Raw genomic sequence first — 114,041 nt, 5'->3', positions numbered from 1 at the left:
TTGAAAAGGATAGTTCTTAAGAGTATGAGCCTTAGATTTGAACCCTGGATTGGAATGCCTGCTCAGCCATCTACTAATTTGTGAACCTTGAGCAAAGTTCTTAATTTCTCTGAAGTTCAACATCCCCATCAGTAAAATGTGATAAGTATGTGTTAGCGCCCAGGGTTGGTGTGTAAAAATTAAACAAGATAACATACATAAAACTATGATAATGCTTGACACATAGCAAGTCCTTAATAAGTGGATTCAAAAGTTAGTTATTTTTCAAGTACAAATACTTTGCAAAATGCTTTCCTTTCACATTTATTCTTTTATTTAATCCTCATTAAAAAAAAAAAAAATCCAGGGCTTCTGCATGGCTCAGTCCATTAACTGTCTGACTTCAGCTTAGGTCATGATTTCACTGCTTGTGAGCTTGAGCTCCCTGTCTGGCTCTGTGCTGACAGCTCAGAGCCTGGCGCCTGCTTTAGATTCTGTGTCTCCTTCTCTCTCTCTCTCTCTCTCTACCCTTCCCCCCCACCCCCCCGCGTCTGTCTCTCTCAAAAATAAAGAATAAACATTAAAAAAAATATTTACAGTAGGTATCTCCATTTTACCCACAGAGAAACTGAACACCTGAGAGATTGAATAGACAAGTTAAATTTTACCCACGTGATGAACAGAAAATCTGGGAATCAAAATCTAGTTTTCTAACTCCCAGTCCAGTCAATGTTGGGAGTTTATTTTCAGTGGACTATTATTTCATAACTTCTCTATCCTCCAACTTCCAACACCTCCTCCTCCAAACATATTCTCAGCTTCCTGTTTTACTGAAAAAAAGAAAAGCAATAAAATAAAATTTTAAAAAAGAGCATCCTTAGTTCTCACCATCAACAACTGCCCACCTCTCTGTATGGGCAAACTGTCTTTGCCTTACTGCCTATTACTATCAACTATTTTGCTCTTACCTAAGGCCAGCTCCTGTATTTGGACTTGTCCACTAGATCTTATCCCCTCTTGCTTAGTCAAAGACATCACCCAGCAACATCCTTTCTTTCTCCTGCATTATCATTTGTCCCCTTTCTTGGATCATTGACACCAGCACATAAACAAGCTGAGGGACACCTGACTGGCTCAGTGGGTGCAGCATGCGACTTATGATCTTAGGGTTGTTAAGTTTGAGCCCCATGTTGGGTGCAGAGATTGCTTAAAAATAAAATATTTAAGGGACACCTGGGTGACTCAGTGGGTAAGCATTCAACCTTTGGTTTTGGCTCAGGTCATGATCTCATGGTTCATGGGCTCGAACTCCTGCTTAGAATTCTCTCTCCCTCTCTCTCTGCCCCTCCCTGGCTCTCTCTCCTTCTTTCTGAATAAATAAATAAATAACTTCAAAAATAAAGTCTTTTAAAAAATAAAAAATAAATTAAAAAAAAAAAGCCTATACTGGGGCGCATGGGTGGCTCAGTGGGTTGAGGGTCTGACTTCAGCTCAAGTCATGATCTCGCGGTCTGTGAGTTCGAACCCCACATCGGGCTCTGTGCTGATGGCTCAGAGCCTGGAGCCTGCTTCCGATTCTGTGTCTCCCTCTGTCTCTGACCCTCCCCCACTCATGCTCTGTCTCTCTCTCTCTCTGTCAAAAATAAATTTAAAAAAACATTAAAAAAAAAAAGCCTATACTCTTTGCATAATTAAAAACAAAAAAAATACTTTTGACCTAATTATTCAGGTTGTAAAAGTCAAAAACAAATGGAGACCACCCTCAAAAATTCCCTAAACAGAAAAAAACAGTTAGTTGTACAAAGTTTAATTTAATTTATTTTGCAAGGCTAACTTAACCTGGGTCATTTCTTGCTTATGCTTCTGAAAATAATAAGCAAAACTTAAACTGTTTCCCAAGGTTGGTATGAGGTAACCACTGATCAATTCCTTATCATTTAAGAAAACTCTAATATTATAACCAACCACTGTGAAGAGTAATCACTGCTTTCTCACTATATAAGCTGCTTTATAACCCCTGAGCCTCATTCCATTTCTTGGTTTTGAGTGCTCTTGGTTTGCAGGGTTTTGGTGTGCACAAGAAACTTATACTAATCACTACTTTGGTAATTCATTGGTTTTTCCACTACTAAACTTTTGACAACGTACTCCCCCCCATCTCTTCTACTCTGTTTACAGTAAAACGTCTCTAAAGTGTGGTCTGTACCTGGTGTCTCTTACCATTTTCTTTCACCCTGGCCACTCCACTAAACAGTTCTTGTCAAGTTGATAAATGCACTTTTCATTCTTCATCTTATTTGACTGTTCAGCAGCATTTGACCCAAGTGATTACTTCTTCTCTAAAATACATTCACAAAAAATAATAAATAAATAAATAAATAAATAAATAAATAAATAAATAAATAATACTTTCATTTAGCTTCCAGAATACATCTCTTCCCCCCCCACCCCACCCCCGCCCCCAACCTCTTCTTTCTTTCTCTTTTCCACCTACCTCACTGGCTGCTCCTTCTCATCCTCCTGATTCCTCATCACTCAGAATTCTACTTCTTTGTGTATGCCAGGACTCAGTGCTTGTATACCTCTCCTCTATCCATTCTTTTACTTGTGGGGATTTTATCTAGTGTCATCACTTTGCAAGCAATCTATATGCTGATGTATCCCTATTTTTTATGTCTACCCCATGCCTCACTTTCGAACTTCAGACTCCTACCCAGCTGTCTATTCAACATATAGACAACCTGGTTATATAAACAGCCTTAATGTGTCCAAAAGTAAACTCTTGATATCCTCCCCCTAACTTGCTTTTCTTGCCAGTCTTTTCTATTTCAGTATATGTGGCAATTTCTTCATTTTCAGTTGCTTATGAAATCTTGGAAATCATTTTTAACTCTTTTATTCTCTCTCCTTTTTTAAGAATAGGCTCTTGGTCCAACATTAGGGCTGAACTCATGACCCCAAGGTCAAGAGTCCCATGCTCTACCAACTGAGCCAGCCAAGTGCCCCCTTGTTTTTTATTCTTATATCACCTATCCTACCTTTTAAGAAACCCTTGGTTCTATCTTCAAAATATATCTAGAGATTATCTATGTTCTACCTCTTCCCTGGGCCAACGGCTTGTCATTGCCTGCTTGGATTTTTTTTTTATTATTTTTTTAAATGTTTATTTATTTTTGACAGAGAGAGAGAGGGAGAGAGAGAGAGACAGAGCATGAATGGGGCAGGGTCAGGGAGAGAGGGAGACACAGAATCCGAAGCAGGCTCCAGGCTCTGAGCTGTCAGCACAGAGCCCGACACAGGGCTCAAACCCACAGACTGCAAGATCCTGACCTGAGCCAAAGTCTGACACTCAACCAACTGAGCCACACAGGTGCCCCCGCTTGGATTTTTACAAGATCTTCTTATCTGGTTTCTCAGCTTCCACCCTTGCTCCACTGAAATCTATTCTCAAAACAGGAGCTGGGGTGATCATTTTATTTTATTTTTTTAACATTTATTTATTATTGAGAGGCAGAGAGACACAGAGTGTGAGCAGGGGAGGGGGCAGAGAGAGGGGGAGACACAGAATCCAAAGTAGGCTCCAGGCTCCGAGCTGTCAGCACAGAGCCCCACATGGGGCTTGAACTCATAAACTGTGAGATCATGACCTGAGCCAAAGTTGGTTGCCTAATCAACTGAGCCACCCGGGTGTCCCATGGGGTGATCATTTTAAACGGTCATGTCACCCTTCTAAACAAAACTCTCCTATAACCTCCCATCTCATGAAGAATAAAAAAATTCTTAAAGATGGTGCTCTAACGGGAACAAAACATAAGAGACTCTTAAATATAGAGAGCAAACAGAACATGCACCAGTGTGAGCAGGAAAGGAGCAGAGAGAGTGGGAGAGAAAGAGAATCCCAGGCAGGTTCTGCACTGCTAGCACAGAGCCCGATGCCAGGCTCGAACTCACAAACCGTGAGATCATGAGCAGAAACCAAGTTGGAAGCTTAGCAAACTGAGCCACCCAGGCGCCCCCAGAAATGTACTTTTGCACACTTGTTGTTCACTCTACCCCCCCCCCCCCACCTAATTCCTATTGATCCTTTTAATCTCACTTAGATGTCAATTCCTCTACAAAACCTTCACTGACATACCCTACTCTCTTCCTGCCAACTCTGAAGAAAAGGTAGGGAAGGATTGTGCAGATGTAGATAAACTGAGAAGTTTAAAGAAATTCAACTTCTCAGTGCACCTGGGTGGCTCAGTCAATTTGTAATGCCCCCGATTTCGAATCCGAGAGACCACCGAGGAGCCAATACCGATGCAAACGCACGAGGGTTTATTTGCAAGCTCTAGCTTGGGCCCAAGTATACCCGACACAGCGGAGCAGGGACTTGGACCCCTAGGTTAAGAGGCGTAGCAGTTTTATAGGGGCCAGTGGCCAATGAGATTGTAACACACACAGAAAGTTGCATAGTCATGTTAGTCCACACGCAGGTGGCCAATTGAATTACAATTTACCCTATAGTAACTGTTTGAACTAGCCTATCACTCTGGTCAGAATTGGCACGCAAGTTTGGCGGGCAAGAGGCGGGGTTTACACTCTTTGGTGGTTAGGGGTTCCGCGTTCCTATATGAGCCGGTTTCCAGTAAGGGTGTGCTCTGTGGCTTGACTAGGGTGGGGGAGTGTCTTAAGCAATAAGTAGGTCATGTGGGGGTTATACATGAGATGGTGGGTGTAGCACAAAATGGAGTTAGTCTTGCTCTGCTTGTCCAGGGGTAGGGGGTTTTTGTTAAATTCCTTGGGTCCCACAAGTTAAGCATCTGACTCTTGATCTCAGCTCATATCTTCATCTCAGGGTCGTGAGTTCAAGCCCCATGTTGGGCTCCTTGCTAGGTGTGAATGAAGCCTACTTAAAGACAATAATAATAGGGCACCTGGGTGGCTCAGTCATTTAAGCGTCTGACTCTTGGTTTCAGCTCAGGTCATGATCTCACAGTTCATGGGTTCAAGCCCCACATCAGACTCTGTACTGAAGTGTAGAGCCTGCTCAGGATTCTCTCTCTCTCCCTCTTTCTTCCCCTCTCTCCCTCACATGCTCTATCTCTCTCAAAATAAATAAACTTAATAAAAATATCTTTAAAAATAACAAAATAAAGAAATTAAACTTTGAAATAAAATTAGAAAACTGTAGTCAAGATCTCTTTAAATCATGGTTGACATTCTTTAAGAATTTTATAAAATCTCTTAAGCCTCATGGACCTGAAGTATAGAGGAAAGATCATGAACTTTGATGTCAAAAAAGCCTGAATTCAAATTCCACTTCACCTCTCCTTTGGGCAGTTACTTAAAAGCTAATAGAACTACCCTATGTGTCATTTTTGGCTTTCAAATAGATAGGATGCTTTCTAAGGGAAAAGGTCTGTGACTTTGAGCAAGTATTTGTCTCTTTCTGGGCATTGAGGAAGCACACAAAGATGAGCTATTAACATCTGTGATTTACCCATATCTATGTCTGTTAGCTTTGGTTTATTTCTCCCATTGTGATCAGCAATAAAACCTTTGTTATGGAAAGAGCCTGCCTAGGAAATAAAGAAAGGAACTGGAACCACAGAGGAGCACAAAGTGTCAGGAGCCCTAAACAGGAAAGGTTTAAATTGTATTTGAGATTGGCATTAATGGTTAAATTGGATTTTTCCTCTGTATAGCACAGTGATTAAGAGCATAGATTTCAGACCCTGACAGACCTGAGTCTTAATGTGTGACTATGACACCTAACAGTCTGTGACCCTGGCAAAGTTATTTAATACCTCACAATTTCTGTATCCATAAAATGGAATAATTGTCACCGTTGTTATAAGGTTGTTGCAAGGCTTAACTGAGAAAATACACATAAAAAGGTTTAGCATAGTGCTTACCTTGATATACTTTCCAGTTACATTGGAATTCCAAGTCAGTCATTGGAATCTATCGAGTAACTAGTAGTATTTGAAATTATAGACCCCTTCCAATAGTACTTGGCATATAGTGTTAATTGATTGACCCCAAAACCTAAATTATGGTTGATTTAGTCTCATAGGTCTTTAAAGGGGAAATCTTTAAATCCACTGCTAATATCCACTAATAATAATGTGCTTTATTTCATGAATCAGTTTCAAAGGGATTTTGATTATACCTTTACTTTGCATTGAAAATCATTGGTACTAATTTTACAAAATAGCAAAAGTTCTACAAATAGTGGAGATACTAGTGTCAAAACAGTGTCTAGGTTTAATCTACAAGTTCCTCTACGTCTTATGATTTGAGGCAAGTCATTTGATCTCGTTAGGCTTCCCTTCATCTGTAAAGGTAAGGAATAATTATCTTTCCTTACAAGATATTTGAGAGTTAAATGCAGTACTTGGCTCATCATTCATAGTATCGGCAGTTTTGAAGGGTTTTGTTTAAGGCCAAATTGATGAGACTGAGAATTAGGTAAAAGATGTTTTTGGAAACCCTTTAATTTCCATATTCAAATATGACAATCACATTCTAGGTATGTAATTGAAAATGGTTCCTTTTATAATGTATATTAATGTGAAGTGACAGGAGAGCTAAGGTTTTTTTTGTTTTGTTTTGTCTTCCAATCCCTGTGCCCAAAGTGGTGCTGAGCCAGCCAGGCACCTGAGCTAAGAGTTTTTGTTGTTCTTCTTAGCTGTTAGTAGTCCTATCCCAAGTCAAGAAAGGCTACTCATTAGAGATGGTCCTTGACTGAGTCATTGCAAGATGATTTTGAGCAGCTGTCTTACTGAAGGCATGGGAGTAAGCCATTCGTTTGCAGCATCTGGCTATTGGTGTCGTTTCCCCAAATTTGTTCTAAAGGCTTACTTCTGAAAGCTAAGAGCTCACTGTGGGTACTCCCAGCCTAGGACTTGCTCTTTCATAGGCTGGAGCCTGTGTAAAGACTAAATTTTGAGACTGCATTAGAATCTTAAATTATAAGAACAAAAATGATTAATGTGAGTGCTCATGGTTTCTACCATTCATCCCTTCCTCTCAATTCAAGGCGTTAATGGAGTTAGAACAATTCATTGGACTCCTAAAATGGAGATTAATGGGGAATAGAAGATGGAAGGATAATGGGAAGGAGGAATTCAGTCAAGAGAGATTGGGTCAATCTACATAATAAAAACTGTGACAAAGGGTGAGGGAGGGGGAAGGGTGGAGTAAGGTTTTACAATTCTTCCTTTTTGAAGTTATAAAACTTAAAAAAAAAAAAACCTGTCATCCTAACACAGCTAATCTCATATTTGCATATTAGTGAAGCAATCTTATTTATTTTGACCATTCATTAACGATTCTATAGCATTCTAACACTAACGCTGCCCTAGAACATCATCCTCAGGGACAATCTCCACTTCTGTGACCATTTGGTGCATTCTTTTCTGTAACATTCACTTGATGCTTAATCACATAATGCCTAAAATCTAAGAAATCTCATGCTATTATGTAACAATGTGGTGGGGAGGAGAGGCCTACTGGATTGGAAGTCTGGAAATAAGAATTGTAGTGCACGGTCTGTCACTGGCTTCCTGTGTGACAGACAAGCTCGTTTTATTTAAGACCGTTTCTTCAACTACAAAATGAGTTTCTGAAACTGAAATAAATAACTAAGGCTTCTTTCTGGCTTAAACCTTGTTTTTTGATAATCTCCCTCATTAAATACTCTTAATATACATTATATCAGTTAATTATCTCAATAGTTGTGTGAATGAATGTCAACCCAGATATTATGTTCTCTAGGAAGTCTTCTTGGGGTTGTGCAATGGGTGCCCAGTTTGGATTGTGATCTCTGTGCCTCTATAATAAGCACTGTGGACTGGCCTGTAATGCAATTTAAAATAGTATTTCTATGCTTAATATTTCCTCTCCACAAAACTGTAAGTTTCCTGAGGGATTTATAAATTATATAAACTCCAACACTTAAACAGTACCTAGCACAGGTATTTAATGAAATGAATGAATGGAGTTCCATTCAGTACTAGAAACTTGTGCAATAAAACCACTGGTAAGCCATTGTTACAAGTTAATAACTAAGGAATCTATATCTTGCATTAAAGCAAATAGTCTAGAAATAAAGTAGACAAGACACGCTTTACATAAAATTTATAACATTTATTTAGGCAAAAAAAAAATTCCCAAAACAAAACTCTGTACACACAACATTAATACCTAAGTGATGTCCTGATTTAAAATATAGCATGATTCATGTACAGAACACTCCCATTCATCTGGCCACAGTGAGAACAGTGCCTTCAGTCCAGAGAATTTGAGAGCCTTGGAAATGTATACACATTACATTTCCCAATGAATTTTTCATATCCTTTGAAAGGAGTTAAACTCTTCCATCGAAATTTAAGCAAAAGATAGCTTTTCTCTCATAAGTCCGTGGGAATTTGACAGTGGGAATTCTACAAAAGTCAAGGATTTTAAGATTTTGAAATTTTATTCTTGCAGATTATCTCAGTATAAATCTTGACATTAACATCATCCCATTTTTAAAGAAAAAAATGCTTTCAACAATTTCTTGCTTTTATGAAAGTGTATCTCAGCTTTCATTAGCTAAGTAGCTTCTTGCTTCTAAGCTGATTAAAATAAGCTTAAAAGAACCCATTTGAACAGTTTCCCCAAAAGTAAGTTCGAAATTACGCTAATAGTATTAATGAACTAGATTTATGATTTTCCATAGAGTAATTTTGATAAATTTGGATTTTCTAAATATTCTTAATAGCCATTCTATCTAGCTCTAAAGTTTGGTTGTGCCATCCAAATGAACTTCGCTTCATCCAGAGAAATGAGAAATAGCATTGACTTTCCCATAATTTACCCAAAAATATTGGCTGAGGGGAGAAACAGTCAGAGAAAGCTCTTTCTCAGGCTGCCCATCAGTTAATATAGAATGTCTTAGGTTAAGATTTGGAAACTAAAGAATGCATAATTAGGAGTGTACCGTGTCATGCAAAGTCTATCAGATACTAAAAAAGATAAAGCAATTATTCATTTAAAGCACATTGAGCAAATTCCTATCATACTGCTATTCTCATCACTGGATGAAGGTTGGATTTGCATTATTCCTAAAGTAAACAGTACATGAATTAACATTTAAATTAAAAATGTGTCAATACAAAGCAAATGGTAAAGGTTAAACATCCAATATCCACACAATCATTTGAAACTGCTACAACGGATTCGAGAGGGAAACCGTAAGTTTGCAAACTTCTCTACAGGCTGCCTTAGAGCACTACTCTGAGGCCCTATCCATATAAAGTTCCCAAATAAGTAACATACAGATAAAACTGCCCATATCAGCTGACAATATGATACTGCCTTTAATTTACACCTTCAGTTTAATAATACTGTTTATTCCAAAATAAAAGTCGCGCAATGAACAAATACTGTAAACATGGCATTAGAGAGGGCAGGAAAGGGGTGGGTTTTCCCTGCTACTCATGACCTCCTTTCAAGCTCAGGTATTGGCTGCAGGTTGTTCTACGAGGGCGCCATGCATTTTAAAACACTAAGCCAAAACCATTTTTCATTAATGTATCGTAACTGAGAACATAAAATATATTTTCATTAAAACGTGCTCCAAAGGGCTAGAAGAAGGCCCAATCTTATCTTGACACATGGCATAATTAAACATACAGCTAAATGAAAGTGACTAGGGAGGAAAAGGGCCAACTCAAAAGGTCTCAATAGTAAGAACAACTTCTTAGGCTTGATAGATTTGATGTTTTTAAACACGAATCTTTGAAGTTTGCAAACAAAAGAGATCATGAAATTCAATTCCTATAGCACCCTTTTATGGTGATTCACCTCCACCTTAGGTAATTAAGTTGACTAGTGCCACTAACTGGCATTTCTGTCCAGGGGTAAAGAGCAGCAATATTTAAGGTCAATTCCTAGAACTGTGGGTCTGATACGATTTTTCAAATCCTCAATTAAGATCAGTAACCACTGAGTCCTTGGCCAGAGAGTAAACTAACCCCTTATTACTACTTGATTTATGTTTCTTTTCAACTGCCAAAAGGAAAAAATGATTTTTTAGAGTGTAAAGACCACGAGCAAACTTATTTGATGTAAAGAACAAGATGCCTGATTTCTGCTTTAATTTTAGACTGTTCTTGTTTTACTCAATGATACCAACATGCATCATTATACTCTTAAAAAGTCTAATTCCATTTCCTTTGGTAGATCTAAACCTTGCTGCTGCTTGTGGACTGATGTAGTGATATTTTACAATATCTGAGCGCACCAGTGATTTGAGCAATGAGTGGTTCAACCCTAGTCTAAATTGTGCTTGAAACAGCACCTCTAAGCCACTGAAGAGGTAACCCTTGAAGGCACCAAGTACTGTTACATTCTACTATACACATGTAAAAGATAGGCCTAATTAATAGATTCCAACTGTAGACACAGGCCAGTTATGCCTCATAATTTCAATATATACATCTACTATATTTTAGCCAGATTCAAGACCTTACAGACAATTCTGTGCCTTAGTTAGATACACAATTTTAAGAACCATCCCAACCACAAAGGCACTACAATTTTTATATATGGGATGTGAGCAATTATTTTGCTTTTAAGACTCAGAAATATCCCACCATTACCAATGTTCAAAGTAGTAAATTTAAAACTAATTTTCAATATTTTTAAGTCTTCATCTATCAAGTTATTCTGAGCAATGAAGGGAGTTATTGTTTTCTGTACATTGTTAGCTATTTCTGAAAACAATTTGTAAAGATAAAAACCTAAGCATAGCCTAATAAGGAACACATACTTTTGCTTCAACAGGACAGAAGAGACACTTGAAGCCAAACTTCTCAAACAGGCTTTTCCCTAACTATACAAGCTAAGAGGCCTGGAGATAGTCAAAATAGCTAGCGATTTCCAAGCTAGTGCAGGCCGGCCTATTTTCTACATTTTGCCTTAGACATTAAAATCTAGGAAAAAGGGGGAAAGCTAAAAGAATCTTCCATTTCCCCTGAAATAGACAATCCGTGAAAATTTATCTTGTGCCTATAAAAATTCCTTAAACCAATTAAGTCAGAAGTAATCCACAATATAATATGGTTTTTAATGGTTCTAAATAACTATTTTCTTTTAGTTTAAGTTTTCATCCCTGCGAAGGAGTATGAAATAATTCAAGTATGATTTTTGTGATAGTGGTATGAAATATGTATGTCAAAAATGCTATCAGCACACTAATAAGCCAGCTCTTTTCTAAATAAAAATGCCTCTGAATAATCACCATAATTTAAACATACCATTTTAAATCTCTATTGAAAACAGTTTAGCCATCTATGGAAAAAAATGCAGTCATCTGAAATTGTGATTAACCTTATTCACAAACTAAAATTTTAAATGGAAATTAAATTTCTTGGTGACTTGCTGCCTCCCAGCTGCCATTATTGATATAATGATAATTGATTCTTTACTCTGCTGTAACGGGTATCTCAAAAGGAAAGGCAATTGTCTAAAAAATAACCCATCAAAAAATATTTCCTTTTACACGCTACATCTAGAACCATTGTATTTAACAACAGTCTAATGCTTCTCATTCATTTTTGGCAGTGAGGTGTGGACATCTTTCTCCAACATGAGAACATTAAGATACATGTATTTTGAAAAAAAAAAAGAAAGAAAGAAAATTTAACTTCTTGTGACAAAATTTACTGTTGTTAAGTGTATTTAACTGAGCAGGTAATACCATGTGTAGTCTCTATGTCACTGAATAAAATGACTTTGAAATAGAGGGAAAATAATGCTCAGTTTTAACAAGAGACAATTTTATAAAAATTCACATTTTCACAATAGTATGACTTATAGAGATTCAGACAATTAATCTTTAACACAGAATGTTGTAATATTTTACACTGTGATGTCCCGGGAAATATTTCTAGAGAGTAACCAGCAGTCTGTGTAGGAAGCAGCAGCCCATGCTTCCAGGAATAAATATGAAGAATAAGCTACTGCTTACTGCCTCAGAAGAGGTGGGCTCCAGGATAGCCTGTCCCAGTTTAAAAACTGTATTGTAAGAGCAGACCTTTCTCTAGTTCCTTATTTCTTTTCCCCTTAATACTTTTCTTTCCAATATATTTTTTCTGCCATCCACCCAGGCTCCAGTTGGTGAGTAGCTTTCAAACAGGACTTGGATTTCCACTCTTTCACACTAAGAAGGACATCTTATAAAAGGTACACAGAGAAGAAAGCCATTTTATACAGAAGCAGTATAAAACTTACAACTGAAGCAGTGCCAGAAATCAGGTTAACAGCTTATCTGAAGCTGCAAATTGATTGGAAGGGACTTTAAGATCAGAAAAGTCTGGCTTAAGGGTTCGTGCAAACTTTATCATAAAACTGTAGAATTTCAAGCACAGGTAAGTTCAAACACGGAAAGATGTGGAAAATTTCCTAAAAGGCAATGATGAAGGAACAGATCCTTCTTGCCTCAGAAGTTAAAAATCACAAGACAAATTAGAGACTGTTCACATGGGCAGTACTTTACACCGTCAATCCCAAACTGATCTTATGACTCTTGTCATAGAAACCCCTAAAACATCACAGAGGGTAAGATATTCCAAATGAGCCTATCACAAAAAGAATTCCTGTGACTCAGTTATTCAATTACTTATGGCTATCAATTTAGTCTAGCCTGGGGCTGCTTTTTACAGGGAGGTGGTCTCCCATGGCGCACAATGTGTTTTTCTAAGCTGTCTAGAATGGCCACGGCAATCTGTTGGACATGGGGATCCGTCTGTTCATGTTCTTTGATGTTGTATAAATGCTGCAATCCTCCTTCCTCAATCAGCATGCTGCAATACCTTGAGGCTGAAAGAGGAGAAAGAGCTTTTCTTAAAACACTTAAAAAAAATTATTCTACACACAAAAAAGTTCTTTTTGTCACTTAAATTTGAGCTATCTTTTAATTCTTTTTTTTGAATTTTATTTTTCATTTTTTTTAATTTACATCCAAATTAGGTAGCATATAGTGCAACAATGATTTCAGGAGTAGATTCCTGAGTGCCCCTTACCCATTTAGCCCATCCCCCCTCCCACAACCCCTCCAGTAACCCTCAGTTTGTTCTCCATATTTATGAGTCTCTTCTGTTTTGTCCCCCTCCCTGTTTTTATATTATTTTTGCTTCCCTTCCCTTATGTTCATCTGTTCTGTGTCTAAAAGTCCTCATATGAGTGAAGTCATATGATTTTTGTCTTTCTCTAATTTCACTTAGCATAACACCCTTCAGTTCCATCCACATAGTTGCAAATGGCAAGATTTCATTCTTTTTGATTGCCAAGTAAAACTCCATTGTGTGTGTGTGTGTGTGTGTGTGTGTGTGTGTGTGTGTGTGTGTCTTCTTTATCCATTCATCCATCGATGGACATTTGGGCTCTTTCCATACTTTGACGATTGTTGATAGTGCTGCTATAAACATTGGGGTGAATGTGTCCCTTCGAAACAGCACACCTGTATCCCTTGTGGTAAATGCCTAGTAGTGCAATTGCTGGGTTGGAGTGTAGTTCTATTTTTAGTTTTTTGAGGAACCTCCATACTGTTTTCCAGAGTGGCTGTACAAGCTTGCATTCCCAAAATTTGAGCTATTTTTGCTATTGACTACTAATACATGCTAAACCTTGATAAATACCTCTGTAATGATGTTATGTCTACACTGCAAGGCTCCGCACATAACAATGATTCCCTAATTCATATATATATACAATTCTCATATTCATATATATATGGTTCTCTTATCAAGGCTACCACAGCTATGGGTGGGGGGATTGGTTCCTCACATCCACAAGTCTCTATGTGGAAAGAAAGGGCAGTAGAAAACTTAGACGTTTAAACCAACCCTCTTCCTCCTTTCCTTATACTTTAACTGGGACAGATGAAATAATGGAGGCATATGGAAATTTTAAAACAGTTATATGGAAAAGCACAGACAATTACTTTAGACATGGTAAAAGAAACATTTGCATGTCCTTAAAAAAAAAAAAAAGAAAAGAAACATCTGTATGTTCTTAGACTCAAAGTTTGATAAAAGTACCTTTCCATGTGGAAGGCTGTATGTTGATTGGCTAGGTTGAATAGGTTTCTCCCATGTGTTTTATACCAAAAAAATGAAATGGATAAACCATTTTCTTACCAAAAATAAATAAATAAAAATCATAACCTTAAAGCATAGACAATCTGGAAAAGTAAACTTGTTTGATCCCGAATCATAGGTAAGATAGGTGCTATTACACTTTTATGCATTTCCTATATATTTAAAAAAAAATTTAATGGCATTGATATTGTACACGTAATTTTCTTTTAAAATATTTTCTTTGCCTTGTTTTTAAGTATTTCTTCTTTTTATATATACCACTTTTAAAAGTATTTTTAGTTTTAGTCATATTTATTAAAGTAAAATTTACACACAGTAAAATATACCCAATTTAATCTATAATTTGATGAGTTTTGGCAAATGTATACACTTATACAACCACCACCACAATCAGAATATAGAATAAAAAAAAAAAAAAAAAGGTTCCTTGTGCACCTCTGTAATCCCCTCTGCAGCCTCACCTAGGCAACCACTTCTCTAATTTCTATGATATTGACTTTTGCTTGGTCTAGAACTTCAAGTAAATAGGACCATACAGTATGTATTCTTTTGAGTCTATTTTTGCTCAGCATGGCTTATTTAAAAATTTTATTTTAATGTTTATTTTTGAGACAGAGCACGAGTCGGGGAGGGGCAGAGAAGGAGAGGGAGACACAGAATCCCAAGCAGGCTCCAGGCTCTGAGCTGTCAGCAAAGAGCCCCATGCAGGGCTGGAACTCACCCCCTCAGCCTGACTTGAGATGTGTCCATATTGCTATGTATATGTGGTAGTGTTTTTTTCTTTTTTTAAGTATTTTTAAAATTTGAATATTAGGAGGTGCCTGGGTGGCCCAGTTAAGTGTCTGACTTCAGCTCAGGTCATGATCTCAGATTTTGTGAGTTCGAGCTCCCCATCAGGCTCTCTGCTGTCAGTGCAGAGCCTGCTTCAGATCCTCTGTCTCCCTCTCTCTCTGCCCCTCCCCGGCTGTCTTTCTCTCTCTCAAAAACAAATAAACATTAAAAAAAATAATAAAGGGGCGCCTGGGTGGCGCAGTCGGTTAAGCGTCCGACTTCAGCCAGGTCACGATCTCGCGGTCCGTGAGTTCGAGCCCCGCGTCAGGCTCTGGGCTGATGGCTCAGAGCCTGGAGCCTGTTTCCGATTCTGTGTCTCCCTCTCTCTCTGCCCCTACCCCCGTTCATGCTCTGTCTCTCTCTGTCCCAAAAATAAATAAACGTTGAAAAAAAAAAATAATAAAACAAAATAAACAGGGGTGCCTGGGTGACTTAACCAGTTAAGTGTTCAACTCTTGATTTTGGCTCAGGTCATGACCTCACTATTGTGAGTTCAAGCCCCATGTTGGGCTCTGTGCTGGGCATGGAGCCTGCTTGAGATTCATTCTCTCTCTCTCTCTTTCTCTCTCTCTCTCTCAAAAAAAGAAGAAAATAATAAAAAAAATTAAAGTATTAAGTATTTTAAGTAAATATTCTACTGCATTGACTATACTACGTATTTTTATTTTTTTTAATCTTTTTTTTTTTTAATGTTCATTTTTTGAGAGAGAAGACATGAGCAGGGGAGGGGGAGGGAGGGAGAGGGACAGAGAGAGAGACAGAGGATCTGAAGCAGACTGTGCACTGAGATGGAAAGCCCAAAGCAGGGCTCAAACTCACAAACCATGAGATCATGACCTGAGCTGAAGTAGGATGCTTAACTGACTGAGCCACCCAGGAGCCCAGCATAAGTATTTTTGTGGACTTTCTGTTTCAGTGATCTTGAGGAAATACTTAGAATGCTGGGCAAATGCTAAATGTGCGCTTAACATTATAAGAAATCATCAAACTGTTTTCTAACATGGTTGCATAATTTTTTCATTGTTCTAAATATTTATTTATTCTGAGACAGAGAAAGAGAGAGAAACTGGGCGAGGGGCAAAGAGGGAGGGAGAGACAGAGAATCTCAAACAGGCTCCCCACTGTTAGCTCAAAGCCTGATGCAGGGCTCAAACTCACAAACCATGAGATCATGACTTGAGCCAAAATCAAGAGTTGATTTTGCATAACTGAATGAGCCACCCAGGCGCCCCAAAAATGGCTGTACAATTTTTCAATCTGATCAGTAATGAATGAGAAAGCTGTTTCACATTCTTGCCAACACTTGCCATCATCCATCTTTTTGTTTATAGGCAGCCTTTTTTAGTAGGCATAAACTAGTGTCTCATTGTGGTGTTATTTAATTTTTAAATGTTTGTTTAATTTGAGAGAGCAAGAGCGAGTGGGGGAGGGGCAGAGAGAGAGGGAGAGAGAGAATCCCATACAGGCTCCACACTGACAGCACAGAGCTCAAACCCACAAACCCAGAGATCATGACCTGGGTTGAGATCAAGAGTCTGACACTTGGGGCACTTGGGTGGCTCAGGTGGTTAAACGTGACTTCGGCTCAGGTCATTGTCTCGTGGTCTGTGGGTTCGAGCTCTGTGTCAGGCTCTGTGCTGACAGCTCAGAGCCTGGAGCCTGCTTTGGATTCTGTGTCTCCCTCTCCCTGCCCTTCCTCTACTCGCTCTCTGTCTCTCTTTCAAAAATAAATAGACATTAAAAAAGAAAGATTAAAAAAAAAAGTCACTTAACTGACTGAACCACCTAGGCACCCCTCATTGTGGTTTTAATTTGTATTTCTCTAATGACCAATGATGTTGAGCTTCTTTTCATGTGCTTATTGGCCGTTCACGTGATCTCTTTGTAGAAAGTCTAGTTAGTCCTTTGCCCATTTTTAAACTGGGTTATTTTTATCATTGAGTTGTAAGAACTCTTTATATATTCTGAAAACATGTCCCTCTATCAGATATATAACGTGCAAATATTTTCAACCTTTCTGTAAATTGTCTTTTCACTTTGTTGATGGTGTCCTCTGTAAATTGTCTTTTCACTTCCTTGATGGTGTCCTTTGAAGCACAAAAGTTTTCATTTTTTTAATTAAATCCAATTAAACTAGCTTTTCTGTCACTTAAGCTTTTGGTGTCCTAAGAAGCTACTGCTTAATCCAAGGTTATAGTGATTTATATCTATGTTTTCCTCCTAAAAATTTTATATGCTTATGTAGATGTAGATGTAGCTCTTACATTTAGGTCTAGAATCTACTTTGAGTTAGTTTTTAATGTTGTTTTTTTTTTTAATTTATTTTTTGAGAGAGTGTGTGCAAGTGGGGAAGGGGCAAAGAGAGGGGGACAGAAGATCCAAAGCGGGCTCTGCACTGACAGTAGCAAGCCCGATGTGGGGCTCAAACTCACAATCTGGGAGATCGTGACCAGAGCCGAGTCGGGCACTCAACTCACTGATCCACCTAGGCGCCCCTTGAGTTAATTTTTATATACAGTATGAAGTAAGGAATCAGATTCTTCTTTTACATGTGCCTACTCAGTTTTCCCAGCACTGTTGAAAAAATGACTCCTTCCCCATTAAATTGTCTTAGCACCCATGTCAAAAATCAATTTTGGGGGTTATTTCTGGACTCTCAATTCTAATGCATTGATATATATGTCTGTCCTAAGGATGTTGAACATCTTTTCATGTGCTTATTTGCCATCCATTAATCTTCTTTGGTAAAGGATCTGTTCAACTCTTTTGTCCATTTTCTCCTCACTTGTATTGTTTTCTTATTAAGTTTTGAGAGCTTTCTTTCTTTCTTTTTCTTTTTTTTTTTAAAGAAGATTTTATTTTTGGGGCGCCTGGGTGGCGCAGTCGGTTGAGCGTCCGACTTCAGCCAGGTCACGATCTCGCGGTCCGTGAGTTCGAGCCCCGCGTCGGGCTCTGGGCTGATGGCTCAGAGCCTGGAGCCTGTTTCCGATTCTGTGTCTCCCTCTCTCTCTGCACCTCCCCCGTTCATGCTCTGTCTCTCTCTGTCCCAAAAATAAATAAACGTTGAAAAAAAAAAATTTAAAAAAAAAAAAAAAAAAAAAAGAAGATTTTATTTTTAAGAAATCTCTACACCCAACACAGGCTCAAAGTCACAACCCCAAGATCAAGAGGTGCACACTCCCCTGGCTGAGCCCAGCCAGGTGCCCCGAGAATTCTTCATAAAAGTTTTGAATACCTATGCTTTATCAGACATGTGATTTGCAAATACTTTGATCCAATATGTGTACTGGCTTTTGATTCTTTTAACAGTATCTTTCAAAGAACAGAAGTCCTTAAGTTCGATCAAGGGCAATTTAGCTATTTTTTTTCCTTTGTAGATCATGCTTTTGGGCATATTTAAGAAATCTGCAGGGTGGCTGGCTGGTTTGGTCGGTAAAGCAAGCAACTCTTGATCTCCAGGTTGTAAGTTCAAGCCCCACATTGGATTGTAGAGATTAAAAAATATAATCTTAAAGAAAAAAAAAAGAAATCTGCCTAACATCAAGTCACAAAGATTTTTTTTCTTTTCTTCTAGAGCCTTTTTTAAAGTTTGTTTATTTATTTATTTTGAGAGAGAGACAGAGCACGTGCACATGAGAGGGGGAGGGGCAGAGGAAGAGAGAGAGAGAAAACCCCAAGCAAGCTCTGCACTGTCAGTGCAGAATATGACAAACACGGGGCTTGAACTCAGAAACCACTGAGATCATGACCTAAGCCGAAACCAAGAGTCAGACACTTAGCCCACTGAGCCACCCAGGTGCCCCTCTTCTAGAACTTCTTTTTTCTTTTTAACGTTTATTTATTTTGAGAGAGACAGAGTACGAGTGGAGAAGGGGCAGAGAGAGAGGAAGAATTCCAAGTAGGCTCCACTTAGCGCAGAGCCTGACACAGGGCTCAGACTCATGAAACCGTGAGATCATGATTTGAACCAAAATCAAGAGTTAGATGTTTAACTGACTGAGCCACCCAGGCATGTCTTCTAGTACTTTTAAATAGTTTCTTGTTTCATATGTAGGCCTACGATCAATTAAGAGTTAATTTTTGGGGGTGTTTGGCTGGGTAGAGTCCAAGGTAGAATAAGCTCACTTTTTTTTTTTTCCTAAAGTAGGCTCCATGCCTAAAGTGGGGCTTTTTTTAAAGTAGTTATTTATTTATTTTTTTATTTTTTGTAGTAATCTCTACATCCAATGTGGGGCTCAAACTCACAACTCCAAGATCAATAGTTGCTCTTCCAACTGAGCCAGCCAAGCACCCCTCACTTTTTTTTGCACCCAGAGATCCAGCGGTTGTAGCTGGATTTGTTGTAGCACCGTTTGTTGAAAACATTATCATTTCTTTATTGAATGCACTTTAAACTTACGTCAAAAATTAATCAACCATATATGTCTAGGCCTATTTTTGCATTCTCTATTCTGGTCCACTGAACCTTTGCCTATTTCTATGCCTGGACTTGCAACTGGTGTCTGAAGTGAAGGCAGTCTTGTGGGACTAACCCTTAACCTATGGGATCTGACACTGTCTCCAGGTAAATGTCAGAATTGAATTCAATTTGTAGTATGCACAGATGCTGTCTGCTGAGAACTGGAAAACTGCTTGGTGGAGTGTGGAAAAAACACGTGTTAGAATTGATGTCAGAAGTGGGGTTTGAGGGGTGCCTGGGTGGCCTAGTTGGTTAAGGTATCTGACTCTTTTGGCTCACGTCATGATCTTGCTGTTCATGAGTTCGAACCCTGCATTGGGTTCGGCACCATCTATGCAGAGCCTGCTTGGAATTTTCTCTCTCCCTTTCTCTGCCTCTCCCATCTCGCATGTGCTCTTTCTCTCCCTCAGAATAAAAAAAAAAAAAAAGAAAAATTAAAAAAGAAATGGGATTTGCTATAATGGCTGTAGCTCATAAAAATATGTGGTTTGGGAAGAGAAAAGATGAAAGAGGGATGAAAAACCTCTGATTCCAGAGTAGCCAGGTATTCACCATGATATGGAGTAGCAGCTGAGCTGCAATCAGTTACTAAAGGTAAAAGTTGCCAACAGAATTTAGAGATGGATCTAAACCTTACCAGCAACTGCTTGTGGCAGTGGTTAGGCAGATTAATCAAGATAAAAGGGCCAGGATTCCTTGGCATGACCCCTCACTGGGGACTCAAAGCCTTTCAGGTAAGACTGGGTAAATTGGTCAGGGAATGGAAAAGTTACCAAAATCCACTGGTGAAGCCCTAATGTGGGCTTATAATTAGATCGAGAGAAAATAAAAATGTGTGGGTTGAGGGGCACCTGCGTGGCTCAATTAAGTGGCTGACGTCGGTTCAAGTCATAATCTCACAGTGTGTGGGTTTGAGCCCCACATTGGGCTCTGAGCCTGGAGCTTGCTTCAGATTCTGTGTCTCCCTTTCTCTCTGCCCCTCCCCCACTCACACTCTTTCGCTCTCTCTCTCTCAAAAAAAAAAAAATAAATATTAAACAAAAATTTTTTTAATGTATGGGTTGATGGAATTATGAAAGGTGGAATGTTTAAACGGGTTTTACGTAAAGAAGCTGTGTTTCCTTTACCTGAATGTCTTATGGGAATGAGCATTATGTCTCACTAGGGAACACTTCACCTACCTAGTAATATAAAGTCAAAATCTGTGGATGAAGTCCTAATGAAGGCTACAGTCAGGAATGTAATAGAATTAAACTAAAAGTTTGTAGGACAGCTGGTATGGTTGAGTAGGCTTTATGTAAAGTGATTGTATTTCTTTTACTTGACTGTATTATAAGGATGGACATTTTATTTGACTAGGAAATGTTACTCCTACCTAACATTGTAAAACAGAAAGCATGTAAATCTACTCTTCAAGCAATGTTAAGTAGACATGCTAAATGGGTACCAGAAGGTTTCTCAAGCCTGTGCAGTGTAGAATATAGGCCGAAGTGCTGGTAGGGACAACTTCTCTGTGCCTTACTTATGTGAAGAACAGACTGGGGCATTGGACTAGAGAATTTCCAACCAAGAGGCATTTACTACCTTGCTATCTGACATTAATTGAAGCTACCTTATGACAGAAGGATTAAAAAATGATCTTAAAACCTGAAATATGCATGGTGTTCTGGGTGATGTCAGAGAAACACTCTAATGGGGATGGCAGTGCTAGGAGAGTTCCCTAGTGAAATGGAAATTGTTTATACAGGATAATGCTACCTGGGGAATGCAAGGAGGGTATAATCATGGGCAGGAAGACTCTTTCTCCCTAGGACCCACTTTGAAACTGCACATGGAGCTGCTACATTCTATCATCACTTGGACAGTACCTTGTAAACAGCTGTCCACTAGCCGACAAAGAGTTGCTTGGTTTGTGGACAGTAGTTCCAAGGTGAACAGACAACGTCCTGTTTGAAAGGCCAGCACTCTGACTAAAAAAGGTAAAAGCAAATGAGCTCTGTGAGCTGAACTGCATGCTGTTTTCCCAGCAGTGATTAAAGAATTGAAAAGTGATAAAAGGCTCTTTTTGGGTTTTTAATGACTCGAGGGCAGTGGTCAATGGCCTGAGCATATGGATGGGCACAAGGGCAATAGGAACAGAATTGAAGGGGTGCTCTTATGAGACATGGCCCTATGGAAATCACTGTGGGAATCTGAAGAGTGCATTCTAGTAGGACATTTCTACGCCCATCAGAACTCCTCGTAGGTTCAGAAGATAACTGGAATAGACCAGCAGAAGAACTTGCCTGGGGTTGCCACATGGGTCCATGAAATAAGTGGATATGGAGATACTACAGCAATGCAGATATGGGCTGAATGTAGACATATTCCCCTTGCAATCTCTGAGGCACAAATTGCCAGCAAGAACTGTTCAGCCTGCCAGCAAAGGAGACAGACACTGTAGATGGCTATGTGGCAAATTCCCTGGGGGGAAAGGCCCTGATCATAGCTAGCAAGTCAGACTAGCATTGGTAGTCCTGGGGAGATACAGATGGGTCTTGACAGAAGTAGATACTGACTCTGGACTGGGCTTTGCTCAGACAGTGATAGATATGAATGCTTAGAATGCTATAGAGCAACCAAAACATAAGACATTGAAACAATTTGGACAGCCGACTGTCATTTCTTCTGATCAAGGAACATACTTTACAGTGTATAATGTTGATGGAATTCAGGACACATTGCCCTAAAACATGGCTTCTTGGCATATTGACTATCCTAAGCTAAAGTTGTTTGAGAAAACAGCAGAAGCAGGAAGATTACTCTGACTTCCCTCCCTCACCCTTCTTCCCTGAAATAGGTCATAAAACGCCCATGTGAAAGGTACCCTCCTGGTACCAGGAAGAAGAATATATTTTATCATCAGAGACCTGGAATTGGGGGCTGAGGAATCTGTACAAACAAACTGTATTTAACTAACTCTTATTTTCCTAGCCACTTCTTCACCATTTACTACCCCTAGCCAAAACATCTTTGTCTTGTCAATTTTTCACAAATTTGTTTATCTAAAAGGTATAAAAGCTTCCTGCTCTGGTCACTTCAGGGCTTCATTCTTGTTTGAAGATTCCCACATATAAAACTTCGAAGTTTTAATAAAATTTGTATGCTTTTTTTCTGTAAATCTGTCTTCATCAGTTTAATTTTCAGGCCCATCTGCTCCCTCGAGGTAGCCACCTGGGTCCATGAAATAAGTGGATCTGGGGTACTGCAGCAATGCAGACAGAGGCTGAATCTAGACATTCTTCCTGCAACCTCTGAGGCACAAATTGGCAGAGCTGAGTAACACTTTTTCCTCCCTTCCAATGTCCAACAATGGGCAGAGAGAGATCTTCCTCAGGGTAACAGTTTCAAAGAATTGGAATGGGCAATTCATATATTGGTTGTTTTAAAAAGGGGGTGGGGGCGCCTGGGTGGCTCAGTCGGTTAAGCGTCCGACTTCGGCTCAGGTCATGATCTCACGGTCTGTGAGTTCGAGCTCCGCATCGGGCTCTGTGCTGACAGCTCAGAGCCTGAAGCCCGTTTCAGATTCTGTGTCTCCCTCTCTCTCTGCCCCTCCCCTGTTCATGCTCTGTCTCTCTCTGTCTCAAAAATAAATAAACATTAAAAAAAAATTAAAAATAAAAATAAAAAATAAAAAGGGGGTGGGGTAGAGGTGAGAAACAGGTCTGAAGAGCTAGATTCCATGCCTTTGTGAGAGTATGCTCATGCTCAATATGAGTGGAGCTAAAAAGAGTGTCCCCATTAGATATTCTTCCGTTTTTCTGGTGGGTCCAGAGAAGGGGGAATGGGAAAGGATGCTGGTATGGCTATGTAATTCTTGCCAAGGGAGGATACTGGTAAAATGACTATACTTTTTTTTTCCCCCTTCTTCTTCTTCTTCCCTGTATCAATTAAACTTAAAAAAATTTTTTAATGTTTATTTTTGAAAGAGAGAGAGAGAGAGAGAGAGAGAGAGAGAGAGAGAGAGAGACAGTGCAGAGTTGGGGCGGGGGGGACAGAGAGAAAGGGAGACACAGGATCTGAAGCAGGCTCCAGCATCTGAGCTGTCAGCACAGAGCCAGACTCAGGGCTCGAACCCATGAACCGTGAGATCATGACCCAAGCTGAAGTCTGGCACTTAACTGACTGAGCCACCCAGGAGCTCCAATTAAACTTAAAAAAAAAAAAATTCCCAACCAGGGGCTTCTGGGTGGCTCAGTTGGTTAAGCATCTGACTTCGGCTCAGGTCATGATCTCATGGTTCTTGAGTTGAGCCCTGCATCGGGCTCTCTGCTCTCAACACAGAGCCCGCTTCGAATCCTCTCTTCCCTTCTCTCTGCCCCTTCCCTGCTTGTGCTCTCTCTCTCTCAAAATAAACAAGCATTAAAAAAAAAATTCCCAAGGGGTACCTGAGTAGCTCAGTCACTTAAGCATCCAACTTAAGCTCAGGTGATAATCTTGAGGTTTGTTAAGTTCAAGCCCTGCATCAGGCTCTGCACTGACAGTTAAAAGCCTGCTTAAGATTCTCTCTCTCTGCCTCCCTCTCTTCCCCTCCCCACTTGTGTGCACATGCACACTTGCTCTCTCTCTCTCTCTCAAAAAAAATTAAAAATTCCCAGCCTGATGCAGTGGTCACAGATCAGGGCTGCAACTACACATGTTGGAAGCAGGGATGATTCCTAAGTAAGAAACTGTAACTGTATTTTAAAATGTTTTTGTGGTGCCTGGGTGGCTCAGTCATTTGAGTGTCTGACTCTTGATTTAGGCTCAGGTCATGATCCTAGGGTTGTGGGATCAAGCTCCGAGTTGGGCTCTGTACTGAGCATGGAACCTGCTTGGGATTCTCCCTCTCTCTCCCTCTCTGCTCCTCTCATACACTCTCTCCCTAAAAGAGTAAATAATAAAATATTTTTGTCAGAATTCCTCAGAGCCTAATGGAGAGGAGATGTTCCATCTGACAGAATTGGGATTAAAAGTGAATGCAATTATACTGCCCAGAAGTAAATACAGCCCACTAGTTCTGTACCTATGTAATCTTACCCTCTCTGAATGAGAGTTGACTCAGTGGGAGACATGTACTAATCTAGTATTACTGCCTGCAATCTAGATCAGCACAGTGGCCAAAACTAATTGTGTCCCTTCCACAGGTAGAAAAGTTTGGTATAAATGAAGAGAAAGAAAAATAGTAGCTAAGGGTACAGAAATGAACAAATGGGTCATGTCATGAGTGAAATCCAAGAGAACACTAACACCGCTAAAGAAGCTCAGAGCAAGAGATATCTCTTAGCTCAGTTGTACCAGCTGCCTGAGAGCAATATATGGCTTCACCTTAAGACCACTTCTGCTTTTGAAACTTTACAAGATCTAATGGAAGCCTGCAAATCTGAGTGGCCTTGCCCTGGCAGACATTTTCATATGATATGATTACTAATGACTGAATAGGACTCTCATGATGTGCCAGTATCTGTTAACTTATGATCTTTTTGTTACAAAGGATCTGCAGTCAAAGATTGGGGTGGCTCGTGGTAGAATAATAAATTATTTGGTCTCTGTCCCAGGTTCCTGGCAGAGCTCCTCAAATCCTTGGAATTTCCCAATAGGAGTATCTTGTCATTTATCAGGAGTCCCTTTTGAGAACATGCTAATAAGGTGACAGAGCAGAGTCCTTAGACAGCCTCAGGATGAAGCTGGTGAACAGAAAGACCAAACGATTAGAGGGTTGGACCTTTCAGCCCCATCTTTGGACTTCTAGAAAGGGTAAGTGAGGAAGGTGCAGATTAAGCTCTATAAAAACTCCTGAACAAGAAGATATGAGGAGTTTCCACGTTGGTGAATGCATCCACATGCCCTGAAGGATGGTACACCCCAAGTTCTGTGGGGACAGAAGCTCCTGTACTCAGGATACTTCTGGGCCCCACCCTATGTACCTCTTAGTCTGGCTGTTCATCAGTAGCCTTTATAATATCCTTTATAATAAACTGGTAAATGTCACTAAATGTTTCCCTGAGTTCTATGAGCTGCTCTAGCAAATTAATCAAACAGAAGAGGGGCTTATAGGAACCTCTAATCTTTATAACCAGTCAGAAGCACAGGTAAAAACCTAGACTTGGGACTGGCATCTGAAGTAGGGCAGTAGTCTTATGGGACTGTAGGATCTGATGTCATCTCCAGGTTAATAGTGTCAGAATTAAACTAAATTTGTAGGACATCTAGTCAGTGTTGCTGAGAATGGGAGAATTGCCTGGTGAGTTGTGGAGAAAACACACACTGGAGCCACAAAACACTGTCTTGATTACTGTAGCTTATAGAATAGCTGGAAGTCAGGTAGTGGAAGTGCTCCAATTTTGTTCTTCATTTTTCTAAGTTATTTTAATATTCTTTGCACTTCTGTACGAATTTTAGAATCAGTCTGTCAATTTCTCTTCAAAAGCCTGCTGGGATTTTGACTGGGGCTGTATAAATCTACAACAGACTTGGGGAGAATTGTCATTTTAACATTATTAAGTCTTTCAACTCATAAATATGGTAGATCTCTCCATTTAGCTAGGCCTTCTTCAATGTCTCTCAGCAGTGCTTTGTTTTTCTATGTACAGGTCTATACATTTTGGTCAGATACACCCATCCCTAAGTATTTCATAGTTTTTTTGTTTTTTTTTTTTTAATTTTTTTTTTTTTTCCAACGTTTATTCATTTTTGGGACAGAGAGAGACAGAGCATGAATGGGGGAGGGGCAGAGAGAGAGGGAGACACAGAATCGGAAGCAGGCTCCAGGCTCTGAGCCATCAGCCCAGAGCCCGACGTGGGGCTCGAACTCATGGACCGCGAGATTGTGACCTGGCTGAAGTCGGACGCTTAACCGACTGCGCCACCCAGGCGCCCCGAGTATTTCATAGTTTTTGACACAATTGTAAATGTCATTTTTCCATTTATATTGGTTGTTGTTGGTATACAGAAATGCAACTGATTATTGTGTATATCGTGTATCCTGGAACCTTGCTAAACTCAATTAGAACTAGTTGCCCTTTTGCAGATTTCATGGGATTTTTCTACAGAGATAATCAGGTCATCTGTTACCTCACTCTTTCCACTCTGGATGTCTTTTGTTTCTTTCCTGATCACACTGGACAAATCCTCCATTACAATGTTCAATATGGTGAGACTGGACACCCTCTTGTTCCTGATCATTTAATTTTTCACTATTTTTTTTTAATTTTTTTTAATGTTTGTTTATTTTTGAGACAGAGAGAGACAGAGCATGAATGGGGGAGGGTCAGAGAGAGGGAGACAGAGAATCTGAAACAGGCTCCAGGCTCCAAGCTGTCAGCACAGAGCCCGATGCGGAGCTCGAACTCACAGACCGTGAGATCATGACCTGAGCCGAAGTCAGACGCTTAACCGACTGAGCCACCCAGGCGCCCCAATTTTTCACTATTAATTTTGATGTTAGCTATGGGATCTCCTTAGACATCCTTTATCAGGACTGTGTAGTGGATTTTGTCAATTCTTTTTCTGCATCTATTTTCTGCTTTTCGTTTTTTTTTTTTAATGTTTATTTTTGAGAGCGAGAGAGTGCACGAGCAGGAAAGGGGCAGAGAGAGAGAGAGAGAGAGAGAGAGAGAGAGAGAGAATCTGAAGCAGGCTCCGTGCTGTCAGCACAAAGCCTAACGTGGGGCTCGAGCCCATGAATCGTGAGATCATGACCTGATCTGAAGTCAGACGTTCAAATGACTGAGCCACTCAGGTGCCCCAGATTGCTTTTCTTTCCTCTTCTGGTAATAGAAAGGAACACACTGATTTTCAAATGTAAACCAACCTTGCATTCTTGGAATAACCTTCCTGGTCCTTTCTATACACTGTTGGGTTCCATTTGTTAGAAAATTAAGAATTTCCTCATCTACATTCATGAGAGATATTGTTCAGTAATTTTCTTTTCTTACAAGGTCTTTGTCTGGTACTGATTTCAGGGTAATTCTGGTTTTCTTCCCACCCCACATACCCCCCCCCCCCCAAGCTTTATTTCTCTCTAAGCTTCAGTTTAGATAGTTTCTACTGCTATGCATTTAATTTTGCTGATCTTTTCTTCTGTTATCCACTATTAAGTTCATTCAGATATATATTTTTTCATTGTTAGAACCTTTTATAATGTTTATTTTTTTCTTTAATTTTAATTTAATTTTTGAAAAAATAATTTACATCCAAATTAGTTAGCATATAGTGCAACAATGATTTCAGGAGTAGATTCCTTAGTGTCCCTTACCCATTTAGCCCATCCCCCCTCCCACAAGTCCTCCAGTAACCCTCAGTTTGTTCTCCATATTTATGAGTCTCTTCTGTTTTGTCCCACTCCCTGTTTTTACACTATTTTTGTTTCCCTTAATGTTTATTTACTTTTAAGAGAGAGAGAAACAGCGTGAGCAGGGGAGAGGCAGAGAGAGAGAGACATAGAATCTGAAGCAGCTCCAGGCTCTGAGCTATCTGCCAGAGCCCAATGCTGGGCTCAAACCCACAAGCTGTGAGATCATGACTTGAGTTGAAGTCAGATGCTTAACTGACTGAGCCACCAGGGCACCCCATCCAGATATTTTTCATGTCAAATATTTAAAGTTTTAGCTATAATATTTCTATTTTATTTATTTTTTATATTTTTTCTTCTATTAATATTCATGTTTTCTTTAAAATCTTGGATCGTATCTATAAAAATTTTTTTGAAGTTACTTTTCTGGTATTTGCATTATCACCATCACTTCTGGGTCTATTTCAAGTGTCTGATTTTTCTTCTGGTTATGGGTCACATTTTCCTGCTTCATCCCTCATCTAGCAATTTTTATCAGATACTAAACATGTTGTTGAGTTAGTCTAGATTTTGTTCTTTTTTTAAAAGAGTGCTTAGTTTTTCTCTGGCAGAAAGTTAATTTATTTTCAGAGCAACTTAACCATTTCAAACTTGTTTTTAAGCTGTGTTAGTGTCACCCTAGAGAAGCTAGCATCTATACTGAATGCCCTGGGTGTTAAGTTCTCTCCAGTGTTAGGAAGTCTAGTATTTCCAAACCCTGTGTGAGCTCCAAGTGTTGTTCAGTTAGCCACTCCTTGGTATTTGTTCTTTCTCAGACCTCAAGGAGTCTCATCCTAGACATTCACAGCTCACTAATCAGACAAAAACTCAAGAAACCTTTAAGATTTCTGGAGTCTCTTCTAGATGTAGCTTTCACCTCTGCATTACTCTGCCTTATAAATTCCATACATTTTGTCCGATGCTGTGCTGTTCTTGGTTCTCTTTCAGGGATGGGAATCTTTGCTGCCTTTTGCCTACTGTCTAGAAAGACTTGTTCCAAATCTTTCCCACCCTGTGTTTTCTAGTATTAATGGTTAGAGGGCGAGTCTGGTACAAGTTACTCTGTCATGGCCCCCAGAGTATAAATTTCTGCTTATATAATTTTCTATCATGTCTTCTTTACTAATAACATACAAATATACCACTGTCTGGGTATTTCAACATTACTTCACATTTATCTATTGCTGGACCTCTGGGTTACTTAGACTTAATTGCTATTATAAATAACGGTCTGATGAATATCTCTCAAACAAGTGCTTGGATATAATTTTAAAATTAAAAGGTAGACTACTTAAATGTTGATCAATAGGGAAGTGGCTATATAAATTACTGCTAAGTTCATTTATTAAGTATAGAGGAATGTATTAAGGGTTATGTCCCCCAAAAACACAGGTTAAAGTCCTAATCTCCAGTACTTCAGAATGTGACTTTATTTGGAAATCGAGTTGTTGCTAATATAATTAGTTAAGATGAAGTCATTAGAGCGGACCTTAATCCATTATGACTGGTGTTCTTTTATGAAAAGGGGAGATTTGGACACAGAAACATATACACAGAAAACAATGTGAAGACATGTGGACAAGATGGTCATCGGACAGGAGTGATGCGTGTAAAGCCAAGGAATGCTAAGGATTGGTAGCACACACCAGAAGCTAGAAGAAGCAAGGAAGAATTCTTCCCTAGAGCTGTCCCAGAAAGTATGGCCCTAAAGACACCTTGATTTTAGACTTCAAGCCTCCAGAACGGAAAGACAAACATTCCTGTTGTTTTAAGTCACCCACATGTGGTACTTTGTTATGGTAGTACTAGGAAACTAATATACCATACAATAAAGATTATGTGATTACTAAAAATCATGTTGTCAAAAACTTTCTAAAATACGGGAAAATACTCATTATAATGTGTGATATAGGTACTATTATTATTCCCATTTAACAAATGTGAAACTGCAGCCCCAGGCTTACTGATTTCTTCAAGATGTCATACATAAGTGCTGGAACATGATTTGAATCCAGGTAGATTCCTGTGTGCTTTTGCTACTATGCTATACTATCTCTTAATTATTAAAAGCTATAAGCAGCATTAGAACTTTTAATGCAAACTGAGAAGTCAATTCCATTTAAATATAAACAAAATAAGCCAGGGAAGCAGGAATATAGAAACCTAAACTACTTGAGTTGGAGATAAATATTCTAACATTCCCCAATTACAGTGCATTTTGTTTATTTTCATTTTTTTTTTAAATAATCTCTACATTCAACAGGGGGCTCGAACTCACAACCCCAAGATCAAGAGTCACATGGTCTACTGACTGAGCCAGACAGGCACCCCTACAGTGCATTTTGGAATAAATTTTTCAGGATGATCATCCACAGAATAAACTTAAAAGAACATCAACACTTAAAAGTAATAACAAAAATAAATACTTATGTGATAGGCTGTTAAGAAACTAGGGAGTTCTCAGAACCTGTAAGGACAATAAAAGGAGGAAATTTTTGGATCAGAGGCAGTTTAATATAGCTATTGAGGCAGTCTCAATTTTTTTAAGCTTATTTATTTTGAGAGAGAGAGGGGGAGACAGTGTGAGCGGGGCAAAGAGAGAGGGAGAGAGAGAAAACCCCAAGCAGGCTCCTCATCGTCAGCACAGAGCCTGATGTGGGGCTCAAACTCACAAATCATGAGATCATGACCTGAGTGAAAACCAGGAGTTAGAGGCTTAACCGACTGAGCCACCCAGGCACCCCAGAGGAAGTGTCTATGAATGAACTGGGGAATATAGTAGGAGAGGTCAGAAAAGCTCCCAGGTAGGGGCGCCTGGGTGGCTCAGTCGGTTAAGCGGCCGACTTCAGCTCAGGTCATGATCTCGCGGTCAGTGAGTTCAAGCCCCGGATCGGGCTCTGTGCTGACAGCTCAGAGCCCGGAGCCTGTTTCAGATTCTGTGTCTCCCTCTCTCTGACCCTCCCCCATTCATGCTCTGTCTCTCTCTGTCTCAAAAATAAATAAAACGTTAAAAAAAAAAATTTAACAACAACAACAAAAAAGCTCCCAGGTAGAAGTTTAGCTGGGTACAAGGCAGTTTTCTCTATCACATCCTATTCCCTAAACCCCTGTCCTCTGTGTATCTCACATAAAAGAGCTTTCACTGAATTGCCTTTTTGTGTTATGCACTGAATTTTCATCAAAGAATAAGAAGGTATCTTGTAAGATGTTACTGCTATTTACTACATCACTATTGTTAAAAACAACTCTCACACTTCCTGTATGAGTCCATTATCATCCCTATTGAGGTTCCGTAAAAAAAATTTTAATTTGTAGTTAATTGCCCAGAAAAGCTTTAATTCCCTGAAAGGATATGGAATGGTATTTCCTCCTTATATGTAAAGAGAACTATGTAGCTGATTATTTGCAGCCCAGCCACAGAAAGAACATGAATCACCATGTATGGTCTATATATTTATATTCTACTATTTTCCCTATAACCTTTAATTTCTTTTCCAATTATTTTTCCTTGGTCCTAATCTCTAATTTTAAATACTAAAAAAAAATGTTTTTAATGTGTATTTATTTTTGAGAGAGAGAGAGAGACAGAGCACGAGTGGGGGAGGAACAGAAAGAGAGGGAGACACAGATCTGAAGCAGGCTCCAGGCTCTGAGCTGTCAGCACAGAGCCCGACGTGGGGCTCAAATCCACAAACCCCAAGATCATGACCTGAGCCGAAGTCAGACACAATCGACTGAGTCACCCAGGCACCCCTAATTTCAAATATTTTAATTTATACTGTATTAAAATGTTTCTACTATTAAAGTGTTTTTTCTGCAGTGTTTCAAATCATTTAATGGAATGAATTTTATTAATAAATAACCAACAAAGAGTTGTATCATAACCCTCAAAAAAGAATAATATGGAATCTGATCCAAATTCTTGCTTCTCCAGAGACCATGAGTGCAGACAGCAATGTCTTAAACAATGAAGTTTTGTGTGGATGAGGACTGGGCACTGAAATGTACCATAATCACTGGATCACCTTAAAACTTTTGATTAGCAGACGGACTCACTATAGGCTCCTTTTTTTTTTTTTTTTTTTTTTTTAAAGGCCCAGCACAGGAGCTTGAACTCACAACCTGAGATCATGACTTGAGCTGAGGTCAAGTGTCAGACGTTTAGCCAACTGAGCCGCCCAGGCACCCCATGTAGGAACCTAATTTTTATACTCCATGACATCAGAACAGTGTCTCATTCATCACTGTCATTCAGTATCTAGTATTACTGAGATAATTCTGAAGGAATAAATTTAGTTTAACCTAAGATTCTCTCTTAAGTAATCTCTGCACCCAGTGTGGGTGGGGCTTGAACTCATGATCCTGAGATCAAAAGTTGCATGCTCTACCAACTGAGCCAGCCAGGCACCCCTAAAGGTTCTTATATTGTGTCTTTTAAAATCTGTGTCCTTAAAAAAAAAAATCACTTCAATATACCATTTAAAGGGCGCCTGGGTGGCTTAGTCGGTTAGGCGTCCGACTTCGGCTCAGGTCATGAACTCGCGATTTGTGAGTTCGAGCCCCACGTTGGACTCTGTGCTGACAGCTCGGAGCCTGCAGCCTGCTTCGGATTCTGTGTCTCCCTCTCTCTCTGCCCCTCCCCTACTTGTGCTCTGTCTCTGTCTCTCAAAAATAAACAAAGGTAAAAAAAATTTTTTTTTAAATATACCATTTAGAAATGGCTTTCTTGTGTAAGGAGAATATCACTTGAAAAAGAAAAACATAGTTCTCTTTTTGGTACATACGATTCTTGCTGCAGACATGTTGCATGGCCCAAACTGCCCATAGCTGGACTCCTGGTGTTGTGAAACAGCCAAGTAAAGGGAAAAATGGATTAAAGGACCTAAAGTTTCAAAAGAAAAAAAATAAAGTTACATCCTATACTTAGTGTCATTTCTAAAGCAATAATTCCTGAGCTTTTCATACTAGAAATTTCATCCAACTATTTTTAAACTAATATAAATGAATTATAGAGCATTTTTTCCTTGTCTTGAGACACTTGAGAAAGGATCATATTCATATAAAGTTTTGGTACAAAAGTTGGAAGGTGATCAGAACAAGGTACTGGCAGGAATACTTTTTTGGAAATACTCTTTTGGTATTGAAGATAAACATTTAAGAACAACAGACCTTGTTTTGGAAACTGAGAAAAGGAGGAGTTAATTGGCAACTATCTGGTAGAACACCACGAAAGTGAATACCAGCCTTTCAATTTCTACCAGTCCTCTGCCTTCTGCTCCAAAATAGATAGAACATAAGTTGGGGGAATCAAAAATGTTGGCACTATCAGCATTTGTGAAGTAGAGAACAAAAATAAGATGCAATAATGTTATTTATATGGCAATATGGAGTCCTTCAGGAAATTAGTAACTTAGCTCTGAAGTCACCTGTCATAAACAGTGAGGCATCCAATATGCACTTTAAGAAATTATCATAAACTGTTTCCCCAAACTAACCTGGTGCTACCTCTAGTTCTTTCAGTGTATCATCTTGTCCTGGACCTCTTTGCATTAAGACATTATCTCTTCTTCCTAAAATCTTCTGCCCCTACTTAGTTATCTCTCAAAATTCAGCTCATAATTTACTTCCTCTGGAACGCTTTTTACCACTTTCCATTGCATTTAAGTACTGTCATCTTTAATTTCATAGCATCCTATGTATATAACTAGCTTAATAGTGAATTATGTCTGATTCACATTTGGTGTCTCTCACTAGGCTGTAAGGTTCTTGTCTGTAGGCAACATGTCTTTTTTTTTTTTTTTTTCCAGATTAGTTTATTGGATTCATCTTTTTTTTTTTAAATATATGAAATTTATTGTCAAATTGGTTTCCATACAACACCCAGTGCTCATCCCAAAAGATGCCCTCTTCAATACCCATCTCCCACCCCCTATCAGCCCTCAGTTTGTTCTCAGTTTTTAAGAGTCTCTTATGCTTTGGCTCTCTCCCACTCTAACCTCTTTCTCTCTCTCTCTCTCTTTTTCTCCTTCCCCTCCCCTATGGGTTCCTGTTAAGTTTCTCAGGATCCACATAAGAGTGAAACCATATGGTATCTGTCTTTCTCTGTATGGCTTATTTCACTTAGCAGCACACTCTCCAGTTCCATCCACGTTGCTACAAAGGGCCATATTTCATTCTTTCTCATTGCCACGTAGTACTCCATTGTGTATATAAACCACAATTTCTTTATCCATTCATCACTTGATGGACATTTAGGTTCTTTCCATAATTCGGCTATTGTTGAGAGTGCTGCTATAAACATTGGGGTACAAGTGCCCCTATGCATGAGTACTCCTGTGTGCCTTGGGTAAATTCCTAGCAGTGCTACTGCTAGGTCATAGGGTAGGTCTGTTTTTAATTTTTTGAGGAACCTCCACACTGTTTTCCAGAGCAGCTGCACCAGTTTGCATTCCCACCAACAGTGCAAGAGGGTTCCTGTTTCTCCACATCCTCTCCAGCATCTATAGTCTCCTGATTTGTTCATTTTGGCCACTCTGACTGGCGTGAGGTGATATCTGAGTGTGGTTTTGATTATTTCCCTGATGAGGAGCGACGTTGAGCATCTTTTCATGTGCCTCTTGGCCATCGGATGTCTTCTTTAGAGAAATGTCTATTCATGTTTTCTGCCCATTTCTTCACTGGATTATTTGTTTTTCGGGTATGGAGTTTGGTGAGCTCTTTATACATTTCGGATACTAGCCCTTTGTCTGATATGTCATTTGCAAATATCTTTTCCCATTCCGTTGGTTGCCTTTTAGTTTTGTTGATTGTTTCCTTTGCTGTGCAGAAGCTTTTTATCTTCATGAGGTCCCAATAGTTCATTTTTGCTTTTAATTCCCTTGCCTTTGGGGATGTGTCGAGTAAGAAATTGCTATGGCTGAGGTCAGAGAGGTCTTTTCCTGTTTTCTCCTCTACGGTTTTGATGGTTTCCTGTTTCACATTCAGGTCCTTTATCCATTTTGAGTTTATTTTTGTGAATGGTGTGAGAAAGTGGTCTAGTTTCAACCTTCTGCATGTTGCTGTCCAGTTCTCCCAGCACCATTTGTTAAAGAGACTGTCTTTTTTCCATTGGATATTCTTTCCTGCTTTGTCAAAGATTAGTTGGCCATACTTTTGTGGGTCTAGTTCTGGGGTTTCTATTCTATTCCATTGGTCTATGTGTCTGTTTTGTGCCAATACCATGCTGTCTTGATAATTACAGCTTTGTAGTAGGGGCTAAAGTCTGGGATTGTGATGCCTCCTGCTTTGGTCTTCTTCAAAATTACTTTGGCTATTCGGGGCCTTTTGTGGTTCCATAGGAGTTTTAGGATTGCTTGTTCTAGCTTCGAGAAGAATGCTGGTGCAATTTTGGTTGGGATTGCATTGAGTGTGTAGATAGCTTTGGGTAGTATTGACATTTTGACAATATTTATTCTTCCAACCCATGAGCACGGAATGTTTTTCCATTTCTTTATATCTTCTTCAATTTCCTTCATAAGCTTTCTATAGTTTTCAGCATACAGATTTTTTACATCTTTGGTCAGGTTTATTCCTAGGTATTTTATGCTTCTTGGTGCAATTGTGAATGGGATCAGTTTCTTTATTTGTCTTTCTGTTGTTTCATTATTAGTGTATAAGAATGCAACTGATTTCTGTACATTGATTTTGTATCCTGCAACTGCTGAATTCATGTATCAGTTCTAGCAGACTTTTGGTGGAGTCTATCGGATTTTCCATGTATAATAGCATGTCATCTGCAAAAAGTGAAAGCTTAACTTCATCTCTGCCAATTTTGATGCCTTTGATTTCCTTTTGTTGTCTGATTGCTGATGCTAGCACTTCCAACATTATGTTAAATAACAGCGGTGAGAGTGGACATCCCTGTCGTGTTCCTGATCTCAGGGAAAAAGCTCTCAGTTTTTCCCCATTGAGGATGATGTTAGCTGTGGGCTTTTCATAAATGGCTTTTATGGTGTTTAAGTATGTTCTTTCTATCCCGACTTTCTCGAGGGTTTTTATTAAGGATGCTGAATTTTGTCAAATGCTTTTTCTGCATCGATTGACAGGATCATATGGTTCTCATCTTTTCTTTTATTAATGTGATGTATCACGCTGATTGATTTGTGAATGCTGAACCAGCCCTGCATCCCAGGAATGAATCCCACTTGATCATGGTGAATAATTCTTTTTATATGCTGTTGAATTCAATTTGCTAGTATCTTATTGAGAATTTTTGCATCCATACTCATCAGGGATATTGGCCTGTAGTTCTCTTTTTTTACTGGGTCTCTGTCTGGTTTAGGAATCAAAGTAATACTGGCTTCATAGAATGAGTCTGGAAGTTTTCCTTCCCTTTCTATTTTTTGGAATAGCTTGAGAAGGATAGGTATTATCTCTGCCTTGAATGTCTGGTAGAACTCCCCTGGGAAGCCATCTGGTCCTGGACTCTTATTTGTTGGGAAGTTTTTGATAACTGATTCAATTTCTTCACTGGTTATGGGTCTGTTCAAGCTTTCTATTTCCTCCTGATTGAGTTTTGGAAGTGTGTGGGTGTTTAGCAATTTGTCAATTTCTTCCAGGTTGTCCAGTTTGTTGGCATATAGTTTTTCATAGTATTCCCTGATAATTGCTTGTATTTCTGAGGGATTGGTGTAATAATTCCCTTTTCATTCATGATTTTATCTATTTGGGTCATCTCCCTTTTCTTTTTGAGAAGCCTGGCTAGAGGTTTATCAATTTTGTTTATTTTTTCAAAAAAACAACTCTTAGTTTCGTTGATCTGCTCTACAGTTTTTTTAGATTCTATATTGTTTATTTCTGCTCTGATCTTTATTATTTCTCTTCTTCTGCTGGGTTTAGGCTGTCTTTGCTGTTCTGCTTCTATTTCCTTTAGGTGTGTTGTTAGATTTTGTATTTGGGATTTTTCTTGTTTCTTGAGATAGGCCTGGATTGCCATGTATTTTCCTCTCAGGACTGCCTTTGCTGCATCCCAAAGTGTTTGGATTGTTGTATTTTCATTTTTGTTTGTTTCCATATATTTTTAAATTTCTTCTCTAATTGCCTGGTTGACCCATTCATTCTTTGGTAGGGTTTTCTTTAACCTCCATGCTTTTGGAGGTTTTCCAGACTTTTTCTTGTGGTTGATTTCAAGCTTCATAGCATTGTGATCTGAAAGTGTGCATGGTATGATCTCAGTTCTTTTATACTTATGAAGGGCTGTTTTGTGACTCAGGATGTGATATTGGAGAATGTTCCATGTGCACTCGAGAAGAAAGTATATTCTGTTGTTTTGGGATGCAGAGTTCTAAATATATCTGTCAAGTCCATCTGATCCAATGTATCATTCAGGGCCCTTGTTTCTTTATTGACCATGTGTCTAGATGATCTATCCATTGCAGTAAGTGGGGTGTTAAAGTCCCCTGCAATTACCACATTCTTATCAATAAGGTTGCTTATGTTTGTGAGTAATTGTTTTATATATTTGGGGGCTCCCATATTTGGCGCATAGACATTTATAATTGTTAGCTCTTCCTGATGGATAGACCCTGTAATTATTATATAATGCCCTTCTTCATCTCTTGTTACAGCCTTTAAAGTCTAGTTTGTCTGATATAAGTATGGCTACTCCAGCTCTCTTTTGACTTCCAGTAGCATGATAAATAGTTCATCATCCCCTCACTTTCAATCTGAAGGTGTCCTCAGGTCTAAAATGAGTTTCTTGTAGACAGCAAATAGATGGGTCTTATTTTTTTATCCATTCTGATACCCTATGTCTTTTGGTTGGTGCATTTAGTCCATTTACCTTCAGTGTTATTATAGAAAGATATGAGTTTAGAGTCATTGTGATGTCTGTAGGTTTCATGCTTGTAGCGTTGTCTCTGGTACTTTGTCTCACAGGATCTCCCTTAGGATCTCTTGTAGGGCTGGTTTAGTGGTGATGAATTCCTTCAGCTTTTGTTTGTTTGGGAAGACCTTTATCTCTCCTTCTATTCTAAATGACAGATTTGCTGGATAAAGGATTCTCAGCTGCATATATTTTCTGTTCATCACATTGAAGATTTCCTGCCATTCCTTTCTGGCCTGCCAAGTTTCAGTAGAGAGATCTGTCACGAGTCTTATCTGTTTCCCTTTATATGTTAGAGCACGTTTATCCCTAGCTGCTTTCAGAATTTTCTCTTTATCCTTGTATTTTGCCAGTTTCACTATGATATGTCGTGCAGAAGATGGATTCAAGTTATGTCTGAAGGGAGTTCTCTGTGCCTCTTGGATTTCAATGCCTTTTTCCTTCCCCAGATCAGGGAAGTTCTCAGCTATTATTTCTTCAAGTACACCTTCAGCACCTTTCCCTCCCTCTTCCTCCTCTGGAATACCAATTATGCATAGATTATTTTAGTGCATCACTTAGTTCTCTAATTTTCCCCTCATACTCCTGGATTTTTTATCTCTCTTTTTCTCAGCTTCCTCTTTTTCCATAATTTTATCTTCTAGTTCACCTATTCTCTCCTCTGCCTCTTCAATGTAGGCAACATGTCTTACTCATCTTTGAATTTCAAGAGCATAGAACAGGTCCTTGGCACTTTCTTCAATAAATATGAAATGAAAGAAGAAATGATGAATGACAGGTAACAGAAAAGAGTGAAAATATTTCAATCCTTTTAAATCCAGTAAGAAGATAGATGCCTGAGGGAAAATACATTATACACCTGGTAGGAATAATCTCCAAGCAAGCGAAATGACTAGGTTAAGGGCTTAATATTAATTATCTTGCTAATTACCTGTATGCTACCATCTCACACTCTGGAGTTGGCCATTTCAAAATAGCTGAATGCTGCAAGACACAAGACACACAGGAAAGAATACAATATTTATTCAGCACTGCATTATTGCATTATGAAACTCTGATAGCTTAACTACGATGAATGTTTGTTTGTATGCTTCTAGAAAACACCAAATGACCTTACCAGATCATCCAGAAGAGAATTCCTCTGGCTACGGCTCAATGTCCAAGCTTGTTCACCTCTAGATATTAAATGGGCAATAATTCCAGCTGCAAAGTAACTGACTTCCACTTCAACACTATGCAGGAGGCTACTGATGTGGTCTATAAAATCCTTCCACATTAATTCAGAATGCAATTCTTGCACTTCAGCTATATTATTCTGGAAAAAAAGAAGATATAAAAATTGAAGTAATATGCATAATGGCTAAATGACCATTTGTATTCTAAGAAGGAACAGAGATTGTAACAATTTAAACACGTATCTGCAGGGGCGCCTGGGTTGCTCAGTTGGTTAAGTGTCTGACTTTGGCTCAGGTCATGATCTCACAGTTTGTGAGTATGAGCCCCTCATCTGTCAGTGCAGAGCCCACTTCAGATAATCTGTCTTCTTCTCTCTCCCCTCCCTGACTTGTGCCCACACGCGTTCTCTGTCTCTCTGTCTCAAAAATAAACATTAAAAAAAAAATATGTATCTGCATATACATAAAAGGTGAAGACTTTTGTTATGTTAGCACAGTGTGTTTATGGGTGATTTATTTTCTCTCCTCCCAAAACAATAAAATAATACAGAAACAGTAGTGAGTTCCTTTTTCAGGCAAAATGATGAGGTGGATAACCTAAAAAATCACCTGCTATAAAATATCTAGAAGTGATAGTGGGAAAACAGCTAACAACCTTTATTTATTTGTTTGTTTATTTATTTTCAAAATGTTTATTTATTTGAGAGAGCATGTGAGCACAAGGGGGTCGGTGGGCAGAGAGAGAGGGAAAGAGAGAATCTAAAGCAGGCTCCGTGCTGCCAGCACAGAGGTTGGATGTGGGGCTCGATCCCATGAACTAAGACTTGATCATGAGCTGGGCCAAAATCAAGCGTCAGACACTTAACTGATTGAGCCACCTAGGTGACCCAACAACCTTTAAATATGTAACCTGCTGGGATAAAAAGCAAATAGGGAACCAAACCAGAGCAGTAACAGGCCATCACTGACTTGTAGAGTCAAGAGCACTGGGTTTTAATAGCCATGCAAAGGCAGAAAGTAAGGCTAAAAACTGGAACTAAGACTTCACATATAAGACAAGGACTTTCAAAGTATCACACCTCAGAAAAAGAGCAGACTGACATAGGTGAATGAAAAAGAGGCCTATTGTAATCTGGGATCTGGCCTAAAAGGAAAAGTCTTCTCTTGCCATTTTCTTTTTTTTTTTTTTTTTTTTTTTAATTTTTTTTTCAACGTTTTTATTTATTTTTGGGACAGAGAGAGACAGAGCATGAACAGGGGAGGGGCAGAGAGAGAGGGAGACACAGAATCGGAAACAGGCTCCAGGCTCTGAGCCATCAGCCCAGAGCCCGACGCGGGGCTCGAACTCACGGACCGCGAGATCGTGACCTGGCTGAAGTCGGACGCTTAACCGACTGCGCCACCCAGGCGCCCCTCTTGCCATTTTCAATAAGGGGCTGTCCTCATGCAAGATTGTAGTTCAAATTTATACCATCTGTGTAGTCTGGAGAAACTCCAAGCTGAGAAGCAACAGTAACAGACGTTGAAGAAAAACCAGGAAAGTTTGGTTATCAAGAAAGCAGAGAGGGGTGAGTGTATCAAAAGGACAAAGGGATTAGCAGTTCTGAATAATGTGGAGAGCATAAATAAAATGAAGGCAAAAAAGCATCCCTTTGAGCAATATAGTGATCGTTTTTTAAGATTTTTTATTTTTAAGTAATCTCTGCACCTAACATGTGGCTTGAACCTACAACCCTGATATCAAGAGTCACGTGCTCTACCAACTAAGCCAGCCAGTCACCCCTCATTATAGTAATTTGTGTCTTAAAAATTTCACAGCCTTAGACCTCTACTGAATGCCAAAGTTTGACTGCTGGCCTATATAAGGTAGACGTTTTATCTGGGCTTGGGGTGTGATGGCTTCCTTACACAGTACATAAGGAAGACCTCTGTTCGCATGGGAAACAACTGAGGGGTTTCCAACTTAGACTATGGGTCTAAAGGATCTAAGATCCAACTTAACATACTGCTCTGAAGATTAATCTTCATTCTTAAAACTTAATTTGATCTACTATGAAACAATAATTTTCTTCCTAACATGTTGATTCCATTTCTTAGGAACCAAAACACTGAACTTTGGATTATTAAGAGACTACTTGTTCCTTAGCTTAAGTCATTTTATAATAAATGAAAGTGAAAGGCATCATGTCCAAATGTATTCTCTGTAATGACTAACAAGTTTTCTTCTTCAACTATGAAAAAGAGGGTAGAAGAGACAAGTTTAACTATACACTACATGAATGTGTATAATCTATTTTTCCACCAGCATCAATGATCAATCATCGCTCCTCTCTAATCTCACATATTCAAATATGAAAAGGCATTTCCATTCATTTTTCTTCTTTCTTAACATTTTATTTACTGAGAGAGAGAGTGCATGGACCCATGTGTGCGTGTGCGGGGGGTAAGGCAAAGAGAGAAAGAGAGAGAGAATCCAAAGCAGGCTCCATACTACACACGGAACATTTACAAAGATCATATTCTGGGTCATACACAAGTCTCAATAAATTCCAAAGGACTCACATCAAAGTATGTTCTCTGATCACAAAAAATTTAGATGCAATATTTCAAAATAGGTTATTGAAAAAAAAAATTCAAACACAAAGTAATGGAGAAAGATCTGGAAGAAAGCATACCAGGTTGTATTAATATTAATTACCTCATGGAAATGAAAATGATTGAAGTCTGGGGACAGAGTCTTAAGCTTTTCAAATACACTTTTGCACTGTTTCACTAGTTATAATAAGCATGTATTCTTTTTGAAATTAAAGAAAGCATTTTTAAAACCCTATGGAAGCTCTCTTAAAGCCTTATGGAATACTTAAAATAAATTCCACCTTTCCTCTTGTGGTGATGTGAACCAACTTCTGTATCTAATAATCCCTATGAACCCTGAATAAAATAATCAAATACCTTAATTTATTTAATACTTCCCTATTTCTGGGAATTTAGGTCTTTTTACATTTTCTACTTTACATTAGCCTGAAGCTACAGTGAACAGATAGGTCTTCTTTAAATGCCAGCCCTTAGCTTTCCCCAAAATCCATCTCTGATTGCTCAGTATCTCATACTCTTGCATCTGTAAAACAAACACTGATGTATATATATTTTACTCACTAATCTATGCCTCCCATGATCTAATTCCTCAAAAGCACAGATCTGCTCTAAAAAGAGCTTTTACCACACAGGCATGTTTCTAATGTTGCAGTGATTAAAGTTAACAAAACATTTGATCCTTCACATTTATCTCAAATCCTAGAGGGCTCACTATGTTTTTTTAATTTTTTTTGTGTGTGATTTAAGCTCTTTTTTTTTTAGTTTGTTTATTTTTGAGAGAGAGAGAGAGAGCATGAGTGAACAAGGGGCAGAGAGAGAGGTAAAAAGAAAATCCCATGAGGGGCAGAGAGAGGGAGAGAGAGAATCCCATGCAGGCTCCACACTGTCAGCTTGCAGCCTGAAGCAGGACTCAAGTTCACCTGCTGCAGAGCCTGAGCTCACCCGCTGCAGGGCTCGGAGCTCACTGGAAACAGGGCTTGAGCTCACCAGAAGCTGGCTCGAACTCACCCTATGCCGGGCTGGAACTCACAAACTGTGAGATCATGACCTGAGCTGAAATCAAGAGTTGGGACACTTAACTGACTGAGCCACCCATGTGCCCTTGGAATATCTAATTTGTTAAGCAGTCTTTTAAGTAGTAATTATTAATTACCAAACATAGCATGTGAGAACACTTACAATTTAGTGAGATTTTTTAATGAGATTTTCCCCCCTGATTATAAAAGTAAAATTGGCCTACTACAAAGCTTTGCATTATTCCAAAAAATATACAGAAAATTATGTAATTTATATTTTTCCTTTTAATGTGGTGAAAATCCTAATATGTATACATTGTTTTATGGCCTGCTTTTTTTTCCACTTTATTATATTGTATATATTTTCTGATGTCATTAAGTGTTTACAAATAGAGAAACAACTTTCAATGTATTATCTCAGAAGAAAAATAATTAATTACCACTTGGAATTTAGCAGGAAATATTTATATCTTACCAAAAGTCCTAGAACTTTCTGTTGAATGGATGACTCAGTTGGGAAAGACTGTAAAAAGAAAGAAAAACCTATAACTACGTAAAGAATCAAATATAATAAATGAATATTTTAATCAATCAATGTCAAAACTATAGGCTAAATTCCCATTCTAACCTCTAGAACCCGCATGAAGAGTTCTAACCCTTGGTTTTCAATAAAATGTCTGCAAGTGGTTGGAGATTCATCTGTGAGGTTCCAAAGTGCACTCAAAGTAAACTTCAAAGTAGTGTCCACTGAATTTTGATTGGTTTTCTGCTTCACTATTTGAAGAAGTTGCTGAAAGAAGGAAAATACAATGAATTTCTTATCACTAAGCTGTTACTACAATTGGTGGTAATAATCACAAGTCATGAGGATTGGTCTTGTGGCTTAAAACATTTCCTAGAAAGGTTTTTGTAAGTACAACAACCAGCTTCTTGGATCAGATTTTTCCTTCAACAAGAAAAAAAATACAGGATCTTCAGAAATCCTTTATTATTCTCATCATCCCTAAAATCTAATACCCTGTAAATAAAATAAAATGCAAAATGATTAAAGCTTAGGACAAACTATCTTACCCAATCAGTCATAGCATATATTCATTTCAGATCCTGGGATAAAAAAAGTGGAGGGGGAGAAGGGGAAATGAAACTAACATTTATTATAAACATCAGCAAATTATATCCTATATTGTAATACTGTTATACCCATTTTTTGGGGAAAGGAAATTGTGAGAAATATTAAGTAATTTGATCATAGTCAACTTAGTATGAGAAAATAAGAATTGGGAGACCTAATTCTATATAATTCTAAGTTTTCCTTAAAAAAAAAAAGGACAAATTACATATAATAGTAAGAGAATTAAAATCTACATTGGCTTTGAATAACATCACAGCTTTGAAATTCCCTTTGTAAATCATTTCTACTATAGCCTTACCCTAAGAAATTTAAGTTTGAAAAGTGAATGTTTTGAGACCTAGATAAGGCACCCATAACTCCATTTTTAGATAATAATTTGGGGGGGGGGGAGGGTGCTCTGCTCAAACAGATACAAGAAAACATTAACGAACACTATTACTTAACGTTACATACAATTCAGGAAAAATTTTTTAAGAAACAAAAACATCTAGGTGCAATTATGTAACTTAATAAGCATAGTGTCTAAGAGTGTGGTACTAGAATTTGCATCTGTGTAACCTTGTTTGCTAATTTAATTCTTTGATTCCTCATCTGCAAATTGTGAATGATAATTAAGAGCTTCAAAAAAAGAAAAAAAAAAGCTAGTGATTACCACTACTACTGCTACTAATTTCCGCTTAAACTAAGCTTAATTTTCCCCCAAAGCATGTAAGTGGATGACTTCCTTAAAATCTTTAACTATACCTCCAGCCAAAATTACTGAAACACATACATAGCAATAAATAGCCATAGTTAAAACTAAAAATATCATTCCTGAAAATAGTAAAAACTAAGTAAAAGTAGCATCCTTTTCTACTTATCTAACATATATTGTATTTTGTGCTAAGTACTTAGCATATATTCCTTCTTAATTTTTTTTTTAAAGTAAGCCCTATGCTCGATGTGGGGCTTGAGCTAATGACCCCAAGATAAGAGTCACATGCTCTATTGACAGCCGGTCAGGCACCACCCCTTCAATTAATCTTAATTTCCTTTTCATTTAATCTTCATAATAACTGTATAAGGTAGTTTATAGAAACTACAGCTAGTAAGTGATAAAATTAGCAATAAACCCAGATATGTTGACTCCAGAATTCCTACTCTTTCCATCATACCATCAACAGCATTCTCCTCTCTTTACATTACTATTTTCACTCATATTGCTATTACTATACTTAGTAGATTTTATTACAACCATGTCTACATAACTATTTTCTCTACTACTTCTTATAGACAGACTACTCTTACGAACAGAAATTATAGATATAATTCGATGTGAATCCCTCATCTAGTAAGGTGGTAGAAATTTGCTAAGTATCCTATACATATTTATCAAAGGAATGACTTTCTCATTATATACATAACTCGTAAATCATAAAAAAAGGGAATCTTTCGGGTTGCCCGGCTGGCTCAGCCGGTAAAGAGTGTGACTCTTGTGGGTTGAGCCCCATGTCAGGTGTAGAGATTACTTAAAACTAAAATCTTAAAAAGGGGAAGTCTTTCATTTGCCTTTTCTATCTACCATTATTGTTCACATACATCATGACAGGATTGTAACAAGAAACTCTGAAGTGGACTGCTTTCCTCCACTCTTCCCAAGAACACTGTTTATATTTATTTTCTTTAAAGCTTTTAAACTTTTCATTGTTCACTATATCATCTCCTCAACTGAGTGTAAGCAAGCAAAATCATTTGTCAGTTATCTAAATTATCTTTTCCCCCCAAAGCATGTAGCACAATCTTATGCCTATGGCAGTGTCTACATTTTCTTCATAAATAACAAAATAACAGAATTTTAGAACTAGATAGGATCTTAAGGCTTATTTAGGTTCCAATGGTTCACATAATTTGTCTAAATTGACAAACTGAGTTTACAAGTTAGATCTTAGGTCATCGGACTCCTAGTTCAAGGCTCTTTCCACCTCTGTTAGGGAATAAAGCTACCTCTATGAAAATAAGTGAATACATCCAGTTAAAAGTAATGAAATACCAGAAGATAACACAACACTGCCTGAAAACAATGAAAATGAAAACTCTCTAATGATCTGCATAGAGGGTATAACAGACTTACCCTGACAATGAAGAGTTCAGCACCAAGCTGTGCAGTTTGTTCTGTAGAAAGCTATAAGCAAGCAGATGACAAAGTAAATGTTCAAGAACTCACTAGTTAGTGTCAGTTTATTTATTTATTTTTTAACGTTTATTTATTTTTGAGACAGAGAGAGACAGAGCATGAGCAGGGGAGGGTCAGAGAGAGGGAGACACAGAATCTGAAACAGGCTGCAGGCTCTGAGCGGTCAGCACAGAGCCCGACACGGGGCTCGAACCCACGGGCTGTGAGATTATGACCTGAGCCGAAGTCGGACGCTTAACCGACCAAGCCACCCAGGCGCCCCTGGTTAGTGTCAGTTTAATATCATTCACTGTAACAAACTCTAAAGGTCAGACTAAAATCTTTGATTAACATGCAGTTCTGCAATATTGAACGTAGACTGAACAAACAGACTGGCGAAGAGATGTACTAACTTTTCTGGCATATAGATTTTGGGGGAAGTAGTGACTGTAATGGGAAATAGCTGCCTACATAAAATTATTCAATCATAGGAGTTCAGGTACCTTGGCAGCCAGGATGGAAATGATAGCAACTGCCATCCTTTGCATGTTTTGATCCTCATGGTTGCAGAGCCACTGCATGACAAGCTTGGCTGCTTCAAACCTGAAAACACACAAGAGGGTTTCATGAATGAATCCTGGAGGCTCAAGCACAGTCTTACAGCTCTAGCTGAGCTGATGCTACAATTCAGGTAGGTGCGAAAGAAAGGGAAAATTCCTCTTAACTGATACAGAATAACAATTATACTTCGTGTTCTGGAGCCGGTGCCTCATTATTAATTCTGAAACTTTGTAAAGAAACAAGAGTTTGGAAAATATCAAAACTATCCCGCATTCATTTTCTAGATTGTAACATATTTCTATTCTGCAGTGATTTCTACACTGTATTGAGTTTTGTCTGGGTTCCTTACAGTACCTAGCACAACAGAAATAAATATTCATTCATTCATTCACAAACATTTATTGAGCCCCTGCTTTGTTCCAGATATTGTTCCTGGTGCTGGAGATCGAGTAGTGAACAAAACAGGAAAATATCTCTACTCTCATAGAGCTTACATCGCAGTATGGACACCAGATCATAAACCAAACAAGTAAAACCTATGGTATATGCTATAGAGAAAAAAGGAGTAAACAGGTAAAAAGGATAGGAAATGTTGAATTTTAGGTACGGTAACTAGGAAAAGCCTCACTGAAACTTTTAAGGAAGTAAGAGAGCTGGCCATGTGGATATCTAGGGGAAAAGCATTCCAGGCAGAGGGAAAGGTAGATACAAGGACCCTGAATAGGGAGTATTTCTGGAGGTTTTGAGAAATAGCATGGAAGCCAGTGAGGCCAGAACAGAGAGAACAACAAGAAGTGTAGTACCAAGAGATGAAGTCATTAAAAAAAAAAAAAATGTAATTAATTAATTAATTAATTAATTAATTTAAAAAATTTTTAAAAAGAGATGAGGTCAGAGGTAACAGGGGGACCAGATCTTAGTCTTTGTAAAGAATTAGCTTTTATTCCAGATGAGATGGAAAGCCATAGAAAGATCCTAAGCAGAGATATGACATGAACTGACTTATATTTTTAATAGGATTATCCTATTAGCTGTGTTTAAAATGAACTTCAAGAGGGCAAAGAAAGAAGCAAAGAGAACAGTTCAGAGGCTACCACATGATTCAGGACAGAAATCACTTTTAGCCCAGTCCAAGTGGTAGAAATGGAAGTAATGAGAAATGGTTGAATTCTAGATATATTTTGAAGATAACTGGCTTTGTCAAAGGACTGAATGTGGGGTGTGAGACAGGAGAGAAATCAGGACACGACCACAGAATATATCTGATTATCTTACCCACAATTTCATCTTTCAAGACTCAGCTCATATATCACTTCCTATGAGAAGCTTTCCTTGACAAGTTTATCATTGCCTTCTCACTGCTCCTTAGCATTTGTTTGTAACTCTGTCAGAGAGCTGTGGTTATCTGTAGCCTCACCTGTTCCTTGGGGTAAAGGACCATATCCTATTTAGCCCTCTTTACCAAGAACTCATTACAGAGCTTTACACACAGTGTTTCATACATGCTGGCTGAATTATAGTGATATAAAGTACTCCTCTGCAAATTCCATCAAATTTACTGTTGCCTCCTGTCTATTCCCAAGGCCATCTCTGATTGTTTTATGATAGATTCCTAATGGGCCATTCTGCCTCCATTGTTTTCCCTTCAATTTGTGTCTACACATCTGTAATACATAAATCTGTCAGAAAACTTAGTTATGATGTCACTCCTGTATTCACAGTATTTTTGGACTCTAACAATGGGCCCATACTTTCACATCTTTTTTCCTGCCTACCCTATGCTTACTGCTTGTTAGTCCCCAAACATGCCCTAGTTATGAGTTAAGATAGCTTGATAGTTAACAGCACAGATTCTGAACTTCCTTGCATTTTGGGGTTTGAATTTTAGTTCTACCTAATGTTGCTGATATAATAAAATAAACTCTTTTACCATGTGAAGCAATGCCATAAAGTCATTAAGCATATCACACACACTGAATTCAGTCTGGATTCAAGTATCATTTCTACCACTTACTAACTTTGGGAACCTAGGGCAATTTCCTTAATCGCTATGAACTTCTATTTTTTTCACCTGCAAAATGATAAGATCTATTCTATAGGATTGTTGTGAGGATTAAACGATACTACACATAAAGCTTAAGATTTAGTATAGAACTTGGCACATACCAAGCTTTTGATAAAGGTCATTTTTTACTGGTATTATCATCAACTTCTTCTGTGCCTTTATTTGTGCAGTTCCCACAACATAAAACAATCAATTCAACCAGCTCTCATCTTCAAAGCAACACAGCATGGATGTAAAAAGTAGAGGTTCTGGAGCCATTCTGGATTTAAAATCTAAATTCTGCTACTTGCTATCTTATCACCTTAAGAAAGCTACTAAACCTCTCTATGCCTCTGTTTCTTCATCTATAAAATTAAGATTACAAAAGTAACGATTTCACAAGACTGCTTGTAAGGACTGAATAAGCATAAGTAAAACATTTAGCATAGCATCTGGCAATAGGAAGTGCTTTATACAGGTTAGTTGTTATCTTTATGATCTCAAATGCCATCACTAACATGAAATCTTTAATGATCACCAATCAGATGAAATCTTTCCCTCCTCGTTTGGGGGCCCAATGCATTCTGTCATCTTCTTCTATGAAAAATTCTGTCTTCTGTTATACTCATTTTTCATTCATTCATCCACCAAACATCCACTTAAGCACTAGAGACAAAGAGATTAACCAATCACAATCTCTGACCACAAAGAAGCTCAAATCTAGCAGAGTGCATTGGCTAGAGCAGAGGTAAGTAAACTGTAGCCTACATATAGTGATTTTAATAGCTGTGGGTCGAGCTGCCTGTTTTCTAAAGTTTTACTGAAACATAGTAAAATCCCCATTTTTTATATATTGTCTATGACTGCTTTGGAGGTACACTGGCAGAGTTAAGTAGTTCCAACAGAGACCCTATGGCTCATAAGCCCAAAATATTATTTGCTGCCCCTTTAAAAAAATTTGCCAAATCTTCGGTTAGTTGATACTTTTCTTTTAGGAGAGTGACTATGTCCTTCCTAGAGATGACTTCGTGTAATCAGTACAGATCCTCAATATTTATAAAATAAAATTAGTAATCTACATGAGATAACTGTTGTTATATTTTTATCCAAACTATTTATTTGAAATAGTAAATGGAACACCTCATTCCTCAGCTGTGCCAGATAACAGTGTACTGTTACCTGAATAAAAGTAAATCACAGTAAAATTGCTGCTTGAGATATACACTTTTCATAAAACCATAAGATATATTTTTTCAAAATACCACCATTAAAAAATTATATTTAAAATACTAAGATGACAAAAAAAATCGCCTTTTTAGCTCTCAAATCACAGTATCCTAGAAAACAAGGGAATCGTTTATACTTATTTGAATCCAACTATCTAACCTCCCTTAACCTCTGGTTAAGAAGTTTCTTCTATAACTCAGTATCAAATAACAGTAATAATAAGAGATATGATACAGAGAAAAGAACACTGGACCTAGAACTAGAAGACTTGAGTCTTTCTAGCCTTGTAGTCACTAGACACAAAACTCTGATCAAGACATGGAATCTAAATGCCTCGGTTTCTTCAGCCTACAATATTGTGTGGATATTCTAAAAACCATAATATAAAAATATACATTTTTAAGCAAAGGGCTATGAAAACAGGGGCCAAGCTGCTATCAGGAATGTCAAAGTACTAAATTAGAGAAAGTAGAGTTAGCATTTCATAAGTTAATGCACAATCCCATCCACTTAATTAACTGTACACCAAGGATATCCCAACTGGTAAGAAATGGCCCAAGACAGATTTTGCCCCATTTTAAGTTCTAGGGTATCACTTGCCTGTTGAATGGAACATCTTGAAGGATCCGGTCACTGCAAAGTGAAAGGAGGCAATTCTTCTGTAACTAAAGAACCAAAGGGAGAAAAAAATTCCTGAATGAAATATTGCTTTGTTATTTTTTAACCAGGGGTACCGTTTATAAAAAAAAAGGTGGCTGATGAAATACCAATGATTTCTTACAACTTTTATTCTGCCCACCTATTGTTGAAAGACTAACTTCCACTGGACCCATACAAGTTTACTTGCACATTTTTTTTTTTTTTTTTTGTCTCCATTAGACAAGATAGGATAATAAACAGAATTAATACCAGCTAATCTCCTTCCCTTCTGGTGGCCTTTGGGTGGATCTTGCTTTTTCCTCTGTCCACCTGGCTTCCAGAGGCCACAAAAGCCAAAGCCTAAAGTTCATCCAATTTGGCAACTGCCCTCAATGAGGGAAGCTATCTTTAATGATTTACTCACCAATCTGGGTTGTCATTTTTACTTGGTTTTTCACCTCTGAGTATTTTTTTAACATAATTTTTTTTAATGTTTATTTATTTTTGACAGAGATAGAGAGGTAGCATGAACAGAGGAGGGCAGAGAGAGAGGGAGACAGAGGATCCAAAGTGGGCTCTGCGCTGACTGCAGTGAGCCTGATGTGGGGCTTGAACTCACGAACTGTGAGATCATGACCTGAGCCAAAGTCAGACACTCAACTGACTGAGCCACTCAGGCACCCCAACCTCTGAGTATTTTTTATTAATTTATCAACTGCCTGCTAAATTTTAATTAAAAATATAAGGGTACCTGGGTGGCTCATTTGGTTGAGCATCTGACTGTTGATTTCAGCTCGTCATGATCTCACGATTCATGAGACTGAGTCCTGCATGCTAATGGGAGTGAAGCCTGCTTATGATTCCCTCCCCTCTCACCCTGCCCTCCCCCTGCATATATGCACATATGCTCTCTCTCTCCCAAATTAAATTTAAAAAAATTTTTTAGTATAATTCAAGCAACATTTTTAGTTTTCATCCTGAGGACAGGACAGGTTATGTAGTCTACCATACTGCTAGAAACAGAATATCCACGTCTTATTCGTTTCTGTATCCCAGTACTTGATAGTGCCTGGCCCAGAACAAATAGGCTATGGCTGTTTGCTGAAATTATCACAAACTCAAGATTGAGGTGGAAGATGTGTTTTTTTATGGTTTGCACTATTTCCCTCAACATTTGGATTTAAATACTTTTAGGCAGGGAATGCACTCTTTAGTTTTCTACTTTTCTGTTGTCCTACACTCAGTCATACCATAAATTTATTACTTTACAGCCTGTAAAGGCATTTGAAATTCTAGTCTTGGTCTACTAAATCGAACTTTATGGAGATAAGGAGGAGGGTAGGGGATACTAAAAGGACTACTTGATTAGGAATTCCCACATGCTTACCTGCTGGTGATTGGGAAAATGTTCCATGGCTTTGAGCAGCAAATGGGTCACATCGGCCAGCAGTCGGACAGGCATTCCTGCAGCAAGATCTTGCTTAGTTAAGTTAAATACACAGGCGCTTGCAGCAAGTTGTACTGGCAAATTCATAGGGTGGTTTCTCATCCCAGTAACCACAAGCTGGAAAAAAAAATTAGTTCTTTTTATTTACAGTATAAATACAAGCCCTCTTAACATAGCATCATTACTTTGTTATCTATGATAATTTCTATGATGTCTTATCTTTTTTATCCTCAAGTGCAAAGAGCCAAGGGCATAGTAGTCACTCATCAACACGTAGTTCCTGCCTACCTGGTTCAGGAAGGTATCAAGTTGTTCATGTTGAGGTATTTTTCTGTTGGGCTAATAAATTTTCTCTATTCAGATAACTCATCTTTGTATTTTTCAGACATAGTACAGTGCCTATTATACACTAAGCACTAAATAAATTTTTACTGACTTTAGAGTAAACAAGTGGCAAACTTTTCATTTTCAAATCCCGACATTCAGTTCCTTGAGGACACTGCTAAAGTTACAGTACCATAAAATCCATTCACTTCCCTCTGGGCCTAGATAACCACTTCTCATCTTTTCCTCTCTCCTCAATCCTCCCAATCTTCACTATCAGCTGAAGACCTTGCTTCCAATTACACTGAGAAAATGAAAACATTCAGAGAAGACTTTGGGATTCTCACTACCACATGTATCCCCTTTACCAGTATACAAACACCCAAATGCTGCCTTCCTGCCTACTACCATAAAGGATCTTTTGGGCTCATCTCTGAAAGTAGGCCCTGCACTTATATGCTAGATCTTTCCCTTCTTGTTTACTCAAGGACATTGCTCCAGCTCTTCTTCCCTCCCCTATATCAATTTTTCATTCTGTACTGGATCATTCATATTAGCATAGGACAAACAAGCTATTTTTCTCCCATCTTAAAAAAGAAAAAAAAAACCTTCTTCGGTTAACTATCATCTTTTTCCTTTGCGCTCTTTTGCAGCTAAATTCCTTAAAAGAATTGTCTATATTCTTTTAAATTTCTCTGTACCATTCCCTGAATCAATGAATAAGTATTTTAGATGAGGACTAGAGGTCCTTTGTTGCTCAGGTTCATAGTAACCAAAACCAAAAAAAGATAGTTCATATACCAAGTACCAATATCCTCTGGTATATATGGAGGGGATGACAGGTGTTGGGGATAATAGCATCTCAGTGATTGAAATGTTAAGCACCCCATTCTCAAAATTTAAGGTAACTGGCTGGTTAAGTCATTTTTGGCTCTGCCACTAACTTACTGTTACATTATTTAATCTCACAGACCCTCAGTTACACAATCTGTAAAATAAGAGATAAAACTTTTCTCTTGGGATTATTGTGCCCACTAAATGAGGCATCAAATATAATACAGTCCTATATTCACTGGCTTCAAATGTGTAAAAGAATTATCTTTGGGGATTATAAAAATGGAGATTCCTGTCCTCATCCAGCCCTATTGAATCTAAATTCCTTGGAGTGGGGTTCACAAATATACTTTTATTATTTTTTTATTTAAAATTTTGTTTTTATTTTTACAAATATGCTTTTAAAATAAACAATATCCCAGACTTCTGGTGGACAAAGGACCACATTCTTTTTTTTTTTTTTTAATTTTTTTAACATTTATTTATTATTGAGAGACAGAGACACAGAGCTTGAGCAGGGGAGAGGTAGAGAGAGGGGGAGACACAGAATCTGAAGTAGGCTCCAGGCTCTGAGCTGTCAGCACAGAGCCTGACACGGGGCTCGAACTCACAAACTGTGAGATCATGACCTAAGCCGAAGTCGGTCGCTTAACCAACTGAGCCACCCAGGCGCCCCCAAAGGACCACATTCTAACAAACACTGCCCTATGCTATCAACTAAAATTAAGAATCTTCCTTTCTTCCTTTCTTGGGGCACCTGGATGGCTCGGTCAGTTAAGCATCCAACTCTTTTTTTTTTTTTTTTTAATGTTTATTTATTCTTTGAGAGAGAGAGAGAGAGAGAGAGAGAGCATGAGCAGGGAAGGGACAGAGAGGGGGAGACACAGAATGTGAAGCAGGCTCCAGGCTCTGAATTGTCAGCATACAGCCCGACGCAGGGCTCAAACTCATGAACTGTGAGATCATGACCTGGGCCGAAGTCGGACACTTAACTGACTGAGCCACCCAGGTGCCCCAAGCATACGACTCTTGATTTCAGCTCAGGTCATGATCTCCCGGTCATGGGATCAAGCCCCAAGTTTGACTACACACTGTGCCTGGAGCCTACTTAAAAAAAAAAAACATACTTTCTTGGCCTTCAAAAGCTGTCTTGGTTAAGAGATTTTAATTGAGGAATAACATGAATTAATTATGAAAGCACAGGTGGTTAATAAGTGTCATGGAAAGATGCCTTATGGAATTCCAATATTGTATTTCTTTAAAAAGTCTATATGGAAGCAATACAATGCAGTATTGTAATTCTAGTGTTATAATTCAATTTTCTACTATAGATGGTGAAAAAAATAACACACTGGTCACTGGTTTTAGGTAGTTAAATATGAGGTGGAAGGCAATGATGTTGCTTAATGAGACTACTATAATACCTCAAAAACTTTATGCAACTATTTTCTCTCTCATTTATGGTTAAAAATTAAAATCATACATCATCAATCCCATTACCCACCCCACCCCCCAAAGTCCAAAGATTAAATGCAAATTTTCACTATTTTCTTCACAAAACCATCATCTATATCAAGGGAGATAATTTCAAAATGTTCATGTTCCTTATTCTTACCTTTAAAATTTCTGGCTTTGTTTTTTCCATCACATGAGTCAGGCTAAAAAGGTGAAATAGGGCTTCCCGGACAAAGAATGCCCGTTCACTGTACCGCTTCAATGCTTCTGCAATCTGAGTTTCATTGGCTTCTCCAGACACCTTTGAACATAGCCAGAAGATTAGTTTTTAGGATTTTTTCAACCCTCTAACTTTCTAAACATCATTTGCATAGATGGCACCCAGGATAACTATGTAAGGCCTGAAACAAATGGGAATGATTACTTTCCAAACTACCCAGGATAGTCATCCTGTGAAGGTGGACATATGCTAAAGAGATGTTAGATAGGCTTAGACCCCCCTATAAGCCTATGGGTAAGATTTTCTATAGTGCACCTAAAGTAAATCCTAAGATATTTAACACTATTTTTTTTTTTTTTTTTTTTTTTAAATTTTTTTTTTTTTTCAACGTTTATTTATTTTTGGGACAGAGAGAGACAGAGCATGAACGGGGGAGGGGCAGAGAGAGAGGGAGACACAGAATCGGAAACAGGCTCCAGGCTCTGAGCCATCAGCTCAGAGCCCGACGCGGGGCTCGAACTCCCGGACCGCGAGATCGTGACCTGGCTGAAGTCGGACGCCTAACCGACTGCGCCACCCAGGCGCCCCTTAACACTATTTATAAACCCTTATCACGTGATTAGATTCTTATCTCTCCATTAAAGTAACCCCTTAACTTCCCTAACTCAATGTTAAAGCTACACTGGCCTTTTTTCTCTGATCTTTTAATTTTTTATTTTTAATGTTTATTCATTTTTGAGAGAGATTTAAAAAAGCATGATCTCACGGTTTGTGAGTTCGAGCCCCGCATCGGACTCTGTGCTGACAGCTGGGAGTCTGGAGCCTACTTCAGATTCTGTGTCTCCCTTTCTTTCTGCCCCTTTCCCATTCATATTCTGTCTCTCTCTTTCTCAAAAAATGAATAAAACATTTAAAAAATTGAAAAAACAAAGCAAGGACATATTATTCAAGTCAGGAAAGAGGTTACTTTTGTGGAGAAAGAGGGAGCTGTGATCTAGATGGGGCACACAGAACTTCAGGGTAGCTGAAAAGTTCTATTTATTAACCTGAGTAATGTCCTCAAGTGTGTTCACCTTATTTGCACCTTCTTAAGCTACACATTTGTTATTTATGGTCTTGACATCTGTCTTATTCACATTAAGGTAAAAAAAAAAAAAAAAAAGCAAAAACAACCTCTATCTGTCATTCAAGGAGCTAATCTCTTTAAGTTGGAAGATAGACTACAGGACAGATGTGTGCCAATTGACACAAGAGCACATATTAAGCATTTATAAGACTGTAGAAATAACAAGGGAAGTTTTTTTACAAATTCTTTTTAAACTATGTAAAATATACACACATACATATTGGTCTTGATTATGTACTCACATATATAAATGGTTATTGAATAATGAAAAATTTCTAAGTGTTCAGTTCTTTTTGAATCATCCTAAACTTTTTCTTAGATTTTCTTAGATTTAGAAAGACATTAAAATATTATGTGAAATAAAAAGGATTATAAGCAGGAAAATGTAGAAAATGTATAACAATGATTTCAGTAATACTTGATTTACTCACATCTGGTTGATTCAACTACTTTTTAATATCTATATGAAATACAGCCTCAAGTTATCTTTGAATGTAAAATTAAAGAATTTTTGTTATTGGGAATTAAATACTCTAAACAAATTTCGCTGCATGTATGTTTTATTCAGTGATCAATACTTCTCTAGCCAGTGATAAACCTTCAAATCAAGTAGTCTGGCTCCTCAAACTATAAGCATCTTCAGTTAAGTCAAGTTCATATGCTAGATGATAAAAAACAAGTATCTGTATGTATTAGTTTCTCAAACAAATTAATTAATTAATTAATTTAAGGTGTGTGTTTGTATGTCAAGAGTGCCAGCCAGGGATGGGGGGGAGGGGCAGGGGGCAAAGAGAGAGGGACACCAAGAATCCCAAGCAGGCTGATAGGAGCTCAATCTCACCAACCATGAGACCATGACCTGAGCCAAAATCAAGAGCCAGACATTTAAATGACTGAGCCACCCAGGTTAAAACAGAGAAAATGTCCTCAACCACTAAATTAAGCCTTGTTAATATTTAATATACTGAGTAAAATTAAAATTTATATTCTAAGGAAAATTTTCCTTTTCTTTCCTTTTTTGTTCTTAAATGTTTATTTATTTTGAGAGAGAAAAAGCAAGCAGGGGAGAGACAGAGAAAAAGGGAGAAAGAGAATCCCAAGCAGGTTCCATGTTGTCAGCACAGAGACTGATGCGGGGCTTGATCTCACAGCCGTGAGATTATGACTTGAGTGGATTTCAAGAGTCCGGACACTTAACAGACTAAGACAACCAGGAGCCCCTAAGGAAAAATTTTCTTATAGCACTCTGTATATAACTCTATTATAGCATCTTCCACACTGAATTAAAGCTATTTTAAAATTTATCTGTATCCTCTCCACTAGAATAGAATTCCTCGAGGGCAGGGGCACTAACTCAGACATCTTTAAAAAGTACTCAGTAGGAGACTGTCTTTGAAGCTGTCCCTGAATTTACAACTGAGAGAACACGGCAGCCCAGAACGGCAGCCCAGAACGCCAGGAGGGGAGATTGATGCTGTGGGAGAAAGGGGTTCATTATGGCAGATGACCTAAAGTGATTCCTGTATAAAAAATTACCAAGTTCAGAGAGCCTTGGTGACTCAGTGGTTAAATGTCTGACTTCAGCTCAGGTCTTGATCTCGTGGTTGACATCAGGCTCTCTGCTGTCAGTACAGAGCCTGCTTTGGATCCTCTGTCTCCTTCTCTCTTTAACCCTCCTCTATTTTCTCTCTCTGTCTAAAAAATAAATAAACATTAAAAATAAATAAATAAATAAATAAATAAATAAATAAATAAATAGGGGTGCCTGGGTGGCTCTATTAAGTGTCTGACTCCTGATATCAGCTCAGGTCATGATTGATTTCATGGCTTTGAGATAGAGCCACTCATCTCATTTTGGGATTCTCTTTCTCCCTCTCTCTCTGCCCCTTCCCCACTCTTTTTCTCAAAATAAATAAACTTAATTAAAAAAAAAATTACCAAGTTCTGGAGCCTGGAGGTACAAGATCGAGGTGCCAGCATGGTTGGATTCTCGTGAAGGCCCTTTTTTGAGTTACAGATTACAGACTTCTCATATCTTCATATGGTAGAAGGAGGGCTAGCTAGCTCTCTAGCCTTAAATAAGGGCACTATTCCCATTTATGAGGGCTCTACCCCATGGCCTAATTACCTCCCAAAGGGCCCACCTCCAAATACCACCACAATGGGATTAAGGTTTCAATATATCAATTTTGGGGGTGACACATTCAATCCATTACAAACATATACATACATGTGCCTGTACTTGTTATTACATAAGTTGCTTCCTGTATGCTCTATTCAAAATTGTGTGTTTTTCACTTAACAATATACTTTTGAGATCAGTCCTTCCCAGTACATATAAAGAGCTGTTTGGGGTTTTTAATAAATAAATAAATAAATAAATAAATAAATAAATAAATAAATAAAAGTACTTAGTAAATGTTTTTTGAAATGGACCAATTCTTCTGCCTAAAAACTTATATACATCTTCACTGAATGTTGATTATTACAGTTCAATATAGGGGTCTTAGTTCAAGGGAGAAGTCTAGCATATAGATTTAAGGACCAAGAAAAGGAACACTCTAATATTTAGAAACCTGGGAGAGGAAGAAGAGTTTTTTACAAAAACAAGACAAGAGTGATACCCAGGAAGCTGAGTAAAAATAAGTATTTCAAGGAGGATAACATCAGGGGCTCCTGGGTGGCTCAGTCAGTTAAGCGTCTGACTTTGGCTCAGGTCATGATCTCGCGGTTCGTGGGTTCGAGCCCCACGTCGGACTCTGTGCTGACAGCCCAGAGTCTGAAGCTTGCTTCGGATTCTGTGTCTCCCTCTCTCTCTCTCTGTGCCCCTCCCCCATTCACATTCTGTCTCTCTCTCTCTCTCTCTCAAAAAATAAACATTAAAAAAAAAAAGGAGCATAACATCAACTGTGACAAATACCACCTTAGATCAAATAAGATAAAGACTAAGAACTAATACTTGATTTAGCACATTTCCAGTGATTCTCAGGGATTGGGAACCACAGCATGCTAGATTACCCCAAAGTCTGGGAATGAGATGGCCAACAAATCCTAGTTGTGGAGGGGCACCTGGGTGGCTTAGTTGGTTGAGTGTCCAACTCTTGATTTCAGCTCACGTCATGATCCCACAGTTGTGAGATCAAGCCCCATGTCAGGCTCCATGCATGTGGAGTCTGCTTAAGATTCTCTCTTTCACCCTTTGTCCCTCTTCCCCATTCATGCTTTCTTTCTAAGAAGAGAAGAGAAGAGAAGAGAAGAGAAGAGAAGAGAAGAGAAGAGAAAAGAAAAGAAAAGAAAAGAAAGGAAAATAAAAGAAAAAAGAAAAGATGGTAGTTGTGGAAAAATGGAAGATTCAGGAAGCTGATGGTGACAGGAGAGCAAATTTGGTGGGGAAATACTGACGACAGAAATTCTATGGTAAGTAGGAAAAACTTAAGATTCTCAAATACAGACAAGGAGATGTAGTGGAAAGGACACATACTTTGGCATCAAATAGTCCAACACAAAGGCAGACTCTAGTATCAGTTGGTTGTAACCCTTAAAGCCATTCCCTCTCACTGAGGGCAATAATACCTCTCTCAGAGAGTCAAGAAATCCAACTAAGTAATATACATGAAAGTGTGATAAACAAACCACTTGTTCTTATAACCACCAACTCAGAGTACCACATAATGCCTCATAAGGAATACTGGAGAGTCACAGTGTTTCTATTTCTTACCTTCTTTAGTGTGGCCTAAAAAACTGAGGCACGTAAAGCCAAAAAGCCAACCTCAACTAATTTAAAGCATCATACTACTAAGACAATCATTTCAGACAAGTTTTTCATCAACTTTGCTTAACTGGGCGATTTAAAAAAAAAAATTTAAGTCTTTTAAATTTATTTTGAGAGAGACAGAGACAGTGCAAGTAGGGGAGGGGAAGAGAAAGAGGAGAGAGAGAATCCCAAGCAGGCTCCGCCCTGTCAGCACGCAGCCTGACACAGGGCTTGTACTCAAGAAACAGTGAGATCATGACCTGAGCCGAAACCAAGAGTTGGACGCTTAATAGACTGAGCCACCCAGGTGTGCCCCTACACTGGACTATTTTTAAAAAAGAGATTTGGTAATCTCGGCTCTCCTTCCTTAACATGACTATTTTTCAGTTCTCAAATTAGTAAACAAATAACTTAAAAGGAACATCAATTTTTGAATATAGTTGAATAAAGGGCAAAAGTTCCAATGATCTCTTTAAGTATGTTTCTTTTTTTAAAATAATCTCTACACCCAATGTGGGGCTAGGCCTCATGACCCTGAGATCAAGAGTTGCATGCTCTCCCAATTAACCCAGCCAGGCGCCCCCCACCCCATGTTCTCCTTTTTTTTAAAAAAAAAAAATTATTTTAAAACGATTCTCAACTTTAGCTATATATTGCAATCACCTCGGGAGCTTTAAAAAAATACTGATGCCTGAGCCCCACTTCCCTGTGGTTCTGATTTAATTGTTAAAGCTCTACAAGTGATTTCTTTTAATCAAAAATTTTTTCCAGGGTTGCCTGGCTGTCGCAGTCAGAGTAGCAAGCGACTCTTGATCTCAGGGTTGTGAGTTTGAGCCCCACATTGGGTGTAGATTACTTAAATAAACAAAACTTAAATTTTTTTTCCAGCTTTATCAAGATATAATTGATATATATCACTGTATAAGTTTAAGGTGCACAACATGATCGTTTAATACATGTATATACTGTGAAATGATTACCATAAGGTTGGTTAACATGTCCATCATCTCACATAATTATACTCTAGATGATTTTAATTGTAGTCCAGGTTGAGAATTACTGCTTCAATGTTTACAGAGGTAGAAACTACACAATAATAGCAAATAAAGTAGGTGCTTCATATGGCCAAGATTTCAAAGCAATAACCGTTCTGTTTGTGAAATCAAACTTGTTTTCACAGAGGCATTATGGAATACAGATGTCCTACTAGCCTCAATTTTGCAACTTAGGCTGATTCACTGAAAAGACTGTTGGTTTTTAAAAAGAATTAGCAAAAATTTTACTGCTCTGGTATCACATCAGATCCTCTGGTAGGATTTTTGCCTTGAGAATATTATTTAGCTTAATGTACCAGGAACACATTCCTTCCATCCTTCAGGACACAGGTCAAGCTCACCTTTTCTGGGAAATTCTCCCTCAATTCTCAGCACACAGGGATTTCTTCTCTTCTAATTTTTGTCATTCTTTACTATCAGACCAATTTGCTAGGCAGCAATTTGTAACATTACAATAGTAATTTACATTTTTATATTTCCTTCATCAACAAGCCCTGTGCTAAACATCTGTCTTGTTCCATAACAAGTTGTTAAGTAAGGTCCTCACACTTCTTGTTGCCCTGAACCTGGCTTATGCGATCTTTCCAAGTCTGGCCCTGATGCCTACTTCTCCAGCCTTATCTCATTGCTTTATGACTTTCTACTGTTGCGTTCTAGCCACAGCGGCCTTCTTTAGTACCTTGGATGTACCAGGCTCCTTCCTATTACATATATTTACATATATTATTCTATCTAGAATGTCCTCTACCAACCTACTCATCCTTAAGATTTACACCTACTCGGAGTACCTGGGTGGCTCAGTCAGTTAAACATCCAACACTTGATTTTGGTTCAGGTCATGATCTCACAGTTCATGAGTTTAAGCCCCACATTGGGCTCTGTGCTGACCATTTGGAGCCTACTTGGGATTCTCTCCTTCTCTCTCTGCCCTTCCCCACTTACTTTCTCTCTCTCTCTCTCTCTCTCTCTCTCCCACCCTCCCTCCCTCCTTCCCCCCCCCCCCCAAATAAATAAACAAACTTTAGAGAAGGGGCACCTGGGTGGCTCAGTTGGTTAAGCATCTGACTTCAGCTCAGGTCTTGATCTCATAGTTCGTGGGTTCAAGCTCCATGTCAGGCTCTGTGCTGCCAGCTCAGAGCCTGGAGCCTGACTCAGATTCTTTGACTCCCTCTCTCTCTTGTCCCTCCCCTGCTTGCACTCTGTCTCTCTGTCACTCAAAAATAAACATTAAAAAAAATTTTTTTTAATTCTTTACAGAAGCCTAAATTAAATCAAGTTTGTTGAACATTCTCATACATAATACTGTGTATCTTCCAGATTCTTAGCACAATAAAGTTTAAAGCATATATATGTGTGTGTATATATAGTATATATAAAAATATATATATGTACGTGATATATATTTAAACATATATTTAAATGTGTATGTGTGTGTATATATACTTAAAGCACACACACACTGTTGGCATATGATATTTGATTGTCTGACTCCCTTACTAAATTACAAGCTCCATGAGGGCAAGATCACATCAGTCTGGTCTCACCATCAAATCCCCATGTCCAGCACAGTGCCTAGTGCATGGAGGCACATAAACATTGAATGAATAAAAAGAGTGACTCAAAATCATTTTTTACATTCTATTTTTTAAGGTCTAAATTTACAAATAACTTAAGAACTGAGATGTTCATAAGATGTTTACAACTAACTTTTCCTTCTCCTTTTTTGAGTCAATGCTGGTTACTCAAAAAAGATACCTTGCCATTTGGGTCACAGTATCCGCTTCTAGGCCATCCCTGACTCTGCTCCAGGTGGGATCAAAAGATGCTTCTGCTTAAGTAGTGTTGGCAGTAGGGGGAAAAAAATGGGGCTCTGGAATTAAACATAAATCCAGTTGTTGGTTCTAACTAACTATAAAATCATGTAGTTTCTATGAGTCTGTTTCTCATCTATAAAATGGGGGTGGGGGGAGCTAATACCTATCAATGTAAAGCATTTAGAGGATACAGTGTATATTAGAAAAATATTAGTTTTTCTTAAACTTGCCATTATTCTGTCCTTCAAGTTCTGACTCAGATACTATTTTTTCCATCAAGTCCCAGATTCTCCAGCTAGAAGAAATTTCTCCTACTCTTACATCAATTACACTGATCCTTGGCTTTACAGTTGTTGAGGATTGCACCATCACCATTCCTGTCAGACTTAGCTCCTTGGAGGCAGATCCTGTATCTTTTTCATCTTTCAATCCCAAGCTGTACCAAGCAGATGAATTTAAACTATTAGCCATGAAAAACCTTAAGAAAAGCAAAATTCCACCATTTCTACAGTAAAGATCTCCTTGGAGAACTTGACTTCCCAATGGATACCAATTCAACAAGGAGTTTTTTAAAGCAACCCATCAGAAATGGTATGTTTCAGTGGTTCAAAATATCTAAGCATTACCAGCATGAAAATGATCATTTATCCAGGGCCTACTAGGACTTGCACTTTACATATATGACTATTAATTTTCAGAGGAATTCTGTAAGAATATCTGTTTTACAAATAAAGAAATGGAAACCCAAAAAGTAACATCCATAGCTTGCTCTGAGTCACGAAGCAAGTAAGCTAGGATTTTTATCGGAACTCTCTCACTCTAAAGCAAGGCCTTTCCAATATACAATGCCCTCTTTCACAAACATGTTCCATATATTGTTAGACATTCATCTTAGTGGAGTTTTATGCAAACTAAGACATTGGTCAGCCTGACAAAATAATACATTTTTAAAGTCTAACCTTCAAATGTCCTTCGCCGGTGAGGAATTCAGAGTAACCTGCATCAGTGGCCAGCAAACCTACAAACTGCATGCTGGGCCGTTGTTGTATAAAGGCTTCAACAGCTTTATCTGTCACATGCTTTCTCCCAGAAACATCTAGTGAGACAAGGTTGGGTAGGATGTCCTTTTGTTCTAGTAAGCGAAGAGCTATGTCTGATGTAAACTGTTTATCATCTGAAATATCAAGATGATTCAGATGTTTCAGTTCCCGAACAACATCCAATATCTGGGTAGTTGTCATTTTTAAACATTTCAAGTGGTGCATGGTTAGAGACTTGAGTCGGTCTTTGCAGGCCAGCAAAGCTGTGATGTCTGTGATCGAGGTGTTAGAAATATCCAGGCTCTCTAATCTTGGCAACGAGGCAACTTCAGCCAGGTCTTCATTATAAAAGAGAACGTTAGTGATGCTTAATGCTCGAAGGCCAGAAAGCCGGCTGAAGCACCGCTCATAAGGATCTTCGAGGGAGAGAGTTAATGAGTTCAGCACTAGGCACTGGAGATTTTGCTGGATCCATTTATTACTGCCAAGCCCACTGATGATGTCTGTAATTGTGATGTCAGCATTCACACCTGTGGCATCAAGTTCCACTAACTTGTGGTGGCAGAAGGCTTTCCGGAAAGCAACCGCAGAGATCTTGGCTTTGCGAATGCAAGCTCGCTTTAAGCGCATCTGGTTGCCCCTGAAAATACCTACAGTTCCATCATTCAGTAGACCTGGAAAAAAAACAAGCAGCACTTAATTTCAAAAAATGATTAAAGAATTGCTAAAATTTCCAGCATACTTTACATTTCCAAAGCACATCCGTGTAACAGTATTTCATTTAATATATGTTAACAATTCCACAAGATAAAAATATTATTATCTACAACTTATAGATGAGTAAACTGGGGCTCAGAAAAGTGGCTTTCCAAGATCAGAGAGCTAGCAAGTGGCAGAATCAGGACTGTGGTAGATATTACAGATATTCACTAATATCTGGTTCTGCTTGCCTTCTTGGACACAGAAAGAACTACATTTTCCAGCCCACCCTTAGCATTAGATGGGGCCATGTGCCTAGTTCTGGCCAATGGGCTTTAGGCTGAAGGACCCGAGAGTCAGTGCATGATTTCCCATGTTATCTTTTCCTGCATGACAAATGAGGAATCTTCAAGTTCTAGACAGTATAGTTTTCTGAGAGTGGAGTCTCTATCAGCCTGGATCCAAGGGCAACCATGGAGAGGAACCCTCCATGTACTTGCACCATTTATGTACCATAAGTGAAGTATAAATAAACTTTGTGTTAAGCTATTCAATCTGGGGGATTAATTTGTTACCACTACATTATGAGTTTATTCTTTAATTTCACTATAACACATTATTATACATACAAACGTATATATACACACATATATTTACCACATGCATGTCTATAATTCATTGAACCACTGGCTAGATCTGAAATTTTATTAAAAGTATCTAGAGGTTATAACCCCTTTCCGTCAGATGAATTCAAAGTGGATATAGCAACTTTTTAAACTCCCTTAGAGATCTACCTGATCTTAGTAGTGCCAGAAGTATATGATGCTTTGGAACCACATCTATCTCAACAATATCATGAATCAATTAAACCACATTTACTGTGAAAGAAATAATGGCCATGCCAATATAAGGTGGCCTAAGAATAGTCTGGGGTAAGTGAATAGTTGGGACCAGGTAAATAAATAGCCTGGAGTCAAGGGAAAAACTCTAAGTGGTACTTCAGCAGACTCATACTAAAGATAGAACTTGGGCGGTCAGTCTGTCACCCTTAAATTAGAACGAAAGTTTTTTTGTTTTTGTTTTTTTCTTTTAAGGGAGCACTGCCTTCTAGTGGATTTTGCAGACTTATTTATGGTTAAAGAGTTAAACTCAAGGAAAACCTTTACCTGTCACAGCAGACAAAAATGACTATATATTAAGAATTACAGGGGCACCTGGGTGGCTCAGTAAATTGAGAGTTAACCTTGATCTCAGCTCAGGTCATGATCTCACAAGTTTGTGAGATGGAGCCCTACATTGAGCTCTGCGCTGGTAGCAGGGAACCTGCTTGGGATTCTCTCTCTCCCTTTCTCTCTGTCTGCCCTTCTCCCACTCTCTCTCTTTCTCAAAATAAATAAATAAACTTAAAAAAAAAAGAATTCCATTATTGTGGAATTATTGTGCTGTCCAATACAGTAGCTACTTAGCACACACAGTTATTGAGCATTTGACATGCAGATAGTCCAAACTGAGGGATGCTGTAAGTGTAAAATACACACTAGATTTTGAAGATATAGTACAAAAGATGAAAAATATCTCACTAATAATTTTCTTACTGACTATATGCTGAAATGTTATTTTGGATATATTAGATTGAATAAAAATATGAATTAGTTTCATGTTTCTACTTTTTAAATGTGGTCACTTGTAAATTTAAAATTTCATGGGGTGCCTGGGTGGCTCAGTAGGTTAAGTGTCCAACTTTGGCTCATGTCATGATCTCACGGTTTGTGAGTTCGAGACCCACATTGGCTCTGTGCTGACAGCTCAGAGCCTGGAGCCTGCTTCAGATTCTGTGTCTCGCTCTCTCTCTGCCCCTCCCCTACTCTCACTCTGTCTCTCTCTGTTCTCAAAAAGGAATAAATGTTAATTTTTTTTTTTTTTAATTTCATATATGACTCACATTTGTGGCTTAGGTTGTATTTCTTTGAGCAGTGCCATTCTAGAGACAGTCTTAAACCACCCCAATTCTATTTCAGGGGAGTTAATTTAATTAATTAATTCATGGTAAGTTTCCAGCCATTGAACAATTATTAAGCAATTATTATATGCCAAACACTATGAAATGTATATGCAAAGAAAAATAGGATATGTCCCTAAACACAAAGAATTCAAAATTCCATGGAGTAGAAGTCTCAAACAATGGTAACAAACTGAAGTATATGGTATACCAGAGCTAAGTACAAAGTACCATGAAAACAAAGAAAAGGAAGCAACTCATTATGCCTGAAGACCTGGAAAGATTCAATTGAAGAGGTGATCTTTGAGTAAGTCCTTCAAAGATGAAGAAAAATTCAAGGATGCAGAAAGGTGAGTGGTATTGAAAGAATAAACAGCATAAACAAAGTCTTAGCATACATGTATCAAATCATGTTGTACACTTCAACTAATATGTTATATGTCACTTTTATCTCAATTAAAAAATGCCCTCCCAAAGACCTCAGAGATGTGAAAGCACAAAAATAGTTAGGAAATGGCAAGTAGTTCTACACTGCTTGAACATAAGAAAGGGTAGAGCTACGTTTCCCTAATAAAGAGGGGAAGAGGAATGAGATATGCTCAGAGATTTAAGCATGCAAGTGGGGAAAGACAAGAAACAAGATGGGAAGGTGAGTTGGGGCTAGATCATGCTTAAAGAGAAGAAAAGCAGATCAGCTAGGGACCTTGGGACCCAACGAATGACATGATGAAGTTCCTGAAGTTTTTTTCCTTGCCCCATATACCCCTCTTAAAGTTGAAGAAGTTGGCAACCCAGAAATGCAGACAGGGACCAAAAAAAAAAAAAAAAAAAAAAAGCTCCCCCCCAAATCTGTTCATTCTAGCTAAAGAACCAGGAAGAAAGCAACCTAACAAGACAGAAAACTTTTATTTTATTTTAAAGATTTAATTTTTTTAAGTAATCTCTATACCCAGTGTGGGGCTCAAACCCACAACCCCAAGATCAAGAGTCATATGTTCCAGTGACTGAGACAGCCATGCACTTCTGGGCAGAAAACTTATAGGCAGTAACTACTTTACTTTAGCCAACCACCACAGAAAAGACTATGGTCCCACCCTCACCCATACCATCATATGCCAAGCGGGGGGCCTAGACTTTTACCCTCCTTACCTGTAACTAGTTGCCCCAATCTCCCCACAGGAAGGTGTTAGAGAAGGCTGAGTAGGGAGCCAGGTCTCTCATCCTTGTTGGGTGATAAGAACCAGTTTCTCCCCTCTGATGGCAGTGGATACCATCCAGGGAGCTTGGACTTTCACATCCATCTGGCAGTAATGAGGTGCCCTTCCCCTCCCTGCTGGGATAGTCTCATACACAGCCTGATGAGGAGTCAAGTCTTTCACCAATGCCCAACAGTAATGAGGCCACCTCACCCCAAAATGTCAGTGGAAGTCAAATGGGAAGAGAAATGAGGTAGTCACATCCCTCTCTGCTAGGAAGATATCAGTAGCATCCTAGTGGGGAACCAGAACTCCATCCCTTGCATAACTGTACTGAGAAGCCCCATGTCTTGGGTGTCAACAGAAGTCAAGAGGGGAACCAGAATATATACCCCAATCTGTCAATAACAAGGTAGGCAATAAAAAGGCCTCTACCTTCCTCAATGGAATGGTGTCAGGGACACAAACTAAAACAGAAAAGTCCCATAATACTTCAAACGTCTAGATGTCAATCAAAAATCACTTATTATACCAAGGAATCACTTATCTTAAGATCTCAAAATGAAAAAAGGCTATCTATAGATGTCAACACTGAGATAAGAGAAATGTTAAAATTATTTGACAGATTTTAAATCCTTTTTTATTTTTTTTTTTTTTAATTTTTTTTTCAACGTTTATTCATTTTTGGGACAGAGAGAGACAGAGCATGAACGGGGGAGGGGCAGAGAGAGAGGGAGACACAGAATCGGAAACAGGCTCCAGGCTCTGAGCCATCAGCCCAGAGCCTGATGCGGGGCTCGAACTCACGGACCGCGAGATCGTGACCTGGCTGAAGTCGGACGCCTAACCGACTGCGCCACCCAGGCGCCCCAAATCCTTTTTTTAAAAAAATGTTATTTATTTGAGAGAGAGAGAGAGAGAGAGCAGGCAGGGGAGAGGCAGACAGAGAGGGAAAGAGACAATCTCAAGCAGTCTCCACACTGTCAGTGAAGATCTTAACGTGGGGTTCGATCTCACAAACCGTGAGATCATGACCTGAGCTGAAACCAAGAGTTGGATGCTTAACTGACTGAGCCCCCGACATCGCTTGACAGATTTTAAAGGAGCCATCATAAAAATTCATAAGTAATTATAAGCAAGCTCAAAAGAAATGAAAAATTGCCTAAGCAAACAGAAAATATAAAAAGAACTAAATGGAAATCTTAAAAATGAAAAATAATGGTTGAGCTCAACAACAGAATGTAAGGAACAACAGAATCAGTGAACGAAAAGATAAAACAACAGAAGTTACCTAAATCTAAATAACCAGAAAAACATATATATACTGGGAAAAAAAGTGAATAGAGCTATTTATGTTGCTGCAGTCCCAGAAGAAGAGAAAGCGGGCAGGATTGCAAAAATACTTAAAGAAATGACTCAAATACTATCAGAATGACTCAAACAAAAAACAGTAATAATAGCAAATGCTGGCAAGTATTTGGAGAAACTGAATTAGTCATATATTGCTGGTAGGAATATAAAATGGTAGAGCTACTCTGGAAAACAGTTTTAAACAAATTTTAGGAGCACTGGGTAGCTGATCAGGGAAATATTCAAGAATTCCTGGGCAGTGCTGAGAGACCCCATCTTTACATTACTGACGCCTCCTCATCATGCAGATCTCAGCCAAGTTATTGCCTCCCTGGAGAAGCTTTCTCTGACCATCCAATCTAAAGTAGATGCCTTCTTTTTTTATTCTCCCTGAGAGAACCATGTTCTTTTTCCCTCAGAGAATTGATCACAAGTTGTAATTCCATATGTTGGTTTGCTTCGTAATTACAGTTAAGTAAGTTAACAAGTCCTACTGAACAATATGCTCCATGAAAGCAAGATTCCTCCTGTGTTCAATATTGTACACTCAATACCTAACATAACACCAGGTACACAACAGGTGTTTAATAATTTTCTTCTTCTCCGGAGCTTCCTTCTTATACATTTTACTTCTACTGGGCCTCTTCTGAACCCACTAGTGACCCCCTCTACACATATGTTAAGGATCTTCTGTTGAGGACCCTTGTGCAAACCAAAAATGGAAATAGATTCTGAGTTAGGATCAATGTTTTCCTGTTTATACCACAAAATATATTTGCACATATTTTTTAATGTCAGTTTTGTCTTTTATAGATGAAACTTTAGACTCTTAAGACTGATTTTAATCTTATAGTGACTATCACCGTGCATTACAAAATGTGCTGTCAAATTTTGATATCATATACACACATTTTGTAAAATAGTTACTCCTGGTCTCTTTGGGTCAATCTATATTAAGTAAATTTTTTTTTCTTTTTTTTAAAAAAATATTTATTTATTATTTAGAGAGAGAAGGGGGTAGGAGGGACAGAGAGATGGATACAGAGGATCTGTCACAGCAGAGCCTAACGTGGGGCTTGAACTCAGGATCTGTGAGATCATGACTTGAGCCAAAATCAAGTCGGTGGCTTAACCAACTGAGCCACCCAGGTGCTAAGTAAAGTTTTCTAATAACTAAGTTTAAGGTTCTACATTTAATAGTAATGGAATTAAAACAGCAAAGAATTTTTTAAAATTTTTTTATTATTTTTTTTAACAGCAAAAATTTTTAAAAAGAGCATGATATCTGGAAATCAGTCCTGTGTTTAAGTCCTGGTTCCAACATTTATTGGCTTTTTGACACTAGACAAATTATTCCACAAGTCTAAGATTCCCTATCTATAAAATGGGAATAATTATGTCTCCCTCACAAGGACTGCTATGAAGATTAAATAAGACAATACATATAAAAAGCATTTTGCAAACTGAAAGCATTACCCAAATGTCATTACTACATCCAAAGGAAATCTTTCTGGATTATCTTCCCCTTCTTTCAAAAATGAACATATTTAAGAATCGCCTACTTTTTTCCATGACCAATAATTGTACTTGCTACAGTATATTTAAGCTAAATCTTCCTTTACTGTCATACTATCTACTTGGGTTGTTAGTTGGCAGCCTGTCCCCTTTAGATGATCAATTCTTAGTTTGTTATGAACCAAGGGGGGTGCTTGGGCGGCTCACTCAGTTAAGCATCTGACCCTTGATTTAAGCTCAGGTCATGATCTCACAGTTCAATGGGATCAAGCCCCACATTGGGCTCTGCACTGAAAGCCTGCTTGGGATTCTCTATTTCTCTCTGTCCCTCTTTGCTGCTTCCCCATTCTCTCTCAAATGAACAAACATTAAAAGAGAGAGAGAGAGAGAGAGAGAGAGAGATCTTTCTCAAAAAAAAAAAAAAAAAAAAAAAAAAAAAGACCCAAGGTAACTAGAACCATGCGTATTTAAGAATATGCTCTAGATTATCTACACTGATGTGGGTATTATTTAGGAGTATCTATGGGACAAAGTGACGTAGGATCCTCCTACTCTACCACAGTTCTCAGTACTCCCATTCAAGAATATGCTCTAAATGAAGCTTCCTCAAGCGCTTCTTTCAAGAAGTGAAGTACACAAGCCTAAATGCAAGGATTTCGCCTGACAGCATTTTTTATTTCTTTCTGGTTTAGACTATAGACAGCAAAGGTGACCAGCAATGTGAGCTCCAGATAAGTGGGGTACTACTCTGGGAGTATGAGCTCTCAGTCACCTAGAAAGTCTAGTTGACTATTCAAGGATGAAATCCATAATGTTTCAAAAGGTATTATTCTTTTCAATTTAATCTCAAACAGAAGGCTGAACATGTCAAGGTGTATCAGTTTAGATTAGGTACAGAGGTATTACCATTAGATGACAAAATTCTTATTCTGATTTCTAATTCTTATGCACACATTCCCTTGAAAGTTTTTAGCACTATGACACAGAATAAGCAAAGATTATGGCAAGAGAATCAAAGATCCCCATAAGTAAAACTCGTTAGCATCTGGCTTATTTTATTTAAAAAAAAATTTTTTTTTAACATTTATTTATTTTTGAGAGATAGAGTCAGATACAGCGTGAGCAGGGGAGGGGCAGAGAGAGAGGGAGACACAGAATCTGAAGCAGGCTCCAGGCTCTGAGCTGTCAGCACAGCGCCCAACACGGGGCTTGAACCGTGAACTGAGATCACGACCTGAGCCGAAGTCATACACTTAACCAACCGAACCACCCAGGTACCCCAGTATCTGGCTTATTTTAATAAAACCTGCTACCAGTATCATTACTCCTTTGAATTGGGTAAATAAGAAAGAATTTTTGATGTAAAGAAGCTAAGTATTTTCTAAAATCATTATGCTATTAGAAAAAATGATATTATAAATTCTAGAAGTATTCATAGGACTTCTTCCATTTTATTATGAAAATTTTCAAATACACAGAAAAACTGATAAAACAATTTTATAAATTGTGACAAGAAGTGGCAGTATGTTCTTTTGCATATTATCAGTAGTATCCACTTGTTTTTCAATTTTTCCTATTTTAATTATTATCTTTTAATCTACATTTGACAAATACATAAGTTGAATTTCAAACTTGTCATGTAACATATAATACAGCCTAGAAGTACTGTAAGGTTTTTTTCCCGCAGATTTCTGCTTTTTATTATTTTTTTAAGTTTCTTTTTCCAAAGGGCTTGAATATTTTAATGGATAATTTTTTAATTTAATTTAATTTTTAAAAATTTACATCCAAATCAGGTAGCATATAGTGCAACAATGATTTCAGGAGTAGATTCCTTACTGCCCCTTACCCATTTAGCCCATCCCCCCTCCCACAACCCCTCCAGTAACCCTCAGTTTGTTCTCCATATTTATGAGTCTCTTCTGTTTTGTCCCCCTCCCTGTATTTATATTATTTTTGTTTCCCTTCCCTTATGTTCATCTGTTTTGTCTCTTAAAGTCCTCATATGAGTAAAGTCATATGATTTTTGTCTTTCTCTAATTTCACTTCGCATAATACCCTCTAGTTCCATCCACGTAGTTGCAAATGGTCACTTCGCATAATACCCTCTAGTTCCATCCACGTAGTTGCAAATGGCAAGATTTCACTCTTTTTGATTGCCAAGTAATACTCCATTGTATATATATACCACATCTTCTTTATCTACTCATCCATCGATGGACATTTGGGCTCTTTCCATACTTTGGCTATTGTTGATAGTGCTGCTATGAACATTGGGGTACATGTGTCCTTTCAAAACAGCACACCTGTATCCGTTGGATAAAATATCTAGTAGTGCAATTGCTGGGTCATAGGGTAGATCTATTTTTAGTTTTTTGAGGAATCTCCATACTGTTTTCCAGAGTGGCTGCACCAGCTTGCATTCCCACAGCTTTCTACTTTCTAAATTTTTATCTTTACTACTGAAGTATAGTTGGCATACAATGTTATATTAGTTTCAGGTGAATAGTATCCACCCTTGATTGTCCGAAAGTAGGTATAATTTTTGCAAAGAGATTAAGTAATTCAGAACATTTTTTGGTGAATAAGGCAGGTAATCACATTGGGGTAACACAATGGGAGGGCAGGTTATTTCTCTGACTCTCAGTTTCCTCATCTGATAGCAGTTTGCAAAGGAGAGGTAGAAAACACACTGATGAAGCATATAGCCTCTCTAAGACACTACTTTGGAGTATAACTATTTAGTTACACTTAAAAATTACTTCCATAATTTTACCCATATAAAGCATTTGCTACAGTGCCTGGTATGTGATAATAAGTATTCAATAACTGTTAGCTGCTATTCTTAGCTATCAGTGGTTATATTTCAAAAATAATGTGGCAAAGTTAAAACTTTAGTTAACATTCTTTTTTTTTAATGTTCATTTTTTATTTTTGAGAGAAAGAGGGAGAGAGCATTTGCGTGTGGGGAAGGGTCAGAGAGAGAGGGGGACAGAGGATCCAAAGAGGGCTCTGCGCTGATAGCAGTGAGCCCAATGCTGGGCTTGAACTCACAAACCGTGAGATCATGACCTAAGCTGAATTTGGACACTTAACCGACTGAGCCACACAGGCGCCCCGACATTTATGTTTTTGATTTACAAGATGAGTTATATGTATATATATGTGAATTGAGTATGTTAAGCATAATCATTAAACTAAGACTAAGAAAGAAATGTTGGCACTGTCATAATCTCTTAAATTCTTGCATAGCTCTGTAAGGGATCTTTAACTTTACCATATGTAGTACCTTTGAAATTTACCCTAGTTCCTTTTGGCAGGCTGGAAGAATTCAAACAGACTACAGACTTGAGCAACTAGTGCAAAAAGGAGTGCAGACGTCTTCTTTCCAAAATTATTCCAAAATGCCTCAATTACAGCCTTATTTCTCCTACCCTTCCTTGGAATGCATTATCTAGATTCAAACTTTATGTATATATAAACTATGTATATAAATATATATATATTTAAGGCCACAGCAAAAATGTATAGCATTATCTGGCATCTAGGAGCAGGGATATCTCTAAGGGGGATGTAGAAAGATTGTGTGGCGGTGAAAACAGCACAGATTTGGAATCAGACAGACTTACATTTGAACCAGGACTGATGCATTGTGACAAATTACTTCTCTGAACCTAGGTTTCTTTATCTGCTTATATATAAATGGGATAGTAACGGTTATTTTAGAGGGTTTTTGACAAAATTCAAGGAAAACATAAAATGTCTGGCATGTAACAGGCAATCAATAAATGATAGTTGTTATTATCGCCACACTTTCATTCCATTTTATACTTGTGGACAAGTTTTATTTTCTACTTGTAAGAGTTTATAAACCAGAAATATATAAAGACATTATCCCTTTCAACTTAAAACTTAAGCAGAAATAACAAAAATCCTCAATATACGTAAACAGAATTTCAGAGAGAAGACTTTCCCGATTTATGTTCAGAATTTGTTTTTGAAAACAGAAGTACTAAATTAAGCGACACTTTCCCAATTCAAAGGTCAACAGCAGAAGTTAGTTTCTACATAACAGTATTTATTCTCCCACTGCCAAATGAAGATGTAAGGTAGGGGTGCCTGAGTGGCTCAGTCGGTTGAGTGTCTGACTCTTGATTTCAGCTCAGGTAGTGATCCCAGGGTTGTGGGATCGAGCCCTGTGTGGGGCTCTGCACTGGTCATGGAGCCTGTTTGGGATTCTCTCTCTCCTGCTGCTCTTCTCCTGTTCATCGTGTGTGTGTGTGTGTGTGTGTGTGTGTGTGTGTGTGTGTGTTTTCTCTCTCTCTCAAAAGAAAAAAGGAAAAATGTAAGGTATTTTATACCAGCAAATTTCTAAATGGATATTTTGAAAGTTTAGATAAATTATTTTTGCCATGAGAAAAGCAAAGAAGAAGAAAAAGAAGAAGAAAGATAAAAAGCAATTTTCCCAGATTAGAAAAGAAAAACGCTTATTCCAAATTACACAGTAAGTGGCAGGATAGGCAAAAAAAAATGAATTCCTTTTCCTGGAATCAGGCTCATCTGGCCTTTTCTAAGAAAATAATTAAATGGCCACAGCAGCATTTCAAAATCCAATGCCAATTAACAGCGCATAATTCTGGTTTCCTCTGTCTAGTTTTTACCATGAAAGGCCATGGTCTGAAGCAGTCGATCAGCCACCTCCTGTGGGAATACTCCAGGTTCCTGCAGACACAATGTTCCATCTTGTCTTGCTGAACAGAACTTCTCAAGGTGAGTAGTCAGGAAATTTAAGCAGATATCAAGTAAGGAATACGGAGATGCCTCCTCCTTGGAGCCCAGAAAAAACATAAAAGGAATACAAAAGCCAACAAGTTAGTTTCTAGGAAAGTAGAGAACAAAACATTCATTTACTCGTTTAACAAGTATTTTTACTCAGTCCACCATATGTTAGATATTGTGTTAGGCAGTGGGAATACAACAGGTGGCCCATGTTTTCAAGAAGCAGAAGAGAAACATTTAAACAAGTATTTACATAAAGTGCATTAAATACCATATTAGAGGACATATTGGGTAGTATGTAAGCACAAGCAGGGTGCCCTAATCAGTCAAGGATGGTCAGGGAAGACCTCAGAGGTATAGTAGATTAATCTTCCTAAATTACTATTCATGACCCTTCCCTGCTCAAACCTTGAATGGACTTCCATGTGTCTGAAGAAGACAAAATTCTTAGATTATTAGACTGATGACTCAGTTCTTCCAAAATCTAGCCCCATTTATTTTCCAACTTCATCTCCCACAAAATCCCCATCCCAATCTGATAATTTAAACAAGATGAATTTCTGTGGGTAAAAGAATTTGCTTTAGGTGTTAGCATCCTCAAAATAGAAAAGGTTAACCCAGTTATTCCAGTCTGAGGAATAAAGAATTAATCAAATAAGCACAAAGATGTGAGTGTAAGGGTTTTAATTATAGAAATAAACACTCTAAATATCCCCAATAATATAATTAAAATACAATTATAGGAGCTATTATTCATTACATGCTTTCTATGTGACTGTGCTGAGTATCTTACATGAATTATCCATTATTTCATTTATTCTTTCACCCCTATTCTAAAAAGTAGTCAAGCATTATCTTCATTTTTAAAGTTTTAATTGAAAACTAGCACAGAAAAGTAACATCTTTCTCATCATTCTGCACACGCTGATAAGGTATATCTTCAAATTAAAAACTGACTTAGGAGAACAAATCTTAAACGCATTATACCATACATGTGACATTTTAATGGCAGCCATTAAAAAGTACAGTTCAAAGATATATTAATGACATACAGAAGTACTCATAATTAATGACATACAGAAGTAAGATATAAAAATAGTTTATAGAACTTCCTCAACCTGATAAAGATTATGAGAAACCAGTCAGTATCATACTTAATGTTTAAAGTCTGAATATTTCCCCACTAAACTCAGGAATAAGACAAAGATACCTGCCTTCACCACTTCTATTCAATATTGTACTGAAGGTCCTAGAATTAAGCAAGAGAAAGAAATAAAAAGCATACAGATTGGAAAGAAAAAGTAAAACCATCACTATTTGCAGGTGACATAATCCTGTATAAAGAAAATCCTAAGGAGGGCACCTGGGTGACTCAGTTGAGTGTCCAACTCTTGATTTTGGTGCAGGTCATGGTCTCACAGCTTGTGGGATCAAGGCACGGGTGGGGCTCCGTGCTGACAGTGGGGAGCCTGCTTGGGATTCTCTCTCTCCCTCTCTCTCTGGCTCTCCCCAGCTGGCATGTTCTCCCTCTCTCAAAATAATTAAATAAACATAAAAAAAAAAAAATAGGGGCGCCTGAGCAGCTCAGTCAGTTAAGTGTCCAACTTCGGCTCAGGTCATGATCTCGTGGTTCGTGAGTTCAAGCCCCGCGTCGGGCTCTGTGCTGACAGCTCAGATCCTGGAGCCTGCTTCGGATTCTGTGGCTCCCTCTCTCTCTGCTTTGTCTCTTAAAAAATAAATAAATGTTAAAAAATAAATAAATAAAAAAAGAGAGAGTCCTAAGGAATTAACAACAAAAACTATCAGAACTTAAAAAAAAAAAACAAAAAACAAGTTCAGCAAGGTTGTAGGCTGTAAGACCTGTTTTATTTACAATACATAATATCAATTATATCTATACACTTATAATGAACAATTTGAAATGAAATTGAGAAAACAATTCCAGGCATGCCTGGGTGGCTCAGTCAGTTAAGCATCCGACTTCAGCTCAGATCATGATCTCACAGTTCATGGGTTCAAGCCCCGTATCAGGCTCTATGCTGACAGCTCAAGCCTGGAGCCTCCTTCAGAGTCTCTGTCTCCCTTTCTCTCCGCCTCTCCCCCAATTGTGCTAATTCTCCCTCTCAAAAATAAATAAAACATGAAAAAAATAAAAAGAAAATTCCATTTACAATAGCATCAAAAATAATAAAATAGGAATAAATTTAAGAAAAGTGTTAAAATAAAACATTAAAGACCTAAATGGAAAGACATCCATATTTATAGATCAGAAAACTTAATATTAATTGATCTACAGATTCAATACAATCTCTATCAAAATCCAGCTTACTTTTTGCAGAAATTAACAAGCTGATCTTAAAATTCATATGTAAATACAAGGGATCTAGCCAGACTATGGAAAGAGCCCAAATGTCCACTGACTGATGAATGGATAAAGAAGATGTGGTATATACACACAATGCAATATTACTCAGTGATCAAAAAGAATGAAATCTTACCATTTGCAATGATGTGGATTGAGGTGGAGTGTATTATGTTAATGAAATAAGTCAGTTGGAGAAAAACAAATACCATATGATTACACTCATCTGTGGAATTTAAGAAACAAAACAGATGAACATATGGGAAGGAGAAAAAAAGAGAGGGGACTCTTAATGATAGAGAACAAACTGAGGGTTGATGGGGGAGGGGGGTGTGGATGGGGGAATGGGCTAGATGAGTGATGGGTATCAAGGAGGGCACTTGTTATGATGAGCCCTGGGTATTGTATGTAAGTGACGAACTACTGAATTCTACTCTTGAAAACAATATTGCACTGTACATTAACTAAATAGCATTCAAATAAAAATTTGAAGGAAAAAGAAAAGAAATACAAGGGACCTAGAATAACTGAAATAATCTTGGAAAAGAACAACAAAGTTGGAGGACCCACACTTGCCGATTTTGAAACTTACCACAAAGCTACAGTAATTGAGATAGTGTAGTAATTGAGATAGAATAGATATATAATTTTTTTTTCAACGTTTATTTATTTTTGGGACAGAGAGAGACAGAGCATGAACAGGGGAGGGGCAGAGAGAGAGAGGGAGACACAGAATCGGAAACAGGCTCCAGGCTCTGAGCCATCAGCCCAGAGCCTGACGCGGGGCTCGAACTCACAGACCGCGAGATCGTGACCTGGCTGAAGTCAGACGCTTAACCGACTGCGCCACCCAGGCGCCCCAGAGATAGAATAGATATATAGATCAATTAAATAGAACTGAGAATCCAGAAATAAACTCTTATATTTATGGTCAATGTTTTTTTTTTTAATTTTTTTTTTAATGTTTACTTATTTTTGAGAGACAGAGAGAGACAGAGCATGAGCAGGGAAGGGGCAGAGAGAGAGGGAGACACAGAATCTGAAACAAGGTCTAGGTTCTGAGCTGTCAGCACAGAGCCCAACGCTGGGCTCGAACTCACAAACTGCGAGATCCTGACCCAAGCCGAAGTCGGATGCTCAACCAACTGAGCCGCCTAGGTGCCCCAATGGTAAATATTTTTTTATGGTCAATATTTTTGACAAGCATGCCTAGACAATTAAATGGGCAAAAGAACAGGCTTATAAACAAATGATGCTGGGACAAATGGACATCTACATACAAAAGGACAAAGATGGGAGTCCAACTTCACATCATATACAAAAATTAACTTAAGATGGATCAAAGACCTAAATGTAATAGCTAATTAACATCTTGGACGAAAACACTGGTATAAATCTTCCTGATTTTGGATTAATAAATGGTTTCTCAGATACAACACCAAAAGAACAAACAACCAAAGAAAAAACAGACGCTTTGAATCTCATCAAAATAAGAAACTTTTGTGCTTCAAAGGTCATCATCAGGAAAATGAAAAGAAAGCCCACAGAATGGGAGAAATGAGTTGCAAATCATATATCTAATAAGAGATTTGTATCTAGAATATATAAATAACTTACAACTCAATAATAAAAAAAAACTCAATTAAAAACAGGCAAAGGTTGGGGCGCCTGGGTGGCGCAGTCGGTTAAGTGTCCGACTTCAGCCAGGTCACGATCTCGCGGTCCGGGAGTTCGAGCCCCGCGTCAGGCTCTGGGCTGATGGCTCAGAGCCTGGAGCCTGTTTCCGATTCTGTGTCTCCCTCTCTCTCTGCCCCTCCCCCGTTCATGCTCTGTCTCTCTCTGTCCCAAAAATAAATAAACGTTGAAAAAAAAATTAAAAAAAAAAAAAAAAAAAAAAAAAAAAACAGGCAAAGGTCTGAATAGATGTTTCTCCAAATAAGTATAAATGACCAATAATCATATGAAAAATGTTCAACATTATTAGCGATCAGGGAAATGCAAATCAAAATCATAATGAAATAAATACCTTACATCCAAGAGGGTGGCTATAATCAGGAAGTCAAATAATGAGTGTTGGTGAAGATATAGAAAAACTGGAACTCTCATACATTGCTTGTGGGAATATAAAGTGATGTGGACACTTTGAGGAAAAAAAGTATACCATTTTACCATATAACTTAGTAATTCCAGCCCTGCGTATCTACCTAAGGGAAATGAAAAACTTGTATGTGAATATTTATAGAAAACTTATCAGAATAACTAAAAAGTAGGAACAACCCAAATGTCCATCAACTGATGAACAGATAAACAAAATATAGCATATCTACAGAATGGAATACTATTTAGCAAAAAAAAAAAAAAAAAAAAAAAAAAAATCCTGATATATTACACAACATGGATGGACCTTGAAAATAGTACACAAAGTGGGGCACCTGGCTGGATCAGTTGGAGGAGCATGTGACTCTTCATCTCAGGGTTGTGAGTTCGAGCCCTACATTGGGTGTAGAGATTACTTACAACAAACAAATAAATGAACTTAAAAAAAATAGTATGCTAAGTGAAAAAAGCCAGTCACAAAAGAACATATACCGTATAATTCTATTTATATAAAATATCCAGAATAGGCAAATCTATACAGACAGAAAGTAGATAACTGGATGCTAGGGATGGGTGGAGGAAGAGTTGAAGGAAAATGGGAAGTGAATGCTCATGGCTCTAGGGCTTTTTTTGTGGGGCAGTGATGAAAATGTTCTAAATTCATTGTGGTTATAGCTGCACAACTCTACAAATATATTAAAAACCACTGAATTGGGATACACTTTAAATGGGTGAACTGCATAATATATGAATTATATCTCAATAAAACTGTCGTAAAAAATAGTTTATAGGGGCACCTGGCTGGCTCAGTTGGTAGAGCATGCAACTTTTGATCTCAGGGTCGTGAGTTCAAGCCCCACATTGGACATGGAGCCTACTTTTAAAAAAAAAGTTTATGAAACTGTAAATAAATACAAGACTAGAAAAAAAATACATCAAAATGTCAATGGTAGTTAATTTTGGGGATGCTACCAGTTTTCTTCTCCGAAAAAAAAAAAAATCAGACTTTCTATTCAGCACAGATTTCTATAATCAAAAATTGTTATTAAAATATTTACATGTTACAGTTTACAGAGTGCTTTCACATTCACATATTTGATTTTGTACTGAGTAAGGTGAGTAACAAATATATTATTTTATACATGAGGAAACAGACTTCATAAAAGCCATAAATGGCTGGCCCAGTGTGACATTGACTATTGGCTGCCAACCCTAATATTTGTCCTCTGTTTCTGTTAATAAAACCTTTTATTTTTACCTGACCACACAACCACTCGTAACAAAGACCACACATCCCAGGTTCCTCTGCAGCTAGATGTAGTAAGGACACATTAGAACAATTTCAAAGGAAATAATTCATCAAATTCAACTGCTGCCACCTAGAACTTTACCTATCTTATTTCCCAAGTTTTAACTATGAATTCTTCCTGCTTTTTCTATTCTTCATTGTACCATTTTCCTAAATGTTTAAAATTCATCCCCCAGATGAAACAAGCTATATTTCCACCTCAGTTGGTAAACTTCAAAATTATTTATTTTGCAGAAGAGAAAACAAATGAAAGTTGCGTGTCAGAGGGAAGATATCAAACTTTATGAGTACATGCTTTTTACAAGACATTTAGCAGAATAAACTCAGGAAGTAATATATGAAGGTTTATAATATTAAATAATCATTCTTTAACAAGTGGTAAAATATACTCAACAAGGAGGTTTGGACCCCATAAATTTTTCCTTTTCAAGGAAATTCCACTTTATCTTGTTAATTGGTAAGCCAAAGAATTTTCCAGATAGTTGCTCTCCTGTTGGGAAGTGTATCTGCCTAATATTAATAACCTGGGCTTTGGAGCTAGAGTGCACATCCTAACTTCTTACTTGCTAACTGTGTGACATCATACACATTACCCAAACTTTTGTTCTTCAGTTTTCTCACTTATAATAGGGATAATCGTAATGCCTAGCTCATGAAGTTGTTGTGAGGATTAAATGAGATAAAGCAGGAACCAGAGAACATAGGATAATGGCAGTGTGTCTGGAAACACAGAGCTTGTAAGGGACAGAGCAAGAACTGAAACCCAGGAAATGTGGCTCCAGAGCCTACAACTTTATCCAATGGCAATATATTACCTTTTCAACTTTATATACCAATGTTGAATACAGTATCTCACCTATACTCAAAAGTAGGCCTGTGATATGAACAAGGATAATCACCCCCATTTAAGAACAGAGAGATTATGTATCAAGCAGTGAAAGAACTAGAACTATACTTAGGTTATCTAAGCCAATATCTAAACTCCCATGATTCCCCAAATCCTAGTAATTTAAGCTAATACAGAAGTATTGAGAGACCAGTGCTTTCTACTTTATTTTTTTTTAAGTTTATTTATTTATTTTGAGAGAGAGAGAGAGAGAGGAAGCAGGGGAGGGACAGAGAGAAAGGGAGAGAGAGAAAGAATCCCAAGCAGGCTCTGCCTGATCCGGGGCTCGAGCTCACAAACCATGAGATCGTGGCCTGAGCCAAAATCAAGAGTCGGACACTTAACCAACTGAACCACCCAGACGCCCCCTACTTTATTTTGAAACAAATAACAGTAGCACAGAAGACTAAAAAAGAAGGATAAAGGAGAAGCTAGAATTCAGTGCCTAAAAAATGAATCTCTTGGAAATTCCTGCTCAGAGATTTTCCCCTTTACCAACTAGGTACACCCCCGGCAGAGTAAGAACAAAACTCCTACCAAAAATAGCAGAAGAGAGAGGAGGTCAAATCTGACTTCATTTGAATGTTGTTGTTTTTTTAAATTTTATTTATTTGGGGGGGGGGGGGAGGGGAATAGAGACAGAATCCAAAGCAGCCTCCTCACGGAGCGCGACTCAAGGCTCAAACCTACTCATGATCTGAGCTGAAACCAAGAGTCAGATGCTTACCTAACTGAGCCACCCAGGTGCCCCTGACTTCATCTGGATCATAAAACAATCCACACAGTTCAAAGACTAAACAATTTCTAGAAAGAATAGGAGAGTTTTTTTTTTTTTTTTTGAGACACGAGAAAGAATCTTTGTGTGTGTGTATGTATTTTGAGAGAGAGTAAGTGTGAGCGGGGGAGAGGTGTAGGGGTGTTAGGTGGGGATTGAGAGAGAGAAAATCTTAAACTGACTCCTAACCCAGCTCCAAGCCGACAATGTGGGGGCTTGATCTCAAAAACTGTGAGATCATGACCTGAGCTCAAATCAAGAGTCTGAGGTTTAATTGCTTAACCAACTGTGCCACCCAGGTACTCCAGGAAAGTTCTTTTTAATTAATTGAAATGCAATCTATTCAATCCAGCTCTACCCAGTTCTTTAATGCACAGCTCTTATCCTATTACTCGACTTCTAAAAAAAAGTTTCGAAGGTGCCATATTATCTATAACCACAGTTCTTATGCTGGGAACACATACAAGGGGTTCCCAGCAGAGGTGTGCCAGGGAACTAAAGCTAGAGAATAAACTTGGCACATCACAGAACATTAAACATATCCAAAGATTATTTGAGGGGATGAAGAGTATGGGAGGATGGCAGAGAGGGAATTATGTAACCAATACGTGACTTCAAATATTTTTGTACTGAAACAAATACATGATGTAGAGGGCAAACACTGCATGAATTTTAAGACAAAACAGAAGTTATCAAGAAATTAATGTTTGTAACACCAGTTTCTAAAAATTCCCTTTCCTATCCCACAGCAAATTTAGTTTCCTCTGCTGTTAGAAGTTGGAAAAACAGGGGTGCCCAGGTGGCCTCGACAGTTAAGCATCTGACTCTTGATTTTGACTCAGGTCATGATTTCACAGTTCGTGAGTTAGAGCTCCACACAGGGCCTGAGCTGACAGTGTGGAGCCTGCCTGGGATTCTCTCTCTCTGCCCTTTCCCAACTCATGCTCTCTCGCTCTCTCTCTCAAAATAAATAAATAACTTAAAAAAAAAAAAAAAAGAAGTTGGAAAAACAAAGACCTTAAGAATAAAGTGTAAACACTTCAGCAAGGTATTCAAAATGTTTTACTAACAGGCTCCAACCTTCCTTTCAACTCTCATTTTCCACTGTTCCCTTCTCCCACCAAATATGCTACCTACCAGGTACACTAAACTATGTGTAACTTAATGCAACCTACTACTTAACACTGTTCCTTAAGCACTGTGACAAGCACTTAGATACCTCTGAGTCTTTTTTTTAGATTAGTACTTCTATGTGGTAAAATTTCACATGTCCTTCAAAATTCAGTCAAACATCACAAGTTCTGTGATGTCTTTGTTAATTTCCAAAGCAGATTTTACTCTCAGCACCTGACAAATTAAACTGCACCATAACAACAGCTATCATGTACTGAATGACAGCTGTGTGGTACCAGGCACTAACGTAACTACTTTATACATGCTTGCAATCTCAAAACAACTTTGTTTTGAACAAAGTAAGTAAACCGAGGCTCAGAAAAATTAATTTACATGTCAAAGATAAAACAGCCAGCAGAGGGCAGAACAAGAATAAAAATTACCACTGCTATTTTTCATGAAACACTAAGTCTCATCACAAGATGCATTTTAAAAATGAGGAAACTGAGATTTAGGTTAAATATCTTCCTCATATTTACATGGCCAACAGGTTACTCAACTGGGACTCCTAACACAAGAATGAGGTCACAGCCTACATTTTTAAGCTTTTACCCACTAAGCTATAACAGTATCATAATCATAATTATTGAGCTCATGCTATTTGTTAATATATGCTATATGCCTAAACTATGGTCAGCACTTTACATATATAATTTCATTTACTTCCCATGAGAATTCTGTAAGTTAAATTCTATCAGTATCTCCTTTCTACAAAGATGAGGATGCTGAGGTTTTGAGTGGTTAAGTAATCTGCTTAAGATGATACAGCTAAGAAGTGGCAAAGCCAGGACTAGACCTCAGGCAATCTGACTGTAAAGTTAATTTTGTGCTTTAATCACTACATAACAAGCTGCCACTTATAACTGACTCCAAATCTAGGTTTCTTTTACAATGCCATGTTAACCACAGTTATTAATCACTGTGTGTCTCCCCCACCAGACCATGATGTTCTTCAAGTTCAAGGAACCTATTAACGCTTTTCTTTTTTTAAGATTTTAAGTAATCTTCACACCCAACATGGGGCTCAAAGTCACAATTCCAAGACCAAGAGTTGCATACCTTACCGACTGTACCAGCCAGATGCCCCTTAATGTTTGCTTTATATTCCTAGCACCCAGCACAGTCCCTGACATTTGCTGGTTTAAAGAAACAGAAAGAAAGAAAGAAAGAAAGAAAGAAAGAAAGAAAGAAAGAAAGAAAGAAAGAAAGAAAGAAAGAGGAAAGAAAGAAAGAAAGAAAGAAAGAAAGAAAGAAAGAAAGAAAGAAAGAAAGAAAGAAAAAGAAAAGGGATTCAAATTAGAACCAGTAAAGGGACTTGTCCAGTGTCACAATATTTCTAAGAAGTAGGGCCAAGACACAAACCCAGATCTGTTGATAATGAAGTCCATACTTCTTCCACTATACCATACCATTTCTCAGAACAATTATTAGTTTGGCACTGATGCAAATTCCAAAAAACAGTTTGGGGACCCAGTGGTTGTTACGATGGCTCAGACATGAGGTGATGATGCTGTGGATTAAGGTAGAGGTAATGAAAATGGAAAAAACAACCAAAAGTAAAAAATAATTTGAGGGAAGAATTGACAACATGAAGTAAGTATTTCTGAACCCCAGTACCTACCACAATGCCTGGCACTCTACTAAACAGGCAAATGTTCTCTGAAGGACTGACCAACATTCATCATATAGCATACTTTTGACACACATTATCTCATTTAGCCCTTACAACAGTCTTGAGGACTGGTATAACAGACATTTTGTATATGATGATACCAGAGCTCAGAAAGAATATGACCAAATTCATCCAGTTAGAATGTGGTAGAATTGAGTTTTGAATCAAGGTATATAATTTCAAATATTATTCTTATATAGCACCCTAAGGTGAAGAAGGGAAGCAGGAAGAAGGGAAGCTGAGATAAAAAGGAAAAAAAAAACAAAAACAAAAACAAAAACAACTCCAAGATTTAAAGGAGTTAACCAGGAAGGAAAAAGTGTGTGTGTGTGTGTGTGTGTGTGTGTGTGTGTGTGTGTGTGTAACAAGAGAGGAGCACAATAAAGCACATGGAATAAAATGCTAACATTTTGGGCAATTTTGGTGACTGCTACATAAGAATTCTTTGTATTATTTTTGCAACTTTTTATAAGTCTTAAATTGTCAAAATAAAAAGTTAGGAAATAAAAATAAAAAACAAAATAGTGATTAATACTCACATAACCTCACTGACAAAACTGACAAGACTAGGCAAAGGATTACTTCTTCAGAAGAATTTGTTGTAGTCATGGAGTCTGTCTGCTTAGGCAAGTACAGAAAAGGAACTAATGCTTTGGTGAAAGAACTGAGCTGAATATACAGATTTAATTAGCATCCCCTAGTGGTGACAACTGAATGGTAAGAATAGATAAATTCTCAGAGGGAGTGATAGATCAGTAGAGATTAACTAAGCCCTATAATTAACTATCACAAGTATAGCAGGCAGAATGACATGGTCCCTGAACAATGGCTGAAAAAATATCCTATAGCAAATAGGAAAAACACCAATTTCCAGTATGAAAGAACAACACAGCTCTTTTAAAAATTTTTTTGGTTAGGGGCACCTGGGTGGCTCAGTCGGTTAAGCGTCCGACTTCAGCTCAGGTCATGATCTCACAGTCTGTGAGTTCGAGCCCCGCATCAGGCTCTGTGCTGACCACTCAGAGCCTGGAGCCTGTTTCAAATTCTGTGTCTCCCTCTCTCTCTCACCCTCCCCCATTCATGCTCTGTCTCTCTCTGTCTCAAAAATAAATAAACGTTAAAAAAAAATTTTTTTTTTAATTTTTTTTTTTGGTTAATATGGTATTTTCTGCAACAGGATATAATCCTGACACAGTGAATTATTCAAATAAGGTTTGCCCAGATTGGTCTTCTCCAATACTGCTGGTCAGAGTGTAAACAGGCACAATTTTTCTGGATATGAAAGATTTAATAATAGTCTTTAAAACATACACACTCTTGGGGCGCCTGGGTGGCGCAGTCGGTTAAGCGTCCAACTTCAGCCAGGTCACGATCTCACGGTCCGGGAGTTCGAGCCCCGCGTCGGGCTCTGGGCTGATGGCTCAGAGCCTGGAGCCTGTTTCCGATTCTGTGTCTCGCTCTCTCTCTGCCCCTCCCCCGTTCATGCTCTGTCTCACTCTGTCCCAAAAATAAATAAACGTTGAAAAAAAAAAAAAAATTTTAAAACATACACACTCTTGATCCAGTACCTCTTCATCCAAGAATTTACCAAAAAATAGTAAATGATCAGAGATATTAACAAAGGTATTTACACAAAGGGACTGATCACAGTTTTTCTGACAAAAAAAAAAAAAAAAATGACACATACAAATGTCTAAAATAGGGGGAGGGGTGCCTGGCTGGCACAGTCAGTAGAGCACATGACTCTTGATCTCGGGGTTGTGAGTTCGAGCCTCACGTTGGGTTTTGAGATTACTTAAAAATAAAATCTTTAAAAAAAAATAGGGGGAAATGGTAAGCAAATCATAGTGTATCAACTCTGTAGAATATTACACAGCAATATGTATGGTTCTGAATAAATTTTAAAGACATGGCAAAACACTAAGAATAAATTATTAACCTAAGTTAAATAAAAAATATATGCAGCAGGATTTTAATTAAACATCTATACAGTCATAGGAAATTATATTGCCTGAAAAGCATTTCAGAAGATTAGAGAGCTGCCTCCAAATTAAATAATATGCTGTCGTATATCTACAGAGAAGAGCAAGGGAAAGACATGAAATAAAATAGGACAGAGGATACCTCAAAGGTAGGGAAAGTGGCATAAAGGAATGGTGCACACAGGGAAAAAAATGGCAGTGGTCATGCTCTATTTCTTAACTTGGGATACTAGGTTTTTAGGTATTTGTTTACTATGTTTCATGACTTACATATATGTTTCATATGGTCTTCTGAATATATCAAATTATTAAAAATGGAAAAAAGACAAAAATAAAAATTAATGGAAACCAAAAAAGCTGTATTTGTTTCTGCTTTTTGAGTATTATAAAACAACCAAGAAACTGTCATTTTATCAGAGACGATATTTTTCAATATAATAGTTTCATATTCAAACTAAAACAGACATTTGATTGGACTCAGTAACAACATTTTAATTTTGAATGATAACATGTATGTGTACACACGTGCATGGGCACAATATTATTCCTGAATTGGCCATAATGTAACTTCTTACCACTGCTCTTACACCCTTTCCCAATGTAGTCTTACATTCCCCACAGGTTTTACCATCTGCTAGTGATGGACTCTTGGAAACGGAGCCTTAGGAGGGTTTTCAGAAGAAAAGCAGAGGAGCAGCTATGATGTATAAGGGAAGCAGACAGGAAATAAAAAGAGAATTTTGAGAAGCATATCTGTGAACTCCCTTCTACTTCACATGTTGCACAATTTACAAATAAAGACTTATACTTATTTTGAAATGACTTTTTGGCTGTGGGGGATTATGGTCCATGGATTATGATACTGTTAAGACTAGATACATAGGTCACAATTTAAACAGTTATATATAAGCGGTTAAAGAATTTCTCCTACTATTAAAGCTAGGTATATACACAAATCTTCTCTTCTACACCTGTGTTTAGATATTACAGAGCAGGGCCTTGAAGGAACAAAACAGAGGAAAAGAATGACTAGAATGAAAGGATGTCAAAAGAGGTCTTGACGTGACATTACCTACAAGAGACACAAAAGGCTCTCAAATGTTGGAAATGTTGAAGGAAGGAAGGAAGGAAGGAAGGAAGGAAGGAAGGAAGGAAGGAAGGAAGGAAGGAAGGAAAGGAAGGAAGTGCTATAGCTAGCACTTCAATTTATAAAACCTTTTCAAAATAATCATCATGACTCTGTGAGTTAAGGAGAATAGACATTATTTCTGTTGAGGAAACTGATGTTCGGAGAAGGAATGTTACCAGTGGTAGCCATGCCTCCCTTTCTTTATATATGCTGTTCCCTCTTCTTAGAATGCCCTTTCCCGTCTGTCCATCTATCAAATTCCTGTTCCTTCTACAAAAGCCAGTACATTATGCCCACTCCTCCATGATATTCCTCATATACCAAAACACACACAGATGTAATCACACTACAGTTTGTATATAGTTCTATTATAGTCACCTATTGTATAACTTTTTCTTAGATGGCTGTCTCCCCCTCTAGACTATGAATCCAAAGAAAGTTAGTAGCTCTCAAATTTTTTTGTTTGTGGATCACTTAGGTGGGGCAAAAAAAAATGCACTGCTTACTTGGTTCCCAAGCTCCAGGGGGAAATTAACAATTAAGTATCATTACAAGGAAATTTTATAAATATGTTTTAATAACAAGAAAATGAATGTTTCCTATTTGATTAACAATACATTGTCAAAATCTGAATTGGGAAATTTTTTCTTTTTTTTTTTTTTTTTTTAAGAGAGAGAGCGAACACAAGCAAGGGAGGGTCAGAGAGAGGTTGAGAGACAGAATCCCAAGCAGGATCCATGCTGTCAGTGCAGAGCCAAATGCAGGACTTGATCCCAGGTCTTCATGACCTGAGTTGAAATCGAGTCAGGCACTTAACTGACTGAGCCACCCAAGTGCCCCTAAATTGGGAAACTTTTATGTGGAGAGTACTATTAATGCAAATACACATTACCACACACTAGCTTAACAAATGAAACACAACAAATGATACCAATAATAAAGTTAAATTAATGACAGTTCATAATTAAGATACAAAACTAGCAACAATAAAAAAGTACCAACTCAAGACTATTGATATACTGATTACAAAGCTCTCTTTCAAGAAATTACAGGAAATCCAACAAGCTACATTTGTACATATGTAGTAGGAGCTTTGCAACGCTTCCAAGTATCAAACTTGTTCATTAAAGACTAGTCTTCAGTTAACTCATAATCTGGTAACTTTAGCTTATGATTACTAAATTGTAGGGTTTTTTTAATGTTTATTTTTTTTTTCAACATTTATTTATTTTTGGGACAGAGAGAGACAGAGCATGAACGGGGGAGGGGCAGAGAGAGAGGGAGACACAGAATCCGAAGTAGGCTCCAGGTTCTGAGCTGTCAGCACAGAGCCCAGTACGGGGTTTGAACTCACAGACCATGAGATCACGACCTGAGCCGAAGTCGGACGTGAAACCAACTGAGCCACCCAGGTGCCCCTAAATTGCAGTAATTCTTAATTACACACTAAGTAGTTCTCTCGTATGTAGATATAAAAATGAGAAGTCTGGGGAACTGCATCACTTACCAGCCCCTAGGAGTTAGGAAAGGATGTTTAGAACAGTTCATCATCTATCAGGAGGAGCTTTCTGTCTCACAAATTGAAAACGACTGAGTTAAGATCCATGCCTTACCCATTTTTATATCCCCTACTCTGGCACAGAGCAAATGCCTGTCTACTTGAGTCTGTGAATACGTGAACTACCTGTAAGCAGATTCCCTGCTTTTGAAACGCTGCTTCTTATAAGAACATGGCACAGCTAGGGGTGTGGGATAATGAAGCCAGGGGAAAAAAAGAATAGTTCCTCAAAACAGTTTTTTCCACTTGACTACTTTTTGTGGCAAGTACTAGTTTCTAAGAGCAAGAAAATGTCTTACCGAGATATCATCTCTCTCTCTCTCTCTCTCTCTCTCCCCACCCCCCGCCCCATAAAAGACATATGTCTTACATAGCAGTGTATCTTTTTGGATGGCTTTCCATTTCTACAGAACCTAGCTCCATACCACCCCAACAACAAGAGGATCCCTCCTTATCTATTGCTCTTTAAAACCCTAGGTCCAGTATTCCTCCTACTAGCCTCTGGAAAAGGCACTTCATTTTGTGCCTCAGCTTCCTTATCCACAAAATGACATCTATAATATTTTTCCTTTCGCTATTGAATCAAATGAAATAAAGGATATGAATATACTATTTTATTCTTAGACGTTGTTACTAGGGACATCCATAAAGTGTATTTTTCCTTGTAATTAACCAAAAAAGAGACCTCATTACTCAAGGGATTCTGGAAGCTACAGGGTCTGTCTTTGAGGAAGCTCATGTTGACACTCATTAGCTCTTCCTAAACCTTCTCATGGCTTTCTTTTAATCTCTCCTTTTTTTTTTTTTTTTTTTTTTTTTTTTTTTGCTTCCTTATATTCTCTTTCCTTGAAATATTTAGTCATCTATACAACACTCAGAGGAAAGGCATTCTCAGTCCCTTTCCCATGACTTAGTTATGTATTTTGTAGGTTGGTTTGTTTTATAAATTTAAAAGCTTCATCTGTTACTATGTTGCCAGGGTCATGGCAAAGCAGCATTTCAATATTCTAAGTAGTGGCCCACTCATTCCTACCAAGTGGGAAGGTGAGGGACACTGGGAATTGTCTATTATCACAATTGTAGTCTACTGTTGGAGGGCACTGTGGCTTCCACTACTGCTGGTATGACAAAAAATGAAAGAGATCAGGCATCTTTTCTTTCATTCTTGAAAGCCCCATAAAATGCAGCCAATAAGTTATTTCTTGAATGAATTAGTAAATTACTGGATGGTAACTTGTCTCAAAACTTATTTTATTTCTCCTAACGATACTACTTCAGGAAACATCTGATACAAAAAAGTATCAAAATTGCCTTAATTCCTTAAGACAGAACTTGTGGGCTTTCAGGATCACTGAATATTGAGGCCTCTCTTTTGATTAATTATAAGAAAAATATACTTTATGGATGATGCTGGTAACAATGGCTTACAGTAAACAAAGGAAGCTCACATTCTTTATTTCATTTGACACAATAGTCTTACGAAATGAAAGGGAAAATATTGCAAATTTTATTTTACAGATGAGGCAGCTGAGGGACAAACATGAAGTACCCTTTCCAGAGGCATTATGGTGAGTAGGAAGAATACTGACCTAGATTTGAATTCTAGTGGTGTTAAACTGTAAACTCTCTAGCTTTTCTGACCCTCAGTTCTGTCCTTGGTACAATGGGGTAATATTGGTACTTACCTCATGATGCTGTTGTCAGGATGAAGTGAGAAAGTATGTTCAAAGCCCATAACACAACGCCTGACAGAGTAATTATTCAGTAAATATTCCCTTCTTACTAGCCATGATGTCACGCAAGTAATATAAATTTAGGTTTCAGACACGTAGGACAGCAGGTTGTTGGTTGTAAATTCTCGAGAGATTTTTCCCATGCAGAGTCCATGTCAAGACAAATAACCCTCTTTGTCTCCCTACACCATCAAGCAGATATTTAAAAAAAAATTTTTTTTTAATGTTTATCTATTTTTGAGAGAAAGAGAGACAGAGTGTGAGCAGGGGAGGGGCAGAGAGAGAGGGAGACACAGAATCCGAAGCAGGCTCCAGGCTCTGAGCTGTCAGCACAGAGCCCAAAGCAGAGCTCAAACCCACGAACTGTGAGATCATGACCTGAGCCGAAGTCGGATGCTTAACTGACTGAGCCACCTAGGCACCCCAAACAGATATTTTTTATGCTACCTTTTCACTAACGGTGTAGACATTTTAGGATCCTGGCTTTTTGTAGCTGTCTCAGTTCCAACTCATACCTGAACATACCTGAACATATGTTCAGGCTCAACATACCTGAAATGTTCCTAAACCTGACAAATCTTCCAAGAGAAGACAAATGGCTCTGATAGTGCTCCTTTCTTTTTTGTATCCCTGGATGATTTTTTTTCTTAAGACTGGGACAAAAACCAGGTGACTACAAAGATTACAAACTTGACAATTTTATGATTAAAAATAAAATTGTTATTGATATCTCCCTGAAGGATTGTATAATACTGTTCTGAAAAGTGGTGGTTTGAGAGTCAGCTTGCCTAGTTTAAAGTGCCAGTTCTTCCACTCACAAAACAATAAAATCTTAGGCAAAGTACCTAATCTCCCCGTGCTTCAGTTTCATGATCTGCAAAATGCAGACAATAACAGTACCTACATCATAGGAGTATTGTCAGAATTAAATAAATTCTAAGTGGAAGACACTTAGAACAGTGACTGATATATTAACTGCTCAGTAAATATTACCTATTATTATAGAAGATAAACTCAATAGAACTGTTTTATTCACTGCTGCATTCCCAGAGCCTAAAGTAATGCCTATTACAGTGGGCACTAAATGTTTATTGAGTGAACAAACGAACAATCAAGCACAAATTTATTGTTAGATGTACTTAAGATAATTTTAACTCCTAGATAAAAAGACTGTATGCCCATAGAGAAATATTAAGTCCTAAGTCTAGGCCTGAAATTAAAGACTGGGAATGAAAGGCACACAAGTGTCATTTGAGTTCACGGGTATAAGAAAGTTCAGATACTGGACAATCTTTGACTCCTTATTTTAGTAGTACTCCATGGGAAATCTCTTCTTAATTTATTGGTTTTGGGGTTTTTTGTTTGTTTGTTTTGTTTTTTTTGCATTTTCTACTACTGATTCAACCAAGTCAAACTTCTAGCAATAAACATCTAAGATAACCTTAGATATGATCTAAACCTTTTACCTTCTCCTTCCCCAAACACAATCATTTTATAAATGAAGAAGGAAGGTAATACCAAGGGCACAGATATATTGTGCCTAAGGGTACAGATTTATAGAACTATTTGGCATGGACTATAGGGTCTTATTTTTCTAAATCCCTGGATGCCAAATGAAAACACAGGTAAGACAAGCTTCTTGTATGTATCACTTCAAGGCCTGGCCAGTGTGGCAAACAACTATGTGCTAAAGGGCAAGGAGCTAGAGTTCTACTTAAAAAGATCAAGGCCTAGAAAGGTAAATAAATACCCTTCTCTTCCATTTTAACTCCTGTAATAAAACAGTCTAAGAAACAAAAAAATTCAGGTCAGTAATCACTGAACATATGAATAGATCCTAGGAATCGCTAATTCAAACAGATACTTCAGCATTATTTTTCTCCTAACTACTAACATGAGTTTTGAAATATAATATGGTAAACAGAGAAGCCAGGTTAATAATGGAAAGAACACTGGCCTGCAGTCAGTTCTGGCTCTGCTACTTACTAGCTGTGTGATCTCAGGAAAATAAATTAACTTCTCAGTTTTATTACCTGTAAAATTGATGCTAAACTTCTATCTTGACTACTTCACAAAATAGTAATGAAGAATAAATGGGACGTATATGAAAATGCCTTTAAAATACTACAGTACTATTCAAATTTTAACATAATGGAATGAAGGGGTGTGAAAAGTTGGTAATATATTCATGGAGATTAAGAGCTCAAGTGCCCTGACCCCTTAGTACTATAGCTAACAGAATGTATCTACTATATAACAACTTACCTTAACTGGCTAGAATCTTATCACATTTTTTAAGAGGTGGAAGGGATCACAGAGAAGATTAAACACAACTTTTCCATTTGAGAAATTTTTAAATGAAGGCATACACAGGTGAAATGATTTGCCAAAGGTTACAAGGTCTATGAAAAGAAAAAAAAAAAACCCTGACATTATATAACCAAGAACATTCAAGCTTAAAAAATGTCCTTAGAAAAGGAGAATATGACATTGAACAGGCATTAAGATGCTGGAGAGCTAAGAAAAATGTTTGTACAAGGGAGAACTAAAGATAGGAAAAGAAAAACAAAAGATCTTTACACAGAGCTAACAAAATGTTTAAATAATTAACCACCCCTCTAGATTTAACAGTAACTGATTCTTTACTATCTGTGTTTATGCTATTCTCTGGAAGGGCATCTCCACAAATTATAGACAAATAATTGGAAAGTATTTATACAAAAAGACATTGCTTGGCAATTCATCTCAAAATCATCTGGCTTCTTCCCCAAGTCTTCCTGTTGAACTCTTCTGGACAGAAACATTTATTCTAGCTCAAAAGCACCTCTTGGGGGCTAGTAAGAGAAACTATCTGATCCAACATTTCTTGCCCATCAAACCTCTTTTTCCTCTCAGGGGACCTGTGCAGAGTATTCATCTTTCTTTCCTTTTCATAACTCACATCTCAGTTAACATTACCTTAGGCAATTCTCTACAAAGTACACATACTCTTTTACTGAACAAATATTTATTTACTTACTATGTCTCAGGCATAATGCTAAATGCTTAAAACATGAAGTTGAAAAACACTACTGTCCTTGTCCTCAGAGAGCTCACAATCTGGAGAGGCAGCCACCCTCCGTGTAACAAACAATACAAAGTACAAGAGAGACACAAAGAAAGGAGTAACCCAAGGATGCCTGGAGGTAACTGAAGGCTTCACAAAGGAGATAGGTCTTAAGGAGACACTCAAAATCAAGAAGTCAAGAAAGAAGACAGCATCCTAGACAAAAGGAACAGTGTAAACAAAACTCAGAAGCACAAAAAACACATGTGTACTCAGTATTACTGAGCATGCAGACGTTTCTCATAAAATGATTAGATCATTAGATTAAAAGATAATAAGGGTCCTAGTATTATATGCAAAACACATTCATTTAACAACTATTTGCTGAACCCTACTATGTGCTAGACACTGCCAAGTACCCAGGATACAGATCTTCGTAGACCCATTGCTGTCCATATTATAGCTGCCACCTGAGCTCTACAGTACAATTTGTGCAGCCCTAGCAACACTATAGGACCACTGTAAACTAGCGGGACCCAAACTGCAGACTCCTTAAGTATGGTAGAGTCCATAAATTCACATGCATACCACGTATGCTCTGTACACAATAAAATCTTGAAATATCTACTATTTTCAATGTTGTTAAAATTAAGAGCGAAGTATCACTTTAAAAGTTAAAAACAGAACTACCCAACGATCAATCCCACCACTGGGTACTTACCCAAAGAATACAAAAACACTAATTCAAAGGAATACAGGCACTCCTATGTTCATAGCAGCACTATTTACAACCCAAGACATGGAAGTAGCCCAAGTGTCAAGTGTCCATCAATTGATGAACAGATAAAGACCGTGTGAGATATCTATATCTCCAGCCATAAAAAATAATGAAAAAGAATGAAATTTTGCCATAGAGCTCAAGAGTATAACACTAAGCAAAATAAGTCAGAAAAAGACAAATACCAAATGATTTCACTCATATGTGGAATTTAAGAAACAAAACCAAAAAGCAAAGGAAAAAAATGAGAGAGGGTCAAAGGAAGAAACAGACTTTTAATTTTAGGGAACAATTTGACGGTTACCAGAGGGGAGAGGGTTAAGGTTTGGGTGATGGAAATTAAGAAGTGCACCTGTGATGAGCACAGGGTGATTTACAGAACTGCTGAATTACCAAATTGTACAACTGCAAATAATATGACACTGTATGTTAACTAACTGGAATTAAAATAAAAACTTAAAAAACAAGAAATGTGGTAATAGTTATATTCAATTTGACTCTTCATTTATTGGAAATGAACTATACTTCCAATGTTTTATTTGTGGAAACAGGCTTGCAAGTAGCAGCTTAATACCATTCCTTTTATTTTGTCATTTAGAAATGAAACAGAACAGGGGCGCCTGGGTGGCGCAGTTGGTTAAGCATCCAGTCTTGATCCCACCTCAGGTCATGATCTCACAGTCTGTGAGTTTGGGCCGCCATCATGCTCTGCGCCATCAGTGCAAACAGAGCCCACCTGAGATTCTGTCCCTCTCTCTGTCCTTCCCCCACTTGTGTGCAATGTCTCTCTCTCTCTCTCTCTCAAAATAAATAAATAAAGTTAAAAAAATTCTTTTAAGTTGTTAGAAATAAAACAGAACAGCACAAAACCTTTTGATTTTTTAAGTACAAAAATGCAAGGATTCCAAATTTAAGGTTAAAAAGTCATTTCATATCTATTTTGATGCCACAAACATAATTTCAATCTACACTGCAATATATTCATTTTAAAATATGACAAATAGTGCTTTATCTTAATTAACGTGTCATTTGTTAAATAGGAAAAGGCTGATATTTGTTTTAATATGTTTTGTTCAATGTATTATTAAACTACATAAATAATTTAAAAATAAAGTATATTTTACTTAAAATTACTTTTTTTTAAATCTTCTATTTATTTAAATAATCTCTACACCCAACACGGGCTCGAACTCATGAGATCAAGAGTCACATGTTCCACATGCTCCGCCAACTGAGACAGCCGGGCACCCCAAAATTTCTCCTTTCTTATACCACAAAATCCATTAAAAAAATTAAATAAGGTTGGGAAGTACGGATTCTCTTTCGGTGACCTAATATATGACCTTTGGAAGACATACTCTACATAAATAAAGTCTTTGGTAGAGTAAATTTACTCTGTTTTAATATTCTCATAAATCCTTAACGGCAACATATATAAAAACTGAGGCCCAGTGAGCAAAATTGCAAAGCTGTTAGTGAGTCTGTGCTTCTACAACTCCACAGTAATGCCTCTATGGAAAATTCACGTAGCCAAAAAGTGTATGCCAGATCTTCACATTTTACTTCCTTATATTCTCCTTCCTCCAATTTAAATCACCACCACAATAAGCCTAGAGTGAAAGTTCATACACTTACATTTCACCTAGACTAGTGCAATAGCTCTACCCCCCCATCATGTTTCATATTGATTTAGAGTGATAACCTTCAAAATCTCTTAATTATGATACTCCTTCACACAAGAAAACCTTTCAAGGCACTCTGGGTCTTTATAGTGAAGCCAAAACTCCTGAGCTTATGACTCAAGGTCCTCCATGATCTGACCTTAGGCTCACCTAGTCTCATCTCCTGCACCCTCAATAGTAAAGCCATATATTTCCCAGAATACATCATGCCTGCTTCTGTCCTAGTTTTTAAGCTCAAGCTGGTCCCTTTGCCAAGAATGGCCTTCCTTCCCAAACTCCTACCCAACAAAATCCCACTTGTTAAAACCCCCGATTCAAACATTCCTTTCTCAACAATGCCTCTCTGACTTTATGGTCATCCCCAAAGTCATTCATTCATTTAAAAAATATTTATTGAGCACTTAAAATGCACCAGGCACTATGTGAGTGTTAAAGATACAACTGTGAGCCAAACAAAACATGGTCTCTACCTTCACAGAGCTAGTACTTTTCTCATTGGGTTGCTATGATGATTAAATGAGATAAAATATATAAAGTACTTAACACAATCATTTTCAATAAACATTAGCCTAACTAGACTATCTAAAATAGTTGCCACACACTCATATGCCTTTGACCCTTAAATAGTATGGGTCTGAACTCTGTGGGTCCGCTTATACACAGATTTTTTACAGTACGATACTATAAATGTATTTTCTCTTCCTGGGGTGTCTGGGTGGTTCAGTCCATTAAGCATCTGACTCTTGGTTTTGGCTCAGGTCATGATCTCATGGTTCATGAGTCTGAGCCCCACATCAGGTTCTGCACCGTCTCTCTCTCTTTCTCTCTCTCTGCCCCTCCCCTGTTTACTCTCATCTCTCTCAAAAATAAGTAAACTTGGGGCGCCTGGGTGGCGCAGTCGGTTAAGCGTCCGACTTCAGCCAGGTCACGATCTCGCGGTCCGTGAGTTCGAGCCCCGCGTCAGGCTCTGGGCTGATGGCTCAGAGCCTGGAGCCTGTTTCTGATTCTGTGTCTCCCTCTCTCTCTGCCCCTCCCCCGTTCATGCTCTGTCTCTCTCTGTCCCAAAAAAAATAAATAAACGTTGAAAAAAAAAAAAATAAATAAGTAAACTTAAAAAAAAGTATTTTCTCTTTCTTATGATTATCTTACTAACATTGTTTCTCTATCTTACTTTATTATAAGAATACAGTATAAAATATATACAACATACAAAATGTATATTAACTATGTTATCAGTAAGGCTTCCAGTCAACAATAGGCTATTATTAGTAGTTAAGTTTCTGGGGATCAAAAATTATATTGGGATTTTTGACTGCACAGGGGTCGATGCCGCCAAGGGTAATGTTCAAGGGTCAACTATACAATGTCATTTTATATTTTACCCTGATTTATTACTTGTTAGCATTTATGACTAGTTCTCATAATTACAATTCATATGTATTCTATGAAAGAGGGTTGGTTACACAATGGAGAGGTTGTGACTTAGGATTTTTCTTTGAGGGGTTAGTGGGGCAGATGAAGTTTCCCTGAGTTCCTTGAGCCGAGGACTGCAGGATATGCAGAGTTAAGGAGGCAAGAGAGAGTACCACCACAGGTCATTTACTGTGCTATTCCTTCTATGTGGTTTTCCACGATACAACTCCTATAACTTAATCCTTTGGTTTCCTTCCTGAAAGTAAAATCCTCTGAGAAGCCAGCCCTGACTACCCCCTACCATGATCCCACAACTTTTCTTAGCACTCTTCACATTTAAAATTACTCTTTTTGCTTGATGTCTATATTGTCCACACACACACAATATACAAAAAGGTAGGGTCCATATCTGTTCTGTTATTTGTAATACCCCCAGTGCCAACACAGTCAATGGCACTCAAAAAAAATTAGGGAAAAAAAGAACTACACCTTAAACCAGAGGTTCTCAAAGTGTTGGTCACAAAATGGAAACATCAGCATGACATGAGTACTTGTTAGAAATGTAAACTATCAGGCCCGATTCCAATCTGATAAATCAAACTCAGGAAGTGGTGGCACAGCCCTCCAGCTGATTTTGATTTATGGTAAAATCTGAGAACCCTTGTCTTAGACAACTATTCAAAACACAACAGTGAAAAATTTGAAAAATCTAAAATACAAAGCTTTATAATGTTTAACTCTATTTACTCACTGCCTACTACATATATTGCACAAGAAAATAGAGTAGCCTCTAAAGACCATTCTTAGCTCATAAACTATTATTTTGCATTCTCTTCACTTTTTCCAGACATACACCCTTCCCCTGTATGTATGTGTTTAAACAAGTAAAGAAAATCAAGTTGGTTACAGGCAAAGTTGAAATTACTGTCATCCTGATATACCGTTCTAGTTACATTTCCTACTATACATCCTCATTTCCCCATCTCTCCATGCTAAAGAAAGATGATCCTGCTACCTACAATATACTCTCATTACTTTCTACTCACATTCACAACAAAGCATTCTGTGCCTTCCCCAAATTATCATAATCACATTCATCTTTCAGGCCCAGCTCAAATGACACTTCTGGATCCTAAACACCCAAAAAGAGTTTAAATCTTCTCCCTCTGTTCTCATAAATTCATTTTCAGTGGGAGGGCCAACACTTCGAAAAACCTAGAAATTTGGTGTGTTAGGCAGGACAGCTCTTTGGTGTGTTATTCTAAAGTGATCATCCCATCTTACTAAATTTATTTTTTGAACCAAAAATAAAATTCTCAAACTCACTCTTTCTATGTAGTCCCCTAGTTGCCTCAAATTTCAGTTTAAAATCATACTTGTCAGATAGGAAAACGAGGCCACAAAGTGAATCATTCAACCATGTATGTGGCCTGAGGGCTGGGAACAACAGGAGTAAGTAAGGCACATTGCTGCCTAGAAAAACCCACATTTCAGGGGGAGAAACAGGTTAACACACAAAGATAGTGTGATGGGTTTTATATGTGAAGGGTTGTTGTAGAGGTAGACAAAGAATAACCTAAAAATGTAGTCAGTTAGGGGAAGTTCCCAGATTAAATGATTTTATAATAAACCACTTTCCTAAAACGAATGGAGGAAAAACAAAAATTGACTAACCTCCTAGGAGAACATGACTATCAGGAATGTCTTACTCCTCCCAGGGACCAAAATTTAGATTGCTATATATGATAGGGCAATGTGTTCATTAAATGTACTGCAAACCATGTGTAACCCAACTCAATGAAAAACCAACTGAAGCTTCAACTTATTTTGAAACAGGAAGGAGAAAATGTACAAACATCAGGGTCTCCCAACTAAAGACAGAAAGAGCAAAACAAACGATGGTATCAGAAGGTATCAAAGAGATTGTCACAATCTGCCAACCTGATTTTCAGTCTTCTGATGCCCTGGTCTCTGCCTCCAAACAAACACAAACCATTCGCTCTGAGCAACAGTCAAGCCTGTAAATAAATATTTTTAAACTTCCCAAACTGTACCTCCACACTAAAAGACACACAAGATAAAAATACATTTCAAAACGTGTTTAATTATTTGTCAAAAGGCTGGATATCTCAAAAGGTCATAGTACAGATGCCAGCCCTCACCCCATGCTTCACTCCAAAACACACTATCACCCAGGTTTTGCAATAACATTAGGCAATAAGGCGTCCAGGCTCTCCCCAATACTTCCCATCTCCTCCTTTCCCTTTACAAAAAAGAAAAGGAAGAAGAAAGCCTATGAATCTACCAGCCCCACTGTTCCTGGGAAGCAATCGCCCTCGAATTGTTTCTGCATAGACCCCTGAAGCCTTAGAAGGAAATGGGGACAGCTGTGAGAGCCGGGGAGAGAGGACATCCGATTAAGGGGGAGAGGAAATGTGGCTGGTAGAGGACGAAGGGGAGAAAGGATACGAAGAGGAGGGGGCAGTAGAGATAAAATGATGAAAGGGAGTAAGAAGCAAGAGCCAAGAGCAGGAGCGAAAATAGGGAGGAAAAAGAGAGGAGTAGAGATCCCAAAACAGAGAAAAAGGCAAAATGGTAAGAGAAAAGGAAGGTCGGGTTAAAGGACGAGGAGGGGGCGGCAAAGGGGACAGAGAAAGCTGTCACTGGAGGTGATAAAAAAGGGTGTCACCGGGAAGGAGAGCGCTGGGGTGATGGGGGGGGGGGGGTAATGTCACCCCAGCAGGTGGCCGGGGAACAGGGGAAAGGAGAAGCGAGGCGCCGAGGGGGTAGTAACAAGGGAGCGAAGTAAAGGCAGGGGGCAGAGGGGACATCAGAGCTAGGGAGGGGCAGGCCGCGGGGGCTAGGGTGGCTTGCGGCTGCAGCTTAGGCAGGCCTCGCTCCCTCACCATGGCTGCGCCGGCCTGGTCCTCGGGCGTGCAGCCTCTGTCCTGGGTTCGGCGGCGGGCTGGGCCTGAGCCCGCCCCCAGGCTGAGCCGGCGCGGAGGCTCCAGGAGGCTCCGGGGAGCGGCGGCTCCGGGCTTGGCCCAGGCCTCGGCCTCCTTCCCTCAGAAGCTGGAAGTGCAGCAGCCGCAGCCGCAGCCGCAGCCCGATCCAGAGCATAGACTCCGCCCCCGCATGGCCCACCCCCATGGCGAGCCTGAGCTTGGCCCCGCCTCCGCTCTCACTGCGCAGACTCAGCGGAGGAGTCCCGACCGCGCGCCTGACCTCTGGGCTCTCCCCCTGCTAGGTCCTTAAAGGAGCCTCAAATCCTAGCCTTTTAAAAAATAAGAGTTTTAAATATTATGTCATAACAGGAAATTAGAGCACTTACTCGTTTCTGTAACCTATAGACCCTGCGTTTCTGGCTCATTGTCATTTACTACCATTGTCATAATTATGGGTGATCTGTGCCCTCTTAGGTAATTCTTGCAATGCCCTCACCTCTCAGGCTCTTCTCCACTAGAGATCACCCTTGCCTCAGTCTGTCATTTCCATGCTCTTACCTTAGATCTTATCATATCCAATCATTGTAACGCCTCTATAATCTCAATTTTAATTATCTGGCTCTCCCATCACAAATCCCTTCATTTCTAGCTCTCTTCCTCTAATACCCCACTCCAAAACTGCTTCAACTCGTTCTCCAAGACTCAAAATCCACTGATCCTATTATCTTTTCACCCTTCCTTACATGGCCCTTCTGTCCTCACTTTCCCTCCTTGAAAGTTCTTGAGTTTAGATTCTGTTGTCCATCATGAAGATCATTCCAGGGCAGCTGGGTGGCTCAGTCAGTTAAGTCTCCTACTCTTGATTTTGGCTCAGGTCATGATCTCACTGTTCCTGAGATTGAGCCCTATATTGGTCTCTGAGCTGACAGCACTAGTTGGCTTGGGATTCTCTCTCTCTCTCCCTCTCTCTCTGTGTTCCTCCCCTGTTCACGCTTGCATGCACACACGTGCTCTCTCTCTCTCTCTCTCAATAAACAAACAAACAAAAGCCTAGGTATTAGCCTTCATTTCTTCAATCCTTTCCTTGTACTCACCTGATGAAATCTAATCCTGAACCTGCAGCAAAACCAGGGAGAGTGGAAAAAAATCCAGAATCATACTGACTTGGCTCTCTTTAAATTTGATAATCATTATCCTCAAATAGGCCCTTAATGTTTAGCTATACTACTACATTTCTCCAATTCCACACACTGTCCCAGCCTACTAGATGACTATTTCACATCTCTTTTTAAACGTTCCTCCCTCATCCTCACTTAACTGATGATTTTGCTACCAATTCACTGAGAAAAAGAAAGAAAGAAAGAAAGAAAGAAAGAAAGAAAGAAAGAAAGAGAAAAGAAAAAGAGAACATCTACAAGTTCCCCACCAGTCACCATGACTTCTAGCCACCATGACTTCTAGTCAACCTCGACTGCTCTGCCTGTAACTCTGCTTCTACATTCTGCCTTCCTTTCCTTAGTAGGCATGAACCGTTCGACTTTTAACTGAGGTCAAACCCTCCTTAGTTCTTCTCAAACTACCTATGCTGGAAGACTTTTTTTTTTTTGGAGGGGGGTGGGGGGCAGCACCTGGGCGGCTCAGTCAGTTAATCATCTGACTTCCCCTCCGGTCATGAACTCAGGGCTAGTGAGTTCAAGCCCTGTGTAGGGCTCTGTGCAGACAACTCAGAGCCTGGAGCCTGCATTGGATTCTGTGTCTCCCTCTATCTCTGTTCCTCCTCCACTCACACTGTCTCTTTCTCTCTCTCTCAAAAGTAAATAAAGATTTTTAAATATTTAAAAATAAAATAAAGGACTTTTTTTTCCAATCTCAAACCTAATTTTAGCAAAATGCAATAAAGACTAATTACTAGAACAAATTAAATTTAAAAGCAGACATACAAAATGTAAGCCCAGATAATTTTTTTTACCATCTTCACCATTATTAAGTGTACAGTTCAATGGCACTAAGTACATTCACATCGTTGTGCTACCACCGACCACCAGCTCCAGAACTATTTTCATCTTGCAAAACTGAAATTCTGTACCCATTAAACAATAAGCCCTTATTCTCTACTCCTCTACCCAACTGACAACCACCATTCTACTTTCTGTCTCTATGAATTTGACAATGCTAGGTCAGACTTTTCGTTATTAGATCCTACAGTCTAAATTTTTTCTATCAACTTGCAATAAAGGTTTCTAAATATTTACTCTCAGTTTCTACCATAAACTGGTAACAAGCTGTTCACAGTCCATCTCTAATCCACAGATCACACTTTGAGCAGCATAATGCCAAGTCCCACATGTTTTCATTTCCTCAAAGACATCTGTCCAGAAATTCTTCCTCTCTTCTATATCATTGTTATTTGTCTTTTCCATTGACATACCCACATGGATTTATCTCTTCCATCTCAAAAAAACAAAAGTAAAAACAAAAACACGTCTCTTGACCCAGCTTGACCCTGCAGCTCTCAGCCTGATTCTCCAGCCTGCCCCATTTCTCTACCCTTATTTACAGCAAAATGTCTCATAAAGGTGGCCTGTACTGTACTCCTTGATGTCTTGACTTCATTTTTCCCATTTTCTGTGGGACCCTGTCCTCTACCACTCCACTGAAATGCTTGTATCAAGGCCACCAGTGACATCATTTATTAACAGTCAATTCTTATAGTTACTTGACCTGCCATGTGCACTAAACATTTCTTTCTCCTTGGCTACCATGGCATTCCACTCCCCTGGTTCTTCTTCTATCTCACTGGTGCTCCTGGTTTCTCCATATTTCTCTGACCTCTAAACACTGCTCCAGTCAACACTTTGACCTTTTATCCTTTCCATTTATACTTGCTCCTTGGATCTTCTCCCATCACATTACTTTAAATATGATCTATGCAGAGTTAATCCCCCAAATTACACCTCCATTCTGGACCTCTGTTCTGAATTTCAGATTTATATGTCCAACTACCAACCATATACCTCTCCTTGTAAGTCTAACTGATTTCTATTATTTGTAGTAGCCACCCAATAGACTTTCCCTAAAGTCCTACTGGCCATGAATAAACCAACAAATAACAAAGAGAATAAGACTACCAATATTAGCTTTGGCCAATCATGAGTTAGTCTCTATGTCTGATCTGGGAGTCACCTTAGTGACTTACCTTAGTCACCTTACCTGAGGACCTGGTGGTAGAGGAGGAAAATCACCATTAAAAAAAATTAGGGTTCTGCCATCAAGAAAGAATGGAGCCACAGTTGATCTGTAATCAATGACACAGAATAGAAAATCCAAAATGTATCCAAACATGCATTGGAATTTATATGATAAAGTTAATTTTTGGGTCACCAAAAAAAAGGTAGTATTGTTTTTGGTGTTAGAATAACTGCATAGCCATCTAGAAAAATTTAACTTGGATCTACACCTCACACTATTTATCAAGATAAATTTCATACATCAAAGATTTAAATGTAAAAAAAAAAATGAAACTAAAAAGTACTTGATGGAACCATGGGAAAAATTTTTATAATCTCAAAGTGAGTAAGGGCTTTTGAAATACAGAACAAGAGAGGCCTGCATGACTCAGTTGGTTAAGCATCTGACCTTTTGGTTAAGCATCTGACCTTTGATCTTAGCTCAGGTCTTGATCTCAGGACCGTGAGTTCAAGCCCTGTGTTGGGCTCCATGTTGGGTGTGGAGCCTACTTAAAAAGAAATACAGGGGGGGCGCCTGGGTGGCTCAGTCGGTTGGGCGGCCGACTTCGGCTCAGGTCATGATCTCACGGTCTGTGGGTTCGAGCCCCGCGTCGGGCTCTGTGCTGACAGCTCTGAGCCTGGAGCCTATTTCCGATTCTGTGTCTCCCTCTCTCTGACCCTCCCCCACTCATGCTCTGTCTCTGTCTCAAAAATAAATGAACGTTTAAAAAAAAAAAAAAAAAGAAAGAAATACAGGGGAAAAAAATATGTAGGGGTGCCTGGGTGGCTCAGTCAGTTCAGCTCAGGTCATGATCTCATGATTCGTGAGTTGGAGCCCCACATCAGGCTCACTGCTATCAGCACAGAGCCCACTTCAGATCCTCTGTCCACCCCCACCCCCCGCCTGTCCCCTACTCGCGCTGTCTCTCTCAAAACTGAATAAACATTAAAAAAATTACAAAACAAACTTGGATGCTATAAAAGATTGATAAATTTAACTATGTAGAAATAAAAAAAATGTTTGTAGGGCAAAAACTACCTTAAGAAGAGCGAGATAACAAATGACTATAAGCATGTTTGCATTTCATATCATAGGAAATTGTTAATTTTCATATTTATATACACAGTGGAAATCATTAAGAACAAAAATCCAAAGGGAAAAAATGTGCAAAAAACATAAACTGATAGTTAATAGAAAAAGAAATATAGGGACACCTGGGTGGCTCAGCCAGTTAGTTAAGCATCTGACTTGGCTCAGGTCATGATCTCATGGCTCTGAGTTTGAGCACTGTGCTGAGAGCTCAGAGCCTGGAGGCTGCTTCCAATACTGTGTCTCCCTCTCTCTATGTCCTTTCCTCACTTGTGCTCTGTCTCTCTCTCTCTCTCTCAAAAATAAATAAACTTAAATAAAACTTTATATAAATACGTATATATATGAAGAACATAGAAATGGCTCTTTTTTTTTTTTTTTTTTTTCAACGTTTATTTATTTTTGGGACAGAGAGAGACAGAGCATGAACGGGGGAGGGGCAGAGAGAGAGGGAGACACAGAATCGGAAAGAGGCTCCAGGCTCTGAGCCATCAGCCCAGAGCCCGACGCGGGGCTCGAACTCACGGACCGCGAGATCGTGACCTGGCTGAAGTCGGACGCTTAACCGACTGCGCCACCCAGGCGCCCCTAGAAATGGCTCTTTAATGATCATTCTTACTTTTAATAAGAGAAATGTGAATTGGAATTTGCTTGAAATGCTATTTTTCATCTATCAGATTGATAAAGATCTACAAGACTGGTAAGACACTATAGAGTGGCAGGGGCAATTTGACATGTACTCTTCTATTTTGTTGCTAGGAGTGTAAGTTGGAACAATTTCTATGGAAGACAATTTGAGGTGTTTTGTTTTTTTTTAATGTTTATTTATTTTTGAGAGAGACACAAAGTGAGGTGGGGGAGAGGGGCAGAGAGAGAGAGAGAGGGAGACACAGAATCCAAAGGAGGCTCCAGGCTCTGAGCTGTCAGCACGGAGCCCAATGTGGGGCTCGAACCCACAAACCATGAGATCATGACCTGAGCCGAAGTCTGACCCTTAACTGACTGAGCTCAGCCAGGTGCCCCTTGAGGGTTATATTTATCAAATTTTTAAAATAATTTTTAAAAAGTTATTTATTTATTTATTTATTTATTTATTTATTTATTTATTTTTGAGAGTGACAGAGACAGCACAAGTGGGAGAGGCACAGAGAGAGGAGAGAGAGAAAAAGAATCCCAAGCAGGCTCCACACTGCCAGCGCAGAACCTGATGCAGGGCTCGAACCCACAAACCATGAGATTGTGACCTGAGCTGAAACCAAGAGTCAGACGCTTAACCAGCTGAGCCACCCAGGCACCCCTATCAAATTTTTAAATGCACATTCCCTTTTACTCAGAAATTCCACTTCTAACAAGCTTTCTTTATAATAACAAAAGATGGCAAAAACCCTAAATGTTTATTAATAAACAGCTTATCAATAAACTGGCAAAAAAACCAGTGTATTCCTACAATACATATTCTGCTGCCACAAAAAAGAATAAGCAAGTTCTTTAGTGGTATGGAATGATCTTCAAGATCTATTGTTAAATGAGGAGCATCTGATGGCTCAGTTGGTTGAGTGTCCAGTTCTTGATTTCAGCTTAGGTCATGTTCCTGGGGTTGTGGGATCGAGCCCAACTCTGGCTCCACGCTGAGCATGGGGTGCCTGTTTGGGATTCTCTCTCTCTCTCTCTCTCTCTCTCTCTCCTTCTGCCCCTCTCCCCCACTCTCTCTCTCTCCAAAATTAAAAAAAAAAAGTTGGGGGGGGGTGCCTGGGTGGCTCAGTTGGTTAAGCATTCAACTTCAGCTCAGGTCATGATTTCAGGGTTTGTGAGTTTGAATCCTGCATCAGGATCTGTGCTGACAGCTCAGAGCTGGAGCCTGCTTCAGATTTTGTGTCTCCCTCTCTCTGCTCCTCCCCAACTTACGCTCTGTCTCTCAAAAATGAGTAAACATTTTTTAAAAAAAATTTAAAAAGAGGGGGGCTCCTGGGTGGTTTAGTCAGTTGAGCAACCAGCTCTTGATTACAGGTCAGGTCATGATCTCACAGTTTGTGAGATCAAGCCCCTTGTTGGGCTCTGCACTGAAAGTGCAGAGCCTGCTTAGGATTCTATCTCTCTCCCTCTGTCTCTGCCCCTCCCCTTCTCATGCTCTCTCTCTCTCTCAAAATAAGTAAGTAAACATGAAAAAAATTTCAAAAAAGATCTATTCTTAAGTGAAAAAGCAAAGTCCTAAACAATGTGTATTGCATACAAACATTCCTGTAAGAAGTGATGGTAGTAATATATATATATATATATATATATATATATATATATATATATATATACTGCTTACATATGCAAAAATTATCCCTGGAAGAATTTAAAAGAAACTAATATCATCAATTGATTGCTGCTAGGAAGGACAACTGGATAGCAGGAGGGAGACTTTTCATAATATAGTCTTTTGTACCTTTTGATTTAAAAAAAATGTTTATTTATTTTGAGAGAAAAAGAAAGAGTATGCGTGAGGGGGAGAGGGGCAGAGAGAGACAGAGAGTAGGAGAGAGAGAGAATCCCAAGCAGGCCCCACACTGTCAGCACAGAGCCTGATTTGAGGCTCGATCTCACAAACCATGAGATCATGAACTGAGCTGAAATCAAGAGTCGTATGCTTAACCGACTGAGCTACCCAGGCACCCCTGTGTCTTTTGATTTTTTAGTCATGAGGATGTATTATCTATTCTAAAAGTAAGTAAGATTTTAAAGATAATTTTAAAAAATATATTCAAAAGATAATCATTGGGAGGCACTTATTTATTTTACAAGTAAAATAATTTTTTTACGATGAGGAATGACTTTATTTAATGTAAATTTTTTTTTTTCAACGTTTATTTATTTTTGGAACAGAGAGAGACAGAGCATGAACGGGGGAGGGGCAGAGAGAGAGGGAGACACAGAATCGGAAACAGGCTCCAGGCTCTGAGCCATCAGCCCAGAGCCTGATGCGGGGCTCGAACTCACGGACCGCGAGATCGTGACCTGGCTGAAGTCGGATGCTTAACCGACTGCGCCACCCAGGCGCCCCAGGAATGACTTTATTGATGTTGCTAATTTTAAGAGATTCTGACAGTCTTTTATTCTTGTTGAGTAAATTAGAACTAGATCAGTAGTGGGACACCTGGGTGGCTGAGTCAGTTAAGGATCCAACTTCAGCTCAGATCATGATATCACGGTTGGTGGGTTCGAGCCCCATGTTGGGCTCTGTGCTGACAGCTCAGAGCCTACAGCCTGCTTCAGATTCTGTGTCTCCTCTCTCTCTGCCCCTCTCCTGCTTGTGCTCTGTTTCTGTCTCTCAAAAATAAACAAACATTGGAAAAAATTTTAAAAAAAGAATTAGATCAGTCATTACTCATTGTAAGTGGTGAATATCATTGTTTGGTTTATCAACCTCTTTTGGCAAACAGTTTATAACTTTAAATGAACAAATATCATTTTCTGAAACAAACATTCTGACAAATGTAGTTTCCTATGACAATTCATAATCCCAAGTTTACAAATCGAGATTCTTTGAAGTGATTAAAATAACCTTTTGATATTATTGGGAAACCCTGCTTCTTTTGATAAACATAGAAACTCAACTTTATGAGGCAAGATTAAGTGTAGCTTTAGCTTAAATTCAAAGAAAAATGGTACATAATTGTACACTATTCTTTCTTCTTACCTATGTGAACAGAAGTTAATGGTTAAATCAGTGTTTTGTCCTCTCAGAAACACTTGTACCCTTACAAAATTTTTACTCTGAGCTTGTGGCCTTTGGTCTCAATCTAACTATAATCAGGGCTGAATCTAAGGTATTCAGGGCTTGTGAAATTTTTTTTATCCAGAAAGTCAATTGTTTACAGAATGTGGAATTCCTTCATATTCTTTTTTTTTTATTTAAAAAAAAATTTTTTTTTTAACATTTATTTATTTTTGGGACAGAGAGAGACAGAGCATGAATGGGGGAGGGGCAGAGAGAGAGGGAGACACAGAATCGGAAACAGGCTCCAGGCTCTGAGCCATCAGCCCAGAGCCTGACGCGGGGCTCGAACTCACGGACCGCGAGATCGTGACCTGGCTGAAGTCGGACGCTTAACCGACTGTGCCACTCAGGCGCCCCATATTCTTGAATGATAACTGTCATTATTGTAAAGAGAATATCAATTTGTTCCATTTTGCTTTAGAAGTTAGAGCTAGAGGAGCACCTGGGTGGCTCAGTCGATTAAGCATCCAATTTCGGCTCAGGTCACAATCTCAACCTCGCCATTCCCAAGTTCGAGCCGCACGTCAGGCTCTGTACTGACAGCTCAGAGCCTGGAGCCTGTTTCAGATTCTGTTTCTCCTTTGCTCTCTCTGCCCCTCTGCCACTCATGCTCTCTCTCTCTCTCAAAAATAAATAAACATTAACCATTTTTTTTTTAAAAGAGAGAAGTTAGAACTAGAGGTAAATGGGATGACAAACTACAGGAAAGATTTCAGTTCAACAATAGGAAGAACATTCGAAAAGCAAGAACTATCCCACATGGAATGGGCTACTTGTGAGGTAGTAAACTCCTGATCACCAAAGATGTGCAAAAAGTAGCTGATCGACAGAACATTGGAGGTGAATAGACAGGAGTTCTATGATTCGTTTAGAAATGGACTGGATTGCTCAGATTCCTTCCAATTCTTTTTTTTTTTTTTTTTTTAACATTTGTTCATTTTTGAGAGTGAAAGAGGCAGGGCGTGAGTGGGAGAGGGGCAGGAAGAGGGAGACATAGAATCCAAAGCAGGCTCCAGGCTGTCGGCAACAGGTCCTGACGCAGGGCTCAAACCCACCGACTGCAAGATCATGACCTGAGCTGAAGTCGGACGCTTAGCCAACTGAGCCACCCAGACGTCCCAGGTTCCTTCTAATTCTAAAAGTGATTCAAGAAAGCTGAAGGGGAAAAGGGAAAAACAAAGGATTAGGAATTTCAGTTCAACTCACTGATTTCAGGGCAGGATTTCCTGTTATTTTTAATATTCAGTGCCCTGAATCTCTAAGGGAGGGGACCATTCTAAAGGTCTTCTGTCTTTTGTATTACGTTGGATAATGAAAAAGGCTCCCAGTTAAAAATAAACAAGCTTCTCTTTAACAATCTGGCAAAGGGGAAACCAACTGATTGAGGATGATGACATTTAAATTGGCTTCTCCTGAGTGTGAGGTGCCGCGCTGCATTCCAACCACTCAGAACCTAAGACTCAGGGCAGAAGTTCCCAATAAGCATTACCTGTTAGGAAAGTCCACCCTGGTTGGTGGCCAGCTACTCTCTGTGTAGAGCTAAGCAGTACCAAAGGGATTTTTTCAGGGCTGAAAGTAGCAATCCATATACTAACTCTCACAATCCCTCGCTAAGTCACAGCAGTTTTTTAAAAAGCAGTTTATCAGCAACCCTCATTTTTTTTTTTTTTTTTGAGAGAGAGAGAGAGAGAAAGAGAGAGCATGTGCACAAGTTGGGGAGGGGCAGAGAGAGAGGGGGGCAGATCTGGAAGCGGGCTCCATGCTGACACCAAAGAGCCCCATGTGGGGCTCAAACTCACAAACCACAAGATCATGACCTGAGCCAAAGTTAGGTGCTTAAACAACTGAGCCAGCCACCAGGCACCCTGCTACCCTCACATGTAATCCTTGTAACAATCCCCTGGAGCTGATAGAAGGGGCTGTTATCTATATGATAGATGGGAAAACACAGGCTCAGAGACAGGAAACCTCCCAAGTCAGCCATGAAAGAGCTAAATCTGAGCCCAGAGCTCATTCCACTACCTCACAGCTTTGGAGAGGATTGGAATTTCTCTGTAGGATAGGAAAGACCATGTGAACAGAAGGTCTGTCTAATGAGGAATTAGTTACTATAAGGTATCTTAAACTTTAGGGTCTATTAGAATCATCTGGAGCACTGGTTAAAACAGATTGCTAGAAGCCTGTTTCCGATTCTGTGTCTCCCTCTCTCTCTGCCTCTCCCCCGTTCATGCTCTGTCTCTCTCTGTCCCAAAAATAAATAAACGTTGAAAAAAAAAAATTAAAAAAAAAACAAAAAAAGGGGCGCCTGGGTGGCTCAGTTGGTTAAGCGTCCGACTTCAGCCAGGTCACGATCTCGCGGTCCGTGAGTTCGAGCCCCGCGTCGGGCTCTGGGCTGATGGCTCAGAGCCTGGAGCCTCTTTCCGATTCTGTGTCTCCCTCTCTCTCTGCCCCTCCCCCGTTCATGCTCTGTCTCTCTCTGTCCCAAAAATAAATAAACGTTGAAAAAAAAAATTAAAAAAAAAAAAAAACCCAGATTGCTAGGTCCCTCCCCCAGAGTTTTTGATCCATTATGTCTGGGTTGGGGTTCAAGAGTTTATGACTAGCATATTCCTAGGAGATGCTGATGATGCTAGTCCAGGAAGACACTGGGAGAGCCACTCTTACTCTATCCTTCCTTTCCACTGTCTTCTTTCAGATTCCCAAAGGCAAATGAGGATGATTTGAGCAGAAAAACAGAATTTTACACCTTCTTGCCTGCTGCTGAGATAAGTGTGCTGTCTCGGGATGAGACTGAAGAGCACTATGCCAGTAGTCAAAGGATGGAATTCAAGGCCCTAGCTGTGACACTAGGGAGGTGAGATGTAATGCCTTTAAGATCACTTAGATCCCTGAGATGCTGAGGCCTTAGGCAAATCTTTCTTCTCTCTCTCTGGAGCCGTGTGATCAGGATTGTAAAATGTCCTGAGGGGTTGTATGGTCAGGTGGGGTGACCTCCAAGGTCTCTTCCAGTTGTAACATTCTGACTCTATACTTATCCAGCTCGAATCTTGATTTCTCTAGGTGCCCATGCCTCCAAGGTGGACAGAGTAGCTGATATTTAACATGAGCCACAGGAGCTCTGAGAAATCAGAAAGTGCATGAGAAATCCTCTTCACGTGATGGCTCTGAGACCTCATGGGGGAGCTGATGAGAACTCCGGATTGTGAAATTAGAAATTATGTCTCCAGAGAAGAGAAATGTGGGTTAAAAATCAATTAAATATCTTCTTGTTCTGTCTTAATTAAAAAGAAACAACCAACAGAGGGTTTTGTATGGAAAGGAAACAAACTCTTCAGACCTATTAGTGATAGAAAAACAAGCCTTTTTATGTAACTAATCAGGCTAAGGCAGGGGTCTCCAGTAAGAGTACATTTTTACCATGTTCTGTCTTTTAATGTAAGTTGCAAGTCTTTTCTGTATTTTCCCAACTTTTAATGTAAATAGATAGGGGTAACTCCTAAAGCTTGTAAAATACGTTTCAGAGAGTTGCATAAAGGCACGAAACACGTTTACTGTGAGAAAGAGCATTATGTAAAATAAAACCTTGGATTGCGAGTAACTTGTTCTGCGAGTGTTCCACAAGATGAGCAAACATTTCTAATACATTTTAACTTGATAAACGAGCAATGTCTTACAATATGAGTAGTATGTGACGCCAAATTCACATGATCACAACTGAACCAAAAGTTCTTGAAATTCACTTTGATATACAAGTGCCTTGGATTACAGGCATGTTTCTGGAACAAATTATGCTTGCAAAACAAGGTGTTACTGGTACTTTGAAAAATATGCCTGCTGTTATTCACTTAATTTATAAATGACCTCTCCAGTGTTTTCCTTTTCCTTTCTTTATTCCCCAACACATAGTGAAACCTCTGGGAGTAGAAAGCAGTTAGGCAGTTCAGGCTTCTTTTACTCCCCTGAAGTTGCTGGTTTTGGAATTAAGGTGTCTTTAGCTGTTTCTAATTCAAACATCAAGGTGAAACATATTCCATAGAACAACGAATCAGAGCCCTAAGATGCAAAGCTTAAGAAGGGGAGAGAAGAGCTTCCCAAACTTCTGCTGTGGAGGGTAGGGAGAAGTATGTGCCCAAGGTTGATATAGAAAAGACCATCAGGTGAAGTATCCAAGTGCCAAGGCCACACTTAAATCAACTGTTTCAAGTTGGTATCTCTCCTTCATTGCTCTTATCAACTAAACACATTCATAGAAGAGCTTGGCATCTGACCCAGTCTTCACTCTATTGCAGTAATTGTCAAAGGGTAGTTACCAGACCGCTTGTTAGAAATGCAAATTCTCAGGCCACCAAGACAGCTAAATCAGAAACTCTGGGTGTAGGGCCCAGAAATATGTGTTTTAAAAAGCTTTCTAATGGATTCTGATCCACACTAAAGTTTGAGGGCTACTGGGCTATTGCAATCCTATAAGTTGAGTGACTTCAATATTCGGCTCAATGACCATTCAGCTCTCTAGCCTCTTGCTCCCTGACATCCTCAATTCTAATGACTCTCCCTTTCACTGCAGTCACCCATTCCCGCGGCTGCATCCTGGACCTTGACAGACTCAAAAGTCCTTCATATCTGAAGTCTGAAAACATCCTACACACACATTACAATC

The 114,041-nt window shown here is 38.5% G+C and overlaps 1 protein-coding gene across 1 annotated transcript; it reads right to left on the bottom strand.

The window, feature by feature from the left end:
- Positions 1-8,100: 8,100 nt before the first annotated feature.
- Positions 8,101-101,518, bottom strand: ZYG11B (zyg-11 family member B, cell cycle regulator). The gene is made up of 14 exons (XM_045477420.1): positions 101,266-101,518; positions 74,647-74,812; positions 63,146-63,900; positions 54,378-54,518; positions 51,545-51,721; positions 50,119-50,183; positions 46,190-46,289; positions 45,645-45,695; positions 43,031-43,192; positions 42,878-42,925; positions 38,734-38,931; positions 38,548-38,600; positions 32,539-32,636; positions 8,101-12,834 (listed from the first exon to the last, which is right to left on the bottom strand). Exons 1-14 carry the CDS (start codon positions 101,266-101,268, stop codon positions 12,644-12,646), a joined length of 2,208 nt encoding a protein of 735 aa, XP_045333376.1. The 5' UTR covers positions 101,269-101,518; the 3' UTR covers positions 8,101-12,643.
- Positions 101,519-114,041: the final 12,523 nt, after the last annotated feature.

The sequence above is a fragment of the Leopardus geoffroyi genome, chromosome C1 (assembly GCF_018350155.1).
Source record: "Leopardus geoffroyi isolate Oge1 chromosome C1, O.geoffroyi_Oge1_pat1.0, whole genome shotgun sequence".
Lineage (NCBI taxonomy): Eukaryota > Metazoa > Chordata > Mammalia > Carnivora > Felidae > Leopardus > Leopardus geoffroyi.
The sequence above is the reverse complement of the archived record's forward strand: the minus strand, read 5'-3'. Positions and strand labels throughout refer to the sequence as shown.

Bases quoted from the DNA above. Each gene is read 5' to 3' on its own strand.
- ZYG11B (XM_045477420.1), bottom strand. The intron at 50,184-51,544 runs GTAAGCATGTGG...TTGGTTCTTTAG, and splicing joins ATTTTCCCAATCACCAGCAG to TTACAGAAGAATTGCCTCCT. The intron at 42,926-43,030 runs GTTAGAATGGGA...TTCTTTTTACAG, and splicing joins TCTTCATGCGGGTTCTAGAG to TCTTTCCCAACTGAGTCATC.